General features: G+C 42.7%; 1 protein-coding gene across 1 annotated transcript; it reads right to left on the bottom strand.

Annotated features, from left to right (window-relative positions):
* Nucleotides 1-29,658: 29,658 nt before the first annotated feature.
* LOC308676258 (phosphatidylinositol 5-phosphate 4-kinase type-2 beta-like) lies at nucleotides 29,659-94,707 on the bottom strand (the record flags this gene model as incomplete). Its single annotated transcript, XM_081342072.1, has 7 exons — nucleotides 94,661-94,707; nucleotides 49,954-50,051; nucleotides 46,849-46,945; nucleotides 38,589-38,741; nucleotides 36,487-36,633; nucleotides 34,967-35,005; nucleotides 29,659-29,742 (listed from the first exon to the last, which is right to left on the bottom strand). Exons 2-7 carry the CDS (start codon nucleotides 50,016-50,018, stop codon nucleotides 29,659-29,661), a joined length of 585 nt encoding a protein of 194 aa, XP_081198198.1. The 5' UTR covers nucleotides 50,019-50,051; nucleotides 94,661-94,707.
* Between the last annotated feature and the right edge of the window lie 17,407 nt (nucleotides 94,708-112,114).

Genomic DNA, 112,114 nt, shown 5'->3' with positions numbered 1-112,114 from the left:
CCTGGCCGGCACAGATATGGCGGGAGTGGTCCACGCACTGCAAGCTTGGGAAGGTGACCAAGTTCTGTGACCAATAGATCTGTGGGTCATGCGCCCGGAGCCACGCCAGTCCCAAGACCACGGGGAAGTGCAGATCTGAGGTGATATAGAACTGGATGGCCTCCACATGGGAACTGATGGCCATACATAATGGTTGCATGGCGGCCGTAATTGGCCCAGACAGGAGCACCTGACCATCGATAGTCTCCACTAAAATGGGTGGATCCACCGGGCACTGGGGAACAGCCCATTTGGCCACAAATGCTGAGTCCATAAAATTTGTGGTGGCCCCAGAGTCAATTAAGGCATGGACTGGAATCCCCTCTGGCTTGCCAGGAAGGATCAGACGTGCCTCCAAAATCAGATGCCGTGGAGGTCCACAGGCAGCATCGGAAAGACGTCGCTCAGTGTTGTTGTGGGACGCCCGATCTATCACACCGTCTAGATCGGGCTCGGGGCGTTTCCCGACAGAAAAGTAGGGGACTTTCTCGGGGCAGACTCGGTCACTGATGCCCGCTCTCGCTTCTTTGGGCAAAAAGCAGCCAAATGCCCAGGGTCCCCACAGTACAAACACAACCCCCCCGATCGTCGTCTGTTCATTTCAGTCACCGATAGACGAGACCTGGCGGCACCCAGCTCCATTGGCTCCTCCCTTTGAACTGGGGGCTCACGCACAACAGGGGCGGCAGGGGTCTGTGTGGTGGCACGGCGACTCCTTCGCTGCTGCAACTGAGCATCGATCCGCAGGCAGAGATGGATCAGCCCATTCAGGTCTGAGGGAATATCCACACGGGCCAGCTCATCCAACATCTCCGACAATCCATCCTGGAAGGCATCCACAAGCGCAGCCTCATTCCAGGCGGAATCCTGGCTAAGCAGCCGAAAATCGCTGATATAGCCCTGTAGGGGGCGTTGACCCTGCCTCAGAGCTTTCAGGCGTCGAGTAGCAGTCTGCGTCTTAATAGGGTCCTCATACATCAGACGCATATGATCACAAAACCCCACAAAGTTGTCCAACAATGGACTAGGTTGAGCCAGCAGAGGCGTACCCCAACGAGCTGCATCACCCGAAAGAAGGCTTAACACAAACCCCACCTTATCCCGGTCAGTGGGGAAATCAGCTGCTCTCACGCTGATAAAGAGCTGGCATTGTCCCAGGAAAGCAGGAAACAGTTCTGGATTGCCAGTAAATTTATCCGGCATTGCAACTTGGCATTTTCTCTTGGGTGGGGGTGATGGTGGGGGTGCAGCATGGACCTGAGCTTGCAGTTGAGCCACCTGAGCTGCCAGCAAAGTGAGTTGCTGGGTGAGCTAGGCATTCTCAGCACGTAGCTGCTCCATAATATTAGTAAGGGGTGGGAGGCTGAAGGCAAACTGTTCTGTACCAGCCTGCTACCGGCCCTGCAGAAAAGGCAGGGACAACCCCTCCACAAACGGCAAGAGGCTGGAACTACGCCTGCCAAATTTATAGCTACAAAAACAAACAAGACACGAACCAAGAAACCAGAGCTTTAAGAAGCATGAACCATCCGAGCGGTTGCCTTCAGCAAACCAGCCCTCCCAGACATTCCCCTTATATAGAGTTCAGGGCGTGGCTTCTCTCTGCCTCCTTCCGAGAAGCCCCATTGCCTTCCTCTGTTTACTCCTAATTGACTGCCTCCTGCGTCAGGCGTCCTTGAACAGGGCCAGCTGTGGGTTATCTTCATCCACACTGTCAGGCTCACACAGCTGGGTCTCCGTGGTGACCAAGTGGGAGGGGCCTGGCTGAGGGCTATCATCAGCAAGATCTTCAACCCCCTCAGCAAGGTCTTCAACACCCCCCTCCTCCTCTGAGTCGTCCGACCCAACTGCTGAACCCACAGGCTGACCCTGAATCACAACAGGAACCATCCACTTGCTCAAACCGAACCGGGTTGGCTAGCTGCCTCACTCTGATTCCTACCTCTGCCACTACGGCCTTAGTGATCAGGCAACAGGTACAAACGGAATATATCAGGGCCCTGTACTCCCCACGGTGACCTGTTTGCGGACTTGTCAAAGCGATAGGGATGACAAACGGTCATATGGGTTCACTCACCATCGGATCTTCTGTTGGCTCGTCCTCGCTGTCATAGGCCAGCAGTGTAAATGCTGCAAACATTGACATGTTTTTGCACTGACAATATAAGAGGCAGCCTTTTGTTTAAACTGCTTCGCTTTGAATCACAGAAAGGAGGGAAATGTCAAACTGCTATTTTGAGAACATAAGACATAGCCGTGCACAGAAAGGGAAGTGAAACTTCATACAGGTGAAACTCGAAAAATTAGAATATCGTGCAAAAGTTCATTTATTTCAGTAATGCAACTTAGAAGGGGAAACTAATATATGAGATAGACTCATTACATGCAAAGCAAGATAGTTCAAGCTGTGATTTGTCATAATTGTGATGATTATGGTGTACAGCTCATGAAAACCCCAAATCCACAATCTCAGAAAATTAGAATATTGTGAAAAGGTGCAATATTCTAGGCTCAAAGTGTCCCACTCTAATCAGCTAATTAAGCCATAACACCTGCAAAGGGTTCCTGAGCCTTTAAATGGTCTCTCAGTCTGGTTCAGTAGGAATCACAATCATGGGGAAGACTGCTGACCTGACAGTTGTGCAGAAAACCATCATTAACACCGTCTATAAGGAGGGAAAGCCTCCAAAGGTAATTGCAAAAGAAGTTGGATGTTTCCAAGAAGAGCCACCACACACAGACGGATCCTGGACATGGGCTTCAAATGTCGTATTCCTTGTCAAGCCGCTCCTGAACAATAAACGTCAGAAGCGTCTTACCTGGGCTAAAGAAAAACAGACCTTGTCTGTTGCTCAGTGGTCCAAAGTCGTCTTTTCTGATGAGAGCAACTTTTGCATCTCATTTGGAAACCAAGGACCCAGAGTCTGGAGGAAGAATGGAGAGGCACACACTGCAAGATGCTTGAAGTCCAGTGTGAAGTTTCCACACTCTGTGTTGATTTGGGGAGCCGTGTCATCTGCTGGTGTTGGTCCATTGTGCTTCATTAAGTCCAGGGTCAACGCAGCCGTCTACCAGGAGATTTTGGAGCACTTCATGCTTCCTTCCGCAGATGAGCTTTATGGGGATGCTGACTTCATTTTCCAGCAGGACTTGGCACCTGCCCATACTGCCAAAAGCACCAAAACATGGTTCCATGACCGTGGGATTACTGTGCTTGATTGACCAGCAAACTCGCCTGACCTGAACCCCATCGGGAATCTATGGGGCATTGCCAAGAGAAAGATGAGAGACATGAGACCGAACAATGCAGAAGAGCTGAAGGCCGCTATTGAAGCATCCTGGTCTTCCATAACACCTCAGTGGTGCCACAGGCTGATAGCTTCCATGCCACACCGCATTGAGGCAGTAATTGCTGCAAAAGGGGCCCAAACCAAGTACTGAGTACATATGCATGCTTATACTTTTCAGAGTTCCGATATTGTTCTATGTACACTCCTTGTTTTATTGATTGCATGTAATATTCTAATTTTCTGAGATTGTGGATTTGGGGCTTTCATGAGCTGTACGCCATAATCATCACAATTATGACAAATCACGGCTTGAACTATCTTGCTTTGCATGTAATGAGTCTATCTCATATATTAGTTTCCCCTTTTAAGTTGCATTACTGAAATAAATGAACTTTTGCACGATATTCTAATTTTTCGACAAGTTAAAAGTGTATTGATAAATGTAACAATGATTTTTTTATTGAGTTGATTTAATCAGAAATGTACTAGCTTGATTAAGGGAAAAAGAGAAGAAATAGTTGATGTTGATGATGTAACCTGAGATCGGTACTAAAGTTTATGCTATTGAATTATTGTTTAACCACGCCACCACATTGCATTTCTAATTTTTCGAGTTTCACCTGTATGTAAAACTAATTGGATAATGTGATTTATGACGTGTAAATAAAAGTGGGAATTGTTTATGATATGATGGGCTTAGGGGAGGATATTTCAGATTCTGGCATCCATCCATGAGTGCCGATGGTGCGTTTCATTATTCAGACTTTTTAGATAAAAAATGCCTGAATTTTGTTTGAACTGTCTCATTAATCAGAACCATGACATCATGCCAGAATCTCCTTTCTTTCAAAGGGGGGTCTTGAGCCCCCGCCACTGTCTCCAGTAAGAGAGATAACCTGGCAAAGATTCAGGGAAGAATCCTCAGGATGGAAAGAGAAAGCCTGGCTCCTGGCAAAACATCTGAAGAGGGAATAATAGACAGCTTGCTGTGGGAAGATGAGTTTGGGCAGATCTCCAACCCTCAGCAGCTAAGTGAGCCTATCTGGTCGTCAGGCTGGAACCACTCCAGTGGAGACTACAGAGGCCTTGAGACTGCGCTGCCAGAGGCCCCAAAAACAGAATGGTGGAGCGATGCCAGACCATCTGCCACTGAGAATTTGGGTGAGTGAAAAATCCTGTCTGCAGACCAGACAGCCTGCCAGCCCCAGAAGTCCCCTGCCAAGATCTCCAGACACAGAGAGACAGAGGACCCCAGCTTGGGGCCTCTGCAGCAATGGGAGGTTGGGGAACCCCCACAAGGGAAGGCCAACAACCTCTGAGCTTGCCACAGCTAATAGAGGCCTTGCAACAGTTGGGGGTGGTGCAGAAGCCTGGAGATCAGAAGCCGATGGGAGGACAACAGCAAGGGTGGCAGCAGCAGGACCCAAACGTGCAACCCCTGAACATACAGCAGGACCAGTGGGGCCAGCAACAGTGGGGGCCCTGGCAGCCATTAAATCAACAAGAGTGGGGTCAGGAGCAACTGGAGACACAACAACAGCAGTGGGGGCCCCAGCAACCATTTAATTGACAACCGGGGGGGGGGGCAGCAGCAATGGGGCCCCCAGAAACCAATGATGAGCCCAACCTTCAGAGCAACCTTCGATGGGGACCCAGAGAAACTGATTTTCTTCCTCAACCAAGTACGCTCTCACTTGAATCACTGGGCTCACCTCTACCCGGATCCAGTTACTATGGTTGATGTGATTGTGTCCTGTTATGTTCCAGCCTACTACCGGCCCTGCAGAAAAGGCAGGGACAACCCCTTTACAAAAGGCAAAAGGCTGGAAGTAAGCTCGCCAAATTTATTTACACAAAACAGATCCAAAACAGCACTGAGCAAAACAAAATACGAACCACTAAAACAGGAGCTATTCAAACAGTTGCCTTCAGCAAACCAGCCCTCCCACACATTCCCCTTTTAAACAGTTCAAGGCGTGGCTTCTCTCTGCCTCCTTCCGAGGTGCCCCATTGCCTTCCTCTGTTTACTCCTGATTGACTGCCTCCTGCGTCGGGCGTCCTTGAACAGGGCCAGCTGTGGGTCATCTTCATCCATGCTGTCAGGCTCACACAGCTGGGTCTGCATAGTAACCAGATGGGAGGGGCCTGGCTGAGAGCTCTGCGAAGCCTCAGAACTGTCCTCTGCAGGCTCTCCAAACCCCTCCTCCTCCTCCTCCTCTGAATCGTCCGACCCAACTGCCGAACCCACAGGCTGACCCTGAATCACAACACGTCCAGCCTAGAGGGAGAAGCATCTGAATGGTTGAACAATTTATATAATGAGCAAGCCCCTGACTTAGAGGACCCCCTCCTTTTCCTACTAGGGCTGAGGGAAAGATTTGAGGACCCATCCATTTGCCTCAAAGCAGAAGAGCAAATCCACAAGATAAAACAAGCTGGCCGGCCTGCCCTGGAGTACATGGGGGAGTTTCGAAAGATGGCCGGTCGGATAGAGAGATGGCCTGAGCAATCCATAATTCATCTTTTTAGAGAAGGGTTAGATGACTACCTTTCTCAGGCATGTATCTACCAAGCTGTGCCTGACCAGCTGCATGAATGGTACCAGCAGCGGTGAAATTAGATGTTCAGCTTGCCCACTATAAGAAGCCTCTCCTACCTGAAGCTGAGCCGAGGTCAGAACAACCTGAATGGCAATCACCCCCACAAAACTCTCCAACTACTGTGATGGCTGAAAAACCCAAGCCACCTGTACACCTGGCAATTAAGTGTTTCCGGTGCGCACAGCAGGGACATCGAGCAGCGAAATGCCCAGTCCCCTTCTCCCAACAGCAGAACAGACCAGGACCAGCAGTGAGAAAGAGACCTGCACAGTGGCTAATGGGAGAGAAATCCAACCGGATGACACAGGAACCTGTTGTCCAGGTCACATCCCCCACATGGGAGGATGCCGGAACTCAGACTGCATCCACCCCAGTTCTACCCTCTTTCGACAGCGCTGATGGAGAGAATGACCCAATGGTGAGCCAACACAAACTACCTTTTTTACTACCTGCCAAGCTCATAATCCCTAAATTGGGTACGCAGGCAGATTTAAAGGTGCTAGCTGATTCTGGATGCTCCCAATGCATCATAAGCTTCCCATTTGCCATGAAACTGGGCATACGAGCAAAACTGCTATCCAAACCTGTGAGGTTCAAGCAAGCTGATGGCTCCTTGATGGGAGGGACTTTAGTCACGCAATTAACGGAGCCCCTACGCTTAGAAATAGGTGAGAATTTATTTGCTTCCTGGTGGCCCCTAAAATGACTGGGACTGTGATCTTAGGATTAGCCTGGTTGGACAAACGGAAACCGTTTATCTGGTGGGAGAAAGGAATGAGAACTGTGAGACAACATATAGGGCCTAATCCCCCCATTGATTCAACAGATGTTACAGGGAATTTTAGCCCACCCAATGAGCAAGCGCACATGGCTACCTCACGGCCACCAGGTGAGCTGCTCATCCCCAGCGAGTACCAGGACCTAGCAGAGGCATTTAGTGAGAAAGAATGTGATACCTTGCCTCCTCATCAGCCCAATGATTGTTCCATTGAACTGTTGCCAGGGGCCAAACTTCCATGACCAAGAATGTACACTATGTCCCCCCTTGAAATGGAGGAGATGCAGTGATATGTGGATACAAACCTAGTGAAGGGATTCATTGAATGGGCCAAGTCTACTGTGGGAGCCCCCTATGAGTTGTCAGAAAGCTTTTGAGGATTTAAAAAGATTATTTGCGGCTGAACCAGTCCTAAAGCACCCCTGCCCAGGGGAGCCCTTCGTAATTCAAGCAGACGCCAGTGACGTGGCAGTCGGAGCTGTGTTACTACAAAAGAATAAAAGTGGAGTCCTGCAACCTTGTGTCTACACCTCTAAGAAATTCACGGAAGGCGAGAGGAGATGGACAGTGTGGGAGAAGGAGGCCTTTGCAATTAGGTGGGGGCTATTAAACTGGTGACACTATTTAGAAGGGAGCAAGGTGCCTTTTGAAGTATGGACAGATCACAAAAATTTAGAGGCACTAAAAAGTCCCCACAAATTGTCCCCAAAGCAAGTGCGATGGGCACAGTGCTTTAACCGTTTTAACTTTCCTTTAAAGTACATACCGGGAAGAAAAAACTTCCTAGCTGATGCGCTATCCCGACTGCCACAGTACAAAAGTGAACGCCAAGAGGTCTACGAGGCAATTATCCCCTGTTCACAACCTGCTGCACAACTCACACCTCACAAAACCCCTAATCCTGATGATCCAGGAGTGAAGAAAATAAAATGAGAGCTCCTTACCAATCAATGGTTCAAAGATAATCAAACCTCCCTAACATGCAGGGATGATTTGGCATACATGGGGGGAAAACTGTATCTATCTGAAACTCTCTATCTCAAAGACACAGCCATGATGTAAAACAGGCTGGATACTTCAGATATTTAAAAGCTACACCTCATCCGCCGGCAATTTTGGTGGCAGGGGCTAAGAGGAGATGTGGAAAACTATGTCAAGAGTTGTACCATATGTGCCAGCATGAAAAGAATTCCAGGGAAATCTCCTGGGCTACTGCAGTCAGTAGCAGACCCTTCTCAACCATGGGAAGAAATAGCTATGGACTTTATTGTAAACCTACTCAACAGTAGAAGAAATACTGTCATCTGGACTGTGATACCTCAGATGCTACAGTATGTTTCCTACCAACAGACAAACTGGACTAACCTTCTCCCTTTTGCCAATGTGGCCTACAATAATTCTGTTCACAGCAGCACTGGCTACACGCCTTTCAGAGTAGCCACAGGAAAACAGTTCAGCCCGATGCCTGACTACCTTCAGGTGTCCTCTGCTTCCCAGACACTTGACCAATGGGTGAGGGGGTGAGTAGAGGTTTGGAGAAACACGAAAACGGCATTAAAAAAGACTTGTGAAACATAAAAAAAGAGGCTGAGAAAAAGAGGGCTCCCCAAAGAACATTCCAAGTTGGGGAAAAGGTTCATCTGTCAACGTCTCAAATTACCCAGCAAGAAATTGGGAATGAAATTCTTGGGGCCTTAATCATCAACCTGGTCACAGTAAAATTGAAACTCCCTATACTTTTGGGAAGGGACGCGGTGGCTCAGTGGGTTAGGACACTGAGCTTGTCGAACAGATGGTCGGCAGTTTGGCGGGTCGAATCCCGAGTGCCGCGTAACAGAGTGAGCGCCTGTTACTCGTCCCAGCTTCTGCCAACCTAGCAGTTCGAAAGCACGTAAAAATGCAAGTAGAAAAATAGGGACCACTACGGTGGGAAGGTAACAGCGTTCCGTGTGCCTTTGGCATCTATTCATGCCGGCCACATGACCACGGAGACGTCCTCGGACAAGCGCTGGCTCTTCGGCTTTGAAACGGAGATGAGCACCGACCCCTAGATTCGGAAATGACTAGCACGCATGTGCGGGGGAACCTTTACCTTTACCTTTATACTTTTGGGAAAAATTCACCCAGTGTTCCATTGTAGCTTACTGAAACCATTTCGAGCCTCCACTTTAAGACCTTCCCCTAGGAAAGCACCTGGACCACTCATAGTAGCGGGTCAGACCCATTATGAAGTGAAACGTATTCTTCACTCTAGAATCTTTAAGGGAAAATTGTAGTACCTAGTACAATGGAAGGGATACCCATTGTCTGAAGCCATTTGGGTGAAATCTAGCGATGTGAAAGCTGAAAGACTTATCAAAACGTTTTATAAGAAAGTGGACTTCCGGGTGGCTCTTCAGCGGTGCGGACGGTCGGGATCGACCGCCAGCCCCCCGATCTCGTTAAAGCCACAGAGCAGCGACGATCAGCTTTTCTGCAGCTTGAAAACCCTTCCCCTTGGGTGAAGAGGGGAAGGGGAGCGTTCTGGGTAGGGGTAGAGCTCCCCTAGAGCCCTAGAATATTTATTCTGGGGCTTGAAGGGTGAGAGCTCCCCCGAAGCCCGGAGATACTCCGGATCGGAGGACTTCTCTGCTTTTAAGCAGAGCAAGACGCTGAATCCACTCCTGCTGGATTTGATAGTTATCTTGAGCAACTGAAGCAGGCAGAGCGGATGCGGGAGCTGTATAATTAGCAAGTATAGGACTTTAACTCTGGAATCTCAACTTTCTTTCTGTTTTAACAATCGTCTTAAAAGGAAGGGGAAGATGGCACCTGAGTGATTCTTTGTAACAAGAATTGAAAGTGCTTGGCTGGTGAGAGACGAAAGTTAATTGGGTGTTAAAATGGCTTCTAAACCACCCAGAGTTTCTACTTCGAGAAGTGTGGGCGCATCACCAATTCAGCAACAGTCTGTATTACAGACTTTGATGCCACCCCCCGCAGCACCTACACCTGCATTGACATTAAAAGATTTACAAGATGCTTTACAACAGGGGTGTCAAACTCAATTTCATTGAGGGCCGCATCAGCATTGCAGTTGCCCTCAGGGGGCCGGGTGGGCGTGGCCAGGGTGGGCGTGGCCTACTGGGTGGGCATGGCCAGCTCTACATCGTTTGCATCAAGAGTGCCTATGGGGGCCTGGGCAGGAGTGGGACAGATCTGAGGGTCTCTGGGCCAGGGCCAAGGCAGTGGGGGCCGTTCCCTCACTGTTTCAAGGATGGCTTCGTGGGCCACATGAAACCACTTCGCGGGCCAGCCCCGGCCCCCGGGCCTTGTGTTTGACATGTCTGCTTTACAAGATGCTTTAAAAAGTCAATCTGAGCAAATACCGTATTTTCCGGCGTATAAGACGACTGGGCGTATAAGACGACCCCCAACTTTTGAGATGATTTTCATGGGTTAAAGTCTTATATGCCAGAAAATACGGGTAAGTAGGAAGTCAGGGCTGCTTCTCAATTAGGTGAAGGTGTCGCGGCCCACGGGCACGACATTCAGCGGGGCCCCTCTTCGCAGCACGGCGCACGGGCCTTGCCCGTCTCCCCATGGACGCACCTTCCTCGCTACGGGAGCCACCCTCGCCATCCCCGCACGCCACTGACGGAGGCCCACCTCGACTTCTCATGAGCCAGCCTTCTCCCGCGTGTCGGCTGCATCTCCCGACCGTCCGACGCCGCCTTAGAGATCGCCCGGCAGCTGGCCAGCGCATGCATGCGCAGGACGCCTCTGCCGGGACTCACCCGATGCCGGCGGGCTCCGCGGCATCCTTGCCCGGGACCGGGCCCGTCTGGGTCGCAGCGAGCCTGGACGCAACGTGGGAGGGGTCATTTGGCGGCGACAGTCTGGCTGAGCGGCGGCTTCAGAATGCGGTGATAGAGGCTGCGCCCGTTACACCTACTAGCCTGGCTGGGAACGCGTCGTCGTCAGAGCCCATGAAGGCTGAAGAGGGGTCCATGGACTGGAGCTGGGAGGGGGCCATGCACGGGTGGGTGATGGGCGGGGTGGGAGGAATGGCGGGCTGCAAGGAGGTGGTCCCGGGGTACAATGGAAGTTTACCTGGCGAGCGGAAGACGCCGGGAGGCAGGGGTGAGGCAGGAGGCATTGTCAGGGAAGGGTGGGGTGGAAAAAGGGAGTGGGCGGGTGTAGGCGTGTATGGGTAGGGTGGGCGGTTTATTTATGAGGAGGCCGTCTTTCGCCATTCTCGAGCGCTGGATTTGTCCGTTTCCACTAACGTCTCTGCTCCCGAGGATTTACTATTTTCCGGCGTATAAGGCGACTGGGCGTATAAGACGACCCCCAACTTTTGAGAAGATTTTCATGCGTTAAAAAGTCGTCTTATACGCCGGAAAATACGGTATCTAAGCAAATGGCAGAGCTTATTGATGAGAAAAATAAGGCAATACGAGAGGACATTTTATTGGCGTTTCAGGGGCTGGCAGCTTGTACTGAGCATCTGGATGAATGTGTGGAAGAAGTAAATCAAAATAATTTGAGATTGGAGGCTAAAATGTCTGAAACAGAGAATAAAATGGATAAGATTGACGATGATGTGGTAATGATACAATACAGAGACATGGAGTTTGCCCTGAGGATAAGAGGTTTGAAAGAGGATTCAAAGGAAAATTTGAAGGAGATTTTAGCAGAAGCTCTGGAACTGATTTTGGGGTGTCAAGCTGAAGATATTATGGTGGATATAGATAAAATATTTCGTGTCAACTCCTGGATTGCCAGGCAAAGAAAATTACCAAGAGATGTGGTAGTTTATTTCACAAAGAGATCAATTAGAAATGTGATTGTTCAAGCTTTTTACAATAACAGATTTAAAGTGGCTGGTCAAGAGGTTTTGATTCTGAAAGAAATTCCTCCAAGAATTTTAAGGAAAAAGCATCTTGCAGTGTGTGCCTCTCCATTCTTCCTCCAGATTCTGGGTCCTTGGTTTCCAAATGAGATGCAAAAGTTGCTCTCATCAGAAAAGAGGACTTTGGACCATTGAGCAACAGAGCAGGTCTGTTTTTCTTAAGCCCAGGTAAGACGCTTCTGACGTTGTTTGTTGTTCAGGAGCGGCTTGACAAGAGGAATACGACTTTTGAAGCCCATGTCCACGATCCGTCTGTGTGTGGTGGCTCTTGATGCACTAACTCCAGCCTCAGTCCACTCCTTGTGAAAGTCCCCAACACTTTTGAATGGCCTTTTCCTCACAATCCTCTCCAGGCTGCGGTCATCCCTGCTGCTTGTGCACCTTTTTCTTCCACACTTTTCCCTTCCACACAACCTTCTATTAATGTGCTTTGATACAGCACTTTGGGAACATCCAACTTCTTTTGCAATTACCTTTTGAGGCTTTCCCTCCTTATGGAGGGTGTCAATGATGGTTTTCTGCACAACTGTCAGGTCAGCAGTCTTCCCCATGATTGTGATTCCTACTGAACCAGACTGAGAGACCATTTAAAGGCTCAGGAACCCTTTGCAGGTGTTATGGCTTAATTAGCTGATTAGAGTGGGATACTTTGAGCCTAGAATATTGCACCTTTTCACAATATTCTAATTTTATGAGATTGTGGATTCGGGGTTTTCGTGAGCTGTAAGCCATAATCATCACAATTATGACAAATCACGGCTTGAACTATCTTGCTTTGCATGTAATGAGTCTATCTCATATATTAGTTTCCTCTTTTAAGTTGCATTACTGAAATAAATGAACTTTTGCACGATATTCAAATTTTTCGAGTTTCACCTGTACAACTCAAGAATTTACTTATAGTGAAGCAGTGGGAGGTGCGCGACCAAAGAGGCAGGTACGTGAGGATCTGCAAAACGCGCTCCGAAAGCTTCATGTCGCAAAAGATGGCAACAAAGTTTCTAACTTGGAATGTTAATGGTTTAAATTCACTGCAAAAGAGAAATAAAATATTTCAGTATTTGAAACTTAAAAATGATGTTACATGTTTGCAAGAGATGCATATTCGTGTATCTGATCAAAAATATTTGATAAATTCTAGATTGGGTACTCAGTTTATTGCATCTGCTTCAGAAAAGAAGAATGGAGTAGTTATCTATATGAAGAAGGATTTATCAGCTAATTTAATTGAAGCAGATAACCAAGGAAGATATATTATAATTGAACTTTTAATAGAAGGGCAGAAAATACTTTTAATTGGACTATATGCACCTAATCAACAGCAAGGAGAATTTTATAAATTTTTACATAATAAAATAATTCAGTGGGATTATAAATTGTGTATTTTGATGGGAGACTGGAATGGAGTGCTGGATACGCAGAAAGAAAAAAGGACCTTTTAAAAGCACACCAAATCATGCTAGATTGCCTAAATCTTTTTTTGATATGAAAGATGATTTGGAATTGAGAGATGTCTGAAGAGAACGAAATTATTTTAGCAATTAAACAATTAAAAGTGGGTAAGGCACCTGGAACAGATGGTTTGACAGCCATTTATTATAAAAACTTACAAATAGAAATGGTGGAACCTCTAAAAGAATTATTTAGAACAATTCAGTCTGGAGGAGAAGTGCCTCCTTCGTGGAAAACAGCTTTTATAACGTTAATTCCAAAGGAAGATCCAAGATCTTACTCAAACTAAAAATTACAGACCAATATCACTTTTAAATACTGAATATAAGATATTTGCTAAAATCTTAGCAAATAGATTACTGAAGGTTATGCAGCAAAAGATTCATAGTGATCAAACAGGATTTATAAGTGGTAGACAAATGAAAAATAATGTGAGACATATTGTAAATTTCTTAGAATTTTTGGAAAAAAATAATCAAGTCCCCGCAGCGCTGATTTTTTTGGATGCTGAAAAGGCCTTTGATCAATTGAATTGGCAATTTTTATTTAAAAAGTATTGGAGAAGATGGAGTTTGGGGATAGGTTTTTACAACCTATTAGGGCAATATATCAGAAACAAACAGCTCAAATAATAATTAATGGTAGTTTAACAGAGGCTTGTAAAATTGAAAAGGGTACACGACAGGGATGTCCGTTGTCACCTTTGTTGTTTAACATTGGAAATATTATTGATCAAGATACATGATTCAAATAAGATAAAGGGAATTAAAATAAATGATCAAGATTATAGATTAAGGGCGTTTGCGGGTGACTTGGTTATTACATTAACTCAACCGACTTTGTCGGTTGTAGACTTGATGGAGATAATTTTGCCATATGGAAAAGTTTCTGGATTTAAGATAAATAGGCAAAAAACTAAAATACTGTCTAAAAATATGACTATAGAACAAAAGGAAGTCCTAGAAAAATTAACAGGATTTGAAATTGTTAAAAAGATTAAATATTTAGGTGGTTTTTTTTTGGAAAAAATACCGATATAAGTTAAATTATAAAATACCAATCTGGGCAATACCTAAACACGCAATAGAAAATATAAGTGTGGGATTTAAACATGATGTGACTACATATAAAGAAATTCTTAGAATGGAAAGGAATGTAATAATAAACCTTTATTGTCAAAGTACAACATGTGTACATTGAGATTAGCTGAGCCTCCCCCCGTGCTCTCTCCCCCCAACACACAGTGACAACAAACCCTCCATCCTACCACACCATGTGAACCAACTACACCACACACCGGCCTCCCAAGTCAATTCTGCATACGTTCACAGAGATTATGTCCCATTTAAAAGCCTAACAGCCCACGGATAAAAGCTATTTTTCAGCCTGTTGGTACGGCTGGCTATATTCCTATATCTCCTACCGGATGGTAGGAGAGTAAAGAGATACCGTCCAGGGTGTGAGTCATCCCTGAGAATCTTCCTCACTCTTCCAAGGCAACGAGCCCTGGCGATGTCATCCAGTGCGTCATAAGTGAAAGTAAAAGATGGCGGCTAAACCTCCCTCAAAAACTCTTCGGAGTGCTGGAACTTCTCTGGTGCAACAGACATCGTTGCAAACCTTGCTTCCTCCTGCTGCATTGACATCGAAGGATTTACAAGATGCCCTTGAAAAACATGCCCAGGTAATTTTAGTAACATTGGGTGATAAATTGGCAAAAATGGAGGAGAGAATAGAAGAGAGGATGGAAGAGAAATTTAGTGCGATGAGGGTAGACATTTTGTCTACAGTGGTAAGTGTGGCTGAATGTGTGCAAGGTCTGGAAGAAAAAGTGGAAGATTTGACTCAAAAAAATGCTGTACTAGAAGTAAAGGTATTGGAGAATGAAGACTTAAGAGACAAAATGGACAGAGAGTTAAGCCTTGTTCAGTTTCACCAGATGCAGTATGCTGTTAGAATCAGAGGCTTAAAAGAAAATATTAAAGAAGATTTAAAGCAGCTGATTTCTGAAGCTCTGGAAGCAGTATTGGGTCAGCCAGCATCTGATATAAAGGGATGTATGGATAAAGTTTTTCGTGTTAACTCATGGATTGCCAGACAGAGGAAGCTACCTAGAGATGTGGTGGTTTACTTTACAAAGAGAGAAATCAGAGATGAAGTTATTCAAGCTGCCTACGACACTAAAGTAGTGGTTGCTGACCAAGAAGTTTTGGTCCTAAAGGAAATCCCTCCAAAGATTTTAAGGAGAAGAAAGGACTTTGCATTTATCGTGCAGGAACTTAAGCAACGTGATATAAGGTTCAGATGGGAGATTCCAGTTGGGCTGGTGGCGATGTATGAAGGTAAAAGATACCGTCTGGTTACTGTGGCACAGGCGCGTGATTTCTACAACAATGTTTTAAAAGCAACCCCATTATCACTTTTGGAAGCGGCAAAGGGATCTGGTGAAGAAAAATCTCATGAGGCTGAAGATGGCCAGACAGAGGAGGATGGTGCTGGAAGGGATCAATTTACAACTTTGTTGGCTGATGCTGGAGAGCTAAGGGTGACGCGTGCTGCTTTAAAAAGAGCAAAACAAATAAAAGAACAAGACCAGCAGAAGTTTATGGAACTTTCAAAGCGTACTTACAGCGAGGCAGTGGGAGGAGCGCGGCCCAAAGAAGACAGGGCCATTGGAGAGGTGCTCCAGAAGCTTCGGGGCGACAAGAATGGCGACTAAATTCTTAACTTGGAATGTTAATGGACTAAATTCGCCTCAGAAGAGGAAGAAAGTTTTTCAATATTTAAAACAATTTAAGACTGATGTTATATGTTTGCAAGAAACGCATATTAGGGCTATGGACCAAAAGTTTTTATTGAATTCAAGATTGGGTATGCAATTTGTTGCCTCTGCAATGAATAAGAAAAATGGAGTGGTTGTTTATGTTAAAAGTGCTATAACAGCGGACTTAATTGAAGCAGATAAACATGGAAGATACGTAATGATAGATTTGTTGTTAGAAGGCAAAAAAACGCTTTTAGTTGGACTGTATGCTCCTAATCAACAACTACAACAGGCTGACTTTTTTAGCTCACTTCATACAAAGCTTACTCAATTGGATTACAAATCGTTTATTTTTATGGGGGATTGGAATGGCGTTTTGGACGTACAGATGGATAAGGCTGGTTTTTTTAAGCGTATTCCGTGCCATGCCAGATTGCCTAAGTCTTTTTTTGAAATGAAGGATGATTTGGAATTGCGAGACATTTGGCGTGACACACACCTGCATGAAAAGGATTATACTTTTTTTTCTGATAGACATCAATCTTTTTCTAGGATTGACTTCATTTTGCTGACTAATGACTTTTTTTCTAGGATCAAGAAGGTAAAGATCTGTGCAAGAGCTATTTCTGACCATAGTCCAGTATGGTTAGAGATCAATAAGGACAATAGAGATAGGCGCTCGTGGCGCGTAAATGAGAACTTGTTTAGAAATCAGAAAAACGTGGAAGAATGTAAACAACGGATGAAGGATTTTTTTGAAATTAATATGAATAAGGATACGTCTATGGACATGGTTTGGGATGCTAGCAAGGCATATATGAGAGGGGTGCTGATATACATGAATAATAAACACAGACGTACTTTGGAAGCTAGAAGGAAAGAATTGGAGAATGAAATTAAGGAAAAAGAGAAGGCCTTGATTTTGAATCCATTGGATGTGAAGATTAAGGAGGCTATCAAGCTATTAAGAGGACAATTTGATAAATTAATGGCTGATCAAGTGGCAACTAACTTGAGGTTTGCCAGGCATAATACTTTTTGCAATGCTAATAAGCCAGGTAGATGGCTGGCTTATAGACTAAGGAAAAAGCAGAGGGCTTCTAACATAGACAAAATTGAACATAAGGGGAAGGTAGTGTTTCAACAGGATTTTATTAAGGAAGCCTTTGTGGATTTTTATTCTAAATTATATGCTAAGGAGAAGATTAATGAAAAAGATATTGATGAGTATTTGGAGAATGCTAGCATCCCGGTTCTTACGCAAGTACAAAAAGAGGAGATTAATCAATTGATTACAGAAGAAGAAATATTTACAGCAATTAAGGAGTTGAAGGTCGACAAAGCGCCAGGTACAGATGGTTTGACTGCGGCTTACTACAAAAACTTACAATTAGAGATGGTTCAACCGTTAAAGCAACTGTTCCAGACAATCCAGAGAGGGGGAAAGGTGCCTCCATCTTGGAGAACTGCTTTTATCTCTCTGATCCCGAAGGAAGACCAAGATGCTACTCAAGTAAAAAACTATAGACCGATATCACTATTAAATACAGACTACAAGATATTTGCTAAGGTGCTGGCTAATAGACTGATGAGGGTTCTGCAACGGGTGATTCATGGGGATCAAACTGGGTTTATTAGTGGTAGGCAAATGAAAAATAACGTGAGGCATATAGTTGATGTGTTGGAATTTTTGGAAAGGAACAACCAGATCCCTGCGGCGCTAATCTTCTTAGATGCTGAAAAAGCTTTTGATCAATTGAATTGGCAATTTTTGATGAAAGTTTTAGATAAAATGAACTTTGGGGATAAATTTTTGCAACCAATCAGGGCATTATATCAAAAACAAACAGCTCGAATAATAGTTAACAATAGTTTGTCAGAAGTATGTAGTATTGAGAAGGGTACAAGGCAAGGGTGCCCGCTATCGCCTTTATTATTTGTGTTAACATTGGAGATATTATTGGTAAAAATACGAAATTCGGAAAGAATTAAGGGTATACGGATTAGAGATCAGGATTATAGATTGAGAGCGTTTGCAGATGATCTGGTTGTTACAGTGACCCAGCCGGAGAGCTCTGTTGTGGACCTGATGGAGATAATAATGCAATATGGGAAGGTTTCTGGATTTAAAGTTAATGTACAAAAAAAATCTTGGCCAAAAACATGACAGCATCGCAAAAGGCCCTTCTAGAAGGGTTAACTGGATTTGAGATTGTCAAAAGGATCAAATATTTGGGGGTGCTTTTGTCGCCCTCTAATACAAAATTATATAAAAATAATTATGAAAAATTATGGGGAAAAATTCAAAAAGAAATGGAGAGTTGGGAAAAATTGCAATTCTCTTTACTGGGAAGAATTGCAGCAGTGAAAATGAATGTCCTGCCTAAATTTTTGTTTTTATTTCAAATGATACCGATTCTTAAGAAAGATTCTAACCTGGAGGAATGGCAGAGAGGTATCAACAAATTTGTTTGGGCAGGGAAAAGACCACGAGTCAAACTTAAGATTATGCAGGATACTCGTGAAAGAGGTGGTCTTAAAATGCCTAATCTTAAATTATATTATGAAGCTGCTGCGCTAGCAGGTATAAGTGATTGGATTAATTTGACACAAGACAGATTATTAAATCTTGAGGGCCACGACTTGTTGTTTGGTTGGCATGCATATTTGTTGTATGATAAGAAGGTAGATAATGTGTTTAGAGTGCATATTCTAAGACAGGCATTGCTGAGAGTTTGGAAGAAGTACAGACATAAGCTAGACTGCAAGATACCATTGTGGGCGATTCCAAAACACGCAATAGAAAATATACATGCTGGTTTCAAACATGATGTGACTACGTACAAGGAGATTCTAAACTTGGAGAGAAATGTCTGGTGTTTGAAACCATATAGTCTCTTGCGAGATGAGAAGATTGTTCAGAATTGGTTTCAATATACCCAGCTACGGGCCAGGTGGAAAGAAGATCAGAAAAATGGTTTTACAATGACTGATGAAAATCTGATAAAGCAAATCAGAAATCAGGGTCCAGCACATATTAAACGGATATATCTTGCATTGATAGAGATTGACTCAGAAACAGAACTTGTTAAGGATTGTATGATAAAATGGGCCCAAAATATTCAAGAAGTTATTACAATGGACATGTGGGAAAAGATTTGGGTGAGGAATGTAAAATTTACACAAGCTCAAAATCTAAGAGAGAACTTTTATAAAATGTTTTATAGATGGCATTTAGATCCTAAAAAGCTGGCAAGTATGTATCCGAATTATCAACCAAAATGTTGGAGGTGTGGTGATGAAGATGCAACATATTTTCATGTATGGTGGACTTGTAAAAAGGTTAAGGCTTTTTGGATAAAAATTTGGTGGAATATGCAGAAGATTTTCAAGCAAAGGATAAAGTTTTGTCCGCAACTCTTTTTGCTGGGAATAATTACAGATGCTACGGTTGTGGACACTAAGTTGATGTTGAATTTAATCACGGCAGCAAGACTTTTAATAGGCCAGTATTGGAAGAAAGAGGAACTGCCGACTATAGAAGAATGGACTTTAAAGGTTTCCGACCTGGCAGAGATGGCAAAGATTTCGGCATACTTGAAAGATCACTCGCAAGAACGTTATATTATGGAATGGAGAAAATGGGTTGAGTACATTCAGAACAAATATAGGGTTAAGAAGTTTTATGTAGCATTTGAATAAGTCTTCCTTCGTTTTTTCTTTTTTTATTTCCTTTTTTTCCTTTCTTTTTTCTTTTCTATATATATTTGATATTATTAAGATTTGTATTATCCTGTATAAGCTAGAGAGTGATGGATTTTAGAGTTTATGGTTGTTAGTATATGGTTGCTTATGATTGTTTTTTTTCTATACCTTGTATTTAGCTCTGGGAAGTCGGGGGGGAGGGGGGGAGGGGTAGGGAGGGAGGGAGAGGGGGAGGGGGGACTGTTAAAGATAAACTGTATGTTAAAACTTTTTAATTAAAAAAAAAAAAGCCTAACAGCCCACGGATAAAAGCTATTTTTCAGCCTGTTGGTACGGCTGGCTATATTCCTATATCTCCTACCGGATGGTAGGAGAGTAAAGAGATACCGTCCAGGGTGTGAGTCATCCCTGAGAATCTTCCTCACTCTTCCAAGGCAACGAGCCCTGGCGATGTCATCCAGTGGTGTCAGGGAACAGCCCACAATGTCTTGTGCTATGCTCACTACCCTCTGTAATACTTTCCTGTCCGCGGCTGTCAGACCAGCATACCAAACCACAATACCATACGACAGGACACTCTCTATAGTAGACCGGTAAAAGAGGGTCATTAGCCGTTGTTCTACCCTGTTCTTCCGCAAGACCCTAAGAAAGTGAAGCCTCTGTTGGGCCTTTCTAGCCACCTGGGTTGTGTTAACTTTCCAGGTCAGATCTTCACAGAGGTAGACTCCCAGAAATTTAAAGGAGGAAACTCTCTCTACACAGTCCTCCCCGATGTAAAGTGGGGCAGGTTCCTCCTTTTTTCTCCGGAGGTCTAACACCATCTCTTTCGTCTTGCCAATGTTTAGGTGCAAGTTGTTGTTACTACACCATATGGATAGTTTTTGTACCTCCGCCCTATATGCTGTCTCATCCCCACCTGTAATAAGACCCACCACAGTTGTATCATCTGCGAACTTGATTATCGCAGTGGATGGGTCAGATGATACACAATCATAAGTGCATAAAGAGTACAGGTAGGGGCTAAGCACACAGCCCTGTGGCGTGCCGGTGCAAAGCTTCAGGGGGGTGGACAAAGCAGACCCGACCCTCACTGTTTGTAACCAATCCCTAAGAAAGTCTTGAATCCAATCGCGGATGGCGGGGGAGAATTTCAAGTCAGTCAGCTTCTCGATGAGAATGCTCGGCAAAATGGTGTTGAAATTGCCATTGTATGGCAATTAAAGTCGTTTAATATTTTAAAAGAAGAAAAAAATAGTTCAGACCTGGTTTCAGTATGGGCAGTTACAAGCTAGATGGAAAGAAGACCACAAAATTGGCATTTCGACAACTGATGAAAATTTGGTAAAACAAATCAGAGATCAAAGTCAAGCGCATATAAGAAGGATATATAATGCATTGATAGAAATTGATTCAGAAATGGAACTTGTTAAAGATTGTATGATAAAATGGGCCCAGAATTTTCAGGAGCCAATAACGATGGATATTTGGGGGAAAAATTGGGTCAGAAATGTAAAATTCACACAGGCACAAAATTTAAGAGAGAACTTTTATAAAATGTTTCATAGAAGGCATTTAGATCCAAAAAAATTAGCATGTATGTATCCAAATTATCAGCCTAAATGTTGGAGGTGTGGTTGTGATGATGCAATGTATTATCATATATGGTGGACTTGCAAAAAAGTTAAAGCTTTTTGGATTAAAATTTGGTGGAATATGCAGAAAATATTTAAGAAAAAGATAAGGTTTTCTCCACAGTTATTTCTGTTGAGTATTATTACAGATTGTACTGTTATAGAAACCAAATTGATGTTGAATTTAATAACGGCAGCAAGACTTTTGGTATCTCAATATTGGAAGAAGGAGGATCTGCCTACAACAGAAGAGTGGACTTTAAAAGTTTCAAACCTGGCAGAAATGGCAAAAATCTCCGCCTATTTGAAAGAACAATTGCAACAGAGATATATTTTGGAATGGAGAAGATGGATCGATTATATTCAGAATAAATATGGGACTAAAAAGTTTCATTTAGCATATGAATAAGTATTAGTATTATAAGATGTATTATTATTTAGTTATTAGTATTTAGTTATCTAGTTATGTTTAAGGGGAGTTAAAGTGCGATAGAATTTTAAGTGTTTTTTTTAGTCAGTTAGCTTATTTTAGCTTAAGTTTGTAAAAGTTAATACCCTGTATTCAGCTCTGGGAGGTCCGGGGGGGAGGGGGAGGGAGGGTAAGTGGGGGGGAGGGGGAGGGAGGGAGTTTATGTTTTTAAAATGTATTTTAAAACTTTTTAATTAAAAAAATGTTTTATAAGAAACACCCCAACAAACCAAAAGCCAGCTCCTAACTTGTGTTTGTTTACATTACAGGATCTGTTCTTTTTGTAAGGGGGGGCGGATGTCAGTGGTGCAAACATTGACGTGTTTTTGCACTGACAATATAAGAGGCAGCCTTTTGTTTAAACTGCTTCACTTTGCATCACAGAAGGGAGGGAAATGTCAAACTGCTATTTTGAGAACATAAGAAATAGCCGCGCACAGAAAGGGAAGTGAAACTTCATATGTAAAACTAATTGGATAATGTGATTTATGACGTGTAAATAAGGGTGGGAATTGTGTATGATACGATGGGCTTAGGGGAGATTTCAGATTCTGGCATCCATCCATGAGTGCCGATGCTGCGTTTCATTATTAAGATTTTTTAGATAAAAAATGCCTGAATTTTGTTTGAACTGTCTCATTAATCGGAACCATGACATCCAGTTGGTATCTTATGGCAGTAGTCTCCTCCTCCTCCTCCATGCTGGACTCGTGATATGTCTTCAAAACGGGTTTGCAGAGCTTCCAAGAATAAACCGGCGTTGGCCAGTTCACTGGCATGGTCGCTGTATAGATCCACTGCCCATTCCGCGACTTCACCTTGTAACCCTGCAGTGATCGTCACCACCAATGCCCACTGGGACGGATAAAAGCGAGCATATTGGTCTACGTGGCTGATGACCTGGCATAAGAACATCACCAAACAGTCCGGGTCCCCATCAAATGTCGTCTTCAACGGTGGAGGACTCCAGGCCATCCCTTGGCCCCATGCAACCTAGACCCTGCAGGGTGTCAACCGCAGGTGGAGAGTGCTGTTCCCCAGGCCCCACCCCCCATTGGGCCAAGGATCCAGTCGCTGGACCCGGGTGCCTGGTGGGGGCTCTGCCTGGATCCATCAGTGACCTGCCTTCCCATGCAGCCCATTGTTGTCCTGTTGGTATGCCCAGGGTAGGGCCCCTCACTGGCAGCGTGTCAGGAGCGTGGCTGGCCCCTGCCCTCAACTTCAGGCTGGCCAGACGGAACTGGATTGGCCCTGACTGGGTTGGCTGTGTCTGTGTCCGTGTCCATGAAGCCATCTCAGGTCCCGCCTCCCACCTCGGCCATGAGGGGGGTACCTGGAACCCGGTCTCACAAACCAGTCCCTCAGAACGTCCAGTGTACGTCGCCCAGGTGCTGTGGAATAGCTCCAGTCCCCGTTGTCGTGATCCATCAGACGCCTTTCCCTCCACTCCATCATGGGGCCCACGGCACCCAGTGTGTGTACGGGGTCAGCAGCCAAGCCGGTGACAGCTGAACTGTGCCACCATTCTCCTGAGAGCCCTGCATCCTGTGCCACCCCTGGAGCCATCTGGGTATCGCTCACTGGACCTGCAGGTCGAGCCTCACGCACTTTGGGCCGCACCACTGGCTGAGTGTCTTCATTCCCCTCAACAGGATTTGGCACGGTCACCTCAGCTGGCTCTCCTCCATCTCCCACAGGTGCCACCTCTTGTGTACCCTCAGCCATTCCGAGTAAGCACAAGGGTAATGGGGAGGGATAAATAAAAGATGAGCGCTGACTTTCTGTCCCCATCCTTACCAGCCCCGATCCCCCCAAAAGGCAAATGATGGTCGACAAGGCAGCTGGCAAAGCAGGAACATTCTAACCAGCGTTTAATGGCAAACAAAGTCAGTGCTGGGAGTGATCTTCTCCCAGCGCTTTACATACAGTCAGTCCTCTCAGCTCCACCCCCCATCCAGCTAACCAGCATCCAGCTAGCATCTTCAAAAGCGGCAACCCCGCCCCTGGATCCTTCCTCCGGCTTGCTATGCAGTCCCCTGCATCCATTTCCGCGCCAATCAGCTTTTTGTCAGCAGCACGGCCACTCAGTTGTTCAGTGGCGTAGCAGTGCAGGTAAAACAGCCCGTTCTCTTTCCCCGGGTGCCGTTCTTGCTGTTGGGGCTCCAGCGCCAGGCGGCTGCTTCAGAGTCAAGCCAGGAACTCCCTGGGCGTTCGGCATCGTTTCCAGACTAGTGCTGCGCCGAGAAGCCTCCTAGCTGTTCATCGGTCGAGCGAGGTATTCCCCGGGTTTTCAGCGCCGTCATCAGCCTGGCGCCAAGCTGCAGAGCCTCACGGCAGTCTCCCTCCCCCTTCCCTCAAATGGCAAGCCCACAGGGCTTGACAGACGCTTTTGCAGATCGTTGGGCATTGCTGACATGGCGTCACTTCTTGGAAGGGGGGGAATACCTTTTGAGGTATGGACTGATCACAAAAATTTGGAGGCTCTGAAAGCCCCCCGTAAATTATCTCCGAAGCAAGTTTGGTGGGCTCAGTACTTCAAACATTTTGATTTCACTATAAAATATTATCCTGGGGGTAAGAACCTTTTGGCTGATGCATTATCTAGAATGCCCCAGTTCAAGAGCCACCGAGAGGAAGTAATTAACTCCATTATTCCTCTGACGCAATCCACTTCTCAAATTAACAACCAGATCACAGACATAGAGACCTGCTCCTGGTCCTGACAATCGCTCACTAAAGGAATTGAAGAAGTTAGAGATTGGTGCCTGGTTTAAAGATAACAAATCTATTTTAACCCTAAGGTGGGGACTAGCTTGGAAAGGTTCCAGGTTATACCTCTCAGATGGCTTCAGACTCCAAGCATTGCAATGGAGTCATGACGCTAAGCAAGTGGGTCACTTTGGATTTTTAAAGACATTGCATCTGGTGTGGAGGCAATTTTGGTGGCCAGGAATGAAAAAAGACATTGAGTGTTCTGTTAAGAGTTGTGCCACCTGAGCTGCCATGAAGATGTGTCCTGGAAAACCCTCAGGATTATTGCAACAAGTTGCTGACCCTTCCCAGCCTTGGGAGGAGATAGCCATGGATTTTATCGTGGAGTAACCTGAGAGTAAGGGAAACACTCTAATATCGACTGTGATTGATCTATTTTCCAAACAGGGACATTTCATCACTTGCTTGGCGCTTTCCTCTTCCCAGAAGCTAACCAAGCTGTTTTTGAAACACATATACCGACTTCATGGTGCCCCAAACCAGATTATTTCTGACAGAGAGGTCCAGTTTACTGCAAAATTCTGGAGGAAGTTTGTTAAACTGATTGGGTCGTACCAGTGGCTGTCATCAGCTTTTCATCCGAATACTAATGGAGCTGCTGAGAAAGCTAACGCAATGGTGGAACAATACCTCAGATGTTATGTAAATTACCAGCAGACTAATTGGGCTGACCTCTTGCCTTTTGCAGAGGTAGCCTACAACAGTACTGTGCACAGTAGCACTGGTCTCACCCCATTCAAAATAGTGACGGGTCGAGATTTTGTGCGCATGCCTGAGTTCCCACAGGAGCCTCCTATTTCCCAGACTTTGGATGAATGGGTGACATCTTTCCAGCGGGGTTGGATAAATGTGAAGAATGCATTGTCCAAGGCTACCAAGGTTTACAAGAAGCAAGCAGATAAACGACGCTCCCCTCAGAAACATTTTTATGTTGGACAATTAGTTTATCTTTCAACGAAATATTTAAGGTTAAAGCTACCCAGTAGAAAATTGGGTCCAAAATTCCTTGGTCCTTTTCCCATCTCTAAGATCATAAACCCCGTCACAGTGGAATTGAAACTTCCACGGTTGTTTGTAAAAGATCACCCTGTGTTTCACTGCAGTGTATTAAAACCTGTGTCAGAATCCTCTTTAAGACCTGTCCCAAAGGAGACATTGGGTCCAGTAGTTGACGCATTATGAAATCAAACAAATTCTTGATTCTAGATCGTGTAAGGGAAAGTTACAGTACCTCATTCAGTGGAAAGGCTACCCCCTTCAGAAGCTACCTGGGTGAAATGTACAAATGTGAAAGCGGATAGATTAATAAAAAAGTTTTATGATAAATACCCTTACAAGCCTCGAGGGAATACTTAACCTGCTTTTTGTTTCCCCTACAGGAGACTCTTTCGGAGAGGGGCAGACTGTCAACTCTACAAATGAGCATGGCTGTAGCCATTTTCCCTATTCATTTTCAGTTGCCATATAGAACAGAGGGAGGGGAGTTGCCCATGTGCTTCACTAGTCTAAATAATCTTTTGTCCCATGGGAACCAAGGTCATTGGCTGCTCCCGAGACTGCAGGGTGGGCATTGCGTAAAACAGGGCTTTTCAACCTTTTCACCCATTGTACCACTTTTAGGATATGGCAACATCAGAGTACCACCAGTCGCCTAGCAAGGTGTCAAAAACTTGATGACCAAAAAAAGAGGAAAAAAGTGATGAATTAGAGGTAGTCCTCGACTTACAACAGTTAGCTTAGTGACTGTTCGAAGTTACAATGGCACTGAAAAAGTGCCCCCCTCAAGCTACAGCCGAGCAAGACACCTGCCTGCGCACCTAGCAGCAATCTTCATCCTCTCTGATGTTTTCATTGTTGTGAGCATTTCTGTTGAGGATTGGCAGCAGGGGTGGGGTGGGGGGTGTTTGTTTTTTATTCCCCCCATCTGCTAGGTGGTTGCACCAGGTTTTGGTCACTTTACATGACCCTGGGACATTTTGAGTGTTATAAATATGAATCAGTTGCCAAGCATCTGAATGTAAATCACAAGGCCCTGGAAATGCTGCAACATTCCAGCTGATCAGCCCTTCTTCTGGGCTCAGCAGAAGCTCCAGGCTCAGCACTGAGCTCCAGCTGGAGCCTGGTGCTGATCCTGGCGCTTCAGCTGAGCCCTGACAGCTCCAGCCATCTCTCGCTCAGGCTTGTGTGGTGTTACCACCGTTTCAGCTCATTCCCCTCCCCCGCTACCACTTTTCTAGGATGGTCGCGTACCACCTGCCAGGTGCCAATGTACCACAGGTTGAAAAGCCCTGGTGTAAAAATCCCGCCGAGAAGATGTATTGGGGAACGTAGTTGCTTGCATAGTTTTAGGGGAGGGATTTTTTAACTTTATATTGGGGAATTGTTCCATCTGTCTCCAGACTTAGTTTCACTTTTGACGTGCCGATACTTTGTAACTAAGAAACATGTTCTTTGAATAACACAGCTGTCCTTGACACTAAGATAAGGCACTGAATACAACTCTTCAGGAGAAATTTGCAAGCCTCGGAGTTCTGCTTTATTTGTCTTTGTCAGAACCATGACACTACACCAAACTGACTCCTTCACCAATTGGGTGATTAGAAAACATATTTCTTGCTCTTGAAAAGGCTGTCCCTATGCTTATAGGATTAACGTCAGGTTCAGACTTCAGTCACTTATACCAGGGGTCCCCAACCCGATACGTGGACCAGTACTGGGCTACGGTATGCCAGCAACTGGTCTGCACAAACAAGTAAAGCCCCATCCGTGGGATGCAGGCAGCACACAAAACCACGCACTCTCTGGTCCGTGGAAAAAACTTTTTCCACAAAACCAGTCCCTGGTGCCCAAAAGGTTGGGGACCTCTGATTTATGCCATCTTCATCCTACCCCATTGGCTGTCTATATTGCTTATGGTCCATCAGTGCAATAGTATTCTAATGCTTTTATTCTGTAAAGTTTAGAAGCCGTGTTGCCCAACCTCTGATATTGCAGAAAGACAACAAAAACAATGATTGAATAACTTTCCTTATTAAAAAGGAAAGATGGGTTCACACAATATAGTTAACTGGGACAGTTAAGGGTCTAGTGTGTTGTGGGATCACAGTAATTGTTAGTAACTGGGGCAAGACAAGGACAAGTTTTAACTCATATTCTATTTTATGTTCATTAACTACCCAAATCGGCTGGCACAATACATTACGCTGTCAAAAAATTAGGCTATCACTAATAAATATTATAATACTATAACAATAAAGAAGGATTTTCATCCCCTGAGCAGAGAGACACTCATACGTGGCTTGCACCAGGCCTCCCCCACCCCCGGGGTATCCTGTGCTCCTTTCCTTACCGTGCTCCCTCTCCACTCAGGGGATGAAAACCCTGCTTGGATTTTGGCTCCCTCTCATCTCTGGGAGCTAGCTGAAAGAGCTCCCTGCTGAAGGATTTCAGTTCCGTGCCTGCTTGGATTGCCAAAATCCAAGCAGGCAGAGAGCTGAAATCCTTTGGCAGGCAGCTCTTTCACCCAACCCCCAGAGATGAGAGGGAGTCCTTTGGGCAGGTGGCAGCAGCTTGCAAGCTCCCCTGCTGGCTTTCCTATTTACTTTCTGGGGAAGCTGGCAGAGAAGATTGCAAATTGTGATCATATGATTGCAGGGCACTTGGCAACCAGTCATAAATGCGAACAGGTTGCCAAGCATCCAGATCATGATAATGTGACCACAGAGGGTGTTGCAACTTTTGCAATGGTTGGAAGTGCTTTACAGGCCATAAAGCACCGTTTCCAAGGCCATTATTAATATGAAGTGCTGCTAAGCAAACAGTCATAAGTTGAGGACTAACTGTAAGGGAGAAAAGCCAAAAGAAAAAATGCTCTTTAAACTGCCTTTGGTTCACGTTTGCAGTGTTTGTGTTGCTCTCAGTCCCAACAGGAGGAATCTCTGAGGAAATGTATGCTGAGGAGTCTCAGAGGGAAGCAAACCCACTGGTAAGCTTTTGTGTATAACTGGAGAGCCACAATCAATGCTTGCATGTTTAAATGTATGCCTGGGCATATATGTGTATAGGTGAGAAATGGAAGGAGAGAGGATATCCACTTTTGACTGATGTTTCCTTTTCTGATAATCTTTGATATGAATTTCCCCAACACTTAAACACTAAAAGGCTAGCCCACCTTGACATTGAACACTCTACTCCCAAACAAGAGTTTAAGCCATACAGCAGAATAAACAGATGTTTATTTTGATAAACATCTTAAAACTCATTGTTTTAAGCACTAATTAATAGTTTTATTTTAATATTATGCCAAACTGCTAATTTATGTATTTATTTCCAGATTCTATTAAACTTTGAAGTTTTTATATGATTTTGATTATCAAATGCAGCCTACTTTTAAAATATGCAGCTGCTTTTTAAAACTTAAAAATAAATGCTTTATTGAAAAAAGAATGCAAATATATGATATGAAAGATAGGAACATAATCATTATATGCTCTTTCCTAATTCTACCTATACAGGTGAAACTCGAAAAATTAGAATATCGTGCAAAAGTTCATTTCTTTCAGTAATGCAACTTAAAAGGGGAAACTAATATATGAGATAGACTCATTACATGCAAAGCAAGATAGTTCAAGCCGTGATTTATCATAATTGTGATGATTATGGCGTACAGCTCATGAAAATCCGAAATCCACAATCTGAGAAAATTAGAATATTACATGCAATCAATAAAACAAGGAGTGTACATAGAACAATATCGGACCTCTGAATAGTATAAGCATGCATATGTACTCAGTACTTGGTTTGGGCCCCTTTTGCAGCAATTACTGCCTCAATGCGGTGTGGCATGGAAACGATCAGCCTGTGGCACTGCTGAGGTGTTATGGAAGACCAGGATGCTTCAATAGCGGCCTTCAGCTCTTCTGCATTGTTCGGTCTCATGTCTCTCATCTTTCTCTTGGCAATGCCCCATAGATTCTCTATGGGGTTCAGGTCAGGCGAATTTGCTGGCCAATCAAGCACAGTAATCCCACGGTCATTGAACCAGGTTTTGGTGCTTTTGGCAGTGTGGGCAGGTGTCAAGTCCTGCTGGAAAATGAAGTCAGCATCCCCATAAAGCTCATCTGCGGAAGGAAGCATGAAGTGCTCCAAAATCTCCTGGTAGATGGCTGCATTGACCCTGGACTTAATGAAGCACAGTGGACCAACCCCAGCAGATGACATGGCTCCCTAAATCAACACAGACTGTGGAAACGTCACACTGGACTTCAAGCATCTTGCACTGTGTGCCTCTCCATTCTTCCTCCAGACTCTGGGTCCTTGGTTTCCAAATGAAATGCAAAAGTTATATTCTAAAGAAAATATACAAGCTTTAGATATAGACAAGTATTTACAGGGAGCTCATTTTCCAAGACTTTCACAAGAACAACAATTTGAGATGAACTGCCCAATTACATCAGAAGAAATTTCTTTAGTTATTAAACAGTTGAAACTGGGCAAGGCTCCGGGAACGGATGGATTAACAGCAATCTACTATAAAAAGTTGTTGCCTGAAATGATTGAACCCTTAAAGATTTTGTTTAATGAAATTCAGACTGGAGGTGTAGTTCCTCCATCATGGAGGACAGCTTTTGTATCGTTGATTCCAAAGGAGGATCAAGACCTTACTCAACCTAAAAATTATAGACCTATATCACTTTTAAATACAGATTATAAGATTTTTGCTAAAGTATTGGCCAATAGATTAATGCAAGTTTTGAAACAAATGATTCATAGTGATCAATCGGGATTCATATCTGGGAGGTATATGAAATATAATGTAAGACAAATTGTTAACCTGCTTGAATACTTGGATAAGAACAACCAAGTCCCCGCAGCATTGATATTTTTGGATGCAGAGAAAGCCTTTGACCAATTGAATTGGCAATTTTTATTAAGAGTTGTTGAGGAGATGAATTTTGGAGAAGGTTTTCTACATGCTATTAAAGTTATATATCAACAACAAACTGCACAAATTATAGTTAACGGGGGATTAACAGAGACCTTTAAAATTGAAAAAGGTACAAGACAGGGTTGCCCCCTATCACCATTATTGTTTGTTTTAACATTAGAGATTTTATTAATCAAAATTCGAGAGTTCTCTATGATAAAGGGAATTAAAATAAAACAGAATGATTATAGATTGAGAGCTTTCGCTGATGACTTGGTTGTGACAGTATCCCAACCGTTACAGTCGGTTATAGATTTGATGGAAATTATAACTCAGTATGGTAAGGTTTCTGGGTTTAAGGTGAATAGTAATAAGACCAAGATATTATCTAAGAACATATCTATGAGTGAAAGGGATATGTTATCAAAATTAACAGGTTTTGAAATAGTGAAGAAGGTTAAATATTTAGGAGTATATATTGCAGCCTCAAATGTAAAATTGTATAAGAATAATTATGAAACACTATGGTCGAAGGTACAAGGGGACTTAAATAATTGGAAAAAATTACAATTATCATTACTGGGAAGAATTGCAGTTGTTAAAATGAATGTTCTACCAAAGTTTCTCTTTTTGTTTCAAATGATACCTATATTGAAAAAGGATGCCAACCTTGATCAATGGCAGAAGGGTATTAACAAATTTATTTGGGCGGGGAAAAAACCAACAGTTAAATTTAAGATTTTACAAGATGCTTGGGAAAGAGGGGGACTCAAGGCGCCGAATCTGAAATTGTATTATGATGCGGTTGCCTTGACGTGGGTTAGTGATTGGCTTAATTTAACTAACAAGAGAATACTTCATCTTGAGGGATGGGATTTGGTATATGGATGGCATGCATATTTGCTTTACGATAAGAAGGTGGACAGGGCTTTTAAATCCCATATTCTTAGAAGTGCTTTATTGCGTGTCTGGAAAAAGTATTATTATAAGTTAAATTATAAAATACCGATTTGGGGAATTCCTGGACACGCGATAGAGGGCGTATCTATGGGAGTGAGTATGGATATGGTTTCTTATAAGGAACTACTTAGATTGCAAGGGACTGATTGGCAACTTAAATCATTAGAGGAGTTAAGACAAGAAAACATAAGTTACTCTTGGTTTCAATATACCCAACTGAAAGTTAGGTGGAAGTCAGATCAAAAGGTTGGCATCACAATTACAGATCAAAATTTAGTAAAACAAATTAGAGATTTAAATTGTGCACATATAAAGAGGATATATAATGCTTTAATTGAATTGGATTCGGAAACGGAACTGGTTAAAGACTGTATGATAAAGTGGTCACAAAATATTCAGGAACCAATTTCGTTGGACACTTGGGAGATAATTTGGGTTAGAAATGTTAAATTTACTCAGGCTCAAAATTTAAGAGAAAATTTTTATAAAATGTTTTATAGATGGCATCTGGATCCCAAGAAGTTGTCCAACATGTATCCTAATTTACAGTCTAAATGTTGGAGATGTGGTAGTTTAGAAGCTACCTATTTTCACATATGGTGGACTTGTAGAAATATAAAAGCTTTTTGGATTAAAATTTGGTGGAACATTCAAAAGATTTTTAAGAGAAAGATAAAGTTTTCTCCGCAATTGTTTTTATTGGGTATTGTTGTAGATTGTGATGTTAAAGAAACTAACTTGATGTTGAACATGATAACAGCAGCACGGTTACTGGTGGGACAATATTGGAAGAAGGATAGTTTGCCCACTATAGAAGAATGGGTGTTTAAAGTTTCGAATCTTGCAGAAATGTCTAAGATTTCTGCTTATTTGAAAGATCATTCACAGGAAAGATATATTTCAGTTTGGAGGAGATGGATAAATTATATTCAGAACAAATATGGGACTAAAAAGTTCCATTTAGCTTATGAGTAGATTTTAGTGGGATATTGTTATTGGTACTTTGTATGTAGTTATGTTAAAGGGGAGTTAAAGCACATTATGAATTTGGTTAATTGTATATTATGCATAAGGGACGCGGTGGCTCAGTGGGTTAGGACGCTGAGCTTGTCGATCGGAAGGTCGGCAGTTTGGCGGGTCGAATCCCGAGTGCCGCGTAACAGAGTGAGCGCCTGTTACTCGTCCCAGCTTCTGCCAACCTAGCAGTTCGAAAGCACGTAAAAATGCAAGTAGAAAAATAGGGACCACTACGGTGGGAAGGTAACAGCGTTCCGTGCGCCCTTGGCGTCTAGTCATGCCGGCCACATGACCACAGAAACGTCCTCGGACAAGCGCTGGCTCTTCGGCTTTGAAACTAGAGTCGGAAACGACTAGCACGCATGTGCGGGGGAACCTTTAGGTTTAGGTTTAGGTTTAGGTTTTATTAAATTTTTATACCGCCCTTCTCCCGAAGGACTCAGGGCGGTGAACAGGGCATATCATAAAACTACAAAAATACAAAAGTTAAAAAAAGAATTAAATTATTGCCCAAGGTAAAAACAATAGAAAATATATATAAATATTAAATATTAAAACCCTAGGTAACTCCCCATCAGGCCAGGCCAGCTTGTTCAAATAAATGGGTCTTTAACCCGCGCCGGAAGGAGCGGAGATCCGGTGCCATCCGGAGCTCAACCGGCAGCTGATTCCACAAAGCCCACAGAGAAGGCCCTCCCCCTGGGGGCCACCAGCCGACATTCTCTGACTGGAGGCACCCTGAGGAGGCCCTCTCTGTGGGAACGCATATTGGGAGTCCTCCTAGATGCACGGCTTACCTTAGAAGATCATGTAGTAGCCGTGACTAGGGGGGCTTTCGCACAGGTTCGCCTGGTGCGTCAGTTGCGGCCCTATCTAGACCGGGATGCCCTGTGTACGGTCACTCATGCGCTCGTGACCTCTCGTCTTGACTATTGCAATGCTCTCTACATGGGGCTTCCCTTGAAGACCACTCGGAGGCTCCAACTGGTACAGAATGCGGCCGCGAGAGTTGTCTTGGGAGTTTCCCGGTACTCCCATGTTACACCTTTGCTCCGCGAGCTGCATTGGTTACCAGTTGTCTTCCGGGTGAGGTTCAAGGTCTTAGTGATGGTTTTTAAGTCCTTACATGGCATGGGTCCGGAATACCTCAGGGACCACCTGCTGCCGGCGTCGACTCCCCTCCGCCCTGTGCGTTCCCACAGAGAGGGCCTCCTCAGGGTGCCTCCAGTCAGAGAATGTCGGCTGGTGGCCCCCAGGGGGAGGGCCTTCTCTCTGGGCGCTCCGGCTTTGTGGAATCAGCTGCCGGTTGAGCTCCGGATGGCACCGGATCTCCGCTCCTTCCGACGCGGGTTAAAGACCCATTTATTTGAACAAGCTGGCCTGGCCTGATGGGGAGTTACTTAGGGTTTTAATATTTATATATATTTTCTATTGTTTTTACTGTGGGCAATAATTTAATTCTTTTTTAACTTTTGTATTTTTGTAGTTTTATGATATGCCCTGTTCACCGCCCTGAGTCCTTCGGGAGAAGGGCGGTATAAAAATTTAATAAAACCTAAACCTAAACCTAAACCTTATGCATAATTTTTATTTAGAATATGATTATTGTAACTATAATCCTGTATTTAGCTCTGGGAAGTGGGGGGGGAAGTGGGTGGGTTTGGGGTGGGAGGGATTTGGGGATATATTGTAAAATTTTGTTCTTGTAAAACTCTTTAATGAAAAAAAAACAAAAAAAAAACAAAAGTTGCTCTCATCAGAAAAGAGGACTTTGGACCACTGAGCAACAGACCAGGTCTGTTTTTCTTCAGCCCAGGTAAGACGCTTCTGACCTTGTTTGTTGTTCAGGAGCGGCTTGACAAGAGGAATACGACATTTGAAGCCCATGTCCAGGATCTGTCTGTGTGTGGTGGCTCTTGATGCACTGACTCCAGCCTCAGTCCACTCCTTGTGAAAGTCCCCAACACTTTTGAATGGCCTTTTCCTCACAATCCTCTCCAGGCTGCGGTCATCCCTGCTGCTTGTGCACCTTTTTCTTCCACACTTTTCCCTTCCACACAACTTTCTATTAATGTGCTTTGATACAGCACTTGGGGAACATCCAACTTCTTTTGCAATTACCTTTTGAGGCTTTCCCTCCTTATGGAGGGTGTCAATGATGGTTTTCTGCACAACTGTCAGGTCAGCAGTCTTCCCCATGACTGTGATTCCTACTGAACCAGACTGAGAGACCATTTAAAGGCTCAGGAACCCTTTGCAGGAGTTATGGCTTAATTAGCTGATTAGAGTGGGACACTTTGAGCCTAGAATATTGCACCTTTTCACAATATTCTAATTTTCTGAGATTGTGGATTTGGGGTTTTCATGAGCTGTACGCCATAATCATCACAATTATGACAAATCACGGCTTGAACTATCTTGCTTTGCATGTAATGAGTCTATCTCATATATTAGTTTCCCCTTTTAAGTTGCATTACTGAAATAAATGAACTTTTGCACGATATTCTAATTTTTCGAGTTTCACCTGTAAGTTGCAAGCTTACTGCATCTTCCCAGTTTCTCAACATGCACTTTCATCTGCTTATATACCACAGGACAGTAACATTTTATAGGTTTAGTCAAAAGACCAAGATTTTTATTTTAAAACTTTCTCTAACAGCAGCTTTTACCTTTTCTTTGTTGCTGGCTTCTCTTGCTACTGTTGAACCCTGGAGGGGAAAATAAAGAATAGAAAGTGATTGCCTATTTAAAGCCAAAAGTTTTTGTTTTTTTACAAAACTGACTACACATTTATAAATTAAGGGCAAAGCCAGTGCAACTTTCTTTGTGCTTATTTCCTCTCCTTTCATTTTCCAAACATTTAAACCACAAAAATGTTGTTTCTGGGAAAATATTACACTCCCCAGAATTGAATACATTAAGTCAGCTTTACTATGTCAGTTTTAGCTTATCCTTCATAGAAAAAGATAATCTATGACCTCTGAGATCCTTTCCAACTCTATGATTCTCTGATTTAGAAATTAAATATCAACGATCAACAGTCAGGAAATGACTCATTCTCACTTTGTTGATGTGATCCTCTCTAATACAGTCTGGACTCTCCATGGCTGAAGGCAGAATTCTTACATAGACAAACCAGCAGGGTTCAAAGAATATGCTAAATGTAATCCAGAATAAAAAAACACAACTGCTATGTATATAACATGCCCAAATAAATGAACATGTTATGGCTTTATGGGATAGCCTGGTTCATACAGCTTTCAAAAACAACACCTGTATTTTCACATCTCAGCGAACCATACACTAATTACCTTAAAACTACCACTGTGTTTGGTCTAGAAAATCAAGTGCACCATCTATGCACTACTGTATGAAATTCCGCAGGAATTTATGCAAAAATATTTCACTTCTGACTGCCAGCTGCTCTTTGCATTACATGCAAACAGAGGTTTGCAAACAGTCATGAGATTCCCCAACACCAAAACAGTCCCAAAAGTTTAGTCTAAAAATTTCTGAGGAAGTCACAGTTATTCAAAACAAAATATTTAATTCGCCCTTCAATGTCTCTTAGCAATCCCAATTTGGGGTGTGGGGGGGGGTGGGGAATACCAAATTTGGTTTTTATACTAGCAAGTTACAGGTATTAAAGAACACTGTGATACAATTAGTGGACACCACCAGTTCTAATTTCATGCAGCAAATCTGGAAACAATCTTTCTCATTTTAACTCTGTGGTGATAGCTTTCCTCCTCCAGCGTGAAACTCCTACAGAACGCAAAATCAACACCGGGCCTAAACTGTACCCATGCTTTAGAGCAGCCATGGTGTACTGGACTCAACCTTCAGAGAAAACCAACATACTTATAAAAGGAAACTGAACCATATGAATATAGTAAACATTTGAATTACACAGAAATGATAGTACTTTTCAAACACTACCCTACTTTCTTCACAACTCCAAGACTCTAGTGCAGGCATGTCAAATGCCGGCCCGTGGGCCGGATGCATCTCAACGAAACCGTGCCCTCCCCATTGCCGGCAATGGGGAAAAAGTCGCGATATGTCGCGCGACGTCACCTGATGTCGCGACTTTGACATGCCTGCTCTAGTGTCTGCTTATGATTCTAAACCTACAAGCAAGCACTTTTTGAGGCCAGAATGGGACGTTGGCAAACTTAGAGATTCTCACCTTGAGATCATATTTCCGATGCACTGTCAACCGGTGACTAAATACATTCCTGGTGACTACCATGTAGGTTTCCACACCATCTACAGTAAGCCTGTACATGCCAAGAAACTGGGGTAAAAGAGTATTCCCATGACATTCCACAATGAACTAAAGGGAATGAGGAAAAGGAGAGAATATACAATCAATCAGTGTCAGTCTAAAAGCTGCCAGCACAGTTTAAATGGAAGGGTGTTTTGGGGGTTGCCATAGAAGGAAACTTTAGAAGGGCATTTGAGATACTTTTTAAAGTATCAACATCTCAAAATAGAACCTGGTATCCTAAATTATTTCTAATAAATGAAACCAAAAGGACAAAAACTTTTTATCTGTAAGGATGGTGAAGAAACATGATATCAGTAAAACAACTGTTTTGCTACAAAAGTTAATCTTAGCAATAAGGAACACAGTCCTGAGCCTCATATTACCAGAATAAAATGTGATTATGACAAGAAAGTAATTATTTTAACCACATTTTCCTAAGCTCAGATCTCTTCAGTTACATTGGAGAGACCGATTTTCTAAAATCAGATGGCCTTATGATTACTAGCTTAAAAGCTTCCATTGTCCAGAATAGACCAATCTCATTCTATTCAACTCAACTACGATCCTGAGACTTGTTCATAAGAAACTATTGGTCTGGAGCTCTTGGATAATGCAACCAGAACCTCCTGAATGGAGAAAATAAATGAAGAATATCACCCATGATGCAAAACAATACATCTGTACTCTTGTGGAGCAAAAGGGCCCGATGGAGCTTTTTCTTTTGAGAGCCCTTTTCACCATTTGGAAAGTTGCTTCTTCATCACAAGATATAAGTAAATCTGGAAACAATCTTTCCCATTTTAACTCTGTGGTGATAGAGTTAAAAGTGAAAAAGAAATTAAGGAAAAATAACTCTGGGCTCAGCTGCATCTGATGTTTTTTCTAAATAAAAATGATGCAGTGTAATTCACAGGTCACACCAACAATAGTTTCATAAACTGGAAGGAAAGCATCTGTCAACCTCCGCCTGAAATCCCCACCAAGAAACACACTGGTGTCAAAGTGTCCGCTAATGTTGTCTTTAATGGGTTGACTGCCACACCAGGGCAAGTATTGATCCACCTGCTCCATCATCTCGGCAGCCCTCAGCTTCCATCAGTCTACTCCTCCTTCCCAGGAGGGCGATGCGACTGGAATTCAGCTTCCACGGCTCTCCACACCTCCTCCCTCCATTTCAGGCTGGTTGAATGCAGTCACTCCCTCCGTCCATTCCAAGGTCAACTCCTTCCGTTCAACCCGTTCCTTGGGTTGAGTTGCAGGAGGAGGGGTCATGGCATCCCCCGTCACTCCAGCAGGGGTCCCCCCCCAGCGAAATAGCCGCAGACGGGGTCCTTCCAGCTGATCCCAACTTCCCTGGGGTTCTGCTGGATGATCCCGAACATGATCCAGACATCTTCCCCTGAGTCTTCACCACCCCTCCAATAACTATTGGAGAGGGGCAGGGGCTCAGGACCCCTTTGTACGTTGTTAGTTTAAGAGAGCCAGCTTAGTGTCAACCTCCGCCTGAAATCCCCACCAAGAAACACACCGGAGTCAAAGTGTCCTCTAATGTTATCTTTAATGGGTTGAATCATAGCGGCAAGTTAGAAAGCGAAAGCTGGCTCTAACGAAAAGGTGGGAAGTGGTTAATTAAATGAATCTTTCTCTTCCTCTCTCCTCTGACCGGACAGGTCACAATGTCCAATTGAAACACAACTGTTTGTTGTGAGAAGCATTCTCTGTTCACCAAAACAGACCTTTCACTTCTCTGCTTTCTCATGAAGATGAGCCACCTGTGGATTCCACTCTGTTTCTCCATCCCCCCTCCCCGCTCTGTAGGCAAGCTAAAGGCACTTAAAGGCAGCTGGGTTCTAAGCTTGACAGCATCTCTTTTTCAGCCTCTTTTTTCTCTTGCTGGGAGAACAGGAAAATTTCTGTAGAAGTGTCCCCTCAAAATATGAGCATCTATTACAATGACTTATGTCCACCATGGTATTCTGAAATACTTGGGCTAGTACACTTTCTTCCTACATGTAACTCACCTGGTGATATTTTTTTAGAATGTTATGTATCTCTGCAACATCTTCACTTGACACTGCCTTGATGACAAACCGCCGGTCATAGGAGGTAAGGAAGCGAACTCCACATCGACCATGGCTATCACTGTATACTGGAGCACTCCGTGTCACAGAATTCTATGTGGAAGAACAAAATCCATTCGGAAATTTAGGTACCCCCAATGCATCTTCAAACTAGGCGTGCAATTCAGGTTAATTTTAGTTGAAGCAAGAATGAGAAGTATTTTGCACAGTGTTTCAGAAATAGTTTATGCCAACTGTGTACCACATGAACAACTTTTGTATCAGGTTTTTGTGTACTTTTTAAAATATCTTTGATAAAATTATTAAACTGGTTTTCAAAACTGGACAGTTACAAGGATCACCACCTTTTTGTTTTCCAATGCATAAATGACAGTAGTACCCAAGTATATACCAGGATTATCTACATATTAAAAGATTTCAAAACCAGAATCTTTCCCCCACATAAACATGTTTATCCACATACTAGAAAAGGAAGGTTTGGTAGTCTATGCCAGGACTGAACTCTGTTTTGTCTGGGAAGAAGTAAAATGTGCTTGGTTTAGACATGGACCCAAGTATTCTGAGCACTTATGTTCCAAGACAGGGCACCATGTGGCAGCAGCTAATAGGAAGGTACTGGGAAATGGTGGTGAAGAGACGAGTAGACCAACTGGGTATGCCACACTTGTATAAAACAATTAGACTACCTGTGCCCAATTTGGTCAACTTTTCAGAGATATTTCTGTATCTAAACAGAGAAACAGAATGACCAAGAGTGGACAAAAAAGCAGAGGGAGCAGGAGCTACTTCTGGCTTTCTACCAGCTTCCCCAGAGTTTCCTTGTGGGAATCTGGCAGAGAGCACTGGAAATCCCCTTCCCTTCCCTTCCCTTCCCATCCCATCCCATCCCATCCCAGCAGGCAGGTAAGTGGCTGCTGCTGGGTGAGGGAGGGAGCAAGGGATTGAGAGACTGGCTGGGAAACTGTCACAGAATGTTGAAAATGAATATCACATGACTGCAGCAGCTGCCAGTAGAACCGAAGCAGCCACAACTTCCCCAAATTTCATTCCCTCAGGTGTTATGGGTCCCAGATTTTGGACACATTCTGTAAGTTAGCCCATTTGAGCTACTTTGGTTCAAAACCTTTTACCCTATGATGCACCATTTCACCCAGTTAAAGGTCAGGACTACTAGAATTTTAGTACTATATAGATAACAACTAAGAGGAGGTATAGGAAAGAAAGGTGCTGGGAGGATTGGTGTCAATGCTGCAAACACTGACATGTTTTTGCAATGACAATATAAGAGACAGCCTTTTGTTTAAACTGCTTCACTTTGAATTTTGAAGGGAGGGAATTTTCTAACAACTATTTTGAGAAGATTAGAAAAGCCCACATACAGAATGGGAGGAGAGACCTCATATGTAAAACTAATTGGATAGTGTGATTTATGACATGTAGATAAGGGCGGGAATTGTATGTGTGTTACGATAGGTTTGGGGGGAGGAGATTTCAGATTCTGGCATCCCTCCATGAGTCCTGATGTTTCGTTTCATTACAAAGACTTTAAGATAAATAATATGCCTGCAACTTGTTTGAATTGTCTCATTAATCGGAACCATGACATTGAACGTCCCCAAATTTCATTCACTCAGGTGTTATGGGTCCTGGATTTTGGACACATTCTGAGCTACTTTGGTTCAAAACCTTTTACCCTCTGATGCACCATTTCACCCAGTTAAAGGTCAGAACTATTAGAATTTTAGTACTATATAGATAACAACTAAGAGGAGGTATAGGAAAGAAAGGTGCTGGGAGGATTGGTGGGTACGTTAGCATACAGACAATGTGGAGAAGAAGAGCAAAGAGGGGTGAGGCTCCTGGCCTCTCTCTACTCACACTGCAGGGCAGAGTTTGTTTTGGTTGAAACCCGAAACAAGATGTTTCCAGATTTCAGTTTGGTTGAACTGAACCCCACTCAAAATGGTTCTGCTAAATCTCTGAGCCACAATGTTTGCTCTGTGCATAGAACAAAACACATTCTTTACATACAGTCATGTGAAAAAGTACACCCTCTTTGAGTTCTATGACTTTACGTACTGTAGTAAAAATCATCTGGTCCTTAGCACTTCTTAAAAGTAGGTAAATACAGCCTCAGATGAACAATAACAATTACACCAAGTCATCATTTATTTTACAAAAAGAAAGCCAAAATGGAGAAGCCATGTGTGAAAAACTAAGTACACCTTATGATTCAATAGATTGTAGAACCACCTTTAGAAGCAATAACTTGAAGTAACCATTTTCTGTATAATTTTATCAGTCTCTCACATTGTTGTGGAGGAATTTCCACCCACTTTTCTTTAAAATATTGCTTTAGTTCATTGAGGTTAGTGGGCATTTGTTTATGCACAGCTCTCTTGAGGTCCCGCCACGGCATTTCAATCAGGTTGAAGTCTGGACTTTGATCGGGCCATTGCAACACCTTGATTCTTTTCTTTTTCAGCCATTGTGTTGTAGATTTGCTGGTGTGCTTGGGATCATTGTCCTGTTGCATGACCTAATGTCACCCAAGCTTTAGCTGCTGGACAGATGGCCTCACATTTGACTGTAGAATACTTTAGTATATAGAGGAGTTCATGGTAGACTCAATGACTGCAAGGTGCCTGGGCCCTGTGCCTGCAAAACAAGCCCAAATCATCGCCCCTCCACCACGCTTGATGGTTGGTATGAGATGTTTGTGCTGATATGCTGTGTTTGGTTTTTACCAAACATGACACTGTGCATTATGGCCAAACATCTCCACTTTGGTCTTGTCTGTCCAAAGGACAGTGCTGCAGAAATCTTGTGATTTGTTCAGATGCAACTTTGTAAACCAAAGCCATGCTGTCATGTTCTTTTTAGAGATAAGAGGCTTTCTCCTGGCTACCTTTCCAAACAAAACATACTTGTTCAGTCTTTTTCTAATTGCACTGTCATGAACTTCAACATTTAACGTGCTGAGACCTGTAAAGTCTGAGATGCAATTCTTGGATTTTTTGTAATTTCTCTGAGCATTGCACGGTCTGACCTTGTGACGTCCACTCCTGGGAAGATTGGCAACTGTCTTCAATGTTTTCCACTTGTGAATAATCCTCCTCACTGTAGAATGATGGACTTTAAAGTCTTTAGAAATGGCCTTATAACCCTTCCCAGATTGATGGGCAGCAACAATTGCTTCTCTAAGATCATTGCTGATGCCTCTACCCTTTAGCATTGTGATAACACACACCTCAATGCTGGAGACCAACAAACTCCTAAAACTTCAACTTTTATAGAGGTAGTCACACTTGCTGATGATCAATTGATCAAGGGCACTTGATTAGCAACACCTGGCTGATACTTAGCCTCTTCATACCTATGGAAGCAGTAAGGGTATACTTAGTTTTTCATACATGGCTTCTCCATTTTGGCTTTCTAATGTATTTTGTAAAATAAATGATGACATGGTAAAATATGCCATGTGTTGTTCTTCATCTGAGGTACTATTTACCTACTTTTAAGAACTGCTAAGGACCAGATGATTTTTATTATGTCCTGATACATAAAACCATAGAACTCAAAGAGGATGTAATTTATTTTTCACAAGGGCAATTCGGAAATAAACCTCCATTTGGTTATCAATGACAAACACTCGCAGATACAGAACTTTTATTATACACATTAGAAAACTACAACATTACATTAATTTTTGACATAATTGCTATTCAAATTGAGGCACTTGTCATAACGTCTTACAAGGTTTGAAATTCCTTAGTAATAGTCACTTGGCGCCAAATTTTGGCTATGGGGAGGGGGGGTGATCAAAAATATCCCAACAAAACTGCTTCAAAAGTTCTTGGGTGCGACCAGCAGTGTGCGGGCATGCATTATCATGAACCAACACCACACAGGGAGACAGCATGCACCGACGCTTGTTATGGATGGCTCGTCTGAGTTTTCATAACGTTTCAAGTAGACTTCTGAACTGATGGTCGAACCACGCTCCATGAACTTCACTAGCATTACTACTTTGGCATCTTCACATTTGACGGGATTTTATTTTTTTATATAATATTTTATTGGTTTTCCAATTTTACATTTAAGTATTTGAAATGCAATGTGGTGGCGTGGTTAAACAATTCAATAGCATAAACTTTAGTACCGATCTCAGGTTACATCATCAACTATTTCTTCTCTTTTTCCCTTAATCAAGCTAGTACATTTCTGATTAAATCAACTCAATAAAAAAATCATTGTTACATTTATCAATACACTTTTAACTTATACAGGTGAAACTCGAAAAATTAGAATATCGTGCAAAAGTTCATTTATTTCAGTAATGCAACTTAAAAGGGGAAACTAATATATGAGATAGACTCATTACATGCAAAGCAAGATAATTCAAGCCATGATTTGTCATAATTGTGATGATTATGGCGTACAGCTCATGAAAACCCCAAATCCACAATCTCAGAAAATTAGAATATTACATGCAATCAATAAAACAAGGAGTGCACATAGAACAATATCGGACCTCTGAAAAGTATAAGCATGCATATGTACTCAGTACTTGGTTTGGGCCCCTTTTGCAGCAATTACTGCCTCAATGCGGCATGGCATGGAAGCCAGCAGCCTGTGGCACTGCTGAGGTGTTATGGAAGACCAGGATGCTTCAATAGCAGCCTTCAGCTCTTCTGCATTGTTCGGTCTCATGTCTCTCATCTTTCTCTTGGCAATGCCCCATAGATTCTCTATGGGGTTCAGGTCAGGCGAATTTGCTGGCCAATCAAGCACAGTAATCCCACGGTCATTGAACCAGGTTTTGGTGCTTTTGGCAGTGTGGGCAGGTGCCAAGTCCTGCTGGAAAATGAAGTCAGCATCCCCATAAAGCTCATCTGCGGAAGGAAGCATGAAGTGCTCCAAAATCTCCTGGTAGATGGCTGCGTTGACCCTGGACTTAATGAAGCACAGTGGACCAACCCCAGCAGATGACATGGCTCCCTAAATCAACACAGACTGTGGAAACTTCACACTGGACTTCAAGCATCTTGCACTGTGTGCCTCTCCATTCTTCCTCCAGACTCTGGGTCCTTGGTTTCCAAATGAAATGCAAAAGTTGCTCTCATCAGAAAAGAGGACTTTGGACCACTGAGCTTTGATACAGCACTTTGGGAACATCCAACTTCTTTTGCAATTACCTTTTGAGGCTTTCCCTCCTTATGGAGGGTGTCAATGATGGTTTTCTGCACAACTGTCAGGTCAGCAGTCTTCCCCATGACTGTGATTCCTACTGAACCAGACTGAGAGACCATTTAAAGGCTCAGGAACCTTTTGCAGGTGTTATGGCTTAATTAGCTGATTAGAGTGGGACACTTTGAGCCTAGAATATTGCACCTTTTCACAATATTCTAATTTACTGAGATTGTGGATTTGGGGTTTTCATGAGCTGTACGCCATAATCATCACAATTATGACAAATCACGGCTTGAACTATCTTGCTTTGCATGTAATGAGTCTATCTCATATATTAGTTTCCCCTTTTAAGTTGCATTACTGAAATAAATGAACTTTTGCACGATATTCTAATTTTTCAAGTTTCACCTGTACATATTTTAATTAATCTGGGTATAACAATCCATGCCCTGTTATTAATTTTACTTAATTTTTAAATTCTCTCCAATATTCCAATCAACCTTTAAAATCCATAATTTTCAAGCTCTAGGTAACCAAGGTTTCCCTTATCTCACTTCATAAGAAACTATAATATCCAAAATACACATTTTATCTGTTTAAATGTAATCTTATTCTATTTCCTAAAGTTTTTCTATTTACCACCATACTAAATTTTCTAGTTAATAATAAAATATCCCCTTTTAGTAGATCATAGCCATTATACATATTGCCTGGGATAATCAATAAGTCAAACATATTCCTGATAGTTAATTTTTATTTCCCTTTCAATCCTTATTTTTCAATATTATACAAATCAGAGCCTTATTTTCCACTAATTTCCAACTATTTTAAATCTAATAACCCAGATTCCCCTTATCTCAGCCTCTCCTATTAACCCTCTAATTGACAAGGTAAAGTCCCCTCTAATAAATCAAATCCCCAATCTTCAATCTTATTCTAGCTTTCTTCCTTTGCCAATTAGCCTTCGATATCAACGCTTTTAGATCATCAAGTGGGTCTCCCTCCATTTTCATGTGTAGTATTTGTATCAGTGGAGACCAATTGATTGCCAGTTTTCTGGGAGGACTGGCCCGTTTATATTCATTAGATTGTCCTGCAATTCTAGTCCCCCATATTTGCTCTGGTATATTTGCCTTTAGTTCACTTTGTTTTTCTTCTTTCTGAAGTTTCTTCTGGATTGTATAGAGAGTCTTTTCCATTTTCAATATTGTCCCTTCCCTGTCTGGATTGCCCATCATCTGTACTTGTTGATCAATTGAGTCTTCTATCTTAATATTTGGCTGTTCCATTTCATCTGCTATTGTTGATTCGTTAGGTGTAATCAGGATTTGGCTTTGTGTATCTGAGCTGTCATCTTGGTCTTTTATTTTGGGCCTCATTTTGTCGCAAGCTGCAAGGATGGTTTCATGTATTGCTTTTAGCATGGCTAGAGTTTTTTTCTGGTCCTCGTCCATCTTTTTCACGTATTTATAAACCATCTGTCTAGTAGAAGTTATTTGTTAAACAGATATCAGTAAGGGTTTACATTCACCATTTAGATATGCCAGTTTCACTGTCCAGCTGTTTTTGCCAAGGTCAACACAGTCTTATCTAGGTCTGGGCTGTAAGCCAAGTCTCTTTTTATAAAATGGCAAATAACAAATTGTCATACCAAGTTCCACCACAAGATGTCACTGATACCATTTGAAGTTTTTTAAGTTCCAAATTCTTCTAGATTCTGTCCCAGTTTTATTTCTTTACAGGTAATAACAAAATCTTCCAGTAAGAATAAGACACTGTAGGGTCCCCAGGTTTCAAAGGCATGTAAGTCCAATTCAATTAAAATTATTCTTTTAGATGCTTAGTTCCCCTGGGTAGTCAGACGCCGCTGTTCTTGGAGTGTGGGACGAGAATTCCCTTCCCTCTGTCCTCACAGGGTGTTAATACTTCAAGGATCTTTTACAGGAAAGTACTTAGGGTGTAGAGAAGATAAAATCTCACCCGGCTTCTTCCGCATTGCTTTCAGTGTGCTTGATAGTAGATTTGACTTCGGTCGTCAGCGGCTGAGTGATGGGCCATATTGCTATGGCCGGTCTTTTTTCCCGTTGGTCTGAAGAGCTGCCCTGGATCAAATGGAAGAGCTGCTGCCCTTCCGCAATCAGCAGGGGTCCTCTCCTTGCTGGTCGCCCTCCAACTCTTTCCAGGGTCCCCCAGCAGGATAAAACCGGACAATGGAGACACTTGCCCCACACGTCCAACGCCGCGATGGCAAACCAGAAGTCGGTCCATTTGGTGGGATTTTCTATGGCACTACTTCTAGTGTGGTGTTGGTTCATATAAAGCTTGCCCACACACCGCTAGACACACCCAAGAACTTTTGAAGCAGTTCCATTGGGATGTTTTTGATCACCCCCACTATAGGCCAGATTTGGCACCGAGCAACTACTACTAAGGAATTTCAAACCTTGTAAGATGTTATGACAAGTGCCTCAATTTGAATGGTGATTATGTCAAAAAGTAATGTAATGTTGTAGTTTTCTAATGTGTATAATAAAAGTTGTATCTGCGAGTATGTCATTGATAACCAAACAGAGGTTTATTTCCGAATTGCCCTCGTACATATAATCTTTATTATAGATTTGTGCTGTTTCCCTCTTCTTTTATATTTCTCCCCCACATCTTTGTATCTTTCTTTACTCATACACTCATTTTTATCATCCCTTCCCCAAACCTACCTTTTTTTCCTATCACAACCTGAAGAACATTACTTCCCATCTTTTCAGCCTAGTACATTTCAAATAATTGCTGTGAGGAGAAAGCATGTATACAATCTTGAGCTCTTTGGAGGAAAATATAAATGCAATCAATACAATAAATAATTCAACTTGTCTCTTTGATACCTGTTCTTCATACTGGTCCCATTCTTGCACAAAGTCAATTCCCAATTCCCACAAAGCCAGAAATACTTTTTGTCGTATCTCAATTATTTTGACATATCTCAATGAAAAGCTGTCAGCTTGTTCCCTACCTGATAGTCTTGATCATCAATCCCAAACCTTTCCCGGAGATTTCGGAATACCAGTGGACAGTAGTCCTTAAATTTGAAGTGGCTTGGGAGGTTCTCTCTGAAAGCAACCACAAAAAATTGGTGTTTCTGTGTAAACGTGTATTTTAAATATACATACTAGATTGAGAATACATCTCAACATGGTACATACTGTAGTTCAACATTTTTTGTACACATTTTTTTTTGTATCTAACTTATGTGACAATGAAATCAGACTTCCCTAGCACAATGTTCTCCCAGATACACTGCAAGTCTGGTCATGTTGTCTGGGAATTTTGGAACTGTAATGCCAACATATCAGTTCAAAGACATTTGATGAAAACCAGGTTGGGTGTGTGGGTATTTACTATCTAATCAAAAAAGTGGGATTGATTGCTGAGTATTTACCCTATAATGAAGTTATATTTATTAATGCTGCTGAACACTACTAAAATGTTAGCAGTACAGGCAGAGTAAAAAGAAAGGCAAAATGATGAATCTTCTATTTTGGGAAAAACTAATTAGGTTCAATTGTAGCAAATGACTTGGTTAGTAACATTTGGTTAGTAGAATTTTTGTCCTCATATACCAACTGAAAAAGTTGGGGAGAAAAAAAAACAAAGCAAACTTTGTAGGCAAGGAGTCTAATTTATAAGTGAACATACAGTAGAAGCAATCATTCAATGTTGGTTTCACATTATAACAGCTGCAGAAATAAAGGACTTGGTTCACTCCATGGGAAGACGTTGTAAGGCCGTAATTCATGCTAAAGGTTACCCAACTAAGTATTAACTGACATGGTGATAATTTTTGTATGTCTCATTTTTTTCTATGGTGATAATTTTTGTTTATCTTGTTTTTTCTATGTGTTTCACTTTTCTTCTTTATAACTGCTATTCTAATAGTAAATCCTTCATAAAAGTTATTGCATTACATTCTTGATTATCTTTCCATTGATATATAATTTTATGGTACTACTCCAAAAAGAAGTGGTGTTATTAGCCATCAAACCTCAAATGTTCACTTCTCCCAAAAGGATTCCACAATTTTGGCCACTACTGTAGGACTGACCCACCCACTCCAAGTTCCATGGGATCTTATTGGTTTGTTCCCAAGTAGTCTGGGAAGATTCTTGTATTATAGGTAGAATACAATAAAGTATTCAATATGTCTACATACAGGTGAAACTCAAAAAATTAGAATATCGTGCAAAAGTTCATTTATTTCAGTAATGCAACTTAAAAGGGGAAACTAATATATGAGATAGACTCATTACATGCAAAGCAAGATAGTTCAAGCCGTGATTTGTCATAATTGTGATGATTATGGTGTACAGCTCATGAAAACCCCAAATCCACAATCTCAGTAAATTAGAATATTGTGAAAAGGTGCAATATTCTAGGCTCAAAGTGTCCCACTCTAATCAGCTAATTAAGCCATAACACCTGCAAAGGGTTCCTGAGCCTTTAAATGGTCTCTCAGTCTGGTTCAGTAGGAATCACAATCATGGGGAAGACTGCTGACCTGACAGTTGTGCAGAAAACCATCACTGACACCCTCCATAAGGAGGGAAAGCCTCAAAAGGTAATTGCAAAAGCAGTTGGATATTCCCCAAGTGCTGTATCAAAGCACATTAATAGAACGTTATGTGGAAAGGAAAAGTGTGGGGAAAAAAGGTGCACAAGCAGCAGGGATGACCGCAGCCTGGAGAGGATTGTCAGGAAAAGGCCATTCAAAAGTGTTGGGGACTTTCACAAGGAGTGGACTGAGGCTGGAGTCAGTGCATCAAGAGCCACCACACACAGACGGATCCTGGACATGGGCTTCAAATGTCGTATTCCTCTTGTCAAGCCACTCCTGAACAATAAACAAGGTCAGAAGCGTCTTACCTGGGCTAAAGAAAAACAGACCTGGTCTGTTGCTCAGTGGTCCAAAGTCCTCTTTTCTGATGAGCGCAACTTTTGCATCTCATTTGGAAACCAAGGACCCAGAGTCTGGAGGAAGAATGGAGAGGCACACACTGCAAGATGCTTGAAGTCCAGTGTGAAGTTTCCACACTCTGTGTTGATTTGGGGAGCCATGTCATCTCCTGGTGTTGGTCCACTGTGCTTCATTAAGTCCAGGGTCAACGCAGCCGTCTACCAGGAGATTTTGGAACACTTCATGCTTCCTTCCACAGACGAGCTTTATGGAGATGCTGACTTCATTTTCCAGCAGGACTTGGCACCTGCCCACACTGCCAAAAGCACCAAAACCTGGTTCAATGACCGTGGGATTACTGTGCTTGATTGGCCAGCAAACTCACCTGACCTGAACCCCATAGAGAATCTATGGGGCATTGCCAAGAGAAAGATGAGAGACATGAGACCGAACAATGCAGAAGAGCTGAAGGCCGCTATTGAAGCATCCTGGTCTTCCATAACACCTCAGCAGTGCCACAGGCTGATAGCTTCCATGCCACGCTGCATTGAGGCAGTAATCATCACAATTATGACAAATCACGGCTTGAACTATCTTGCTTTGCATGTAATGAGTCTATCTCATATATTAGTTTCCCCTTTTAAGTTGCATTACTGAAATAAATGAACGTTTGCACGATATTCTAATTTTTCGAGTTTCACCTGTACACCAAAATGCCCAGAGAGATGCATCTGAAACAAAACTGACGCCTTTCTCTCACTGTAAAGCATTGTAACCCTATTACTTCTTTGATTTCTACTGTACTGTATCTAACCAAGCACACAGAATGGTATTTCTCCTAGAGATCTAAAGAACAGGGAGGCATACTGTATATGGAAAAAGATACTCCTTAAATATGCTGGCGCATCAAAATACAATGATACATGTATGAGCAGTCAACACATTTGTTACAGAAAGGATGTTATCCCCTATGGCCTGGTTTTATCGGAAAATGAACTGCAGCTCCCAATCATATCAATACATGGCTGGACATAGAGCACATTCACACACATGGATAGTGCTGGCTTCAAGATACTCTTTTATAATACTTGTTTTTATCTTGTGCCACAGTTTTCTGCAAAATTATGGTTCATGTCATTACATATTCATTATATGTTTATTACTCACTTATTAAAAAGGTGATTGTCCACTTTAATCTTGCTGTAGGCTTTAAAGTCATCTGGCATTAACATAACAGGGACAGGTACATTACTCAACTCATTAATCTGCAAAAGAAACACAACATCTAAACAGAAAGTGAGGGAAAAGAGAAAGCAAATCACCTGCACTGCTGGTATGTACAGTCATAGAGCCACGATACTCCACTAACCTGTACTGGCAGTTTCAGGATTAAATGTATAACCTGAAGTTTCACAGTCAAGAAAGCACAGTTATGTTCTACAAAGGGGTGATAGTTTATTCTGTATTTGTTGAGAGAAGGAAATCATAGGGATCTGAGTGCTCTAGGCTATATCATCCACTAAAAGACCTCCAAGGTCCCTTCCAATTTTGTTATTGTTATTTATCTGGGTAGTTGTTGTCTCCAGGCAATGAGTCTGTATAATTCATATACTGTAACAATGTAATGCTTCTCTTTTTCTTTCTCAATTATTAGACAGATAATTATGTACATCTATATAAATAATTTCAGGCCTGTCCTAATCACTCACACTTTTAGTTAATCATCTGACTGCATTTTAATACAACTATATTTTTGAAAGTGTGGTCTTTTCTTATTTTTAAAAGAAAATGTTCTTATTTTTGTTAGTCTGTATGTAACAAAACATTTTATATGGTCTCAGAAATTCTCTGAGGACTAATAATATTTACAAAATACAACTCTTGACAAAAGGCTTGCTGTGGGAAAAACAGTTATTGTTGCTTTTTAGAATCTCATACATATTGCTATATCTTTCAAATTTTAGATTCTGGGGTTGGGGGAAGGAAACACATTTTTCTGGATTAAAAATGAAAGGATGCTTCATACTGTGTTCCCCTGAAAATAAGACCTATCCTGAAAATAAATCCTAGCTTGATCTTTACATGTGTGCCTAATATAAGCCCTACCCCCAAAATAAGCCCTAGTCAAGACCCCATCCACTCCATCCCACCGTCTGTTTTACAAGGTGGGGCTAAGCACAAAAATCAAGCTAGGGCAGGGGGGTGGAGCTGCCCCACGCGCCCCACACCTGCTTACCTCAGGGCTCCTGCAGCCAGGCCTCCCATGCCCTGACACCTGCCTTGCCTCGCAGCGGAAGCACCAGCAACAGCAGCCCTGTCCAGTGGGAGCCTGCATGGCCGCTGGCCCACTTCTTCTGTTTGATGGAAACTGCTCGTGGCAGGATGCCATGTGGCATGTTGCGCTGGTGCCGTTGCATGTGTGAGTGGTGGCACTGGCACAGCACGGCAGGACACATGCTGTCCTGCTGCAATTGGTGGCACTGGCTCAACATACCACTTGGCATCCTGCTGCAAGCGGCCGCAGAAGTTAGGCAGCGGCGTGACAGGTGTCAGGGTGTGGGAGGCCTGGGTGCAGTGGTCCTGAAATAAGCGGGTAAGACATCCCCTGAAAATAAGACCTAGTGCCTCTTTTGGAGGCAAAATACATACATATATATATATATATAAGACCAGGTCTTATTTTTGGGGAAACACGGTAGCATAGAAACTAAGTGCAAAACATATCAAAACTTTCCAACTTTAACTACAGAGTATACAATGCCATTGGGTGCTTCAACATGTGGATAATGCTATATTAAGTTGTCATTTATAGTAACCTGCCATGTATAGAGCAGAAGCAGCAATTTATTTCACTTTATACTCTGTTCCCACCCACACACTTCTTCAGTTCTACTCACTATGGGGTCCCCAAGAAAAAGTCTAAAGGAAAGCAGCCCTCAACAGGAAAAGATTGGCATTCCTGTTCTAATATATTACACAGAACTGTCCATTCTAAAACTTCATCTACTTCAGAGTTCAGCAGTGTGACCAATTTTTAAATTATTCATTGGAGCTTCTTTGGATAATCCAGAGAAATCTGTGCTTAACTAATTTTAACATAACTGCTGAAAATATAAAGAAAAAAATTGCAATAGTTTCTAATATTTTGTTTCTGAAGTTATTAGATCTGCAAAGCACAACCGAGCCTGAGTATTTTCTTCTTAACTTCATGTGCTATCATGTACATTTGTGTCAATAAGCACTTTTTCACTGGTCACTTTCCATACAGAAGAGACCAGGAAGTTATGAGCTCCTGTCTACTTTCCTTTGTGACCAGAGGCAAGCTCGCCTGACCAATAACCAGCCAAAACACAGTGAAGGCCTTTTGTTTAGTTTATGTTGTGATTCAGGGTCAGCCTGTGGGTCCGGCAGCCGGGTCGGATGACTCGGATGACTCAGACGAGGGGGAGGAGGAGGGTGTTGAAGACGAACTTGCTGATGATGGCTTGGAGGCTTCGCAGAGCCCCCAGCCAGGCCCCTCTTCTCAGCTGCGCGAGCCCGACAGTGCGGATGATGATGACCCACAGCTGGCCCTGTTCAAGGACGCCCGATGCAGGAGGCAGTCAAGCAGGAGCAAGCAGAGAAAGGCTGTGGGACTCCTCGGAAGGAGGCACAGGGAGGCCACGCCCTGAACTCTAATAAAGGGAGTGTTTGGGGAAGGGCTGGTTGCTGAAAGCAACCGCTCCGTTTGAGGATCAAAGCTCCGGTATCTTGTTTCATGTTTTGTTGTTTGTTTGTGTAATAAACTTGGCAGACGTTTTCCAGCCACAGACGCTTTCCAGCCTCTGCCGTTTGTACAGGGGTTGCCTTTTTGCAAGGCCGGTAGCAGGCTGGTACAGAACAGTTTATTGCAATAAGCATGAAGAAAAGCTATCGAAGCTTGGTTTGTGGGCATACAAAGAATGCTTTGTAATGAACAATGTAAGTTTTGTAGACAAAAGAATTATTCTTTATTGAAATAGGGAATTGTGGGTTACCCCAAAATTAAGCTTTTTCCTATATACTATAGGCCACTCTAGAATATCCTATTGCAATTAGATAAAATTTAAAAACAGGATATTGATATGTATTACTGAAAATATATTTTAAGTTTTGTTGATTGACTAGGTTACAACTAGAAATGTACTAACTTGCCTATTTTGACTATGTAATAACTAAGGGAAGTAGAGAGGGCATCTCTGTTGATGTAACCTGAACTATTTACAACTGGTTATTTCTTATTTTAACTACCCAACCACCATATTGTTTCACAAATACCTGTATATGTAAATATTAAAAAATCAATAAAACTTGTCTAAAAAAAAAGCTTGGTTCTCTCCAAAGTTCCAACCCAAAATATTCCCTTCTTTATACAACCCTGTCCCAACCGCCACATCCCTCGTTCCCCAGCTCCTACATATTTCCTGCTACAAACTAAATCATACATAACATGTACACTAAAATTAGGAGATAATTTATGCAAGGTGCGTTAAATAATATCAGTTAATTACACATGCTCAGTTGTCTGTTTTGAATTCTGGCCCCCTTTTGTTTATGACTTCTTAGAAAAATAGGTTCTTTTCTGTTTTTCAGTTTAATCTTCCCTGGCTAGCCATTTCCTCTTGCAACGGTTTTTACAGCTTGTGTTCTTCCTTTCCCAATTCTACAGACCCAGATAATATTTGCCTACATGTTTATCTTTCATGCTCCCTTTACGCTACCCTTTCCTGGTTCCCATCCATTGTAGTTTCTTTGGCAGGCTTGATTCTCCACTCAGTAAGTTTCCACTGCAGCAAATTCAATTTTAAATTTTTCTTTCAATATTAAATTTTGAAGACCTTTCCTTTACTTCTATCAAGCAGGATTGGTGAGAGAGTTCCAGAGACAGGACAGTTTGGTCTAGTGGTTAAGGTGCTAATGTAGGAACCAGGAGACCATGAATTCTAGTTCCACCTTAGGCATAAAACCCAGCTGGGTGACTTCAGGCCAGTTCTTCTCTCTCTCAGCTCAACCCACCTCAGAGGGTGGTGGTTGTAGGGAAAATAGGAGGAGGAAGGAGTATTAGGTATGTTCACCACCTTGAGTTACTTATAAAGTAATACAGATGGGATAAAACTCACATAAATAACGCAACAGGCCTGCTAGTTAAGCCTTACCACTCTGGGATAGTGATTGCTTCCTCCATTAAAATACAGGGTTTGTAAACTTGTGATAAGACAAGGAAATCAGGGTCAGAGACATGCATCTATTCTTCAGAGTTCTCAGGACAGTATTAGTCTAATTTGATAAAGGGCATTCAGTATAAACCAGGTTTTTTCTCAACCTTGGCCACTTTAAGATGGCCACTTTAAGGCTTTAACTCCCAGAATCCCCCAGCCACTGATACTTTCAAATGGACTCAGGGGGACTCTGGAAAACCAAGACTTTTGCATGGCAGAAAGCTGAAAATTCTCAAAAATAATCTCCCAAACAAAAAATGAGCAGCAAAGTGATAAACCTGAGCAGGATTCCAGGAACTTGTAAGTTCCCCTGTTCCTACTTTATCAAAGAAGGGAAATGATTGAGCCCTTTCCGTTTTGTCAGCATTACAGGTGCTGAGACAAACACAGCTGCTTCTGTTTGTGCCTGCTTTTAAGTGTTCCTCAGAACCCAATCTGGCACATTTTTTTCCAAGTAAAATGCACCTAGGTGCTCCAAAAAAGAAACAGGATCGTAGGAAGAGCTCAAAATGGAGGAGGGAAGTCAACCAAAGGCCCAACATGGTTTGGGGCCAGGCTATTTGAAAGACAGCTGCCTGTTACATCCACCCAGCCCACCAGAATGGGAAGTATCTTGTGGGTCCCATCGTTTAGGGTTGTATATATGGTGGGACAATGAATGGAACATCTTTTTCCCCAAGGTATTACTTGGGGAAAATGGAGAAACCTACAAGACTAATTTGGAGTTATATATATATATATATATATATATATATATATATATATATATATATATATATATATATATATATATATATATATATATATATATATATATATATATATATAGTTGCAAGAAAAAGTATGTGAACCCTTTGGGATTACGTGGAGTTTTGCATGAATTGGCCATAAAATGCACTCTAAACGTCATGTAAGTCACAACAATAGAAAAACACAGTCTGCTTAAAATAATACCACACAAACATTAGCTGTTGTCATGTTTTAATTGAACATAAGATGGAAACATTCACAGTGCAGGGTGGAAAAAGTATGTGAACCTTTGGACTTAATAACTGGTTGACCCTCCTTTGGCAGCAATAACCTCAACCAAACGTTTCCTGTAGTTGCAGATCAGACCTGCACAACGATCTGGAGTAATTTTGGACCACTCCTCTTTTTTTTATTGAAAAGTTTTACAATACATTTTTAAATACAAAAAAACCCCTCCTCCCCCTCCCCTCTCCCCAACCCCCCCTACCCTCCCCTCCCCCCTCCCCGACTTCCCAGAGCTGAATACAGGGTATAATAATACAAACAAGCATAATCTAAAATATGCTAACAACAATAATAAAACATTAAATTCTATCACACTTTAACTCTCCATAGTCAAAATATTAATAAAATAACTACTAACTAATTATTCGTCATAAAAATCCGCTACTTATTCAAATGCTAAATGATACTTTTTAGTCCCATATTTATTCTGAATATATTCAATCCATCTTCTCCATTCCACAATGTATCTCTGTTCCGATTGATCTTTCAAATATGCTGAAATCTTTGCCATTTCCGCCAAGTTAGAAACTTTCAAAGTCCACTCTTCTATAGTCGGCAGTTCTTCCTTCTTCCAATATTGTGCTACTAAAAGTCTCGCTGCCGTAATTAAATTCAACATCAACTTTGTATCTATAACAGTAGTATCTGTAATAATACCCAATAAAAACAATTGCGGAGAAAACTTTATCCTTTTCTTAAATATCTTTTGCATATTCCACCAAATTTTAATCCAAAAAGCTTTAACCTTTTTACAAGTCCACCATATATGAAAATACGTTGCATCCTCACAGCCACAACTCCAACATTTGGGCTGGCAGTTCGGATACATACTTGCTAATTTTTTAGGGTCTAAATGCCACCTATAAAACATTTTATAAAAATTTTCTCTTAAATTTTGGGCCTGTGTAAATTTTACATTTCTAACCCAAATCTTTTCCCAAGTGTCCATTGTTATAACTTCTTGAAAATTCTGGGTCCACTTTATCATACAATCTTTAACAAGTTCCATTTCTGAATCAATTTCTATCAATGCATTATATATCCTTTTTATATGTGCTTGACCTTGATCTCTAATTTGTTTTACCAAATTTTCATCAGTCATCGAGAAACCAACTTTCTGGTCCTCTTTCCATCTAGCCTGTAATTGCCCATACTGGAACCAAGTTTGTACAATCTTTTCTTCTTTTAAGATATTATATGGCTTTAATTGCCATACATTCCTTTCTAAACTTAAGATTTCCTTATATGTAGTCTCATCATGTTTAAATCCCACATTTATATTTTCTATTGCATGTTTAGGTATTGCCCAAATTGGAATCTTATAATTTAACTTATGTCTATACTTTTTCCAAACTCGCAACAGAGCATACCTTAAAATATGTATCTTAAACACATTATCCACCTTCTTATCATAAAATAAATATGCATGCCAACCAAATAACAAATCATGACCCTCAAGATTTAATAATCTCTCTTGTGTTAAATTAAACCAGTCACTTATCGATGACAAAGCAGCAGCCTCATAATATAATTTAAAATTAGGCATTTTAAGACCACCTCTTTCACGCGTATCTTGCATTATCTTAAATTTAACTCGTGGCTTTTTCCCTGCCCAAACAAATTTATTAATTCCTTTTTGCCATTCCTCCAAATTTAAATCCTTTTTAAGTATAGGTATCATTTGAAATAAGAATAAAAATTTTGGCAAAACATTCATTTTCACTGCTGCAATTCTTCCCAATAAAGATAATTGTAATTTTTTTCAACTATCTACAGGTGAAACTCGAAAAATTAGAATATCGTGCAAAAGTTCATTTATTTCAGTAATGCAACTTAAAAGGGGAAACTAATATATGAGATAGACTCATTACATGCAAAGCAAGATAGTTCAAGCCGTGATTTGTCATAATTGTTATGATTATGGCGTACAGCTCATGAAAACCCCAAATCCTCAATCTCAGAAAATTAGAATATTGTGAAAAGGTGCAATATTCTAGGCTCAAAGTGTCCCACTCTAATCAGCTAATTAAGCCATAACACCTGCAAAGGGTTCCTGAGCCTTTAAATGGTCTCTCAGTCTGGTTCAGTAGGAATCACAATCATGGGGAAGACTGCTGACCTGACAGTTGTGCAGAAAACCATCACTGACACCCTCCATAAGGAGGGAAAGCCTCAAAAGGTAATTGCAAAAGACGTTGGATGTTCCCAAAGTGCTGTATCAAAGCACATTAATAGAAAGTTATGTGGAAGGGAAAAGTGTGGAAGAAAAAGGTGCAAAAGCAGCAGGGATGACCGCAGCCTGGAGAGGATTGTCAGGAAAAGGCCACTCAAAAGTGCTGGGGACTTTCACAAGGAGTGGACTGAGGCTGGAGTCAGTGCATCAAGAGCCACCACACACAGACGGATCCTGGACATGGGCTTCAAATGTCGTATTCCTCTTGTCAAGTCGCTCCTGAACAACAAACAACGTCAAGCATCTTACATGGGCTAAAGAAAAACAGACCTGGTCTGTTGGTCCAAAGTCCTCTTTTCTGATGAGAGCAACCTTTGCATCTCTTTTTTTTTATTGAAAAGTTTTAACATACATTTTGTCTTTAACAATCCCCCCTCCCCCTCCCATACCCATCCCTCCCTACCCCTCCCCCCTTCCCCCCCCCCGACTTCCCAGAGCTAAGTACAGGGTATAAAAACAAGAAAAAAACAATCATAAACATCCAAATGCTAACAACCACAAACTCTAAAATCTATCACTCTCTAGCTCATATAGGATAACTACAAACACTATTACTATTAAATAAAAAAAAAGAAAAAAGAAAAGAAAGGAAGACTTATTCAAATGCTACATGAAACTTTTTAGTCCCGTATTTGTTCTGGATATACTCAATCCATTTTGCATCTCATTTGGAAACCAAGGACCCAGAGTGTGGAGGAAGAATGGAGAGGGACACGCTGCAAGATGCTTGAAGTCCAGTGTTAAGTTTCCACAGTCTGTGTTGATTTGGGGAGCCATGTCATCTGCTGGTGTTGGTCCACTGTGCTTCATTAAGTCCAGGGTCAACACAGCCGTCTACCAGGAGATTTTGGAGCACTTCATGCTTCCTTCCGCAGACAAGCTTTATGGGGATGCTGACTTCATTTTCCAGCAGAACCTGGCACCTGCCCACACTGCCAAAAGCACCAAAACCTGGTTCAATGACCGTGGGATTACTGTGCTTGATTGGCCAGCAAACTCACCTGACCTGAACCCCATAGAGAATCTATGGGGCATTGCCAAGAGAAAGATGAGAGACATGAGACCGAACAATGCAGAAGAGCTGAAGGCCGCTATTGAAGCATCCTGGTCTTCCATAACACCTCAGCAGTGCCACAGGCTGATAGCTTCCATACCACGCCGCATTGAGGCAGTAATTGCTGCAAAAGGGGCCCAAACCAAGTACTGAGTACATATGCATGCTTATACTTTTCAGAGGTCCGATATTGTTCTATGTACACTCCTTGTTTTATTGATTGCATGTAATATTCTAATTTTCTGAGATTGTGGATTTGGGGTTTTCATGAGCTGTACGCCATAATCATCACAATTATGACAAATCACGGCTTGAACTATCTTGCTTTGCATGTAATGAGTCTATCTCATATATTAGTTTCCCCTTTTAAGTTGCATTACTGAAATAAATGAACTTTTGCACGATATTCTAATTTTTCGAGTTTCACCTGTAATTCTTTTTGTGTTTTTCCCCATAACATTTCATAATTATTTTTATATAACTTCACATTTGAGGCTGACAGATATATCCCCAAATATTTAATCTTTTTAACTATTTCAAATCCCGTTAGCTCTTCTAAAACAGCCTTTTGTGATACAGTCATATTCTTAGACAATATTTTAGTTTTTTGTATATTTATCTTAAATCCAGAAACTTTCCCATATAACATTATTATCTCCATCAATTCTACAACTGAATAATCCGGCTGAGTTACTGTAATAACCAGGTCGTCCGCAAACGCCCTCAATCTATAATCCTGATCTCTTATTTGGATTCCCCTGATTTTATTCGAATCTCGTATTTTAATCAGTAATATTTCCAATGTTAAAACAAATAATAAAGGTGACAGCGGACACCCCTGCCTTGTAAGAAAAAAAATTTCTTCATCAGTTATCAATTGGTTCATCCCTTCCTTTTGTTCTTGCGTAAGAACAGGAATATTGGCTTTTATCAAATATTCATCTATATCTACATCTCTAATCTTATCTCTAGCATACAACTTAGAATAAAATTCAACAAGTCTTTTTAATAAGATTCTGCTGATACACTACTTTACCTTTATGTTCTATTCTATCTATATTACAAGCTCTTTGCTTCTTCCTTAACAAGTAAGCTAACCATCTACCCGGTTTATTAGCATTACAAAAAGTGTTATGTCTAGCATACCGTAAGTTAGGTGCCACTTGATCTGCCATTAACGTATCAAACTGACCCCTTAATAAAGTAATTACCTCTTTGATGTTCCCATCAGACGGATTCAGAATTAAAGCCTTTTCTTTTTCCTTAATTTCATCCTCTAATTCTTTCCTCTTAAATTCCAATTTACGTCTATGTTTATTGTTCAAATATATTAGTACACCTCTCATATAAGCTTTACTTGCATCCCAAACCATCTCAATAAAAGTACCTTTATGCATATTAATTTTAAAAAATTCTTTCATCTGTTTTTTACACTCTTCCACATTTTCCAGATATCTAAACAAATTTTCATTTAAACGCCAAGACCGTCTATCTCCATTATCTTTTTCTATCTCCAACCATACTGGACTATGATCAGATATAGTTCTTGGACAAATCTTGATCTTCTTAATCCTAGGAAAAAAATCATTAGTAATTAATACAAAATCGATCCTGGAGAAAGATTGATGCCTGTCGGAGAAAAAAGTAAAGTCTTTTTCTTGCAAGTTCCTTTCTCTCCAAACATCTCTCAATTCCAAGTCATCCTTCATCTCAAAAAAAGATTTAGGCAGTTTAGCATGACTTGGAGTGCTTTTAAAAAGGCCTCCCTTGTCCATTTGTACATCCAAGACGCCATTCCAATCTCCCATAAAAATACAAGATTTATAATCCCACTGAATAATCTTGCTGTGTAGTAAATTGTAAAAATCTCCTTGCTGTTGATTAGGAGCGTATAATCCAACCAAAAGCGTTTTCTTGCCTTCTATTAATAATTCAATTATAACATATCTTCCTTGTTTGTCTGCTTCAATTAAACTCGCTGTTAAAGTATTCTTAACATAAATAACAACTCCATTTTTCTTATCAGGAGCAGAAGCAATAAACTGTGTGCCCAACCTAAAGTTTACCAAGTACTTTTGATCAGCCACTTGAATATGTGTTTCCTGTAAGCAAATAATATCGTTTTTAAATTGCTTTAGATATTGAAATACTTTCTTTCTCTTATGTGGTGAATTTAGACCATTAACATTCCAGGTTAGAAGCTTTGTCACCATCTTTTGCGACCTGAAGCTTTTGGAGCCCCTCTTCCAAAATCACCTGCACTCTCTTTGGCCTCGCTCCTCCCACTGCTTCACTGTAAGTAGGTTTTTGAGATGCCGTCATAACTCTCTGCTGTTCTTGCTCTTGTCTCATTCGTCTAGCTGCAGCGCGTGTCATTCTTTTGGTCTCTGCTCCAAAGCAGAGGCATCCCGAAGTCCGGAGCAAACTCAGGCTTCGGGGGGGCTCAATCCTTCAACCACCAGAGTTTCAACTCTGGCGGTCTGGGAGAGCTCTACCCCTGCCTGGGCGCTCACCCCCTCCTCTTCTCCCGAGGAGCGGGCTTCCGAGCCGCCAAACAGCTGATCGTCGCTGTTTTTGGTGGCTCTACGGAAACAATGGGGCTGACAGCCAAAATGGCTGCCGTCAAAGGAGCCTTGGACCACTCCTCTTCACAAAACTGTTTCAGTGTAGCAATATTCTTGGGATGTCTGGCGTGAATCGCTCTCTTAAGGTCATGCCACAGCGTTTCAATCGGGTTGAGGTCAGGACTCTGACTGGGCCACTCCAGAAGGCGTATTCTGTTCTGTTGAAGCCATTGTTTTGTTGAATTACTTGTATGCTTTGGGTCATTGTCCTGTTGCATCACCCATCCTCTGCGGAGCTTCAGTTGGTGGACAGATGGTCGTACGTTTTCCTGCAAAACGTTCTGATAAACTCTGGAATTCATTTTCCCATCCATGACAACAATCCGTCCAGGCCCTGAGGCAGCCCCAAACCATGATGCTCCCTCCGCCGTGTTTTACAGTGGGGATGAGGTTTTGATGTTGGTGTGCTGTGCCTTTTTTTTCTCCACACATAGTGTTGTGTGTTTTTCCCAAACAACTCAATTTTGGTTTCATCTGTCCACAGTATATTTTGCCAGTAGTGCTGTGGAACATCCAGGTGCTCTTTTGCAAACTTCAAACGTGCTGCAATATTTTTTTTGGACAGCAATGGCTTCCTCCGTGGTGTCCTCCCATGTACTCCATTCTTGTTTAATGTTTTCCTTATTGTAGATGTGTCAACAAAAATGTTAGCATGTGCCAGAGATTTCTGTAGGTCTTTAGCTGACACTCTAGGATTCTTCTTTACCTCATTAAGCATTATGCGATGTGCTCTTGCAGTCATTTTTACAGGACGACCACGCCTAGGGAGAGTAGCAACAGTGCTAAACTTTCTCCATTTGTAGACAGTCTGTCTTACCGTGGACACATGAACATCAAGGCTTTTGGAGATACTTTTGTAACCCTTTCCAGCTTCATGCAAGTCAACAATTCTTGATCATAGGTCTTCTGAGAGCTCTTTTCTGCGAGGCATGGTTCACATCAGACAGTGCTTCTTGAGACCAGTAAACCCAAAACAGGTGTGTGTTTTTAAAGGGCAGGACAGCTGTCAGCAACACATCCAATATCATCACACTGATTGGAGTCAAGGTTGGCTCACTCCTGGCTCCAATTGGCTCTTGGAGAAGTCATTAGGCTAGGAATTCACATACTTTTTCCACCCTGCACTGTGAATGTTTACATGTTATGTTCAATTAAAACATGACAACAGCTAATGTTTGTGTAGTATTATTTTATGCAGACTGTGTTTTTCTATTATTGTGACTTACATGACGTTTAGAGCGCATTTTATGGCCAATTCATGCAAAACTCCACGTAATCCCAAAGGGTTCACATACTTTTTCTTGCAACTGTATATTATATATTATGTCCCCTTCATGGATTACTGCCTTGTCCTGGCGAAGGGGCTTGCATAATTCAACGAAGGTATGAGCTATGCCGTGCAGGGCCACCCAAGACGGAAAGGTCATAGCAGAGAGTTCTGACAAAATGTGATCCACTGGAGAAGGAAATGGCAACCCACTCCAGTATCTTTGCCATGAAAACCCTATGGACAGTACCAAAAGGCAATACGATATGACGCTGGAAGATGAGCCCCTCAGGTCAGAAGGCGTCCAATATGCTACTGGGGAAGAGCAGAGGGCTAGTACTAGTAGCGCCACAAAGAATGAAACGACTGGGCCAAAGCCGAAAGGACGCTCAGCTGTGGATGTGTCTGGTGGTGAAAGGAAAGTCCGATGCTGTAAAGATTTTTTCTCCATAGGAACCTGGAATGTAAGATCCATGAATCAAGGAAAGCTGGACGTGGTCAAATAAGAGATGACAAGACTGAACATCAACATCTTAGGTATCAGCGAACTAAAATGGACAGGAATGGGTGAATTTAATTCAGATGACGATCAGGTATACTACTACGGGCAACAATCCCTCAGAAGAAATGGAGTAGCCTTCATAGTCAATAAAAGAACAGGAAAAGCAATACTGGGATACAATCCTCAAAATGACAGAATGATCTCAGTTCGAATCCAAAGCAAACCATTCAATATCACAGTAATCCAAGTCTATGCCGCATCCACCAGTGCTGAAGAGGATGAAATTGACCGGTTCTATGAAGCCCTACAGCACCTTATAGAACTAACACCAAAAAATGATGTCATTATCATCATGGGGGATTGGAATGCTAAAGTAGGAAGCCAAAAGATAACCAGAATAACAGGCAAGTTTGGGGTTGGAGTACGAAATGAAGCAGGGTACAGGCTGATAGAATTTTGTCAAGAGAATACGATGGTCATAGCAAACACTCTTTTCCAACAACCCAAGAGACGGCTCTACACATGGACATCACCAGACGGTCAACACAGAAATCAGATTGACTATGTGCTCTGCAGCCAAAGATGGAGAAGCTCTATACAGTCAGTAAAAACAAGACCAGGAGCTGACTGTGGCTCAGACCATGAGCTTCTCATTGCAAAGTTTAGGCTTAAACTGAAGAAAGTAGGAAAAAGCACTAGGCCACTCAGGTATGAATTAAATCATATCCCGGTTGAATATACAGTAGAGGTGACAAATAGATTTAAGGAATTAGATCTGATAGACAGAGTGCCTGAAGAACTATGGACAGAGGCTCACAACATTGTACAACAGGTAGCAACCAAAACCATCCCAAAGAAAAAGAAATGCAAGAAAGCAAAATGGTTGTCTGAGGAAGCTTTGCAAATAGCTGAAGAAAGGAGGGAAGCAAAAGGCAAGGGAGAAAAAGAAAGATACGCCCAATTGAATGCAGAATTCCAGAGAATAGCTAGAAGAGATAAGAATGCCTTCTTAAATGAACAGTGCAAAGAAATAGAAGAAAACAATAGAATAGGGAGGACCAGAGATCTTTTCAAGAAAATTGGAGAGATGAAGGGAACGTTTCATACAAAAATGGGCATGATAAAGGACCAAAACGGCAGGGACCTAACAGAGGCAGAAGAGATTAAGAAGAGGTGGCAAAATTACACAGAAGAACTATACAAGAATGAGCTTAACGTCCCTGATAATCACAATGAGGTGGTCACTGACCTCGAGCCAGACATCGTACAATGTGAAGTGAAGTGGGCCTTAGAAAAGCTGAGCAACAACAAAGCTAGTGGAGGTGACAGTATTCCAGCTGAGCTATTCAAAATCTTAAAAGATGATGCAGTAAAAGTGCTACACTCAATTTGCCAGGAAATCTGGAAAACTCAACAGTGGCCACAGGATTGGAAAAGATCAGTTTACATTCCAATTCCAAAGAAAGGCAGTGCCAAAGAATGTTCAAACTATCGCACCATTGCACTCATTTCTCATGCTAGTAAAGTTATGCTTAAAATCCTACAAGCTAGACTCCAGCAGTATGTGGATCGAGAACTACCAGAAGTACAGGCAGGATTTCCAAGAGGCAGAGGAACTAGAGATCAAATTGCCAACATACGCTGGATCATGGAGAAAGCTAGGGAGTTCCAGAAAAACATCTACTTCTGCTTCATTGACTATGCTAAAGCCTTTGATTGTGTGGATCATAACAAACTGTGGCAAATTCCTAAAGAGATGGGCGTACCAGACCATCTTATTTGTCTCTTGAGAAACCTCTATGTGGGCCAAGAAACAACAGTGAGAACTGGACACAGAAGCACTGATTGGTTCAAAATTGGGAAAGGAGTCCGGCAAGGCTGTATACTGTCGCCCTGCCTATTTAACTTATATGCAGAGCACATCATGAGAAAGGCAGGGCTAGATGAATCAAAAGTTGGAATTAAGATTGCCGGAAGAAATATTAACAACCTAAGATATGCAGATGATACCACTCTAATGGCAGAAAGTGAAGAAGAACTAAAGAGCCTCTTGTTGCGGGTGAAGAAGGAGAGTGCAAAAGTTGGGTTGAAACTAAACATTAAGAAAACTAAGATCATGGAATCCGGCCTTCTCAATTCCTGGCAAATAGATGGGGAAGAAATGGAGGTAGTGACAGATTTTATTTTCCTGGGCTCCAAGATCACTGCAGATGGGGACTGTAGCCAAGAAATTAAAAGACGCTTGCTCCTGGGGAGGAAAGCCATGGCAAATCTAGACAGCACACTAAAAAGCAGAGATATTACCCTGACAACAAAAGTGCGTATAGTCAAGGCTATGGTCTTCCCAGTTGCAATGTATGGCTGTGAAAGTTGGACCATAAGAAAGGCTGAGCGCCAAAGAATTCAGCCCTTTGAACTATGGTGCTGGAGAAGACTCCGGTGAGTCCCTTGGACTGCAAGGCGATCAAACCGGTCAGTTCTAAAGGAGATCAACCCTGACTGCTCTTTAGAAGGCCAGATCCTGAAGTTGAAACTCAAATACTTTGGACACCTAATGAGAAGGAAGGAGTCACTGGAGAAGAGCCTAATGCTGGGAAAGATTGAGGGCAAGAGAAGAAGGGGACGACAGAGAATGAGGTGGCTGGATGGAGTCACTGAAGCAGTAGGTGTGAGCTTAAATGGACTCCAGAAGATGGTAGAGGACAGGAAGGCCTGGAGGAACATTTTCCATAGGGTCGCGATGGGTCGGACACGACTTCGCAGCTAACAACAACAACAACAAGAACAATACAGGATGGTGGCTTCAAATCCTCAGCAGCAAATTCTGGTTCTTGTAACCTTTGTGTCATCTGGGTTCAGTAAATCCCTTCTTACATATTCTTTACCAAAGGTATGTTTTGTTTTTCTGTATTTTAAATAACTGCTTGCCTGAATAACTGATCTTCATAAAGCAGAAACGTAACTTCACTGAGCTAAGAAGGGATAAAAGATGATAATGTTATCAATAGGATTCTCACCAAAGCCGAAACCAACGTCCTCTCTAAAGGATTTAATTTTGCAGTCGCTCCCAAACACATTCCTACGGAAACCATTATATGCGGAGTCGAATCCAGCCTGACCAAAATTAACCCTGACGACGCCAACAAAATCAGACTCGAAGTTACCAACATCCTCTGCACCAGCAAACCACCCAAAAGCAACTTACCCAAAGAGGAACAGACAGCACTACTTAACCTAAAAAAAGACACCAGCATAATCATTCTGCCAGCAGACAAAGGCAACGCCACGGTGGTAATGAACTCATCTGACTACCATACCAAATTATCCAGCCTACTCCGAGACTCCACATACAAACTCCTCAAGACAGATCCCACCACCTACCTGGAAAAAACCACAAAATCCAAAATAAAAGCCACCCCCATCAGTGAAGAGATCCAGCAAACAATCATTCCCAGAGAAAAATCATCCAGATGTCCTAAGCTCTATGGTCTGCCCAAGATACACAAAGAAGGAACCCCACTCAGACCCATAGTCAGCTCCATAGGCTCACCTTTACAAAATCTAGCCAAATTTCTTGCCAAACAACTACAGCCTTACGCAAATTCCATCACCTCACACGTACAAAACTCATTCCAATTCATAGAGATCATAAGTAGCCCTGTGACCTACTTGTGAGCTTCGATGTCATATCTCTCTTCACCCAAGTGCCAATCAAAGAAGCCCTGACAGCTATCCTAAACAAATACAACCCCCCAAAACACATCCTAGATCTGACCAACCACTGCCTATCAAACACATACTTCATCTACAATGGACAAAGATACAAACAAATGGAAGAAGCACCCATGGGATCACCCCTTTCACCTGTCATCGCAAACCTCTACATGGAACACTTTGAAACCCTCGCTCTAGAAAAATCTAACCACAAACCCAAACTCTGGCTCAGATACGTAGATGACACCTTCGTAATCTGGCCACACGGCAAAGAAAAACTGGATGACTTCCTCACACACCTCAATAGCCTACACCCCAAAATACAATTCACCATGGAAACAGAAGCTAACAATCAACTTCCCTTCCTTGATGTATTAGTCTACAAGAAATCCAACGGCTCCCTAGGACACACTATCTACCATAAAAAAACACACACAAACCGCTACCTGAACGCACTCTCACACCACCACCCAGCACAGATCAACTCCATAGCCAAGACACTCATCTCCAGAACAAAACACCTAGCTGACGAACAACACCTAAAAACCGAACTACACACTCTCACTAATGTACTAACAGCTAATGGATTCCAAAGAAACATGATTACCAATTTAATCCGAAGAGAGACACCCACAAAAACCCAAGACAGAGAACAAGAAAATGGCAAAGCCATCCTCCCATACTTAAAAGGGACCACAGACAGAATCAGCAAGATCCTCCAAAAACACAACATCAAAACAGCATTCTACACAGACAGAAAAATATCCACCATCCTAAGAAACCCCAAAGACATAATTGGGTTAGAAAACCAAGGAGTATACGAAATCCCATGCCCCACCTGCCCCACCACATACATCGGACAGACCAACAGAAGAATAAGTGCACGCATTGAAGAGCACAGGAACTCACTCAGAAAGGGAGAACAAACTTCATCCCTGTTCCAACACTTTAAAGCCACGGGACATGAAATTGATTTTTAAAACACCAAAACTATCGCCAAAATTGAACATTTTAACAACAGAATAATCAGAGAAGCCATTGAGATAGAAAAACGCCCCCACAGCATGAACAAACGAGATGATACCTCTCGCCTACCAGCCATTTGGAAACCCGCCTTGATTGACAGACAAGTCCCAACCACCAAGAATACCAGACCTAAACTCATGATAACATCACATGACATCACCACCACACAACCATTCAAAAAGCAAATCCGAACCCACAACAATAACGACACACAACCACAAAACAGAAACCTAACTACAGCTGCCACTTTAAACCCCTCCAAACCACACAATAAGCAAACTGACACCCACTATAAAAACATGGCACCACCACAAACACGGAGCCGAACAAAAGCAGCACAACTCACCAGTTCAGGTCTAAGGCTGGCAGCTGAGACCAGCTCATCCACTCAAAACACACCCCGACCCAATCAGAACACACCCACCATTCAAAACACACTCCCACCCAATCAGAACACAGCCCCCATTCAAAACACACCCCCACCCAATCAGAACACAGCTAACCCCCCACCCAATCAGAGCACACCTCCACCCACAGAACACACCCCCTCTGGCAGTTTAAAAAAGAGGAACAAACAGCCACTACCACACACTTCTCCCAGAAGAACAAAGCTGAAGCCACCAGCCTGAGGATGACGGATGAGATTTCATCGAAACGTTGCTCCTATACCTTCAATTCTATGTGGGAAAAAACCCGAATGACCAAAGATCTACATATATACATGTATATATATACACACACATATACATATATATACATATATACATATACATATACATATACAGATATATATATATATACACATATATACTGTTTTCTGAGGTTTTCGCCTTGATTGACAGACGAGTCCCAACCACCAAGAATGATACCAGACCCAAACTCATGATAACATCACATGACATCACCACCACACAACCATTCAAAAAGCAAATCCGAACCCACAATGATAACGACGCACAACCACAAAACAGAAACCTAACTACAGCTGCAACATCAGCCACTTTAAACCCCTCCAAACCACACAATAAGCAAACTGACACCCACTATAAAAACATGGCACCACCACAAACACGAAGCCGAACAAAAGCAGCACAACTCACCAGCTCAGGTCTAAGGCTGGCAGCTGAGACCAGCCCATCCACTCAAAACACACCCCCACCCAATCAGAACACACCCACCATTCAAAACACACTCCCACCCAATCAGAACACACCTAATCCCCCACCCAATCAGAGCACACCTCCACCCACAGAACACACCCCCTCTGGCAGTTTAAAAAAGAGGAACAAACAGCCACTACCACATGCTTCTCCCAGAAGAAGGAAGCTGAAGCCACCAGCCTGAGGATGACGGATGGGATTCCGTCGAAACGTCGCTCCTACCAATATTTAAGAGAAGAAGGAAGCTGAAGCCACCAGCCTGAGGATGACGGATGGGATTCCGTCGAAACGTCGCTCCTACACCTTCAATTCTACGCGGGGAAAAACCCGAATGACCAAAGATCCACATACATATATACATATATACATACATATATATACACATATACATACATATATACATATATACATACATATATACTTGTTTTCTGAGGTTTTCGCGGGTGTTTGTATGTGGATCTTTGGTCATTCAGGTTTTTTTCCCGCGTAGAATTGAAGGTGTAGGAGCAACGTTTCAACGGAATCCCATCCGTCATCCTCAGGCTGGTGGCTTCACCTTCAATTCTACGCGGGGAAAAAACCCGAATGACCAAAGATCCACATACATATATACATATATACATATATACATATATACATATATACATATATACATATATACATATATACATATATACATATATACATATATACATATATACATATATACATATATATATCTTGGAAATTTGGGGACTAAAAGTGCTTTTAAGACCCTTTTTAAAAAAAAGACTTGAAAAGTTTACAATATAAGTTTTGGATTTAAAAACCGAAAAACGGCATTAATGACATCTAGTTGTGAATTACGGCACTACAACTTATTATGCCTAAAAGAAACCTGGCTCGAAGTCTAGAATTAGATAAGACTTTGGCTGGCCTTGGAAGCTTTTATTTTTGAAGATTACAGCTGAGAAAAAGGGAACAAACTTAGGGGCTGCTTATTTGTGTGGCAGAGATGATAAAGTACTGAACTACAAATACAAATACTGACTTTCAGAACTGTATTGTGGAACTATTTTCCTGTAGAAGAAACATTCACTATTGCCTGATATGATGGAACATTTTGGATTATAAATCTTGATTGATAAACAACCTTTAATGGTTCTTTCTTCTCCCTGGACAGAAAGGATACATTTCTCATTGGACAGAAAAATTCGAATTTTAGTTATATTTGGTTAGGGGGAGGTTTAAGAACGGCTAGTTGGTTGGATAATCTGGAGCTCCAATGACAATTAACTGAAATTTTCTAAACTCTTAAACAGATTTCTATAAAGGCCACTTACAAAAAAATAAAAAGGATGTTCCATATTTAGCTCTAAATAGTGAAAAACCACCCTTAACATCTGTCTCCAGAAGCCTCAGTTTGACATACCACCAAGAAAATACTGATGAACCACAGAAAGAAATTCTCTCCATGTTGAAATTAATACAAGAAACAATTGCTTTAGCTCATGATGAGATTAAAAAAACACAAAGGAGATAAAAGAACAATTTTCTAATTTAAATCTACAAACTCAGAAAATGACTACAGAGAAGGAACTAGCAACCCAGAAGATAGAAGGAAAACTAGAGAATGCTGACACAAATATTGAGGCTCTAAAGGAAGAAACTAATGACCAGACTCAGACAAATGAAAACTTGGAACAGGGCTTTTCAACCGGTGGTACGCGTACCATGAGTGGTACGTGAGCCCCTGGCTGGTGGTATGCATTCTAAGCCTAGCTAATTACAGTGGGGGAGGAAACAAGTCAAAACGGAGTCACACAGACCTGGAGATCAGCTGGAGCTGCAGAGCTTGCCAGAATCCCCAGGATCTGTGGCGACATGCTAACTGGAGCTTCTGGTGCACCCGGAAAAGGAGGAGGGCGGAGAAAAGAAAAAGTATAAAAGGGGCAGACCGGCCTGTTTTCAGAGGAACAGCGAGTACCAGTTTTAATTTCTTTGGTGGCTGTTCCTTTGCTGAATCACTTTCCCTTTGCACTGACAAATGTAGGATGAATTTATCCATGTTTATTAATATGCACCACTACCAACTAGCTCAGGGGTCTTCAAACTTGGCACTTTTAAGACTTGTGGACTTCAACTCCCAGAATTCCTCAGCCATCATGGCTGGATGAGGAATTCTGGAAGTTGAAGTCCACAGGTCTTAAAATTGCTAAGTTTGTAGACCCCTGAGCTAGCTGGTCGGCCCTTCTTAGCTCTCCTTCCACAGTGTAATAAGAATGCACCCCCCCAATCCCTTCCCTGTACCCTTAAAGACACAGGAATCAAGTGCAAAGCAAGAGAGGCTCACAAAATAAACACATAAACTCTGGGTTTTTTTTCCTCTTTAAGCTGCCTCAGGGGTGTCACGTGTCACAATGTGTGTCTTAAAAGTTTTTTATTTTTTCCAACTCTCCCCCATACGTATCAACAAATATACCGTAATATTTTATCAAGTATTAACATACATTCTTTTTACATTCTTATCTATCAGATACTCTTAATAACATAAATACATACACATAATTTTTGGTGTTGCTCATCCATTTCCCCTTTTGCTGTATCCACACTCCTTCTCTCTTCCCTCTTCTCTACCTTCTTTCTCCCTTTCTTCTCTTTCTTCCCTACTTTCCTCTTCTTTCTCTCCTCTCCTCTTTCCTTCACCGTTCCCCTCCCATTTCTCCCCACTTCTCCTCCTCTTCTCCAACCTTCCTACTTCCTTCCCCTTTCCTCTACTCTTTTCCCTCTCTCCTCTCCTTTCTTCCCTCTCATTCCTCTTCAGATACAATTCAGGGGTAATGTCCAAGCAACTCCTCTCCCTAGATTTTCAATATCTATATTAGGTATAACATTAATTTTCTATTATGTTAATACTTCTATAAATCTGACCTTCTCGGTATATACTTCTATAAATATTTATACTAGCTCCAGTTATCCAATACTGTGTCGCCTGGGTCTCCCTTATCTCCTCCTTTTTCTTCCATCTAAATTAATGTTAGCTATCTTTTAACCATATTCTCTTTTTACCCAATCAAAAAATTTTCCCAAAATTTCATAATACTCTGACTCTGTCATATCTTTAATTATCATTGTTAGTCTGTTCATTTCCGCACATTCCAATATTTTCTCGATCACCTCTCCCTCTGGGGGGGGGGCTTTCAGTGCTTTCCAATTTTGTACAAACACAATCCTAGCTGCGGTGGTTATATGAATAATCAAATATGTTTTCTCTTTGCTATATTTCTCTGGTAAAATACCCAACAGGAATGTTTCTGGTCTTAGTTCTATATGTTGTTGTATCATCTTTTCTATCCATCTTCTAATTATATTCCAATAAGTTTTAGCTTCTACACACACCCACCACATATGATAAAAAGAACCTGGTTTTTGATGGCATTTCCAGCATTTCATAGATCTATCCTTGAACATTTTAGCTAATCTTTCTGGAGACATGTGCCATCTACAAAACATTTTGTACATATTTTCTTTATACGCTGTCACCATTGTCAGTTTATAGTTTCTTTCCCATAATTGCTGCCATCTAATTCAATCATATATCCAAAATTTCTTGTCCATTTTATCATTGACTCTTTCACTTGTTCCTCCTCTAATTCTGTATGTAGTAAGTAACTATACATTTTTATCCATTTTTCATCAGTTCCTGTGAGTATTCCATCTAACTCTGTTGTCCCCAAATTAAAACCATCTATTTTAACATCTTTTTCATATCTAGATTGTATTTGCGTTCTCATGTACTGCTTTCTCTAATGTGTCCAGTCTATGTCTCTGTTCTTGCCAATTTACCATTACTCCCTCTGGTATTAACCATCTAAAATTTATCCCTTCTTTAATTATTTCATCAAAAATTGGTACTCCGGGCAGTTTCCGGTGACGTCAGCTGAAAACAGACTCGGGGAAAGGTCTCTCTCCTCCCTGGGTCCGAATTCTACCAGCTGGTGGGTCCAAATGGACTGAATGCTGCCCCATAGAGGCAGCCCCGAAAGGGTGAATGTCTGAGGACTGCGGTTAGGCAGTAGCCGGACCGCTGGTCCCAACAGAGCCCCTGGAACCGGCAGGAAGAAAGGCGGATCATATTTCATATGACCCGCCATTGCCAGCTGCTCAGCAGAGACAAAAGACTTCTAATCTGCATGCAAATAGTCAGCTGGGTGAGAATTTCCTTATACTCTCTTTACAAGCCAAGACCCTTAGCGATTAGCACTTTTTCAGCCTTTGGGAGCGAAGCCCTTACTCGAGGGAGGGGGTGGAATTCTCTTTTATCCCCCCCTTCCAATTTACAAGCAGCGGTTTAAGCTTCCAGCAAAGTGAAAATGCTACTTTATCACAGGGCTGTTTTTGGCTAGAACCTTGGGAAAGCTTTTGCTTCTATAAAATTGGGCATCTGTGTGAAAGCCACTATGATTTTTACTTCTTATTTTTACTTTTACTTTTTACTTTTTAATTCTTTTTAAACTTGAAAGTTTTTTTTCTCCCTCCTCCTTCTTTATTTTCCCTGCAAAGGGTGGGACTGGATAGATAATCCCATCTAGTGGTGAAACTTGAAAATTGCATCCACCCTCCCTGAATGGTTTTATCTCACACTGGAAGTTGGCTGTTCGCCCAGACATTGGCCTGAAGGTCTTTGGCATCTTTGTTTTTGAAAGAAAAAAGGACTCCCTTTGGTCTTTTTGGCCTGTTGGTTTTGAAGATTACTGTTTAAACAAGTCTGTCCTTGAAGCTATTTGATTCTCTTGGACTATAAGTACACAGAGATTTGGAATTGCTACTACCTGCCTCTGAATATAACATTTTGAATTATAACTTGAACACTTCTACCTATTTTTATTGGATTTGATCAATTTATATCACTTACTTTTACTATATTTTTTATTGAAAATTTTTGTTTTTTTATTCTTACCTCCCTTTACTATTAGCCTTTCGTGGGCCTTTTTTTTTCTTTTTTTTCCTTTTCCTTATTTTTATTTTTGGGGCATCTCCTCTTTTTGCTCCACTATTTTTCAACATACTTCTTTTTTGGCTTTCTCCACTCTCATTATTATCACTATTTTTATTTTTGCTCTTTTTTTTCTTCTTTTTTCTTTTATTTTCTTTTTTCCCTTTTGCTCATCTGTTACCTTTTTGGGACTGCTATTTTTTTTTGTTTGTTCCCTTTACTTTTTACTACCTCTACTATTTTTGATGGTTCATCTCTCCTAACTATTAGGAGCTCCCTGGATTACAAAACTTAACCATTAGGCAGAGATACCACACAATTTGAAGGAAAAGATGAGTATTGCTGGTGATGACCTATAAAGCCCTAAATGGCATGAGCCCGGATTATCTGAGGGAGCACCTGCTGCCAGTGTCAATTTCTCATCGTCCTGTGCGCTCCCACAGGGAGGGCCTCCTCAGGGTACTGCCGGTCAAGGATTGCCGGCGGGTGATCCCCAGGGGGAGGGCGTTCTCTGTGGGCGCGCCTGCCCTATGGAATCAACTGCCAACAGAACTTCAGACTGCCCCCGACCTTCGTTCGTTTCGCCGGGACCTAAAAACCTGGCTCTGAGCTATCTGGCCTGGACTGAGGGATTTTAATGATTTTAAATTGTGATTTTGACTTTTTGGGGCTATACTTAATTTAATTTTATTTTAATTTTATATTGTATTGTTTTTAAATTCTGCCCTGTAAACCTCCCTGAATCCTTCGGGAATAGGGCAGTATATAAACCGAAATAATAATAATAATTATTATTAATAATAATAATAATAATAATAATAATAATAATAATAATAATAATAATAATAATAATAATAATAATTATTATTATTATTATTTCTAATTTATCCAAACTTGGAAAAAAAGGCTCTTCTGCTCCTGCCTCAAATTCTGCAAGCCCAGTCTACCAGAAATCAATAACCACAATGTTACAACAGAAGACTTATACCCAACAGAAGGATACCCAAGCTATCTTACAAGCAATTTTTGATGCCAATGCTGTCCAGTCTGCCACAGCAACTAAAAACCATGAAAAGTGACCTACACAAAATGAACCAAAAAATTAACAACATAGATTCTCAATTGGCAGACTTTAAAAAGATGATTGCAGAAAACCAGCAAAGAATTCAAAAAATGGAACATAAGTCAACAGAGGTTGACCATCAAATAGCAGACCTGAAAGATGAAAACCAAAAACTCAGCCAAATAAATGGAGAACTGGAAGATTGTTTGATGACCATAGAAATGGAGTGGGCGTTGTATTTCCTAAGATTACAAAACATACAGGAAGACAAGGAAGAGGATCTTTTAGAATTGATGACAGAATTGCTGGCAGACGTTCTAGGCTCGGGGAAGTCACAAATAGAAGGAGAGGTCGATCAGGTCTATCGTGTCAGCTCAAACTATGCCAGAAGAAATAAGGTGCCCAGGGAAGTCCACATCAGATTTTTAAAAAGAGCCACAAGAGATGAAATCCTGAGAAAAGTAAGAGATGAGCCGTTGAAATATAAAGAAAAAGAAATTGTGGTTCTTAAGCAAATTCCTAGAAGGATAAGAGAGGTTCAAAGAGACTACCAATTTTTAACTAAGAAACTTGTTGAAAAACGAGTGAATTTTAGATGGCTGATTCCAGAAGGGATTTTACTCTACTGGGATACAAAAAGATACAGACTGGATACACCACTTAAAGCATTGGAGTTCTTTGACAGTCACAGAACCTTTTTGGAGAAAGATAATCCGGAAGCCAAAAAACAAGAGGAAATGCCAGTTCAAGGTGAGGCCAACCCAAAAGACCAAAGAAACCCACACCACATATGCCTATTCAGAAGAAGGTGCAAGATCAAGAGACCAGAGACAGATAAGATCGACTAGAAGATTAAGACCCAGATATAACTGAAGAATGGAAGAGATGGCGATACTATCAGTAAATATTAATGGCCTAAATTCCCCCTCAAAAAGAAGAAAATTTTTCACACGCTTACAAAAATTAAATATGGATATAATTTGTCTCCAAGAAACGCACATTAAAAGGCAACATACCAAAATTATAAAGCAACCAAAAATAGGCAAACTTTTCTTTGCATCGGCATCCCAAAAGAAAAGAGGAGTAGCCCTTTATATCAAAGAAAAGATGAGTCCCAAACAAATTTATGCGGACGAAGAGGGGAGAATTTTAATGGTGGAAATTATGACGGATCAAAAGCAAATACTAATCATTGGAATATATGCACCTAACGATAAACAAGAACAATTTTATCTTAAATTTTATAAGAAAATACTAGATCTAAACTACCAAAATTTTTGTATAATGGGAGACTTTAATGCAATTGTGGATGGATCTTCAGACTACAGAAGTGCTAAGCAAGGAAGGAAAGGAGGAAATCTATTACCTAGAGCATTTTTAAAAATGATAGAAGAATTTAGCATGTTAGACATATGGCGAGAGAGAAACCCAGAGAAATTACAATATACATTTTACTCAAATAGACACAAATCATGGTCAAGAATTGATATGATATGGATCTCATTGGACTTGAGATCAATGATTCAAGAAGTAGAAATTAAAGCCAACGACTGGGCAGACCATAATCCAATAAAAATGACCTGGAAAGGAACCAAGAAGAAACCTAGATGGTCTCTAAATAAATTGATACTGAAGGAAAAAGAATTTCTACAAGTAGCGAAAAAGGAAATGGAATTTTTCTATAAAATAAATAAGAAGAAAGAAACATCATTCCAAAATGTTTGGGACACTGCTAAAGCATATTTTAGAGGCTTGGCCATAACTGTTGTGATTCAGTGTCAGCCTGTGGGTTCGGCAGCTGAATCAGACAATTCTGAGGAGGAGGAGGAGGAGGGGATTGGAGAGCCTGCAGAGAAAAGTTCTGAGGCATCGCAGAGCTCTCAGCCAGGCCCCTCCCGCCTTGTTCCTACTCAGACCCAGCTTCAATAGCGGCCTTAAACTCTTCTGCATTGTTCGGTCTCATGTCTCTCATCTTTCTCTTGGCAATGCCCCATAGATTCTCTATGGGGTTCAGGTCAGGCGAGTTTGCTGGCCAATCAAGCACAGTAATCCCACGGTCATTGAACCAGGTTTTGGTGCTTTTGGCAGTGTGGGCAGGTGCCAAGTCCTGCTGGAAAATGAAGTCAGCATCCCCATAAAGCTCGTCTGCGGAAGGAAGCATGAAGTGCTCCAAAATCTCCCGGTAGACGGCTGCGTTGACCCTGGACTTAATGAAGCACAGTGGACCAACACCAGCAGATGACATGGCTCCCCAAATCAACACAGACTGTGGAAACTTCACACTGGACTTCAAGCATCTTGCGGTGTGTGCCTCTCCATTCTTCCTCCAGACTCTGGGTCCTTGGTTTCCAAATGAGATGCAAAAGTTGCTCTCATCAGAAAAGAGGACTTTGGACCACTGAGCAACAGACCAGGTCTGCTTTTCTTTAGCCCAGGTAAGACGCTTCTGGGCGGCTTCCGGATGGCAAGGCAACGCTGGAGGCAGCCATTTCTTGGCTGTCAGCCTCGCAGCTCCGTAGAGCCGCCGAAAACAGCGTCGATCAGCTGTTCGGCAGCTTGGAAGCCCCCACCTCGGGAGAAGAGGAGGGGGTGAGCGTCCAGGTAGGGGTAGAGCTCTCCGGGGCCGCCAGAACTTAGAGTTTTGGTGGCTGAAGGATTGAGCCCCCCCAAAGCCTGGGCATGCTCCGGACTGCAAGGCGTCTCTGCTCCGGGTTTTTTGGAGCAGAACAGGGTGTTCGCAACCATCCCTGCTAGCAAGGAAGAGCTTATGAGAAAGAGGACGCAGGCAGAGCGATGCAGGAGATTTTGGTGAAGATGATGTTTTGATCTTTAACTCAATGGACTTTGCTGAATCTGCATGTGAAAGTGAGTAGTTAACAATAGAGGGTGAAAATGGCGACTATATCTTCTAAAGTTCCTGCCCTGAGGCAGCAGTCTTCGGCGAAAACTTTATTGTCCTCTGCATCTGAATCTGTATCAGCTTTTACAGTAAAAGATTTGCAGAGTTTGCTCCAAGAAACTATGGAAAAGCAAATGCAACAATTTGTTGAAATAATGGAGAAAAGGTTGGAGGAGAAGTTTACAGAGAAATTAGCAGAAATGAGAGCAGACATCACATCTGCAACGTTAAATCTGGCTAAAAGCATTGAGATTTTGGATGAAAAAGTGGAAGATCTTGTTCAAAATGATACTAGAATGGAAGCCAAAATGACAGAAACTGAAAATATGATAGCGGAAATGGATTATGATTTGATTTCGACACAGTATTTTCAGATGGAGCTTGCTTTGAGAATCAGAGGCCTAAAAGAAAATCCTAAGGAAAATTTGACGAAAATGGTTTCTGAGGTTTTGGAAGGGGTGTTGGAGCGACCAGCAGATGAAATAATGGAAGATATAGATAAAATCTTCCGTGTTAATTCGTGGATTGCAAGACAAAGGAAATTACCCAGAGATGTGGTGGTTTATTTCACAAAGAGAAAGATTAGAAATGAAGTTATCCAGGCCTCCTATAATATTGATTTTGTAATGGATGAGCAAAAAGTTTTGATTTTAAAAGAGATTCCTGCAAGAATTTTAAGAAAAAGGAAGGAATTTGCCTTTTTGACACAAGAATTGAGACGACGTGATATTAAGTTTAGATGGCAAATACCAGAGGGTATGGTGGTGACTCATGAAGGTACGAGGCATTGTCTTACCACGGTGGTTCAGGCACGTGACTTTTACAGTAATGTTTTAAAAGCAGTCCCCATATCGTCTTTGGAGTCTACAAAGAAAAAAGGTGACAGAGAGCCTCAACTTTCCAGAGAGAATCCACAAGATGTTGAAGGGTTAACGCAGACAGATGTGAAAGTTACAGGAGTGGGTCAAATTTCATCACCACGAGAGAAGGCCAGAAATTGGAAGAGGTGTGCTGTTTCTGGAAGAATGAAGCAAACCTGAGGATTTAGTTGCATAATTGCAAGAGATAATAATGTAATAAGGATGCTAGAAGGATTAAGTATGTGGGGATTCATTTTTCACCCTTATAAAATAATTATATAATATTTTGTTTTGCTTTAGTTTGAAGATGATTATGAAAATTTAATTGGGAAGATTTGTAGTAGTGTTTATTGATATTCTGTAGGTTATGCTTTGTTATTTGGATGGAAAGTTTTAAGCCTGGAAGGTAGTGTATGGTATTTTAAGTTGTATAATATATTAGGAGAAGGAAAGGTTGTATTAATTTGGTTTTAGTATGTTAAAGTCTAGTTGGATAGAAGAAGTTTTATAAAACTGATATAAATTGTTTTATGTGTGATTGAAATTAATTTGTAATACTTTTATGGGCAATATTGGAGTAGGTAATAGAATATAAGAATATAAGAATGATGTGATTATATAAAAAAAAATTAAGTTTGGAAGTAATCTATGGTATTTTAATTTGTATAATATATTAGGATAATATGAATTTAAGGTATTATTTTGTAATTGAATAATCATTGGTATGATATATATATGTATGTTTGGAATTTACCTATATGAGTTAAAGTTTGATAGTTTGAATAGCTTAGGATTGTTTGCGTAAGTTAGATCATGATTGTTTGTTTGTATTTTTATACCCTGTGTTTTGGTATTAGATTGGAAAGTATTATTTTGTATTTGTATAATTATTGATATGATATATATATATATATGTTTGGAGTTTTTTATATGAGTTAAAGTTCGGTAGTTTAAATAGTTTAGGATTGTTTGCGTAAGTTAGATTATGATTGTATTTTTATACCCTGTATTTTGCTCTGGGAAGCCGGGGGGGAGGGGAAAGGGAGGGAGGGGTTGGGGAGGGTGGGGGGGAGGGGGTTGGGAGGGTTTTTTTTTCTTTTTTGGTTTGCTAAAGATAAAATGTATTGTAAAACTTTTTAATAAAAAAAAGACGCTTCTGACCTTGTTTGTTGTTCAGGAGCGGCTTGACAAGAGGAATATGACATTTGAAGCCCATGTCCAGGATCCATCTGTGTGTGGTGGCTCTTGATGCACTGACTCCAGCCTCAGTCCACTCCTTGTGAAAGTCCCCAACACTTTTGAATGGCCTTTTCCTGACAATCCTCTCCAGGCTGCAGTCATCCCTGCTGCTTGTGCATCTTTTTCTTCCACACTTTTCCCTTCCACATAACTTTCTATTAATGTGCTTTGATACAGCACTTGGGGAACATCCAACTTGTTTTGCAATTACCTTTTGAGGCTTTCCCTCCTTATGGAGGGTGTCAATGATGGTTTTCTGCACAACGGTCAGGTCAGCAGTCTTCCCCATGATTGTGATTCCTACTGAACCAGACTGAGAGACCATTTAAAGGCTCAGGAACCCTTTGCAGGTGTTATGGCTTAATCAGCTGATTAGAGTGGGACACTTTGAGCCTAGAATATTGCACCTTTTTACAATATTCTAATTTACTGAGATTGTGGATTTGGGGTTTTCATGAGCTGTACGCCATAATCATCACAATTATGACAAATCACGGTTTGAACTATCTTGCTTTGCATGTAATGAGTCTATCTCATATGATAGCAGTGTTCCAATATCTCAGGGGCTGCCACAAAGAAGAGGGAGTCAAGCTATTCTCCAAAGCACCTGAAAGCAGGACAAGAAGCAACGGATGGAAACGAGTCAAGGAGAGAAGCAACCTAGAACTAAGGAGAAACTTCCTGACAGTTAGAAGAACTAACCAGTGGAACAACCTGCCTCCAGAAGTGGTGAATGCTCCAACACTGGAAGTTTTTAAGAACAGACTGGACAGCCATTTGTTAGAAATGGTATAGGGTTTCCTGCCTTAGCAGGGGGTTGGACTAGATGACCTCCAAGGTCCCTTCCAACTTACCGTATTGTTGTTGTTGTTGTTGTTGTTGTTGTTGTTGTTGTTGTTATTATTATTATTATTATTATTATTATTATTATTATTATTATTATTATTTCCCCTTTTAAGTTGCATTACTGAAATAAATGAACTTTTGCACGATATTCTAATTTTTTGAGTTTCACCTGTACATTTGGTTAAAGGGATTAAACCCATGGAAGTGAACACTTTGGACTCATTGCTAGCCTAAAATACAGACTAAAATATTCCAATAACCAAAGAACACAAAGGAGCCTCTGAATTACAAAATGCTGTAAAAACTGTACCAAAATACTTATGGTAACCCAATCAAGCTGCCAGCTGATCCAGAACTAAATAAACCCATCTCCTTTCCGACATGCCAGCTTTTCATTTCATCAGCGCTGTTTGCATTCTCCTGGCTGGAGAAAATGAACCAGGGGACCTTTTCTTCCAGCAACAGCTGCTGCTTCTCTGTCCCTGTTTCCTCCCTGTTGCTGACCTCTTCTTCTCTTCCCCTGTTGTCTTTTTCCCTTTCTTGCCCAAACCACATCCTTTTATAGCCTCTCCTCTGCTCCCCCCACCTTTTTCTTTTTATTTTATTAAAAAGTTTTACAGATACATTATAAACATAAGACCCACCCCTCCCCCACCCCCACCGACTTTCCAGAGGGTATTAACCCTAACAATCTTAAACTATAATATGCTAATTAACAATAATAACACTTTAAATCCTATCGAACTTTAACTCTCCTTAAAAGTAACTAAATAGTAACAAATCTTATAAATCTAATACATATTCAAATGCTAAATGAAACTTTTTGGTCCCATATTTATTCTGAATATAATCAATCCATCTTCTCCATTCCAAGATATATCTTTGTTGCGAATGGTCTTTCAAATATGCTGAAATTTTTGCCATTTCTGCCAGGTTCGAAACTTTTAAAGTCCATTCTTCTATAGTAGGCAAATCCTCCTTTTTCCAATATTGCGCTACCAAAAGTCTTGCTGCTGTTATTAAATACAACATCAATTTAGTTTCTATAGCAGTACAGTCTATAGTAATACCCAGCAAAAATAATTGTGGAGAAAACTTTATCTTTTTCTTAAATATCTTCTGCATATTCCACCAAATTTTAATCCAAAAAGCTGTAACTTTTTTACAAGTCCACCATATAAGATAATACGTTGCATCATCACAACCACACTGCCAGCATTTAGGCTGATAATTTGGATACATACATGCCAATTTCTTAGGATCTAAATGCCATCTATAAAACATCTTATAAAAATTCTCTTAAATTTTGTGCCTGTGTAAATTTTACATTTCTGACCCAGATTGTTTCCCAAGTATCCATCATTATTGGTTCTTGAATATTCTGGGCCCATTTTATCATACAATCCTTAACAAGTTCCGTTTCTGAATCTATTTCTATCAATGCATTATATATCCTTCTTATATGTGCAGGACTTTGATCTCTAATTTGTTTAACCAAATTTTCATCTACTATGGAAATACCAATTTTCTGATCCTGTTTCCATCTAGCTTGTAACTGCCCATACTGAAACCAAGTTTGTACTATCTTTTCTTCTTTTAAAATATTAAATGGCTTTAATTGCCATACATTTCTTTCCAATCTAAGAATTTCTTTATATGTAATCACATCACGCTTAAATCCCACATTTATATTTTCTATCGCATGTTTAGGTATTGCCCAAATTGGAATTTTAAAATTAAACTTATAACGATATTTTTTCCAAACTTGCAACAGGGCATATATGTGTCTTAAAAACATTATCCACTTTTTTGTCATACAATAAATAAGCATGCCAACCATATAACAAATCATATCCTTCAATATTCAGTAATCTCCCTTGTGTTAAATTAAACCAATTACTAATTGATGATAATGCCGCAGCCTCATAGTATAATTTAAAATTGGGCATTTTAAGACCACCTCTTTCACGTACATCTTGCATTATCTTAAGTTTAACTCTCGGTCTCTTCCGTGCCCAAATAAATTTATTAATACCTCTCTGCCATTCCTCCAAATTTGAGTCTTTTTTTTATTGAAAAGTTTTACAGTACATTTTAACTTTAACAATCCCCCCCTCCCCCCACCCCTACCTAATCCTCCCTATCCCTCCCACCCATTCCTCCCTCCCCCCCCCCGACTTCCCAGAGCTAAATACAGGGTATAAAAACAAAGAACAATCATAAGCATCCATATGCTAACAACAATAAACTATTAAGTCTATCACCCTCTAGCTCATATAAAATGATTACAAGCAATATTAATATTACATATAAAAAGAAGAGAACAGAAAAGGAAACTTACTCAAATGCTAAATGAAATTTCTTAGTCCCATATTTGTTCTGGATATAATCAATCCACTTTTTCCACTCCATAATATAACGTTCTTGCGAATGATCTTTCAAGTAAGCCGAAATCTTTGCCATTTCTGCCAGGTCAGAAACTTTTAGAGTCCATTCTTCTATAGTTGGAGTCCTTCTTCCAATATTGACCTACTAAAAGTCTTGCTGCCGTAATTAAGTTCAGCATCAACTTAACGTCCACAACAGTAGCTTCTGTAATTATGCCCAACAAAAACAATTGCGGACAAAACTTTATCCTTTGCTTAAAGATCTTCTGCATATTCCACCAAATTTTTATCCAAAAAGCCTTAACCTTTTTGCAGGTCCACCATATATGAAAATACGTTGCATCTTCGCCACCACACCTCCAACATTTAGGCTGATAATTCGGATACATACTTGCAAGCTTTTTAGGGTCTAGATGCCATCTATAAAACATTTTATAAAAGTTCTCTCTTAGGTTTTGGGCTTTCGTAAATTTTACGTTCCTCACCCAGATCTTTTCCCACGTGTCCATTGTAATAACTTCTTGAATATTCTGAGCCCATTTTATCATACAATCTTTAACAAGTTCTGTTTCTGAGTCAATTTCTATCAATGCAAGATATATCTGTTTGATATGTGCTGGACCCTGGTTTCTAATTTGCTTTATCAAATTTTCATCGGTCATTGAAAAACCAATTTTCTGATCTTCTTTCCACCTGGCCCGTAAAACTGAGTATATTGAAACCAAGTTTGAACGATCTTCTCATCTCGCAAGAGATTGTACGGCTTCAAACACCAGACATTTCTTTCCAAGCTTAAAATCTCCTTATACGTAGTCACATCATGTTTGAAGCCAACATTTATGTTTTCTATTGCGTGTTTTGGGATTGCCCACAACGGCATCTTGTAGTCTAACTTATGTCTATACTTCTTCCAAACTCTCAACAATGCCTGTCTTAAAATATGCACTTTAAACACATTATCTACCTTCTTATCATACAACAAATATGCATGCCAGCCAAATAACAAGTCATGGCCCTCAAGATTTAATAATCTCCCTTGTGTCAAGTTAATCCAATCACTTATTCCTGATAACGCAGCAGCTTCATAATATAATTTAAGATTAGGCATTTTAAGACCACCTCTTTCACGAGTATCCTGCATAATCTTAAGTTTAACTCGTGGCCTTTTCCCTGCCCACACAAATTTATTGATACCCCATTGCCATTCTTCCAAATTAGAATCTTTTTTAAGGACCGGTATCATTTGAAATAAAAATAAAAATTTAGGCAGGACGTTCATTTTCACTGCTGCAATTCTTCCCAGCAAAGACAATTGCAATTTTTCCCAACTCTCCAATTCTTTTTGAATTTTTCCCCATAACTTTTCATAATTATTTTTATATAACTTTGCATTAGAGGGTGACAAATACACCCCCAAATATTTGACCCTTTTGACAATCTCAAATCCAGTTAGTCCTTCTAAAAGGGCCTTTTGCGGTGCTGTCATATTTTTGGCCAAAATTTTGGTTTTTTGTACATTAACCTTAAATCCAGAAACCCTCCCATATTGCATTATTATCTCCATCAGGTCCACTACAGAGTTTTCTGGCTGAGTCACCGTAACAACCAGATCGTCTGCAAACGCCCTCAGTCTATAATCCTGATCTCTAATTTGAATACCCTTAATTTTTTCCGAATTCCGTATTTTTATCAATAATATCTCCAATGTTAAAACAAATAATAAAGGTGATAACGGACACCCTTGTCTTGTGCCCTTTTCAATATTGCATACTTCAGTCAAACTATTGTTAACTATTATTCGGGCAGTTTGTTTTTGATATAATGCCCTAATTGGTTGCAAAAATTTATCCCCAAAATTCATTTTATCTAAAACTTTCATCAAAAATTGCCAATTCAGTTGATCAAAAGCTTTTTCAGCATCTAAGAAAATTAGCGCTGCAGGGATCTGGTTATTCCTTTCCAAGAACTCCACCACATCTACTATATGCCTCACATTATTTTTCATTTGTCTACCACTAATAAACCCAGTTTGATCCCCATGAATCATCTGTTGCAAGACCCTCATCAATCTGTTAGCTAGCACCTTTGCAAATATCTTATAGTCTGTATTTAAAAGCGATATTGGTCTGTAATTTTTAACTTGAGTAGCATCTTGATCTTCCTTCGGAATCAAAGAAATAAAAGCAGTTCTCCAAGATGGAGGCACTCTTCCCCCCCTCTGAATTGTCTGAAACAATTCCCTTAACGGCTTTATCAGCTCCAATTGTAACTTTTTGTAGTAGACCGCAGTTAAACCATCCGTGCCTGGCGCTTTATCCATCTTCAGTTCCTTAATTGCTATAAGAATTTCTTCTTCTGTTATCAATTGATTGATCTCCTCCTTTTGTTCTTGCGTAAGAACCGGGATGCTAGCATTCTTCAAATATACATCAATATCTGTTTCATTAATCTTCTCCTTAGCATATAGTTTAGAATAAAAATCCACAAAGGCTTCCTTGATAAGATCCTGTTGAAACACAACCTTTCCTTTATATTCAATTTTATCTATATTAGAAGCCCTTTGCTTTTTCCTTAACCTGTAGGCTAGCCACCTACCTGGTTTATTGGCATTGCAAAAAGTATTATGCCTAGCAAGCCGTAGATTAGTTGCCACCTGATCAGCCATCAACTTATCAAATTGTCCTCTTAGCAGGTTAATAACCTCCTTAATCTTCACATCCAATGGGTTCAAAATTAGGGCCTTTTCTTTTTCCCTAATTTCATTCTCCAGTTCTTTCCTTCTAGCTTCCAAGTTACGTCTATATTTATTGTTCATATATATCAACACCCCTCTCATATAGGCTTTGCTAGCATCCCAAACCATATCCATAGAGGTATCCTTATTCATATTAATTTCAAAAAAATCCTTCATCTGCTTTTTACATTCTTCCACATTTCTCTGGTTTCTAAACAAGTTCTCATTTACGCGCCAGGAGCGCCTATCTCTATTGTCCTTGTTGATCTCTAACCAAACTGGGCTATGGTCAGAGATAGTTCTTGCACAGATCTTTACCTTCTTGATCCTAGAAAAAAAGTCATTAGTCAGTAATATAAAGTCAATCCTAGAAAAAGATTGATGTCTATCAGAAAAAAACGTATAATCCTTTTCATGTAGATGTGTACCACGCCAAATGTCTCGCAATTCCAGATCATCCTTCATTTCAAAAAAAGATTTAGGCAATCTGGCATGACTCGGGGCATGCTTAAAAAAACCAGATTTGTCCAACTGTACGTCTAGGACACCATTCCAATGTCCCATAAAAATAAAAGATTTATAATCCAGTTGTCGGGCCGGGCACGCCCGACATTCGGACGGGCCGCGGGGAGCCTCACCAGGCCGCCAGGCTCCTGCAGAGCACCCCGTCAGGCCCGAAGCCTCCCGCCGGCGCCCGTCGTTTCCCGGAGGGCCGGCTCAGCATGCGGCCCTTCCCGGCGTCCCCGTAACCGCCCAGAGCAACGTACCAGGCCGCAGGGCCGTTCGCCGGAATCCTCACCTCCTCGCCATGCTGCCGGGCTCCGGAAGCGGCTGGCCACGCCCACACCACTCCGACGGGCCGGGGAATGGGTCAATTGAAAGAACAGCGCAGCGGCGGGCCGCCTGTCAGTTGGGGAGGCTGCGGACCAGCCAGCCGGCTCCCAGAAGCTGCTTACAGGCCGGGAAGGGGCCGTGCGATGGACTGGACGATGGACTGGGCGATGGCTGCCCAGCGCCCGGCCTGCAGGATAAGAATGGGTGCCTGGGTGGGCCAGGGGGTGACGGAGACGACCGGTGGGCCGGGGAGGGGTTTAGAGCGCAGATTGCGGCGGTCTGGGGCGGTGAGGGGAAAGAGGAGCCTAGGCAGAGTCCTGGGGGGAAGGAGGGAGGTTTAGGCTGGGGGGTAACTTACCGGCTGCATTGGTGGTGGGATGATTAGACACCGGGTGCTCCCTGAAGCGACCAAAGCCTTAACCGCCTGCCTTTGCCCAGACACGGGGCTCACCAACACCACCGGGAATGCAAAAGGACACACCGGAGCGCTTACCATCGGATCCTCCCCCAACTCCAGATCCTCAAGGTCTTCCGTCGGCACGGTCTGGGTAGTTACGGGCCCGGTTGCCAAAGGAGGTGTCGTCACCCGACGGCTGTCGTCAGCTGCCTGATAAGCAGTTCGGGACCGCTCCGAGGTCTTCCTAGCAGGCAAAGCCCGTGTTGAGGTTGCTGGGGGAACCATCCGGGCTGGCGGGAGCAGGCATTCAGCCACCCTGTGACCCGGCTGGTCACATCGGAAACACCTAATACCAGGACGTGGTGGCGCCGGCAAGCCGGGCCGCTCCTCCACCTTCCGGTTTCAATCTTTTGGTGACTCGTCGGACGGGGTCTGATAGTAAGTCAGCGTTGACTTCACAGCACAGTCAACGCTGTTAAATAACCGGCAAGGCCGTCTCCCACCACCACACCCTTAATCACACCACCACGCCCCCACCCTACTTAAACACCGCCTCCCAAGATTCCCTCCTTTTGGCTCCCATCACACCACCAATGCAGCCGGTAAGTTACCCCCCAGCCTAAACCTCCCTCCTTCCCCCCAGGACTCTGCCTAGGCTCCTCTTTCCCCTCACCGCCCCAGACCGCCGCAATCTGCGCTCTAAACCCCTCCCCGGCCCACCGGTCGTCTCCGTCACCCCCTGGCCCACCCAGGCACCCATTCTTATCCTGCAGGCCGGGCGCTGGGCAGCCATCGCCCAGTCCATTGTCCAGTCCATCGCACGGCCCCTTCCCGGCCTGTAAGCAGCTTCTGGGAGCCGGCTGGCTGGTCCGCAGCCTCCCCAGCTGACAGGCGGCCCGCCGCTGCGCTGTTCTTTCAATTGACCCATTCCCCGGCCCGTCGGAGTGGTGTGGGCGTGGCCAGCCGCTTCCGGAGCCCGGCAGCATGGCGAGGAGGTGAGGATTCCGGCGAACGGCCCTGCGGCCTGGTACGTTGCTCCGGGCGGTTACGGGGACGCCGGGAAGGGCCGCATGCTGAGCCGGCCCTCCGGGAAATGACGGGCGCCGGCGGGAGGCTTCGGGCCTGACGGGGTGCTCTGCAGGAGCCTGGCGGCCTGGTGAGGCTCCCCGCGGCCCGTCCGAATGTCGGGCGTGCCCGGCCCGACACCAGTTGGGTAACCTTTGTATGTAGTAAGTTAAAAAAGTCAGCTTGTTGTTGATTAGGAGCATACAGTACAACTAAGAGCGTTTTTTTGCCTTCTAGCAGCAAATCTATCATAACATATCTTCCTTGCTTATCTGCTTCAATTAGTTCCGCTGTCAGAGTATTCTTAACATAAACAACCACTCCATTTTTCTTATTCATTGCAGAAGCAATAAATTGCGTACCCAGCCTTGAGTTCAATAAATACTTTTGGTCCATAACCCTAATATGCGTTTCTTGCAAACAAATAACATCAGTCTTAAATTGTTTTAAGTATTGGAAAACTTTCTTTCTCTTCTGTGGTGAATTTAATCCATTAACATTCCAGGTTAGAAATTTAGTCGCCATTCTTGGTGTCCCGAAGCTTCTGGAGCACGTCTGCCAGGACCCCTGTAACTTCCTTAGGCCACGCCCCTCCCACAGCTTCACTGTAAGTACGCTTTGGAGGTTCCATAACTTTCTGTTGGTCTTGCTCTTGCTCTTGTCTCGCTCGTCTTAAGGCGGCACGCGTCATCCTCTGCTCTCCAGCAACAGCCGATGAAACTGTAATTTGATCCCCTCCAGTACCATTCTCCTCTGTCTGTATTCCTTCAGCATCTTGAGGCTTTCCCTCGCCGTATCCCTTTACAGCTTCCAAAAGTGGCAGGGGGGTTGCTTTTAACACATTGCTGTAGAAATCACGTGCCTGAGTCACAGTAACCAGACGATATCTTTTACCTTCGTGCATCACCACCATTCCGACTGGAATCTCCCATCTAAACTTGATATCACATTTCTTAAGTTCCTGTGCAAGGAATGCAAAATCTTTCCTTCTCCTTAAAATCTTTGGAGGAATCTCTTTTAAAACCAGGACTTCTTGCTCAGCAACCACAAACTTAGTATCGTAAGCAGCTTGAATAACTTCATCCCTAATAGCTCTCTTTGTAAAGTAGACCACAACATCTCTAGGTAACTTCCTCTGCCTTGCAATCCATGAATTTACACGAAAGATTTTATCCATACTTCCCTCAATTTCAGATGCTGGCTGGCCCAATACCGCTTCCAAAGCCTCAGAGACCAGCTGCTTTAAATCTTCTTTAGGATTCTCTTTTAAGCCCCTGATTCTAATAGCAAACTCCATCTGATGGTACTGGACAAGGCTCAATTCTCCGTCCATTTTGTCCCTTATATTTTAATTCTCTAACACCTTTACTTCTAATATAGAGTTCTTTTGACTAAGATCCTCCACTTTTTCATCCAAACGTTGCACACATTCAGCCACACTTTCAATTGTAGACAAAATGTCTGCCCTCATTGCTCTAAACTTCTCTTCCATCTTCTCCTCCAATTTCTCCTCCAGCTTTTCCATCTTTTCATCCATCATATCTGACATTAATTGTGAATGCTTTTCAAAGGCATCTTGTAAATCCTTAAGCGTCAATGCCGGAGGGGGTGCAGGAGGAAGCAAAGCTTGCAACGAGGTCTGTTGCACCGGGGAAGCCCCCGTACTCCGGAGAGCTTTAGAAGTTTTAGCCGCCATCTTCCCCCACTTTCACTTGTTGCGCACTTTCACTTTAAAGCTATAAAATCCATTGAGCTAGAGAGTAAAGATAAAAGTCCACTTCACCTTGACCTCCTGTACCGCTCTGCCTGCTCCTTAATAATCAAGAGTCTTTCCTTCTGGCAGGGGTGGTTGCTAACGCTTGGCTCTGCTCCAAAAATCACGGAGCAGAGACGCTGCGCAGCCCGGAGCTAACCCAGGCTTCGGGGGGGGCTCAATCCTTCAGCCGCCCAAACTTTAAGCTCAGGCGGCCCCGGAGAGCTCAACCCCTACCTGGGGCCTCACCCCCTCCTCTTCTCCCGAGGAGGGGGCTTCAGATCCACCTAAACAGCTGATCGGCGCTGTTTTCGATGAAACAACAAAGCTGCGGAGCGGGCAGCCCGGAGATGGCTGTCTTCAGCGTCGCATCGCCACCGGAAGTCCAAATTTGAGTCTTCTTTAAGTATAGGTATCATTTGAAACAAAAATAAGAATTTAGGTAAAACATTCATTTTCACAGCTGCAATTCTTCCCAATAAGGACAATTGTAATTTTTTTCAACTATCTAATTCTTTTTGTATTTTTAACCATAACAATTCATAATTATTTTTATATAATTTCGCATTTGAAGCTGAAAGATATACCAAGTATTTGATCTTCTTAACTATTTCAAATCCCGATAGTTTTCCTAAAACTTCCTTTTGTTCTTTGGTCATATTTTTAGACAATATTTTAGTTTTTTGCGTATTTACCTTAAATCCAGAAACTTGTCCATATTGTAAAATTATTTCCATTAAATCTATAACTGATTGAAGTGGTTGACTTAATGTAATTACCAAGTCATCCACAAACGCTTTCAATCTATAATCTTGATCTTTAATTTTAATTCCCTTTATTTTCTTTGAATCACGTATCTTGATCAACAATATTTCCAATGTTAAAACAAACAATAATGGTGACAGCGGACAACCCTGTCTTGTACCCTTTTCAATTTTACAAGCTTCTGTTAAACTACCATTAATTATTATTTGGGCTGTTTGTTTTTGATATATTGCCCTAATAGGTTGTAAAAACGTATCACCAAACTCCATCTTCTCCAAAACTTTAAATAAAAATTGCCAATTCAATTGATCAAAGGCCTTTTCGGCATACAAAAAGATCAGCGCTGCGGGGACTTGATTATTTCTTTCCAAAAATTCTAATAAATTTACAATATGTCTCACATTATTTTTCATTTGTCTACCACTTATAAATCCTGTTTGATCACTATGAATCATTTGCTGCATAACCTTCATTAATCTATTTGCTAAAATCTTTGCAAATATTTTATAATCATTATTTAAAAGCGATATAGGCCTATAATTTTTAAGTTGAACAAGATCTTGATCTTCCTTCGGGATCAAAGTTATAAATGCTGTTTTCCACGATGGAGGCACTTCTCCTCCAGATTGAATTGTTCTAAATAATTCTTTTAAAGGCTCCATTTCTGATTGTAAATTTTTATAATAAATAGCTGATAAACCATCTGTACTGGGTGCCTTACCCACTTTTAATTGTTTAATTGCTAAAATAATTTCTTCAGCAGTTATCAATTGATTCATCCCTTCCCGTTGCTCTTGTGTAAGTATTGGGATATTCACATCCTGTAAGTAACTATCCATATCTAAACCTTGCTTTATATCCCTAGCATATAATTTACAATAAAATTCAACAACAGCTTTTTTAATAAGATTTTGCTGAAACACCTCTTTACCCTTATATTCTATCTTATCAATATTATGTGATCTTTGTTTTTTCCTTAATAAATAAGCTAACCACCTACCTGGCTTATTAGCATTATTAAAAGTATTATGTTTGGCATATCGTAAATTAGTTGCCACTTGATCTGCCATTAACATATCAAACTGTCCTCTTAGCAAGTTAATTACTTCTTTCAACCTCTTATCAGATGGGTTCAGAATAAGAGCTTTCTCTTTCAACTTTATTTCCTCCTCTATTTCTTTACGCTTATATTCCAATCTATATCTATGTTTATTATTCAAATATATTAGGACTCCTCTCATATAAGCTTTACTTGCATCCCAAACCATTTCAATGGGAGTATCCTTATGCATATTCATAATAAAAAATTCTCGCATATGCTTTTTACATTCTACATTTACTTCATATCTAAACAAATTTTCATTTAATCTCCATGATCTTCTTTCCCCCATGCCCTTATCCAATTCCTTCCAAACTGGACTATGATCTGATAGAATTCTTGTGCATATCTTAATCTTCTTAATCCTAGAAAAAAATCATTAGTAGTTAATATAAAATCAATCCTAGAAAAAGATTGATGTTTATCAGAAAAAAAAGTAAAATCCTTTTCTTCCAAATTTCGTTCTCTCCAGACATCTCGCAATTCCAAGTCATCTTTCAAATCAAAAAAAGATTTTGGCAATCTAGCATGGCTTGGAGTATTTTTAAAAGATCCTTTTTTATCTTTCTGAGTATCCAACACTCCATTCCAAACTCCCATTAAAATACACGATTTATAATCTTCTATTTATATGCCCTGTTCACCGCCCTGAGTCCTTCGGGAGAAGGGCGGTATAGAAATTCAATTAAATAAAATAAATAAATAAATAAATAATCCCATTGAATTATTTTATTATGTAACAGTTTATAAAATTCTCCTTGCTGTTGATTAGGTGCATATACTCCAATTAAAAGTGTTTTCTTCCCTTCTATTAATAGTTCAATTATAATATATCTTCCTTATTTATCTGCTTCAATTAAATTAGCTGTTAAGTCTTTCTTTACATAGATAACTACTCCATTTTTCTTCTCTGGAGCAGATGCAATAAATTGTATACCCAGTCTAGAATTTATCAAATATTTTTGATCAGATGTGCAAATATGCGTTTCTTGCAAACATATAACATCATTTTTAAATTGTTTCAAATACTGAAATACTTTCTTTCTCTTTTGTGGTGAATTTAATCCATTAACATTCCAGGTTAGAAACTTTGTCGCCATCTTTTGCGACTTGAAGCTTTCGGAGCGTTTCTTGCAAATCCATAAGCATCTGCCTCTTTGGCCTAGCTCCTCCCACTGCTTCACTAGAAGTAAATTCCTGACTTGTAGTTACAGAATACTGTTTCTGTTGTTGTTGTTGTTCCTTATGTCTAGATGCAGCCCGTGTCACTCTTTGAGTCTTAGATTCTTCTAATAAAACCAGGGGTTGTACAGTTTCCAAAATTTGCTGTACTTCTTGTACCTGTCACTCCCCTTCTTCATTTCCTCCTTTAACTTCTTCTTTCCCTCCTTTAACTTCTGAAGATGGCAGTGAACCTGCTTTCAATACATTAGTATAAAAATCACGTGCCTTCAGGACTGTATTAAGACGATATCTTACTCCAGCATAATTCACCACAATCCCCATTGGTATCTCCCATCTGAACTGAAGCTGTTGTTTTTTTAATTCATCTGCCAGAAAAACAAAATCTTTCCTTTTTCTCAAAATTCTTGGGGGAATCTCTTTCAGAATCAAAACCTCTTGATTAGCCACTTTAAATCTATTATTGTAAAAAGCTTGAATGATCTCATTTCTGATCTTTCTCTTTGTAAAATACACAACCACATCTCTTGGCAGTTTCCTTTGCCTAGCGATCCAAGAATTAACACGAAATACTTTATCTATCTCCACAAAAAAATCTTCCGGTTGAATTCCCAAAATAGGCGCCAGAGCATCCACCAACATCTCCAGATTTTCCTGTGGATTTTCTTTTAAACCTCTTATCCTCAGGGCAAACTCCATGTCTCTATATTGTGTCATCACCACTTCATCATCAATTTTATCCATTTTATTCTCAACTTCACACATTTTAGCCTCCAGCATCAGATTATTTTGTTTCACTTCTTCCACATGTTCATCCAGACTCTCAATACAACCTGAGAGCCCCTGAAATACCATCAAAATATCCTGCCGTATTTCCTTATTTTTTTCTTCAATAAGTTCTGCCACCTGCTCAGATATTTTTTCAGACTGAAGTTTTAAAGCATCTTTTAAAGAATCTTGTAGGTCTTTTAAAGTCAATACAGGTGCAGCAGCTGCAGAAGGTAACATCAAAGATTGAATTCCAGATTGCTGAACAGGCGATGCCCCCGGACCTTTAGGAACGGGGATTCTAGGCAGTTTGGAAGCCATTTTAACACCTAATTAACGTTCATTACACACTTTCACTTTTCCGCCCCACTTGCTATTGTAATTTATTTATTTATTTATTTATTTATTTATTTATTTATTTATTATTTAAATTTATATACCACCCTATTCCCGTAGGACTCAGGGCGGTTTACAGGGAAAATTAAAATACATAACATACAAATTAAAATCAGTTAAAACTATGATTAAATTACAGTCCCTGAAGTTAAACTAAAACCCAATTAAATTAAATTAGTTAAAACCCCTCAGTCTGGGCCAAACAGCTCGAAGAACCAGGTTTTCAAGTCCCGGCGAAATGAGCGAAGGTCGGGGGCAGTCCTGAGTTCCGTGGGAAGTTGGTTCCATAGGGCCGGTGCGCTCACAGAGAATGCCCTTCCCCTGGGAATAACCCACCGGCATTCCTTAACCGGCGGTACCCTGAGAAGGCCCTCCCTGTGGGAGCGCACAGGACGATGGGAAGTTGATGCCGGCAGCAGGTGTTCCCTTAGATAATCCGGACCCAAGCCATTTAGAGCTTTATAGATCATTACCAGCACCTTGAATCTCACCCGGAGGGCAACCAGAAGCCAATGCAGCTCATGGAGAAGAGGTGTTACACGGGAGTATCGGGCAACTCCCATAACAACTCGCACGGCTGCATTCTGCACCAGTTGAAGCCTCCAAGTGGTCCTCAAGGGCAGCCCCATTTAACTGTTAAATATCCAAGTCTTATAAGTCTTATAATCACTTTTAAACAGCTCCAAAGTTTAACAAAATCTTTTAAAGTTTTGAGAATCCACTTTGCATATTCCTCCTCAATAGCCAAACAATCACTTACACTTTGAGAAAAAAACACCAGCCAGACGCTTTCAATTCTTGTTACAAAGAATCACTCAGGTGCCATCTTCCCCTTCTTTTTAAAAACGATCGTTGAAACAGGAAAAAAGTTGAGGTTCCAGAGTTAAAGTCTTATACTTGCTGTTTATATTGCTCCTGCATCCACTCCGCCTGCATCAATTACTCAAGATAACAATCAAATCCAGCAGGAGTGGATTCAGCGTCTTGTTCTGCTTAAAAGCAGAAAAGTCCTCCGATCCGGAGTATTTCCAGGCTTTGGGGGAGCTCTCACCCTTCAAGCCCCAGAATAAACATTCTGGGGCTCTAGGGGAGCTCTACCCCTACCCAGAGTCTCCCCTTCCCCTCTTCGCCCGAGAAGGGTTTTTGAGCCGCGGAACAGCTGATCATCGGCTGCTGCACGGCTTTAACGAAATTGGAAGGCTGGCGGTCGATCCTGACCGTCCAGGCCGCTGAAGCACCACCTGGAAGTCCCCCACACCTTTTTCTTCAGTTCACCTCCAGCTCCGTGCTGCTTCCGGAAGCACCAATCAGCCGGAGCCAATCAGCTGGAGCCCTGCCAGGGCCTGGGGCTTCTGCCAGCCCAGACAGTCCTGCAGCTGCAGCTGCCTCTCCCTCAGGCTTGGCTCACTTCAGCTCATTCCCGTCCCCTGCTACACTGGGCTAGCAGTCGCATACCACCTGCCACGTGGCGAAGTACCACAGGTGGTACACGTACCACCGATTGAAAAGCCCTGTTCTAGTCCAACCCCCTGCTCAGGCAGGAAACCCTATACCATTTCAGACAAATGGTTGTCCAATTATGATCTAGAGGATAAGACTCTGCAGATGTTTGAACTTTACCTGTTATAATGTTGCTAGGGGGGTTATGGGGATTTCAGGCCAATGTTTCAGTGGGGGTAACCGAGTTGGGAAAAACAAAGGCATAACTAACTTGGGAACATGCTGAAGGAACCTGTGGAGTGGTATTCTGCCTGTTACCTTATTTCAGGGATTAAACAAAAAGCAGGACTTCTAGAAAGTTAAGAAAACAGATTTCACCAATTTCAAGGAGCACTGAAATATCTCTTTATACAGGGTAATATTGCCATGTTTACCTCAAATATGCCCAGTGCATGAAAGAAACCCCAGCATGAAAGAAGAACCCTTCTAACCAGGTCCTTCTTTCATGCACCAGGCTTCTTTTGTGAAACAAGGTCCTGGGTGGGGCATGAATGGAGGCCCTGGCTGGCATGCAAATAGAGGCCCTGGATGGGATGCAAGAAAAGTCCTGGTGTCGAGCCCCGCAGGGCTGACATTCAGCGGGGGGGTGGCTCCAGGACCCCTCCGCCCAGTAGTAGCCGCTCCGGCAGGCCCGCCCGAACCGCTTGCAGACTCCCGGCCATTTCCAGTGGCCATGTCTGCGTTGGGCGTCCCTCCCCCACCCCCCCGAACGCCGTGCCTGCGCACGGGAGGCCGCAGGCACCAGGACAACGCTCCGACTGGCTCCGCACGCCGCGCCTGCACAGGAGGGACCTGTGAACAACGGGGCAGGCTCCCGGCTGTTTCCGGCAACCGTGCCGGCGCGGGGAGGCCGTGCTGAGGGACCTGACGCCGCGCCTGCGCATGAGAGGCCTGCAGGCGCCAGAACATGGCCTCGACCAGCTTTGCGCACCACGCCCGTGCGAGAGACCTGCGCACGACGGAGCAGGCTCCCGGCCATTCTCGGCGCGGGGAGGCCTACCCGAGGGGGAATCCAACACGCAGCTGCTGTTGTGGGCTTCTCTCGTTGTGCGGCAAACGGACTACACCTCTGACTGCGGGGGGGTTGTTTATGGGACTGCCTGGTTGGGGAGCTGGGGCGGCTCCGACGGGCGGAGAGGTCCCGGGGCCTGGGGATCATGGAGAACGGTCCCGGGTGGGAGAGGACCAGAGGTGGGGGACCTGAGGGTCTGGTGTGGGGGTTTCCGGGGCTACATACCTGCACATGGAGCGTGGAAGAAGAGCGGAAGCCAAAAGGCCCTGGGGGGGAGGGGTAGCACATTTATGGGGAGGTGGACGGATGCTGGTTTGCTGGGGGGGCCTGGTGTCTTGTGCCGGATGGCCTTAAATAGTGTTGGATGCGGAAAGCACCCAACGCTGACTTTGTTCCCGCTTCGGATTGCTTTGTGGAAGAGAATAAACGTTTCCTTTGTGGGTTGTCTGCTGTGGTTTTTCCTGTCGTTTGCGGACGGCTATTTGACACCTGGCTACACTGGCCCAAAAGAAGGTGGTGCAAAAGAAGGCCCCGACTTGTACAGTAGTGAATGGTGTAGCGCACGGATGTCAAACTTGCCACATCACGTGACATGTTGTGATGTATCACAACTTTTTTCGCATTGCCAGAGCTGGGGTGGGCGCAGCCTCTGCATGATGCAACCAGCCTGCGGGCCGGCAGTTTTAACACCCCTGGTGTAGAGGGAAAGACTGGGCAGTGGGGTCAGCTAGCAGGTAAGCAAGCAGCCAAAACAGCAGAGATAGGGGAGAGATAGGCAGGTGGGAGTAGTTCAAGAGGAGGCAGAGGAGGCAGTCCCTTACCTTACCAAAGCATGGGGATGGGAGGAACCAAACTAGGAATGGTTTAGATCAAGGTTGGTCCTTGCTTAATGACCAGTGAGATTCAGTTAACGATGGCAATGGGAATTAGCGGAATTGCCATTGCTAAGCAATGCGGTCACGTGATGCTGACTGCATTGCTTAGCAACAGAAATACTGGTCCCAATTACTGTTGTTAACCATAGACTACCTGTATGGTCTTCTAGATGTTGCTGTATTAAAATTCCCAGCAAACTCAGGAAGTGTAAGACTAGGCTGAAGCTGCCATACCTAAAGATGATGATGGCATGTAAACAGGGTGAACAAAAGCCAGGAAAGAACCAAGTTGTTAAGGAAATAAAGGGAAAAAAGTCACCTGAATCAGACTAAAGAAGTTGGGACTGAGCACATGGGAAGCCCCTCCCCAAGTCCCACCAACAGCTGCTAGAACAAAGCAAGGACTTTGGGGGATAAAAGGGGTCCTGAAGCCTAACCACTCTTGAGTTGTCTTTGGACACAGATTTGGTATCCTTCTGGCTAGTGCCTGCCAGCCTAGTTGACGTGGGTAAGTGTGGATGTGTACGTGCATGTGTGAAAAAGCAAACAGATATACATTGGAAGCAGTAAAGTTTGCTGTTATTTTAAATTCACTAGGTCTCTGGGTATTTTAAAGCAGGGGTCCTCAACCTTGGCAACTTTAAGACTTGTGGACTTCAACTCCCAGAATTCTGGGAGTTCAAGTCAACAAGTCTTAAAGTTGCCAAGGTTGAGGACCCCTGTTCTAAAGAATGAGTTGTGCCTCAGCCTTTGGCTGAAAGTGATTTTTGAGTGTGGCAATTTTCCAGGGATGTGAGTGTGTGACCATAAAACAAACGTAGGAACATGTGTGTAACAAAAGCATGATCAGTTATAAGAAATACTGGGATTTGTAGTCTAGCAGCAGCATAAGTAATTTCCCTTCCAGATACAGTATGTGCAGAATGGGCTTTTAAGACAGAAATAAAGAAAAAATGTCTCCACTCCACTCCTCAGGACTGCTACTATTCAAAGAAACATTCTCTTCAATTTCTTTGGGGCCATCTTAGTAACTAGTGCTTGTAAAATTTGAAAAAGTTTGCTTGTGAATGTTCTTCAGTAACCTTCCTCTAAACTGCCACTTTTCAGATAGGTTGCGACTACAACTCCTAGTTGCCCATGCTGACTAGCAATTCTAGGATATGTATAGTTCTGTCCAGGGACTCTGGGATGGCAAGAGCCTTTTATTGCTTTCTACAACTGAGATGATAATCCACAAATGGGTTCAGATAGATTACAACAAAATGATTATCAAATTCATACAGTAGATATTTAAGAATTATATAGTATTCTGCTGGATATTGATAACATTATCATTTTTATCCCTTCTTAGCTCAGTGGAGTTACATTTCTGCTTTATGAAGATCAGTTATTCAGGCAAGCAGTTATTTAAAATACAGAAAAACAAAACTTATCTTTGGTAAAGAATATGTAAGAAGGGATTTACTGAACACAGATGACACAAAGGTTACAAGAACCAGAATTTGCTGCTGAGGATTTGAAGCCACCATCCTGTATTGTTCTTCTTGTTGTTGTTGTTAGCTGCGAAGTCGTGTCCGACCCATCGCGACCCTATGGAAAATGTTCCTCCAGGCCTTCCTGTCCTCTACCATCTTCTGGAGTCCATTTAAGCTCACACCTACTGCTTCAGTGACTCCATCCAGCCACCTCATTCTCTGTCGTCCCCTTCTTCTCTTGCCCTCAATCTTTCCCAGCATTAGGCTCTTCTCCAGTGACTCCTTCCTTCTCATTAGGTGTCCAAAGTATTTGAGTTTCAACTTCAGGATCTGGCCTTCTAAAGAGCAGTCAGGGTTGATCTCCTTTAGAACTGACCGGTTTGATCGCCTTGCAGTCCAAGGGACTCACCGGAGTCTTCTCCAGCACCATAGTTCAAAGGGCTGAATTCTTTGGCGCTCAGCCTTTCTTATGGTCCAACTTTCACAGCCATACATTGCAACTGGGAAGACCATAGCCTTGACTATACGCACTTTTGTTGTCAGGGTAATATCTCTGCTTTTTAGTGTGCTGTCTAGATTTGCCATGGCTTTCCTCCCAAGGAGCAAGCGTCTTTTAATTTCTTGGCTACAGTCCCCATCTGCAGTAATCTTGGAGCCCAGGAAAATAAAATCTGTCACTACCATTTCTTCCCCATCTATTTGCCAGGAATTGAGAGGGCCGGATTCCATGATCTTAGTTTTCTTAATGTTTAGTTTCAACCCAACTTTTGCACTCTCCTTCTTCACCCGCAACAAGAGGCTCTTTAGTTCTTCTTCACTTTCTGCCATTAGAGTGGTATCATCTGCATATCTTAGGTTGTTAATATTTCTTCCGGCAATCTTAATTCCAACTTTTGATTCATCTAGCCCTGCCTTTCTCATGATGTGCTCTGCATATAAGTTAAATAGGCAGGGCGACAGTATACAGCCTTGCCGGACTCCTTTCCCAATTTTGAACCAATCAGTGCTTCCGTGTCCAGTTCTCACTGTTGTTTCTTGGCCCACATAGAGGTTTCTCAAGAGACAAATAAGATGGTCTGGTACGCCCATTTCTTTAAGAACTTGCCACAGTTTGTTATGATCCACACAATCAAAGGCTTTAGCATAGTCAATGAAGCAGAAGTAGATGTTTTTCTGGAACTCCCTAGCTTTCTCCATGATCCAGCGTATGTTGGCAATTTGATCTCTAGTTCCTCTGCCTCTTGGAAATCCTGCCTGTACTTCTGGTACTTCTTGATCCACATACTGTTGGAGTCTAGCTTGTAGGATTTTAAGCATAACTTTACTAGCATGAGAAATGAGTGCAATCGTGCAGTAGTTTGAACATTCTTTGGCACTGCCTTTCTTTGGAATTGGAATGTAAACTGATCTTTTCCAATCCTGTGGCCACTGTTGAGTTTTACAAATTTGCTAGCAAATTGAGTGTAGCACTTTTACTGCATCGTCTTTTAAGATTTTGAATAGCTCAGCTGGAATACTGTCACCTCCACTAGCTTTGTTGTTGCTCAGCTTTTCTAAGGCCCACTTCACTTCACATTCTACGATGTCTGGCTCGAGGTCAGTGACCACCTCATTGTGATTATCAGGGATGTTAAGCTCATTCCTGTATAGTTCTTCTGTGTAATTTTGCCACCTCTTCTTAATCTCTTCTGCCTCTGTTAGGTCCCTGCCGTTTTGGTCCTTTATCATGCCCATTTTTGTATGAAACGTTCCCTTCATCTCTCCAATTTTCTTGAAAAGATCTCTGGTCCTCCCTATTCTATTGTTTTCTTCTATTTCTTTGCACTGTTCATTTAAGAAGGCATTCTTATCTCTTCTAGCTATTCTCTGGAATTCTGCATTCAATTGGGCGTATCTTTCTTTTTCTCCCTTGCCTTTCGCTTTCTTCCTTTCCTCAGCTATTTGCAAAGCTTCCTCAGACAGCCATTTCGCTTTCTTGCATTTCTTTTTCTTTGGGATGGTTTTGGATGCTACCTGTTGTACAATGTTGCGAACCTCTGTCCATAGTTCTTCAGGCACTCTGTCTATCAGATCTAATTCCTTAAATCTATTTGTCACCTCTACTGTCTATTCAACCGGGATATGATTTAATTCATACCTGAGTGACCTAGTGCTTTTCCCTACTTTCTTCACTTTAAGCCTAAACTTTGCAATGAGAAGCTCATGGTATGAGCCACAGTCAGCTCCTGGTCTGGTTTTTACTGACTGTATAGAGCTTCTCCATCTTTGGCTGCAGAGCACATAGTCAATCTGATTTCTGTGTTGACTGCCTGGTGATGTCCATGTGTAGAGCCGTCTCTTGGGCTGTTGGAAAAGAGTGTTTGCTATGACCATCGTATTCTCTTGACAAAATTCTATCAACCTGTGCCCTGCTTCATTTTGTACTCCAAGGCCAAACTTGCCTGTTATTCTGGTTATCTTTTGGCTTCCTACTTTAGCATTCCAATCCCCCATGATGATAATGACATCATTTTTTGGTGTTAGTTGTATAAGGTGCTGTAGGGCTTCATAGGTAAAGGTAAAGGTTCCAACCGCACATGCGTGCTAGTCGTTTCTGACTCTAGGGGCCGGTGCTCATCTCTGTTTCAAAGCCAAAGAGCCAGCACTTGTCCGAGGACGTCTCCGTGGTCATGTGGCCGGCATGACTAGATGCCAAAGGCGCACGGAACGCTGTTACCTTCCCACCGTAGTGGTCCCTATTTTTTTACTTGCATTTTTACGTGCTTTCGAACTGCTAGGTTGGCAGAAGCTGGGACGAGTAACAGGCGCTCACTCTGCTATGCGGCACTCGAGATTCGACCCGCCAAACTGCCGACCTTTTGATCGACAAGCTCAGCGTCCTAACCCACTGAGCCACCGCGTCCCTGTAGGGATTCATAGAACCGGTCAATTTCATCCTCTTCAGCACTGGTGGTTGGGTCATAGACGTGGACTACTTTAATATTGAATGGTTTGCCTTGGATTCGAACTGAGATCATTCTGTCATTTTGAGGATTGTATCCCAGTATTGCTTTTCCTATTCTTTTATTGACTATGAAGGCTACTCCATTTCTTCTGAGGGATTCTTGCCCGCAGTAGTATACCTGATGGTCATCTGAATTAAATTCACCCATTTCTGTCCATTTTAGTTCGCTGATACCTAAGATGTCGATGTTCAGTCTTGTCATCTCTTGTTTGACCACGTCCAGCTTTCTTTGATTCATGGATCTTACATTCCAGGTTCCTATGGAGAAAAAATCTTTACAGCATTGGACTTTCCTTTCACCACCAGATGCATCCACAGCTGAGCGTCCTTTTGGCTTTGGCCCAGTCGCTTCATTCTGTCTGGCGCTACTAGTACTAGCCCTCTGCTCTTCCCCAGTAGTATATTGGACGCCTTCCAACCTGAGGGGCTCATCTTCCAGCATCATATTGTTTTGCCTTTTGGTACTGTCCATAGGATTTTCATGGCAAAGATACTGGAGTGGGTTGCCATTGCCTTCTCCAGTGGATCACATTTTGTCAGAACTCTCTGCTATGACCTGTCCATCTTGGGTGGCCCTGCACAGCATAGCTCATAGCTTCATTGAATTACGGAAGCCCCTTCGCCACAACAAGGCAGTAATCCATGAAGGGGACCATCCTATATACAGGGATATAAAGAGTGTTGAGCCCCGCGGGCCCGGCGTTCAGCGAGGGGCGGTGTGCCACGCCCGTGGGTCCCCTTCAGCACACACAACCCTCCCAGCCACCCGACAAGTGGCTCCGATGGCCAAGGGAGCGGCCCGGCAGCCGCTGCCCCTCCTGGACATCCTACGCGCTCCCACGCTGCTCCAGACGGTTGCCGGCATCCTCGAGCACCTCCAGAGACTGCGCCTGCGTCAGACGGTTGCCGGCGTCTTCAGGCACATCCAGAGACCACGCTGGCGCGGGGAGGCCTGGCAGGCCGGGAGGCCGGTTTGCCTGCTACTCAGACATCTCATGTGGCCTTGGAGACCACACCCAATCCCTGCCTACACATGGCTTGCCACTGGGGCCTTTTGGCTGGGGGGGGGTTGAGGGGACAATAAGGGGCTGTGGGGGACACCAAGACCTAGGGCCGCGAGGGGGACAGCCTTAGGTGGGGAACAGCTAGCGTGGGCAGGGAGACCTTCGGGGTGAAGAATGGAAGGAATACGTACCTGGAAGGACAGGGCATGCTGTGCAGCGACAAACAGCAGAAGCAAAAAGGGAATGAAAGGGGAGGAGTGGTGTACATATAGGGAGGTGAGCGGATGCTAGCTTGTTGGGCGTGGTGGCGGTTGCTGTATTGGTTAGCCATATAAACAGCATTGGGTGCAGTGAGCAGCCAACGCTGACTTTTTTCCTGCCTTGGTTTGCTGTATTTTGAATAAATCGCATTTCCTTTGTGGGTCATCTCTCGTTCCTGCTGTATCGTTACTTCATCATCTACAGGACGGGATTTTGACAAAGAGCTGACTTCTGAATAAACATATGGTTAGAAATTGTAAAAAATATTTGTAGCTCCGGTTGTGGATTTTGGCAGTGGTTCATTCTTGGAGCTTGCTGTTTAGCTCCTGGACATTTCATTACCAGATTAGGTAACATCTTCAGCGGAACTTCGAGTGAAGTGTTTGGTTCAGTTTTCCTTCTGCTTCTATAGGTCCTGTGTGGTGGTGTGGTCAGTCAGTCAGGTGTCTCTAGGGTTTCCGCTCCTCCGCTCGTCCTCTCAGAAGACCTCCGACTTCCGAGAACCGCCTCCGGCCTTCCTCGTACGTCCTGTAACCCAATGTCCACTTCCACGGCCACTTGGAACCATTCCTGTAACCGAGCTGGGACACCGCGCACCACACAGGCTCTACAGAGAGCCCCATCGAGCCCGGCTTTGAAATGGTGCACGAGGAGACACTCCGGCCACAAGCGTAGCTTGCCGGCTATCATGCGGAAGTCACTGATGTAGTCCACCACCGGTCTACCCCGCTGATGGATGTTCAGTACCTCAGCTTCGGCACGATGTACTCGCGAAACGTCCTCAAACCGAACCCATAGGGCTTCCAGGAAAAGCCCGACATCGCCCAGCTCACGAGCATGATCACTATAGAGGTCAGCAGCCAAGGCCGCAGCCTTTCCCTGTAGGCAAGCAGTTACTGCCACCACCATTGCCCATTGGTACGAGTAGGCCTGGGCATATCCATCCAGGTGATTGTTCACTTGTCCCAAAAACATTGCCAAGCACTCGGGATGGCCATCATATGTCGCTGGCAGTGGTGGTGGCCCCCACACCACACCTGGTCCCCAGTGGCCTGCCTGTGGACCAGGACCTCGTATACCATCAGACAGCCTTGGTGCTTGCCGGCTAGGGCCTCTATCCGTTGTTGGCCAAAACTCCGGAACACTCTGCGCTGATGTCGTTGGGGGCTGTGCTGCAAAGACCCCCATTTGGGATGTGCTCAATCCGGACAGGCCCTTAAACCTTGGGCTGGTCAGCCTGAAACGGGATGTTCCTGACCGTATGGATTGGGCACCTGCGAGAGACCACCGTCCTGTGTCTGGCTCAAGACCTGTGGCCAACCAGGAGCCAGGTTCCTGGCTGCCAACCTCTCCAAACTTGTCCCATAAGATGTCCATGGTTTGGCTGCCAGGAGCGGTGGAGTAGCTCCATTCCTCTCCATTGTCTTCTGTCAAATGCCGTTCTCTCCACCCCATCATTGCCTCACCTGGCCAAACCATCTGTCCCTGGTCAAGCCCTGTGAGCCCCAAGGCGGGGCTCAGCCACCACTCCCCTCCATGGGCCTGGCTGCTGGGTCCCTGGGACTCCACCACAGAAGCCACTGGTGGCAGGTCCCGCACCTTAGGCATCACTGCTGGCTGGGCCTTCTCCACCTCCACCACATCGAGGGGCCTCATCACAGTACCAGCAGCCTCCTCCCTATCAGCCACCGGAGCAGCCCCTTGCGTACCTTCTGCCATGTCCTACTCACAGGAAAGGTACACAGCAGGAACAAACAAATGGTTGGTTCAACGCTGAGTTACTGTCAAAATCCTGTCCTGTAGATGATGAAGTAACGATACTCACAGCAGGAATGAGAGATGACCCACAAAGGAAATGCGATTTATTCAAAATACAGCTAACCAAGGCAGGAAAAAAAGTCAGCGTTGGCTGCTCACTGCACCCAACGCTGTTTATATGGCTAACCAATACAGCAACCGCCACCACGCCCAACAAGCTAGCATCCGCCCACCTCCCTCTATGTCCACCACTCCTCCCCTTTCATTCCCCCCCAGCCAAAAGGCCCCAGCGGCAAGCCATGTATAGACAGGGATTGGGTGTGAATGCCCCATGTCCAAAACATCCATCCGTTGGTGGGAGGAGGCCCAGAACGACATCCGTGCACCGGTCTCCTTGCCGGTAAAACCCCCTGCGGGCATAGCGGTACCGGCCGACCCAGTCCCCTCGCCTGCAGGGCTGTTCTGCGCAGACGTGACGTCTGTGGATGCCCGAAAGTCCTTGCAGCAGCCGGCGACCCAGTCTACGGGGTCCTTTTGCACAGGCGTGGTCTCCAAGGCCACACAAGATGTCTGAGTAGCAGGCAAACCAGCCTCCCGGCCTGCCACACCTCCCTGCACCGTCATGGTCTCTGGATGTGCCTGAAGACACCGGAAACCGTCCGACGCAGGCGCAGTCTCTGGAGGTGGTTGAGGATGCCGGCAAACGTCTGGAGCAGCATGGGAGCGTGTAGGATGTCTGGGAGGGGTAGCGGCTGCCGGGCCGCTCCCTCGGCCGTCAGAGCCGCTTGTCAGCTATACATTCCGGGGGGTAAGAACTTTCTGGCAGACGCCCTGTCGCGTCTGCCACAATATGACCGCAAGGGGGAGGAGGTGGTGCAGGCTCTCGTGCCGTCCTGCCATGCAACGGGGGTGGGGGACATAGCCCGGGCATTGGTGGATAGTCTACTGCAGCACTGCAGGGAGGCACTTAAGATGGATGAATGGTTACGAGCGCACCCTTCAATATTGACGATGCGAGATGGCCTGGTCTGGCACGGGGCTAAGTTGTACGTGCCGTTGGCGTTGCGAAACCGGATGATATACCAGTGCCACAACGCCAGACAGGAGGGACATTTCAGGTTTGTGAAGACCCTACATTTGGCTCGCCGGGAATTCTGGTGGCCACACATGAAACGTGACATTGAGGACTATGTAAAAAGGCGCCACGTGTGTGCGACCGCCAAGCCACTTACTGGTAAGCCGTTGGGGCTGCTTCAGCAGGTGGCTGACCCCGTTCGGCCCTGGCAGGACATAGCCATGGACTTTGTCATCGAGTTGCCCAACAGTAGGGGTTACAATGTTCTTTGGACGGTGATTGATTTATTTTCCAAGCAAGCACATTTCATACCATGCAGAGGGTTACCCTCGGCTCGCCGGCTGGCATGGATGTTTGTGCAACATATTTACCGCCTACACGTGGTGCCATGCCGCATAATCTCGGACCGTGGAGTGCAGTTCACGGCTCAGTTTTGGAGGGAATTCATCCAGTACATCGGATCGTCACAAGGTCTTAGCTCGGCATACCACCCTTGCACCAACGGGGCAGCGGAACGCGTAAACGCAGCAGTGGAGCGATACCTACGGTGCTACGTCTCCTATCAACAGTCTGATTGGGTGGACCTCCTGGCGTTTGCGGAAGTAGGCTACAACAACGCGGTCCACAGCAGTACTGGGTTCTCTCCTTTCAAGGTGGTATCTGGGTACGACTTTGTGCCCATCTCTGGTTGTGACCAGGGAAACTCCTCACCCTGTCAACCTAGGGTGTGGATGCAGCAGATGGAAGAGGTATGGGGTGTGGTGAAAAAGGCGTTGGAGCGAGTCGCTGAGGCGAATAAGGAACAGATGGACAGAAAACGGAGGCCCTTTGACATCTCCAAGGTGGGGGACTTTATTTATCCACCAAATACTTCAGGCTTCAGGTGCCCTGTAAGAAACTGGGTCCCAAATACCTTGGGCCATTCTGGGTGGTGCAAGTGATAAGCCCCGTTACGGTTAGGCTCCGGTTACCGACACTACTAGGCAAGATCCATCCCGTCTTCCATAGTAGCTTGTTGAAACCTGCAACGACATTCGCCACAGCGGCGGGAGAGGGGGGACCAGGACCTATCCACGGTGAGCACTTTGAAGTGCAAGAGACCATTTAGCGAAAAACGATCCGAGGCAAGTATGGCAGGGACTGCAGCACTTAACCAACTATAAGGGCAGCATGAGGAGCATGGCAAACACCAATGCCTCGTTGGCTGAGGAGCTGAATATCTTCTTCGCCCGCTACGAGGTTAAAAGACCAGACCCCGTAGCCTCTGCTGGCCGGCCTTCTGATTCTCAGCCACTCACCCTGTGTGAACACCAAGTGAGAGCTGTATTGAAGGCTGTGAATCCCAGCAAAGCCGCAGGCCCAGATGGGGTGCTGGGGATAGTGGTCAGGAATTGTGCCGATCAATTAGCAGGGGTCCTGACAAGGATTTTTAACATCTCCTTGCAAACGGCATGTGTACCATCATGCTTGAAGGCAGCTACCATTGTCCCAGTCCCCAAGAAAACTGCAGTTGAGTGCCTGAATGACTACAGACCTATTGCATTAACGTCTGTAGTCATGAAATGCTTCGAAAGATTGGTTCTCCAACATCTTAGGACATGCCTCCCACTGGACTTTGATAAACATCAATTTGCCTACAGGGGAAATAGGTCGACAGACGATGCCATAGCTACTGCTTTACACTCTGTAGCAAGTCATCTCGAGAAACCTGGAAGTTACGTCAGGATGCTTTTTGTTGACTACAGCTCGGCTTTCAACACCATTTTGCCGAGCATTCTCATCGAGAAGCTGACTGACTTGAAATTCTCCCCCGCTATCTGCGATTGGATTCAAGACTTTCTTAGGGATCGGGTACAAACAGTGAGGGTCGGGTCTGCTTTGTCCACCCCCCTGAAGCTTTGCACCGGCACGCCACAGGGCTGTGTGCTTAGCCCCTACCTGTACTCTTTATACACTTATGATTGTGTATCATCTGACCCATCCACTGCGATAATCAAGTTCACAGATGATACAACTGTGGTGGGTCTTATTACAGGTGGGGATGAGACAGCATATAGGGCGGAGGTACAACTTGCACCTAAACATCGGCAAGACGAAAGAGATGGTGTTAGACTTCCGGAGAAAAAAGGAGGAACCTGCCCCACTTTACATCGGGGAGGACTGTGTAGAGAGAGCTTCCTCCTTTAAATTTCTGGGAGTCTACCTCTGTGAAGATCTGACCTGGAAAGTTAACACAACCCAGGTGGCTAGAAAGGTCCAACAGAGGCTTCACTAGATCCTTTCTTAGGATCTTGCGGAAGAACAGGGTAGAACAACAGCTAATGACCCTCTTTTACCGGTCTACCATAGAGAGCGTCCTCTCGTATGGTATTGTGGTTTGGTATGCTGGTCTGACAGCCGCGGATAGGAAAGTATTACAGAGGGTAGTGAACACAGCACAAGACATTGTGGGCTGTTCCCTGACACCACTGGATGACATCGCCAGGGCTCGTTGCCTTGGAAGAGTGAGGAAGATTCTCAGGGATGACTCACACCCTGGACGGTATCTCTTTACTCTCCTACCATCCGGTAGGAGATATAGGAATATAGCCAGCCGTACCAACAGGCTGAAAAATAGCTTTTATCCGTGGGCTGTTAGGCTTTTAAATGGGACATAATCTTATGTAGAATTGACTTGGGAGGCCGGTGTGTGGTGTAGTTGGTTCACATAGTGTGGTGGGATGGAGGGTTTGTTGTCACTGTGTGTTGGGGGGAGAGAGCACAGGGGGAGGCTCAGCTAATCTCAATGTACACATGTTGTACTTTGACAATAAAGGTTTATTTATCCTGGATTCAAGGATACGTAGGGGAAGGATACAATACCTGGTCCTATGGAAGGGCTACCCCATGGAGGAGGCCTCGTGGGTGGCGGGGGGGATGTGCACACTCGTCTGGTCCGGGCATTCCATCATAGGCATCCAGGGAAGCCAGGCGGGGACCAAGATGAAATAGCAGGCCGGACGGATTGCTCACCTCTTTCCTCTTGCTTTCCAGGTGGAGCAATGGTAGGGGGGCGGCATGTCGAGCCCCACAGGCCCGACGTTCAGTGAGGGGCGGTGTGCCACGCCCGTGGGTCCCCTTTGGCACACACACGCCTCCCAGCCACCCGACAAGCGGCTCTGACGGCCGAGGGATCGGCCCAGCACCTGCGCAGAACGGCGCTGCAGGCAAGGGGACTGGGTCGGCCGGTACCGCTATGCCCGCAGGGGGTTTTACCAGCAAGGAGACCGGCGCACGGACATCATTCCGGGCCTCCTTCTCCCGCCAACGGATGGACGTTTTGGACATTGGGGGGATTCACACCCAATCCCTGCCTACACATGGCTTGCCACTGGGGCCTTTTGGCTGGGGGGGGGTTGAGGGGACAATAACGGGCTGCGGGGGAGACCAAGACCTTGGGCCGCGAGGGGGACAGCCTTAGGTGGGGAACAGCTAGCGTGGGCGGGGAGACCTTCGGGGTGAAGAATGGAAGGAATACGTACCTGGAAGGACAGGGCATGTTGTGCAGCGACAAACAGCAGAAGCAAAAAGGGAATGAAAGGGGAGGAGTGGTGTACATATAGGGAGGTGAGCGGATGCTAGCTTGTTGGGCGTGGTGGCGGCTGCTGTATTGGTTAGCCATATAAACAGCATTGGGTGCAGTGAGCAGCCAACGCTGACTTTTTTCCTGCCTTGGTTTGCTGTATTTTGAATAAATCGCATTTCCTTTGTGGGTCATCTCTCGTTCCTGCTGTGAGTATCGTTACTTCATCATCTACAGGACGGGATTTTGACAAAGAGCTGACTTCTGAATAAACATATGGTTAGAAATTGTAAAAAATATTTGTAGCTCCGGTTGTGGATTTTGGCAGTGGTTCATTCTTGGAGCTTGCTGTTTAGCTCCTGGACATTTCATTACCAGATTAGGTAACATCTTCAGCGGAACTTCGAGTGAAGTGTTTGGTTCAGTTTTCCTTCTGCTTCTATAGGTCCTGTGTGGTGGTGTGGTCAGTCAGTCAGGTGTCTGGTTGTTTGCGTGGCACAAAATTCAACTGGTGAGGAGGTGGTTGGTTCCATCGCAGATTGGTTGTTTGGATGGTCCAGTTTCTTATAGGTTCATATGCTAGTTCTAAGTCAAGGTATTTGTTGATGGATCTGTATCTGTGCATGGGTTTTTTCGGTATACACAGGCTGTCAGTTCACCGTTTTTCTGTCTCTTTATATCCACTTTGAGGAAGGGGAGATGTTCGTCTTTCTCTTCTTTGCACGTGAAGCTGATGCCAGTGAACACATTGTTGAGTAGGTGTCTCCTCTAGTTTAGAGCATTTGAGGACAAGGTGGTGAAGTCTTTTTTGTAGCGCTTTCACTAGTTTGTACTACCTGGAGTGCCGACCTACAAACTAGCGAAAGTGCTATGAAAAAGAGTTCACCATTTCATTAATAACTCAGCTCATTACATAAACTCACCTGAACAATTCCTTCAATTAATCAAAAAGACGAACGTCTCCCCTTCCTCAATGTGGATATAGAGACAGAAAAACAGTGAACTGACGACAACCTGTGTATACCAAAAATCCACACACAAAAACCAAATTCTTAACTTCGCAAGTAAACACCCCACAGCACACAAAACGATGCGTCCAGACCCTCTTTAAGAGAGCCAAAACACGCTGCAGCACCAAATCCCTAAGAAAAGCAGAGAAGAAACACCTTTTCTTTTTTTAAAACAAGTTTTATTGATTTTTAATATTTACATGTACATGTATTTGTGAAACAATATGGTGGTTGGGTAATTAAAATAATAGCCATTTGTAAATAGGTCAGGTTACATCAACAGAGATGCCCTCTCTAATTCCCTTAGTGATTACATAGTCAAAATAAGCAAGTTAATATATTTCTAGTTATAACCTAGTCAATCAACAAAATTCAAAATATATTTTCACTAATACATATCAATATCCTGTTTTTAAATTTTATCTGATTGCAATAGGATATTCTAGAATAGTCTATATTATATAGGAAAAAGCTTAATTTTGGGTAACCCACAATTCCCTATTTCAATAAAGAATAATTCTTTTGTCTACAAAACTTATATTGTTCATTACAAAGCATTCTTATGTTTTACCATTAAAGTCTAATTTTCATCTTAGCAAATCACCAGTTATTAGAAATATATTTTTTGCCTTAGCCGTTCAACAATTATTAAAATGCTATCTTTTATATATAAAATTCTAGATTCTATACTATAGTTCAAAAATAGCCACTGAATATTCTATAAGGCATCTTAACCATACATCAATTATTAAAATACCATCTTTTGATATGTCATTCCAAATTCTATAATATAGTTCAGTTATATTTCCTTTACAAATCTAACAATTAAATGTAAAATCAGTGATATTTTTAGAGATTCCCCTTAATCCATAAAAAGATATTTTTATAGTCTCTCTTTAGGAATCCCAAAAAAGAAACAAGTTCAGTCTTTTAAATCTAACTCTTGCCTTCCTTTTGTGCCAATCATACTTCGCTCTTGTATCTTTAAATTCTCAAATGTATCTTCCTTTCTTCCTAGACCCCTTATTTGAATCCAGGGAGCATATCCAAATGTCAGTTTTGCAAGGAAAATGTCCCCTTTGTAACCATTGTATTTTTGCTTTGGTAGTTCGGTTTTTGGTGGTTGATATAATTGTCATTAAATCAGTCAAATCTTTTTGTTCTTCCAATTCTGTCTGGGTTAGGTAGAAAGTAGTAGCTGGTATTATGTTTGATATTTGATTATTTGAATTCTCAATATAGTGTATTTGAAGGCCTTTAGTGTCTTCACTCTTGGTGTTGCTTTCTTCAGATGCTGTTACTTTTTGGCTTGTAAGTTTTGTAGTTGCTATTAAAGTTTGGACTTTAAGGTTTTCTGTAGGTTGCTTTTGTTGTTCTTTGAAATCTCCTATTTCAGTGTTAGTTTCCACTTCTTCTATTTGGTTTTGGGTTATCTTTTCCTCATTTACAGTCAGTTTGATTTGGTGGCTTTACATTGTCAGATTTTTCTTGCAACTTGGCTTTAATTTGCTCTGTCATTGCCAAGATCGTATCCAGTATTAGTTTATAATCAAGTGGCGGGATGTATTCATCCATTTCGTTGTTGTTTACAGTTAAATCTTCCATGGAGGCTGTTTTAATAATAGTCAAAGATTTTTCACCTCCTGGAGAGTTGTATTCAGTGCCAGGTGTTCCCACA

This window comes from Vipera berus (assembly GCF_964194415.1).
Source record: "Vipera berus genome assembly, chromosome: W".
Taxonomy (NCBI): Eukaryota; Metazoa; Chordata; class Lepidosauria; order Squamata; family Viperidae; genus Vipera; species Vipera berus.
Note: the sequence above shows the minus strand (reverse complement) of the source record. Positions and strands in the feature narration are given on the sequence as shown.